Raw genomic sequence first — 102,677 nt, forward strand, 5'->3', positions numbered from 1 at the left:
TCAGAAGCTAATGACAAGCGATGAGATAGTGAATTTAATTGCTCAGCCCAGCCCCGTCCTGCTCTCCTGGCAATGCAATCAAAGCCTCAGTGAAATGTTTACACGAAGTTCAGCACAGGCCTGACCCAGAGCACAATGAACAAGGCAACTGAAAAACTAGCCTGATGGGAAGGAATCCGTGATCTACTGCAGACACACAGGGTCCTTGGGGTGCCTGTGTGAACAAAGTGCAAATGTTTGGGCTCAGCCCTGAAATGCTTTGATCTCTGATCCAGTCAAGATCAGTAACAGAACAGCCAGCAGCGTGGCTGGAAGTCCTGTGAAGTTCAGATTATGAAGCTATTTGTCTTGCCACACATCCCCTTCAGTGGGACCAAGCCTCCAACCAGCGGCTCCATCGCTGTGTCAAGTGTGGGAGCAAGCTCTGAGCCGAGCTGAATCACGGGGCAGGCTGAGCACTGGTGGAATTAATCAGACGCGTGTATGAAGTTCCTGATATGCAGGCCATATCTGTGCCAGGTCCACAGGCATCGGACTGCTGGGCTGCCTTTTTTTGTCAGATTGAACAAGTGAGACATGCTAATGCAATCACTGGGGATCAATCTTATGCAGAAAAGACACTATAAAACCATGCTGTTTTTCTTTTTGCCAAAACAGATGGTTTCTTTTGCCTTCGTTACCTTTCATCTGTCTTTTCAGATCTCATCATTTTCTCTTTTTCACCCTATTAACTCTCTTTATTAAATAACGTTTCACTCCTGGCAGGATGCAGAGCTGTTCTACTTGTAGAAAGTCATTCAATTTAATCTGACTTCACACCTTGATACCCCTGACTCCCTGTTCTCTGGAAAGACAGGCAGAGAACCTACTGTCCCCTTCAGTATTTAATAAGCACTAGGCGAGTGTTAGATTTCTTAAACACATCACGTTTAAAACATTTTAAATATATTAAAATGTAAATGGAGACTACGGAAAGCATGCATGAGGAGTATTTCTTATTCACGTACAATAAGCAGAGCAAAAGCTAGAGAGTACAGAGTCTCTCTTCCGTCAGCCCTTGCGTTCCCACAGTGAGTCCTTTGCAGATTTCTTATTCTCTTTATAGCAGCCAGTGGAGGTTTTCACGGAACAGATGCTGCATGCAAGATTACTCACAGTTAACTGGCTTTCCCATCATCCAGAGAGCAAGCTTTCGTCACTACCAATGTCCTTCTCTTTGGGACAGGGCAGCTGTCTCGTCACGACTCATGTAGGCGTGAGGTCAAGAGGTCAAGATGTCAAGAGACATGGCCATGCTGTTCGGAGTCGGACGTAGAAACACACGACTGGGGTCTGTAAACTGTGTGGGAAAATGTGCTTCCCTTGAATGTTCTGGCAATAGAAATCAAGTTTAAAATCCAGCTCTTTCCCCTCCCAGCGCCCAGCTCTTCTGACGTACCTGTCAGTGTGCCTGCTCGCACTGTGCCCAGAGCGCAGGAGGCAGGTGCTGTCAATGTGCCGGTCAACTGTGCTCAGCGGCTCTCTGCAGTGTCAGTGGAGAAGGCGGGGAGGTGGGTGAGGTGAGGAGGCCCCATCTCGCTCACAGCTCTCTCCCAGGCCCATTCCTCAGCACAGCCGTCCCTGGGAATACAGCTTGGGCATTCCACGCACAACCGGCAAGGAGGCTGAGGGGATGACGTTTTTCAGATGACAAGCCCCAAGTCGCAGTCTGGGATCATGTAGAGTCAGGAGAGGACCTTTTCTATTGCGAAGCTCAGACCTGCGTCTCCTGTTGCTGGAGGAAAGGAGAAGACATTTCGAGTGGTTGAGTTCTCTGCTGAGAGAGCAACCTGAGCCGAACTCCAGGTGAACAGAAGAACCCGCAAGAGGTATTTAATCCTGACACAGCTGAATAAGTCTTGATGCTGCATAATTTAGTTTTATAGCCAAATCAATGTGTGTTTTGTAGATGTTCTTGCTCTGTCTTTGGAAGGGAAGCAGTACTTGTTTTCTTAAGAATTCCTGTCACTACAGCAGCACCTTGTGAAGAGGAGAGAATCCGATCGCTGACAGTTAGTTTCTACATACAGTTCTTCCCACCAGCAGGGTGTGCCCTTCACAAGGTCTTTGGGTGTTTATTGAGGCTTGCTGTAGATTCATTAAGTGCAGTTTTTGTGGCTGCAGTTCTACTTCTTGTACTAAAACATTTTTGGCAACATTTGCAGCTGACAGCAGAGGAGCTGCTTTGCCGTCTCCTCTTTCCTCAGAACCTGGTGGCTGTGGAAGGAATTTGAGGAGGAGGACATCTTGTAAATTTAGAGAATATTTATTTCTCCGCATTAGGAGGTGCCGTCTGGAATCTCTCAGGGGGCCTGACAGCTCCACAGGGGCAGCCTGGGAATACCTTTAAGGCTGGAGCACTCGACGTATGGGAGTGGATGAATGTGGAGACACAGTGCTCGGTGGCACCCCCTCCAGGAGACAGGATGTGGGCAGCAGAGGTAACTTTACCACGGATCAGCTGGAATCAATCCTTCACTATCATTGTCAATCCAGATTAAACTCTGACACCAGCCAGTCCCTCCTCTCCACACACAGATACAGCAAAGAACTATTATTAGGATGAAGTGGGGTGTCTGCAACTAGGAAAAGCTACAAGTTGAAGGGCTAATAGACTCTACACACTGGTAAGACTTTGATTGATTAAAGTGAATGATCCTGAACTAGAGCCCAAATAAATCAATGGAAACTTCACTAAAGCAGCACAGCTCCAGCTTGACCCTTTGTAAACCTCTTCATCTGTTGATGTTTTAAAGAGGCTTATAAAGCTGAGAGTTTGTATTCCTCTAAGACCGACGCTGTGCGGGTTTGGGCTGATGTAAACAAGACGAAGAGCCCTGCTTGTGCAGAGAGTTGTCAGGTCCTGCCACCCCAGAGGCTTCCTCTCTCCAAAATGTTCGCCCATTATTTCCTTTCCTGTGTGAACGTCCGACCACAGCCAAGAATCTCAGGAACAGAACTTGTGATCGCGATGCACTTCAGGGCTTTGGAGGGGGCCGGAGAGAGAGACTGGTCAGCTCAGGCTGTGCAGGACGTGCTAGCAGGGAGAGGAGTGCGGCCCCTCTGCCAGTGAGACCACTCCAGCCAGAGGTTCTGGCTGCTTTGCTCGCCTCTTCCAAGGAAATCACTGCCACAGTGAAGAGGAGGCTGACCAGCACACGCTTTTCCTGCTCCCTTTGACCGTGTGAACCCTGTCAAGACTCTTCTCCAGCTCTGCAGAGCTTCACCAGCCCCTGACCGAGGCGCCGCTGACGTGTGAATTAAGGCATGAGAGGTGACGTTGGCACCAGGACTGTGTATAAATGCAGAATTTTTGGAGTAGTTCCTTTGTTCTCGCACGTAGCCCCTGGTAATTAGGGGGATAAAATTTCACAAGTCATTTCAAAATAAGGCTGGCTGGCAGGGGTCTGGGCTCTTGCTCTATGGCTGCAGTGTAGGGACAATTAGAAGACTTCAGACGCGCCAGTGTAGGAGATACAAATCTCTAGCAGAACTCTGCCAAATCAAGATGATCAAATAGCCCCTGAAAATGTTTAAATCAGCTAGCTTTCCCAGTGTGAGCTGTGTCATGCCCCTTGAGATACTCAAGGCCGAACTTGCAGATACTGACATGTTTGTGCCTGCTCTGTGATATGTTTGGGCTTGTGTGAAATTTCGGGGCTGTGCTGCAGAGACCTTTTTCTCCAGCCAAGCTGTACATATAGGTAGAGATGGGATGCCCCTGGCAGAGAGGTGACTGAAATATTAAAATAACTGCTTGGAAAGCAGGACTCTTTTGGATGAAAAGAAGTCAACGCTTTGACCTGGCCAGGGAGAGAGGAAAAGAATACATCACAAACTCCGGCACATTTAAAATCCATTTCTTTATCTCAATCCAATGTAAACCTGCATTTAATTAAAGCTGCAACACCTACGAGATGGCGTAAATGGAGCAGTAACTAAAATGCCAAAAAAGAAATTGAAACTGTTATTTTACTTGGGATTTATTTTAGGATTGCCTGGAAATCAATGCCAAATCTCCAAGGCAGTGGGAGCTCACTGTGCTGGAAGAGCAGAGGACCTTGGAGTCATGGAGAAAAGCTGGAATTCTGACTTGTCTGTGGAACTCACGGTTATTGCCAAATCAACACATGGATTTCTCTTTTTTGGGTTTAAAATAGCACATCCCTGATCCAGGAGGTTATTCCTGTGTTGGTCATAGCTGCCTGATCTTCTGAGCTTCTATAGCTCCTGTCTACAGGCCCTGACCTCCATGTGTGACAGTGATGCAACCCTGCACTGCAGTATTAACAGTGCAGGACAGCGGACTGCGCTGGAAGAACAGGAGAAGGAAGGGGGAGCTCCCAGCAGTGTCATGTCCGCGCTCTCCTCTTCCATCGGTGTCGCTGTTATCTTTGAAGTTAAAAGTTCATGAATGGCTGCTAAATGTGCAGAAGGGAGATTGTCTGTCGCCTGTGCTTTAAAGAGAAAAGGTCAGTCTGAACGGACTGAATGCTGCCCTGGAGGTCGGGAGAGAACGGCAGACGTGCACTCCGATGAACTCGGGGATAGCCGCCAGTGAGCTGCAGAGCGTACGTCTGAAGGAGAGCAGGGGCAGTTTGCTCTGGCTGTCATTCTAATAGCGCAGATCAGGTTATAACACAGAATTAGGGGAAGCTCTTATCCCAAAGAAAAGAAGAGTCCCCCCTGCAGACAGTGGGCTCTATGTCTCAGTGAGACCTTACCTTGATGAAGACTCGCACCTACTGCAACAGTCAGGCGGAGCTGCAGACTGGGCCTGGTGCTCTGGGGACGCTGGGCTTGGCGCGGGACTCCAACAGTAGCGGACAGAGGCGCAGGGATGACTCTCCCCAGGCTGGGCTGGACAGGGATCTGAGAGAAACCTGGAGCGTTGAGGGCAGCAGGCTGGGCTCCAGACCTCCTGGAGAACTGAAAGGGTCTCCTGTGTACGTGTGTATCACAGCGCGGACCTCGATCCCAGCAGTCCTGTCATCCTGCGTGATCAGCCGTGGAGCTGAAATGTGAAGCTCATCACCTGGTCCCTCGCTCAGCGCAGATCATTCTCTCCAAAGCGCTCTCGAAATTTTGTTCCATTGAAACTAATTAACCTAAAATTACTTAAAGGGGCTTTTCAACTGAATGGAACATTTCTAATGTCTGAGGAATTTCTAATGTCTGAGCAACTTTTATGATCTGAGTTTTTCTGTTTTTGTCTAGTATGATTGTTCCACCATCATTCACACAGACTTCTGAAAGTGCGCAGTCTCAGGGTGCCAGGACGAACAGCACTGAGAGAAAAGAAGTTACCATGACAGTCGTGCTTCATAATACCAGAGCACTGCCCATTGATCTGTTTAATCCAATCTGTTATACTGCACAGCTCATTAAAGGATAATTAAATCTCTTTCCTCTCTTGATTGTTTTTCAGTCCTGCTGGCCAATCTATGATATATATCTATTGCAAGAATTTGGAACTTCTATTTCTTATAGGCGCAATCAATTGAGTAATTAAGGGTCAATTATGTAATTAAAGATTCAATAATTGACTAATGGTCAATTTAATGCATGGAAACCCCGCAATCAAACAAAACTGAAATGTTCCAGAAGAACTGAGAACTGCACAAACCTGTACGCTAATCAGCTGAAAAGGTCTAAACATAAATGAAAGATTAAAGGTTTTTCATAATTTAGTCTAGAAGCCCTGTCTGTGGGAAGGACTCTGTTGAGAGACTCTGCAGCTTGCTATTAGGTCTGTATTATTTGCACAGGAGGAAAGATAGTTTCTCCAGTTCTTCAAACTGGAATGTTACTAAGAGTTAGAGTTTTCACAGGGGAATTGTAAGGTGCTGGCACCCCAGTAAGGGCATTTGAACCCCACAGATTCCCACGTGGTAAAAACCATCACACAAGATGTACATGAAAAAGCACAGCTCCAGTGCCAGTGTTTCTTAACAGACATCCAGCCAGCTTGATCCTCGCGGGGCTGGACTGATGTTCTTGGCCCAGATTTGTTCTGCTCTAAAATGCAGGTTTAGCTGATTGCTGAGCGTTCCTTCAGCTGGAGAGGCCAGCTGTGCTCATCTGACCCCAGGTTGTATGATTCAACAAGATGCACTTATTTACCCAAAGGGTGGTAGGAGTATGGAACAAACTGGACAGCCATGTTGTTAAGGTTGATGCCCTGGCTTCCTTCAAGACATGGCTGAATGAGATCCTTGGATAACTACCAAATAGATCACAATGAGCAGGGTGCACTAGTTCTTCTTGAACAGGACCCAGAACCCCCCCGATTCACAGCTCCCCAGCTGTGCACAGTCCTCCTGTCACTGTCAGCCAGCTCTGTCATGGAGTCACGGCCCTCAGAGGGCAAAGGTCAGCCCCAGGGACCAGGGAGGAGAGTCCTGCGGGGACGTCGCAGCTGGGACTCCTCTCTCAGGGCTGGACGTCCACCTCGCTCACCCTGCAGCGCCCCTGGGAGAGGCTGTGTGTCTGGCTCTGCTTAGCGCACAGTGAGGGTGCAGAGAGGAGAGGAAAAAGCACGAAAGCCTAAGCCCTGACCCCCTCCACCCACAAACTCCCCCGCCTCTGCCCACACCAGCCCCCCCTTGTAGCTACACAAGTCTTTCTGATTGCTAGTTAGCCTGCAGTTCATTAATAGCCAGTGCATTCCTTACTAATCTCAGGGAGGTGCTAGCAGCAGACAGCCCTCGCCCGAGACTGGTAGCTGAGGACGGCAACAGAGAGCCGGAGGGCGCCAATTGACGGGCAGCGCACGTTCTCTCCCCCCAGTTCGGCCGCGCAAGCCCCTTGCCAGGCGCGTGTTCTGCACGCTTCGTGCAGTATTTATGTCTCCGCGTTGCAGCCAGCTCCACAGCCACGGTCAGAGGCGTACCGCCATAAAGCATTTTCAAGCTCGTGCCAGATCGCTGAAGCATGATTACTGATAATCCAATATCTGCGCTACCTGGCAGAGCCTGCGACCTGCCACCGCGCAGCCTCTCTGCCACGGAGAAATGGCTCCAAACTCTCGCTGACAGTGATGGACGAGTCAGGAGAGTCACACCAACATGGCGCAGGACGCAAGGCAGAAAGAAGGAAAAGATCAGTGGACAGCAAGCAAACGGCTGGTGGAGCTTCTGAGCACAGGTATCGGGCAGGAAAGGTTTAGCTGCACAGCTGAAACAGCCCCCAGAACGAAAGGCAGGCGGGTCCAGCTCACTCTGCAGACTGTTCCCGTCGTTCACTGGAAGGGAGACCGAAATGAATGTGCCCAGAGTCTGTACTTGCTTTATGGAGGTTCAACTGCCGCCCCTGGGCGCCAGCCAGTTCATTTCCCCGCTGGCAGCGACAGCGCGCCGTGCAGAGCAAGCCAGAACTGTCCGTCTCATCCCTGAAGGCGCTCTCTCGGGCTACACCAGGGTCAATCCTCTCGGGAAGGGCCTCGGGGAACCAGGACTCTCAGAAAGTGTGGTCACTGAAGTGCACGAAGCAAGACTGAAATGCCTGAGGTGTCGTGGAACTGAGAACACAAGCAGCTCCATTAACTTTCAGACTGTCAGGGGGCAGGTAGGAGAGGAGCAGTCACTGGGGCTGAACTCTTAGCTCAAGCTGCAGGCAGGAGGGAGATCAAAGCCTTTTCTCTCCCACCTCAAACCAACCGAACAAGTAACCACAGCACAGCCAGCCCTGCCCGGAGCAGACACTCTGAACAGCACTGGCCACCGCAGAAAAGAGCAACATGGCTTCTGCAGGGATCCTGACTGGAACACTGACCCCGCGTGACTTTGAAGAACAATAAAAAGACATTAAAGAAACACTGAAAAAGACTCAAGAACATGTCCTGCTGCTGGCTAAGTGGATTTCACCTCTATCAGCCTTGCAGGGAAGATGGCTACAATTTTCAGTGCTAAGGGTCTGGGCTCACTTAGGCCCTGAGGCAGCAGAAAGAGACCAACTGTGCAGCAGTTTAAGCCATTTTAACACCTGGCACTGGATATTAAAAGACCACCTTATGTTCATCGCATCTGCGGGCAGACAAGCAAGCATTTATATTAGCAACACCGAATGAAGTACAACTCATGCACCAGCCTGAGTTCAGCTAATCCCTGAAATTAAAGAAAACTGCTATGAAACAGGAGTTCTAAATGAAATCCCACCCTCCCACTTTCCTTATACAACAGGATTCAGAGGCTGAATATTGTAGCTGAACCCCACACCTGGACCCTTCCCCTCCTTACATCGCTATGCAATGCACAGGGCAAGAGAGGTAGGAGAGATAAGAACAAGCAGATGCCAAGAGCTAATTAGGACTTTTCACTGGTCATGAACCCCCAACTCCTGATAGTTCACGTTCTAGTGTTCTTCTGGGAGTGGAAAGTCCTCCTAACACGACTTTCATGCACTTCCAGAGTAAAGCAGAACCCCTCTACTGTACTGTACATCTGGGAAACACATGGCCCTGGAGAGCTGCTATGTGAATTATAATTTCCTGCCAAGGGTGCAATCCTGGATGCTGAACTTTAGGATCATACATCAAGTCATGAAATAAAAGCTTTTAAAATATGCCGTCTTAACAAATGCATCCCTGGAATGTACACACTCTCCTCTAGCTCCTTCATCAGGAGCTTCCAATAACTCTAGAGCGATTCCTGTGCTGCGCTGGATCAGGAAGAGGTCTCAGCGTGGCCAAGCTGGGAAGGAGGTAACAGGTGATGGGTGGTGCAGAGCTGCTGCTGGAGTGATACCTCTGTGAGATGCAGGCTGGGACAGCTGATCATGAAAACAAGGTATCAAAAGCTCAGTCATGTTGGCCATGTGCTGGGGCTGGAACACTCCAGCCTTCCCCAGACCCCTGCTCTTAGATCAGGAATGGAAGAGGTCAACGTTTTTACTGCGAGAATTGTAGAGATATGAAACTGTCCATGTGCCACAAAGAAAGAAGAAAGGTGAGATAAATGTTATTATCAAGATCATGCAGGAGGCCAGATTAGGTATTGTCCTGCTAGCAGCAGTCTCCAGGCAGAGTGACAGATGCACACCCAAGTCAGAGGATCATCGCCAGTCGATGACAAGAACACTGAAGGGTCACAGAAGAGCTCCAGGGACTGAGGGATAATTAAGCTAATCGCAGTTCTTAACAAGCTTTAACAAACTGAAATGCGAAAGCTGCTGTATTCATCTCTTTAATTGCTCTGTTATTTCGGAGTAGTGGCTAGGGACGAGCTGGTGATGATACAGGGCTCTGGAAGAGAAGGCGATGCTGCAGACTGGAGAAATCTTCCAGGAATAGCTGGATCTCAGACAGAAGCAGCGACTGCTGGGGCTCTGTGGCGCCTGGGACAGGACCGCAGCTCAGAGCAACCAGCCAGGCCCTTCTGATTCGCTTGCTTATACTTTGTCAAAAAAAAAGTGTGGAGAAAAATGCCTTATAGATCTTGCCTTAAATCCTCACAAAAAATTCAAACCATATAAAGACACCTGGAAGCAATGCCTACAAGCCTTCTGGAAGCTGCAGATGAGAGGTGCTTACGTCATGAGAGACAGCCAACTGTAACTACTGTACCGATGTGTCTGCGCTGGGCAAAATTTGTTTTCCAAATAATTAGCTCACTGAATAAGATCAGAGGTGAGACAGAGTCAAAGGGTTATCACGAACAGTCAGTTCAGCACTAATTCAGCCACATCCGCCTGGTAACTGTTTGATCACTCTGAATTACACATCAGCAAGCCATTTGCTTCACAAAGAAGCTATTATGAATAAATACAATTAATTGTGAGCCGACATAAGCTCTTGCCAGTCTGTTCAGTCTCTATTGTTATATTCCAGCTTGTAAAGAGCAAATGACCTCGTTTCATGTCATGCGCTTATACAGTACTTTAGGCTGCAACTGATTCCTTCTCACTAGATCAAAAACTATACCAGGAGATTCACACAAATGCACAACATGAACAGGCATCTGATTTTTTTTCTTTGCTTTTAGCAGGAGCATTCATGTGCTCCTTCTTGAAAATGATCAAGAACAGTGTCAGCAATTGATGTGTCACGGGATTATTTCTTGCGGTTGAATTTCTTGTGGAAGCTGTGCCCTGGGATTCTGGGAGACGATGCCTCCCTCTGTCTGAGCACACACGGGAGCACCATACCCTCTTGTTGATCCAGATGTTCGCCTTTCCAAAGCCCTTAAGCTACTGTACGCAATCCGGTCTGTTTGTGGAACAGCGAGTTCTGCAGAACTACCTGCGAGAGGGGACTGCCTCACAGTGATACCATTACAGCGTCTAATGAAAAGAGATCACAGCGGCAAACACATGAACTTCTTCACAACAAATTGAGCAGGAAGCGCTAGCAGTCACCTCTCAGATTCAACTGCACTTCTAAGAATGTCCAAACTTCCTACTTTTTGATGCAAACAGAACAAAGCTTTTGCCTTCCATCTTGAATATTACCCAGCAGTTCTGTTGTTTTCATGAGTACCAATCATGTGAGCTCGGGTCCTGGTCTGTAAGATACCCCTCATTTCACTACTGCAGCCACAATTTTTTGGGAGCATCTGTAAGTTTCTGCTTCCTGAAAAAGTATTTTTTAATTTTTAATTTTCCGGAGAAATGAAGATGCATCAGTATAGTGCCTTGTCTGCTTTCAGTAAAGAATACAGCTTTAACGTGGAGGTCAGTGGCCGTGTTACCTGTTCTGTTTCCTGTTCCACGTCTCCCTCCAATCCAGAATGCTCAGTTGTTAAGTACCTCCACCCCTCAAGGCCCCACTGCTGCAGCTCCAGAAGAGCCCAGGCTCAGGCGCAGCCTCTGTCAGGGCCAGCTGCCAATCTCACACTGAGCCCCAGTGCCTGCAGGAGAGCTGATCCCAGCAGCACCCCACCACATTCATGGTCACCCAGTGTCGCCAGCCACACAGGAACTGGCAGGGTCTGGGCTGCAGGGCCCAGTCTCTAAGGGTCAGGTCAGTACAGATCCCCACTCTGCACAATTGAATGCAGGGGAAGTTCCTGCACTCCCCGAGTCCAGGTGGCTCGCTCACTTCAAGCTTTTTAAAAAACAAACCACGCGGTCTCAGCTCGGGATAATATCTCCAGCTCTCTGCCATGCAGGTCTCGGCTCTGCAATCTGTAACATTACTCTTGCATGACGACCCCTGGAACAGGAGAGTCTTATCAACATCAATCTAATTCCAAAACCCTTGGTCTGCTTCCTTCACCTTTATTTCTTCCTTTCAAGGAGAACGAACAGTTAAGATAAACGACAAGCCTGTGTGTGCAGTAACTACAGGGTGCTGTGATGCATGGATTGCAAACCTCTCAGCCTCCCACACCGACTTCATCTCTCTCCCCGTTTTCCCAATTTAGTACTGTGATTGGACACGCCTGCTCCCTCTGGCCGAACCACTCAGGCTCGGTTTCCACATGGCTCGGGGACCCACAGTGCCCCTCAGTATGTCTGGCTGCTTGCCGAACGGTGCCTCACGCAGGTGTGGTCGGGGAACCATGGCAAATTCCTGGATCTCCACAGGGAAAGAAGAACAAGGAGCTCCTGTATCTGCCGTGTGCTTCCGTCTGCCCATGGTTTTCCCACACCGACACCGCGCACGGACGGCGCCTTCTTGTGATTTACTCTCCCCTCAGCAGGACGGCAGAGGTTTACTGAGCAGAACTAACTCATGAAATCAGATACTATTACGTGTGAAAAACCACTAATTGAGTGGGAAGGGAGACCGATCTGGATTTTTAAAAGTCAGCAACAAAGACCTTTTAAACCTTCCGAAAATAAATTCTTCCGGCAATGAGAAGTGCTGCTTGTGATAATCTTAAAGCACCTTAACAACCATCCAGTCTTCACTGGGGGGAAACATGACGTCTGGCTGAGAAGATGGTCCTTCAGCAACAATAACAGAATGGACAGCACTCCGAGAACCAGTTCTGTTGGAGAGATTGTGTCTTGAATTCCTAGCGCCCCCTAGCACAATGAAGTTGACCTCACAGTGACTGGGTTTTTACTCTTCTCCAGACTCCTCCTTTCTGGTGAACCTGGAGCGCTCAGTGCAGAATCTCTGTGTCTGACAAGAGGCCAGAGAGGGATTCCATACAGGACGTGCAGAAACCGGACAAGAGGAGTCCACACTTGGTTCTGCTTCTCCAGAGTCTCAGAGCAGCTAATAGCTGCACTGAGAAACGTCCTAAGCATGAAAACCCCTTGATCACAAAGCAAGGGACAGGTTAGAGTAACCAACAAACCCCACCTGCATGTCTTTGGGAGGGGCAGCCACTGAAACATGGGAAAAACATGAAAACTCTAGAGTCGAACCCAGGACTGTGGAGGTATAAAGCAGAATTGCTGACCACAACAACATGCAACCTAAGTTAAAGTCTGTTTTTGTCAACAGAACAGAGTGAATGCTATCTACAGATCTGTGTGAATCCTCTTTTGGAGATAGAAATGCAGGAGGCATAGAAGCAGGAAAATATGGGATATTTCTCCAGGGACACTTTTACTTCTTCCTGGATTGGAAGCCTGTCAGTGCATGAAGAGGCCCGATTTGTGTGATATAAGGCAGACTGCAGTACTGCAGAGAGAGGGGGGGGACCAAGAGAAGGAGTGGGGAGCCGTACAGCTGCACTGTGCTCCGGGTTCGAGTAGCAGCAGGAGAAGCACTGACCCTGGCAGTGAAGCGCTGCCCCCAGCCAGGCCCTTTGACAGAGATCAACTGACCACTGGAAAAGTCCACTCTCTGGGCTTCTTAACTAGCCGTGCTTGCTTATCCTCCTGTGAAATATTACCACCGCCATTCGAAATGAAGATTTCTGAAGATTCCCTTGGCTGTTCTGTGTGTTTCACAGTGCTAATCTGTAGTGTTCTGCACTCACAGAGTTACCGTGCTGCGCTGTGTTTCTGTAGTAAACACGCACAGGGGCGTGCCTACCTCTACCTGGAATGAACGGATGCTGCTCAGAGGGGAGAAGACTATTTCCTCGGTTGCCTGTACAACAGCCTTACAAGTCAAGCAACTGGCAAACTCTCTGTCCTAATCCTCACAGCAGCCTCGCTGTTCTGCCCCCAGCAATTCAGCCAAGCATCAGGGTAGTGCTCTCCGAAATCCTGTCTGCTGGCTCGGGGGGAGTAGTGTCGTTAATGTCTTAAGTGTGATTAATGATCCTCATTAGAGTGGACATGAGAAGTGTGCAGGTTGTTATAGGGGCGGAGGTGACAACACAGAGCCCCGTCTCGCAATTAACAGCTTTTATCCACTGACCTTTCCTGCTTCTGCCTGTGGCTCTGCAGAGCCAGAGCTCTTGAGAACTGGGCATAATTTACCTCCGAGTTTCAGCATAATGGTGAATCACGACTGTCAAAATATTTGCCTTCACCTTGCACTTACGCACAGCTCTGTGCCAAGTGTAATGGAAAGCACTCATGTGAGGGGGGACAGACTAACCCCAGCAGTGCAGACCCTCTGGTGGCAGAGGGAGCAGTGTGGTGGAGTGTCTGCAGAATGAATAAAGCTGAGGAGGGAGGGCAAACAGTTGCATACTGGCAGATAGCTGCAGGTCTTGAAGAATACAGATAATGCCCTGTGTTTGCAGAGTCTGTTACAAAGTCTAATCTCTTTTCAAACAGTGGAAGCAGTTCATCTACAGGATGTGCTACCACTGCTCATGTGGGCTGTGAATTAAGATCATAGTCTTCACAGGAGATGATGTCGTAACCACACAGGTATGATCACCTGCAGCCCAGGACATCTGAAGTACAACGCAGAGAAGCACAAACTATTTGGCACTTTGAGCTTTGAGAGCACACAAAAAAGCACTTGAAACAAATATTTATAACAGGTTTTCTTCTACTGGCTGGAGAGTGGGGAAGAAACGAATGGCACATTTCCAGGGCCTCATTCAAACAATTTGTCATCATGCTGTGTCATTTATAAGAAAAATGTTGTAAGGGATTTGCAATTTCATGTTTAAAATAATGTCTTTTTTAAAATGTCTTGCCAGTAATGTGCTGACATTAACCACGTCCAGAACCAGACCACTCTGATGGTTCTGGCCTGGAAACCATAGAACCTCAGGGGAAGACTGCCTGTCATTTATTTGGATCTGTAAAAAGCTTCATAAATGGGGCACTAATTGTGCTTTGATTTACAGTACTGCAGAATAGCACAGACAATCTACAGTTCCCTTGAGTCTTGCAGATCCTGCCCTTGCATTCCTGTAGTGTGTGCTGCTGACAGTGTTGGAGCTCCCAATGTTGGAATGAAGGAATGGCACCTAATGGCAGTCTCTATGAGTCTTGAATAGAGAAGGTTATGAAGGTATCGATACAAGTATTAACAAAAACAAGATTTCTCCCGAATGAACAGTGAAATACGAACCAGAAGAAACTCTGGGGAAGTGTATTTGTAAGTGTAAACTGAGAACAGGAGCCACTTCTTTACCCAAAGGTCTGTGGGAGTCTGGAACAAGCTGCTCAGCCCTGCTTTTAAAACCAATATCCTCCCCACATCATCTTCCTGAGGCCACAGAGCAATCAGATCCCTCTCGTCTCGCCACGAGTCCCTGGGCTTCCAACAGCTCTGAGCTCCCAGCCTCTTCCTCACCAGCCCTGTGTCTGTCCGAGTATTTCTGCGACTCCCCTGCTGTGGGTTCAATTTGCCACTCCCCACAGTTTTTTTTTTTCAAATTTTATTTGCTAACAATCCCAGGATTTTTGTAATCCAGTGACCACATTTTCTACAAATATTTTAAATGAGGTTTTGCTACTTTATTGTAAAATTGTGACATACTGCAATAAGCCTGGATTTCAATTCTGCAATTTTAAATTCATACCCCAAAACTGTCTGCCTTTTTATCATCTCTCCAGAGAATTCAATTCCCTGTACCTGTTTTCTTGTTTTTTTTGCAGAGAATTCCATGTAGATGAAATCCTTCTTAATTAAGCCTGTGAACAGATGAGACACCTGTGGCGTCAGCCTGTTAGATAACACCGATGACACTATTAGCCATGTCAGAATCGGTGTGAGCAGGATTCCTCTGCTGGCTGCGGGATTTGAACCGGCAACCTTCCGGCCACAAGCACAGATCCTTAGCCACAGTGCCACCGCTACACGTGTGATGGAATGTGGACACCTGTGGGCTATGTGGGCACACCAGTGCGGAGCCACAGAGGAGTTTCAAATGAGATTTGTGTCTGGATTCTAAACATGAACATGAGTCGCTGTGGGAATCATAAAGTCAGCAGCGAGAAACGTTTAAAGTGGGACCTTAGCGAGAATCTGCAGGCCAGCTGGACGAGGAAATAACTACAGTACCTTGTTCTGTTCCCGTCACTCTGTTCTGTCGTCTGCTGTATTCCAGGCAAAGCCGAAGGCCATTTGTCCCAACGTTGCGCTCACTCTGAAGAGCAGACTGCACCCGAGGTAACAGGGCTGGCCTGCCTGACTGCAAAAACAACAGACAGAAACAATTAAAAACCCTGCCTGATTTCAGAAATAAATTAAACCTGGGATTTTTTCTCCTTTGGTTTAGGCTTGTACAATATTACCCATTAAACGGCATTCGTTTTTTTGAAAGTTGTGAATTTTCTTGGAAAATCAAGTTTAGGTTCATTTCCAGGGAGTCTTGACCTGACATGCTTGCTGGGATTATTTGTCATTATTGCATCAGGGGCAGGGGATCAGACCCGGGACAATCTCAGAGCACTAGCACTGCTGACTTGTTTCTGCGCTGGCCTGTCGCCCTGACCAGGGGAGGGCAGTAATAGGATGCTTCACACACCCGGGACAGACCAAAGACCGATGACGCCAGCGAGAGTGCAGGTGTCCATAGCAACCCTGCCTTCCCAGCATGCCTCCCTGCTACTACAAGCTCCGATATCCAATTTCAAGGGTAGAGCAATCGGTTAAGGGGTATTTGTAAATGTTTGCACTGCCTAAAAATCAAAAACTGTTAGAACTGTTGCCCAAGGTCAGTGGATCTCATCAGCACTATAACCTTTTCAAACCCAGAGAGTCTGCAGCCCAATATGTTGCAAACCGATCGTCTCCCTTGACAGCCCAGCCATGAAGACACAGGAGGCTGTGACTAGGGCCCTCACCCTGCCATCTTCTCAAGAAACCAGGGTTGCTTGGCCACAGCGTTCCAGCTCTTTAACACCACGAGAGCTGCAATTGCTAGTCATCTCTTCAACTGAGAATGATCACGACACTAATTATCCCATTCAACACGTTCGGCTGAGGACTGAGGGACTGCAGGTTGAGAGGAGCCCCTCTACATCATAAAGTAAGAGGAACAGAGGGTGGTGGTAGCAGTTGAAGGATTTATTCAGATGAGGCTTCAGGGGTCCGTACACATACAGTAACAGAGAGGGAAAGACCCCTGCAGTGTCCAGGAGCTGTGTCGTCACGCGCCTCCCAAGTTTACACTCCGGAAAAGTGCCTTCAAACCAGACCTGAAGTGTGAAACGCGGATCAGGGCGCGGACACTCTTGGGACTTCCTGCGCACGCTGCTAGGCGAGGGCCGGACTACAGTGGACATGAGAGGAGCGCTGGACAGACGTCAGGAGCTCAAGGGGAGCCCTGCTAGTGCAAGTCAGGATTATCTGTGACTCTGCTACCCCTTTCCTGTAAAAATATCCCGGTGAAGATCCTGCTTTTTTTCCAGCAAAACCACTAGAACATTTTCCAATGAAAAAAAAACAGAGAAGCAGAAAGCCAAGCACTCCTCAGCCCCCAGGGATGAGTCACTTCCAGTCCTGAAGGGACGCTGACCAGTTGTCTCCATCCCTGGCCTGTCCGCAGTGTGGAGTGATTAACGCTAACGGATGCGAGAATTCAATTATGCCCGCCCGCGCGAGGATGCGTTTAATTGTTTCTGCTGCAGAGCTAAGTCATGTCATCTGGGTTCCTGGTGGAAACCACTGAAGGCAATCGCTCCCGAGAGCCTGGTCTTGATTCTAAGCCTCTCGCCAGGAGATCAAGCTGTCCTGTCCTCCGGGCTCACTGCACAATAACTGGACTTGCTTCATTTCAGCGGACAGGTCCTCAATCTGCATAAAATATTGAAACCAAACACCAGCTTTTCTTAGATTTGTATATTTGTGGATTTTCTTTCTATTTTGTTCCAGGTCCGTGTACTGCAACAGAACAGAAGGCACATTTAAATATCACCCTACAGGAAAGAGATAAAGGACCAGGAAAATAATATAAACTGAAAAGAAAACACATTACAAACCTTTATGTGAAATAGCAGCATTGAATCTTAAGGGCTTGTGTCAACCTATTTATTCAAAACATGCGAGCGATTAGTAATTTCAAACACATCCTTCAACTTATAAAACTAACTAAGCGGTTATGAACTAAGTCTTGCATGTTAAAAGTTTCCAGAAGATGCCAGAGTCAGATTAACTGTCCCTCTCTGCTCCCTTCTTCGAAGAGTTGAAAAGGAGCCTGTCTAGCAGCTTCAGATTCAGGATTGATTCCGGTCAAACACCCAGCCTCTTCAGCGCCGGGAGTGCTTCAATCACAGAGGCCCCATGTCGGGTGAGAAGGCAGCACGCAGTGGCCGTCAAGGACAGCTCTGCGAGAAAGACCCAGTTCGAGACGGGTCGATGTGGAGCTGGGGAGATTTGGAGAGCGGGAACCGAGGACTGTGCTGCTACTCGGCAGCTCTCTTCCATCCCCACTCCGGACACCAGTGAGCGTCGGGGGAATTCAACCTCGCCGTGACAGCCAGGGCAGGAGCTATAGCCATACCGCTCCGCAAAACAATCCCACACTCACGTCCCATCTAGATCATGCTATTAACAGCAATTTTCACCTGCAGGGATGTAAATGGGTTTTTATATTAATATGCTGCATGTGCAGGAAAAGGAAACACAAAACCTAATTACACAGCCACCTGCACAGAGACAGGAAGCAGAAGCATGCAAGAGCTAAAGACAACGCAGCTCAGTAATGCCAAGAGCGGTGATGCTGAACATCTACAGTGCTGCTGTTCCTCCACATCTGGAATACTGCACAGCTCCGTGCCGCACGGCCTCCGAACTAGAGGAGTCAGAGCAGGTTCAGAGCCGTGCTGATCCCTGGGGTGAGTTATGAGTGCAGACTGGGAGAGAATAATCTGAGCTCTGAAGGGTACAATTCTGAAGGGAAAGTATAAAGCTGGCACTAGTTTTATGTGATGCTGTGGTCAAAGAGATCAAAGGGATGAATGTGAAAGCATTTCAAGAGCAGACTCTTCCAGGGCCTGCTTTTTTATTTTAGCAGGACTGGATTGTCAAGTCAGTGTGGTAGAGCTTCCTTTAAGATTCAGCTCGTTGCCATGATGGAGCCACTGAGTTTACACAGAAACGTCAAGCTCCAGTACGCTCAAGGGTCTGATCCCAAAACAAAATATTCCTCTTTAATAATTTATTCTAATTCCAGATGCCTGGAGGGAGTGACATGAGAAACTCAGAGGGAGCTTGTTTCATTGTGCCTGAGTGCTTCCTCATTCCTGTCTGCGTCTCAGTGGCGTCTGAGGTCCCTCACAGTGACAGTTCCCTCTCCCAGTGACTAAGCTGGAATCCGGCTGGAGATCAGCCTCTCTGCAGGCTGCGACAGTGGGGAAAAAGAAAGGTTTTGGGAAGATGCACAGAGACTTCCGATCGGATTCGTTTAGATTGACTGATGCAGCTCCAGGGCTGGCAGAGGAACACGGACCTGTGGGCAAACTCGAAATCAAGGGTGTGAAAAGTGCTGCCCACGGATGCGAGAGCTGAGCTTGTGAATGTGAAGTCCAGCCCAGACTGCTGGAAGCCACAGGGAGGCTCTGAGATCAGTCTCCAGAGCACAGCTCACCCTGGGCTCCTCACAGACATCTCTCCTTGCATCTGTGTCTTCTTCCTCCTTGACTTGTCTAGCTCCTGTAGCTGAAAACAGCTCAGCAGGGACTGAAAGTGTGGCAGCTAGTCACATTAAGGCAATGGTTGCATGAATGTATTATTATATATTGAAAGCAAAAGACATCTACATTAGAGAAGAATAAAGCTGAATATGTAACTGTCTGACTGAGTGAGCCTATCCATTAATTGGAAAAAGAAAAACAGGAATCAAGCGTTTCCACACGTGTCTGCGTCCAGGGTTTAAACACCAGCCTTCTGCCTGACAGTCTGCGTCAGGCCCTGCAGACTTCACATGCCTGAGCTTGCAGCTTTTTGATGTGATGTGGCCAAGCTGCCTGTTTTCCTGGCTGTTCCCTTCAGAATGCTGGGAGCTGCAGGAATTGGTGAGAAATTGAACCTGAGCAAAGTGCACCACATCAGTCACCCTGTAGCTCCTGGTAGAGTCGGGCCGGCAGTGTCCCAGTAGACCAAAGGAAGCAGTGTCTGAATGAAGAAGGGCCAGTCTGGGGCTGCTGGGATTTCATTCCTCAGCACATGCTCCTCCCTGCTCCGTGGGAAGAGTGCTCTTAAAGAGCTATAAATAAGAGCAGCAATCCCTCAGCAGGAACGTGCATGGTAAATCTATTAGTCTCGGCCTGTCTTAACTCTGGAGAGCACAGAGCCAGAGAGATGCTCTCAGTCCCTCCCTGGTATTTGAGAATCGATACAGAGATACAATACAGACAGCCCTTACACAAAGCACGACTCTGCTGAGTGAAGCTCGGGGTGAGCAGAGCGCCAGCTGGCTTCCATATCCTCTCACTTCAAACGAGGCAATTTTTTTACCTCCTCAATGATCTGTCAGAAGACACCAGAGCTGTGTGTTGTAGATCAATTGTAAAATCCAGTGTCGATGCACACATGTGCTCCAAGTCCCCACCCTGGACACTAATCTGTGAAAGCAAACGCAGAGACCAATTCAAACAGACTTTTAAAATATCTCCCACTATTGTCCTCCAATCAGCTGCAGCAAAACAAACCTCTAACAAGACTTAGCTTCAGCAGCTTCTGCGATGGGATGAGGAGATAAAAATACACAGGTGCAAGCAAGAGACTACTGTATGTCTGAGTCTGAGTCAGAGTATTGCACAACTGAAGAGGGAATAACAGATACCAGTCCATCCCACACAAACACTCAACAACCCATCCAACATGTTTAGAGCACCCAGGGGAAACCCACATGGACCATGCAGACTCCACACAAAAGCCCCAGCCCAGAATTGAACCCAGGACCCAACAGCTGCGAGATATAAGCACTGCCACACTGCTGTGCCTCCCACAGCTCTAATTAAGGCTGGGCTTTTGCTCTGAAAGAGGTGCAGCACAGTTACACTATTTGATGATTGAGAAATCATCTCATCTCATGTGGAGGCTGACATTTACAGACACTTCATTTTCTAAGAGGCCCTTGTGAGCTCATACTGCTGATCTGATGCTGAGCTCTCGGACTGGCTTCTCCCAGTGACTGAGAGAGACCCCTCTCCTGGCGAAGGGCAGGGTGTTAAGTGCCTTTGCTCCACAGGAGTCCCATTGACAGCAATTTGAATAAACTAACAACTGGAAGCTGTGCATCCAGGCAAAGGTGTTTAATAATTTCAGGTTTAACTACAATTCTGATTGCCCTGTTCTACAGTCTAGCTGGTATCTAAAATCTTTAAAAATTAATCAAAGCACAAATCATTCTAGGTATCCTCAGTTATTTTTTATTTATGCTTTGTGCATTAGCAACATTTTAACATTAATTAATCAATTAATTTTCCATTGATCCCTTGAGCTGGAACACTGAGTCTTCAGAGGTTATTTGCTTCTTTAATTATGCATGAATGAGCTTCTCCTGCAGGACCTCTGTAGGAGAATCAGCTCACAGGATCCACGAACCTCTGTGAAAAACCTTAGCATCTTCCTCTCTCTCATCCTGGCACAGGCAGTTGGTTTTCTCAATTAATTTGTAAAAACAAGCCGACAACAGCTGTCGAGGGGAGACATCTGTGCTTGATGGGGGGTCCCTGACGATGCACAAGATAATCTGATGCCAGCAGCCATGTCCCTGACTCCCACTGAAGCTGCCAGAAGAGTATAACCCAGCCAGCGTCACTGGGACAAGGGAGCTGCTCTCCCATTGGAGTTCCAGACCACCTCTCATGACTTAAAATACATTTCTTAATAGAAGAACTCATCCCAGAAATAAAATACTTAATGCATAAACTACTTCAGGGGCTTGTGATATTCAATTTAAAATAAAAGCAAGAGACAGCAGGAGGATGTGTTTATAAGTTTGTTTTCTATAAGGGATTATTTAAATTGCAGATTGCTACATTTAGTCTATTTGACATTTCGCTCACAAATCTTTCATTAAACAAATTGCTTTCAAGAGGTCTGCCAAAAAAACAACTTGTTGATAATTTAACATTTACATGTTGGTGAGTGAGTGATTACGCTCTCTCGGGCATGCTGATTATTACAACAGCTCATCTTTTGTGCGTTAGAAACACTACAGTACTTCTCCAGCAGCTGCACTAATCAAGAGCTTGGCAATCCGGCTTTCAGGCTGGTTCTCCGAGGGTCATCATGCAACATTTTCCCTTTAATAAAAGACATTGATTAATCTTTAATACACTTTCATCTGTTATACAAGTGTCACCTGACCCAACTCTATTGGGACAGCCCATGCACACAATTCCGACCCACAGACAGATGCAACAGATTGTGCTACTGCAATGGGGAGGCAGGGTGGGGCAGGATGGAGGAACTTGTCCTAACGACACACCCCAGATCACCCACCACCCCTGGTCACCTGATCAGTCCAGCAGAAGTGATTGGATTCAATTTGAAATGTCAGCTGCTAGAAAAACATTTAGTTTTTAATTTAATTTTAGAGGTGTGATGAAGTTTTAAGCAGCACAGTGACCCACTCTAAAAAAAGAAATTAGGTGCAAAATAATATTTTAGTGGTTTCATTTAATTGCTGTCTTACTGTCTGCAGGGGTTTTGTGCTGCTGGCTGACAGAGGAGAACTGCAGAGGTGACAGGAGACAGGGCCGTGCAGGAGCAGGGCTCGGTCTTGAAAAGTTCCTAATCAACTGAACTTTTACAAGGGAAACCTTTCCCCACTATATCTTTACACAGACATCGCTCAGGTGTCAGGGCTGGTCCTCGCAGGACCCACAGCTCTGAACACCAGCCGGGCAACCGGCAGCGCAGGCCTGGCCCTGGTCAGCCCAGGCCTGACCCTGGTCAGCCCTCTGCCACCAGCTGGGCAACCGGCAGCCCAGGCCTGGCCCTGGTCAGCCCTCTGCCACCAGCTGTATTAAAACCCTCGAAGGCAGAATGAGGGCAAGAGGATTTTCAGAAGGCAAGTTTTAAATGTACAAAATGCATAAGAAAGACAACGCATATCTTTGATCATTGCACGTGAAGTGGGGAGGAAGAGTGTTGTTAGTGTGTAATCCAGTGTTAGGGTATTAATTACACCAGTCTGCCCTGCTGCTCAGACATGCCTGGTTAGCAGCCCTTCCCTCGTCTCTTACTATCATTCTCCAGTTCTTCTTAAAAGCGCACTTGAGATAGTTTAGAACCTTCAATAACAGGCCCTTGGCAGGTACACGCTGAGCAGCTGACAGCGAGTCGGGGAGAGAGGGAGGGGCAGAGCGGGCTTTGCTTTTCACCGCTGCTGGCTGGGAGATGTTGTGTTTCCTACGAAATCCACACCGGAAGTCCATTTTCTTCCCAGTGTTTTAGTGAAACTGGTGTTTATCAGTTTCTAAAGGTGAACATTTTTTACAGGTCGGGATTTGGAATTGTTGTATTAAACTAAAGAAGTGTCCAGTACACTGCTGAACTGCAGTGCTCCGGGTGGTCCTGGTGCCTGACTGTGGCCCCAAGCTGTGTCACTGCAGCGCCAGCATCGCGAAGAGTGCTGAGTCATTTACACCGAGCTGCATCACTGCAGCGTCAACATCATGCAGAATGCCAAGTCATGGAACCTGAGCTGCGTCACTGCAGCGTCAACATCATGCAGAACGCCCAGTCATGGAACCTGAGCTGCGTCACTGCAGCGCCAACATCATGCAGAACGCCGAGTCATGGCTCCTCTGCAGTTGCCAGCTGCTCACAGGCGATGCCCATCTGGAAAGCCAGCAAGTCTTGCAGAACTGTCCGGGCAGAAGATTTAATCAGCAATTAAATATTGTTTTTTTAATAAAGCTATCCATTATATCAATAGGTGGTTTTGAGCTCCATAAATATTAGTTACTACTGCATTTGAGCAACCCAGGTATCCATGATTAAATCATTAAATATTGCCATTCAGTACATTCAGTTTTGAAAGAGAACAGCCAATACGTTGCTTCCCATTAGCAATCTCTGAAATACACTGTCATACAGTGTATACAGGGGTGAGATAAATGCTCTGCCTCCCAAGGATTATAGAACTGCTTTCACAAACCCAGTCCTATTACAGCACACCTGACACTGACCTTCACTTGCATTGTGAGGTTTTAGTTTCAATACTAGGACCTTGGAGAACTAAAAGTATTGTCATGCATAAGAATACAAGCACTTTCCCCGGTAGAAGAGTCATGTACTGGACACAGGGAGAGATGGTTCAGGCCCATTTCCAGGTCTGCACACTGCTAAAGAAGTCACAGTATGCAGATGCTTGAACCCATGCCTACACTTGGCACGGAGAAGGGTTTGTCACAAGCCAGGGTCTGAAACAATTGGCAAACAATTTCCACCTTCATGCGCCTGGCAATGAGAACGAGCCCCCTGTGCCCGGTGACCCATGGGCCTGATGCAAGGCGCTAATTCACAAACAAGGATACGTCTTCTTCCTAAAAACATAACTTCAGATGCCCGGCAACGCAGATGTCTCTGCTGTGCTCATTCTTGACATTACAGTTCTGAATGCAGTATCTGGATAAGAGAACAGAGCTGTAAGCTGTCAGACATCGCCACCGCACCAGAAGTGGCAATGATTTCTCCCACTAGTCAAGACCAGGGATGGCAAGACCAGTAGCAAGTGGGAGAAACTGCAGTGATTCAGCACGTCAGAGACAGGACCCTGGCAGGGATGACACTGCTGTCGAGGAGGAGGGAGAGGGGGCGAAGGGAGGGTGTGGGCCTCCAGCCTTGCCATCCTGGGTTGTAGGGCAACAATCTCTTAACTTGAGCTAAACAAAATGTTGCGTTTGATTGGCTATTTCTGTCCATCCCTAAACACAGAGCAGGCAGAGCGTGCCTCCGGGCACAGGAAATCTGCAGACTGCCGCGGGCTGACAGCTGTACAGCAGTCTGATAAGAGAGGATCAGAGGACTCCTCCACACCCCAGAGCCCTCTGTGAAACCCAGTTTACACAGCAGCTCTGCTTGAAAGCTTCCTCGTTCCTTCAGCTTCAGCTAGAATCAGGAGCCAGTCAGAATCTGCCAGGGAATAGTAGGCAGAATGGACAGAAACTGGTCTGATCAGACCTAAGCAAGTTGCACTACATAATGTACCTTGAAAAATGTCCTCAAAAACAGGAAAGGGGAATTCACATCACATAGCATTATAGAAGACCTTTCTGTATGACTGCATAAAGTGCTGCCTAATTTGAGGTTAATTATTAATTACATGTTAATTAAACAGCCAAATGTTAAAGTCTCCTTTGGGAGGGAAGTAGCTGTAAAACTGGTCTTTACAGTCTCCTGATCTTTGGCGGTCGAGCTGCTGGAGCTGTGAAAGCAGTGCAAGACAAGGCTGTCAAGAAAGTCAGGATTGTAATAACCATCTTACATTAGTCAAGTGGCAACTGCACAAACCTTTATTTTTAGACATATTTTGAGCCATGTATATTTCATAGAATTTCCTTTTAATTAAATCGGCATGCGGTTTATTAGCCAAGAACACTAGCTCGCACTTTATATCCAGAAAGTAACTATACATTTGGGAATCTTGCTCTGCAATCCTAACTTCCATTTCCTAAATATTACTTCATTGGGCACAAACTTAATTTACGTCACATTTTTTTCCAGCAATTAAGGCCCTGTTCTGAACTTGTCATGCCTGCATTAGTCACATACCGTAACCATGCTAGTGTTACAGGATGATTCCTCCACAAACACTGTGCTGGTAATAGTCCTGAATTTTTATAGCATTTGCCTACAGAAACCCAGAAGCCCATCATCACACTTCAGGAAAATCCCGTTATGTAACTGGATGGGTTTCCATTCTCTCTCAGCCATTCACACCAGCCGCCCTGGGTTCTGCCCCTGCCCCACCTCCAGTCTGATGATACAAAACCTTTTAACTGCGCTGTTCTGTGTATCTTTAGCACAACATGCAAACACACGCCTTTCACTTCCCCCTTCCTTCTGCCCTTAATGTAATTGTGTTGACAAGCACATCGATTTCAGCACCATTTAGCCCCAAGTGCACAATTGTTTTGGACACCCAGGCCTAGCGTGTCACTTTAATTAAGACTCATAGGCTACTGCAGCAATCAGTGGCCAAGCGTTGTGCTCCCCTGGGTCAGAGCCGGCCGGCGCGCACACAGGCCCTTCTTTCTAAGAAGTCGTGATGACAAACATTGAAGACTCAGAGCCATCGGTCGGTAAGGTGCCTGAAACCACACTCTCAACCGAGGACATCGCCTGAGATGGAGAAGCAGCTGAAGGCGATGAAGAGAGACAGGGAGCCGACTCGGTGTGAGTTCCCAGAAACAACGCATTAAAAAAAGCAGAAGCATTATAGCACGTCATGAAACCTTGCTCAAACACCAATAATATTCAGACATGAGATGTGGAATGGGATAGGGGGTCATAATGATATAAATAGGGAAATAAAGAGGAAATGCATCAAATTCCAAACATTTACAACAATTACACCTCCTACAGACAGGGAAAACTGAGCACCACAAAGGCAGTGAGTGCTCTTGACTTCTCCAGCACACCCAAGTAATGCAGTGATAATCCAGAGGCGAACCTAGGACAAACAAAGACTTAATTACAGCATGACACACATGATGTTTCCTGCTTATATGCAGATATTTTCAGTTCTGTGACTACTAGAGTCCAAGACAGAAAATTGAAATTTCTCTGAAATCGGGACATGAATTTTCGGAACTTTTCAAACAAATAGGGATCCTGCCCAGGGCTGATTTTCCCTCTATAAAACATTTATTCAGAGAAATCCCATTGGCTCATCTGTTTCTTGGGAACTGCAACAGTATTTTGTGTCATGTTGAAACTCTCGCACACTAAATCTCCAGAAATCACCTAACGCACATTCCCTGTCTACATTGAATTGCCCAGATGGCTAAGTTATGTGCATCATTAAATCAGTTTAGCATGTTGCCAGGAAAAGTTAATGAATTCAAACACTGTGTAACAGACCTTTCCCAAACTGGCACCAATTCCCCAAACACAATCGTGAGAAAACAGACAAAACAGATCACAGAAAAAATAATAAATATTAAATAAATCATGAGGGACAGGAGGGCTGCCCAGTAGCACATATTAAGAATTATGTCAAAACTATGAGGAATGAAAGAAAAAAATGAAAAAAATAATGGATACAGTAACAGCAGAGCAAGTATGCTGAAGTCAAGGTAGAAAATTTATTTCCCAAGGGCATTCTTTAATATTCACAGACTTGGAAATGCTTTTAGTAACATAAATCTGCTTCTAGCTATTCTTTCATAATGCATTACAATTAAGGCTGGAGGTTCATATAAAATAGGTAGATCTGCATTAGAAACACTCTAAAGTACGTTAACAGACTCCATGTCACTAGGAATGTCTGCAAATTATTAAATCATTCAGCCATATTTCCCCTGAAATTCATTTGGCCTTGAGTTTGCCTGCCGATCTCTCTCCTGAATCCTGGTTACAAACCGACAGTTCCCCGAGAATTTATCTGTGTTGATCTTCAGTTTCAAGTTCCTTCTCCTTCCAGGAGTTCTCATAACTCATAACTCAGGAGCTATGTTTACCTTGTGTCTGGTTGGGGAACTGGGACTCCTATTACACTTAGTCTGAGGAGGGAGACAGCCTGGACTCAGGATGGTTTCTTAAAATGTCTAATTTACACTCTTCTCTCTGTTTGCAGTAGGCTGCCCCTCCTAACCCGAAGAGCCTCTTTAAAACTACAACTGCTAGGACTACTAGCAAGAGCAATAATGATTCTGAATTGGAAGACAAAGATAGTATCCCTGAGCTTGGAATTTACGAGCTTAATGCATTCCTGAAAATCTCTTGTGTAAAGAAAAATAGTAAATTCAAGACTAATTTATAAGGGGAAAATTATAATGCTTTGCTGAGCCCAAAACTTCCACCCATTTTCATCCATAAATTCTCAAAATTCACCTAAAATCATTTACAAGCACAAATTCAACTCATTATTTAATGCTATTCATCAAAATAATAATATATAATAACCTTCTACTGCATTTGTATTGTAAGAGAGATATGACAAATTTCCCAAAACAATGGGTGATACTGTAATTATCATATTTTGCATTTTTTTATTTAACCAATAATAATTTAAGGAAAAAGTCTTCAAAATGAAGAAGAGTAGGTGCTGTAGACTATTATTTACACATGTAAATGAGGACAAACTTCTAATTATCATAAACAGTAGCTAATGTAAACAATAAGTCCTTCATCATTTCATCACCATCCTTGATGGCTTTGTTCTTCAAATCTGCAAACAACCTTCTGAGGTGGGTAACCTTCTGCTGAATGAGAAGAAAACTTAACACTTGGTCTGATTTTCTATCCATGGCAAGAACAATTTTTCCATTTTTCCCCAAAATTGGATGCCTGGCTTTGGAAACTGTTTTCAACTTTCAGCGCCGCCAATGGGGTGGAAGAGCCATCACTAGCTCAGGCTTGGGAAATCACCTCCTCATGCCTCAGAGACCCCACCTAGGTAAGCAACTGCTCTGTGAGATTAGAGGTCTTGAGCATCTCCAGACTGTGCAGCACCAAGTCAATTACTTGACAAGATCTAATTTGGCTGTGAATCCAGACCAATATCGCCAACTTATCCTCTTCATCTTAGTGGGCCACAGCGTTGTGATATAAAAGCAGAAGTGGGCACCGTGGATTGGGCAGGCGATAACAAGGTGCTGTAATTTTATTCCTCGCTGTAAGTGTGTGCTGCATCCTTTCCTCACAGCAGGAGCAGATGTTTCTATTTCTGAATGGTGTAAGACACCGTGTAAAGGCTTGTGACCACCAGCAGGATACATCACATAAAAGGTACACTGCAGAGAATAGAGCCTTGATGGGCCAGAATTGCTCATCATGTCTTATGCAACCAGAGACAAGGTTTAATAGCTAAATATCTTGCTTTCCACTTACAGCTGCTGCACAGTGACAGCTCCTTCCTTACACCTTGGAAACCCGCACAATGGCCTAAACCACACGTACTTCTGCCCCTGCAGAAAGACAGAGAGCAGAAGAGAGAGGGAGGGGGGGGGGGGGGCACAAGGTGTAGAAAGACAGGGAGATCGAGTGTGGGGGTGTCATCATGTTGATAAGCAGAAAGGTAAGAGGAGAGAAGCTGTAGGATGGATGACTTGATTTGAGGCATAATGGGACTGTGATTAGGTTCAGAAAAGTGTGCCCATTAGGGCTAAAAGCTCCCACTGTCTCTCGCCATCACACCTTCACACGAGGAGATGGACAGTGTTAAGTGTCTGTTAGACTTCAGATTCACATTCTTAGGAGTCATGATCAGGTCCTTTTCTGCAATCTTAAGTAAGATCCTTAAGGAGCTGAGCTCTTTAAATCGATAAGGAATAGGAACAGAAAGACAGCCTGAACTAGAGGTTAAGCAGCAATCATTACCTACTGCTTCTGCATAATGCATAGGAAAAATAAACTCAGACATTTTGGTTGGGGGCAACCTTACCGCATCAAACAGATATCTGCATCTGGTTAGCACAAACCCATCCTGTCAAGATCCTAAGATAGCGACGACGAATTATAGTTTGGCTATTATTAACCCCACATAGGAAGCCCAGTGTCTCGCAGGGTTACACTAAAGAGTCACGTCTGTTCTGCTTCTCCTCCACAGGCTGCTGAGTAGGAACTCTGCCAACATGTGGCTGGCAGGACTTGTCTCATTTGCCAGCTGACCATGCCCTCAGATCACCCTTCCCTCCCTCCCATCTCCCCCCACCTTCTCTCCCTGGTGAGACAAAGTGACATCTTGTCCAGAGAGCGGGAGGAGGTCAGCCACGCTTCTGCCTTGCGGGGCCACGAGCCGGATGGGGAGTCTGCTGCGGAGACAGCACCTTGCGCATGAATCGGGCCCCGCAGGCCACCGCCTGTCAGTGCTCCGCAAGGCATCCCCCTCCCCTCTCCCTCTCCCTCTCGCTCAGCCTTGCGATGCGAGATCCTGTCAGCCCCCATCAGCCTCAACCTTTAAGGCCTCACCCGGGTTTGCACGGCTGGACAGCTCAACCTCCGACACGCCTTCCTCTCGCTCGGACATTAACCTGCTGGCCTCCCTGTGCCCCAGAGACCAGCCTGTATCTGCTTTACCACAACAGACAGCCATTAAGATAAGATCACTTTATTGGCCACATACAATTTCTTGCATTAGGAATTTGTCTTTTTGCATACCCCAGCTTGCTCTCCATGAGACACACAGACAGGGAGAGAAGCTTAGGGTCAGAGAGCAGGGTCTGCCATTTATATGGCGCCCCTGGAGCAGCTTAAGGGCCTTGCTCAGGGGCCCATTGGAGTAGGATTCCTCTGCCGACCGTGGGATTTGAACCGGCAACCTTCCAGCCACAGGCACAGATCCTGAGCCACAGAACCACCGCACCACCCCCAGGAAGCAACACTTCAGATTAACAGGCTTTCTGCTACGACATAACATAACATCAAAATTTCTCCAGGGGCTGGACAAGAACCTCAACTCTAATGTTAATACCCACCCCACCAAACCTGCTGCAGGTATAATCAGTTGTACAAGTCAGAGGCTTGTTTTAAAGTCTAACATACAGGAGGCACTGAAGTGCTTATGTTTAAGTTAAACAGCTTTCGAAAAGATAAGTCCAAGGGGAAGAGGCATTTTATTTTTTAATTGGTATCACTGAAGATAATAATGCAAATAATTCTGCATGTTTTGTGAAGTAATCTCCTTAGAGAAATGCATAATGGAGAATAGAAGCTGATCGAACCTTTAGCCCTGCTGGCAGCGCAGGGAATGAGCCCTGTGCCCAAGGGGGCCCGATTGCTGGCCTGTGTCCAGGTAGCCCGACTGCGTTGACCGACAGTTCGCTGCTCCTGCCCTGAGCCACAGAATATACCCAACTCGTATGGAGACCAGGCCCTCGTCATCAAGAGGGTCCCTCACAGACCTCAGAAAAAAAAGTATGTTTCTTATAACATACTTTTATATGTATAACTAATGCAGAGGTGCTAATCTCAATCCGATGAAGAATTTAATCTGTTTATGTCTGATTAGATACAATAAATATGAACACAATGTCTTGGAGTTTGGGTACTAAAAGCTGCCTTTATTGCCACATCTGCTCAGCCCTGGTCTTTCTTACACTCTGGAATTTGGACTTCCAGGGCACAATGTTTTTTGTTTTCATGCTCCACTGTGTAGAACAGACTGAATGCTGAAACCATCCATTTATGGAAGTGTATTATACTCCACAGGTATGAAATTCATCTGCTACAACATTATACACAAAAAACACACAAGGAGGTGTTCCTGCGCAAGGCAGGAGCTTAACTGTGATTTTTAAAAATACAAATTTTAAAATAATTGCCAATTCGTTGCATAGCATCACAAAATCCAAAGAAATGAATGGTTATGCTATGGAATCAGCGATCAGACACATTCCTGGGCTCAAAGGAATGCCCTTCTCGGAGAGTCGTAAAACTGAATCTCTGCCATCTGGACCAAGGACATCTACAAGATGACCTGATTCAAGCAGAAGCTACTGTGCGGTGCATTTAAAGGTGAGAACAGAAGGCTCATTCACTCAAAGGGTGCTGGGAGTGTGAAACAAGCTATCCAGCCTGGTGTAGAAGCCAATGCTCTGGCTGATTTCAATAACGATCTGGGGGAGATCCTTGGATTGATAAGTTACTAACTACCAAAAAAGTTAATAGGTGGGCTGTCTGGCCTCCTCTTGTCTGTAAACTTGATGTTCATTCATGCTGCTGACTGTTGTCTCTTTGTGATGCAGATTGAAGCCAGCGAGCCCAGGGGGAAGCATGGTCCTAGTGGGAAGCCTGACTGAAGTGCTGAAGGAAACAGGCCGGACTGGAGTCAGCTCACAGAGCTCCCAGTACTAAAATATTAAACAGGAACAGATATGTTTCAGCTCTCCAGCGCAGCTGCAGTGATTTTCAGAAGCCTGACAAGGGTGTTTGGGGAAACAGTGCCCGGGGGAAGTTGCGGAGGTGAGACAAGGAGCAGCTTCTACTTCTCCATTTAAAAAAAACGAAGTGCTGTTGGAAGTGTTTGATTTAGTCCCGAACAGTTCCTCACTAAGAGCAGCCCTTGGAAAGCAAAGGTTAAATCCCAGAGGAGCAGCCTCCTGGGCTGTTTGCTCATTCTCAAGCAAACATTGTCTTCTCTTTTACAGACGAAGCTCCTTTTAACTGGACTTTTTTTTTCTTATTAATGCTTTTAGCTACATGATAGCACTTTCTGCCCACATCAGTTTTTCCATGCAATTTACATCTGTACTAATCATTGTCAAAATTACACGTTCAGGCGATCTATTTAAAGTTTAATACGAGCAGCCAATTTGCCGGCCCTTAAGGATGAAAGAACATCAGGACAATGGAAGGAGCTGTTGCTGCTAGGCAACCCTCCACTTGTGTCCTTACAGAGGAGGAAATGGCCTGGTTGCTGGACCACAGCCCAGGGCCAGGGGCTCTCCTGCTGATCGGCGCATTGACCGCGTTGCAGGAGGCAGCCCAGTCTAGTGAATACAGGGGCCGAGTGCCCTGAGGGCGGAGAGGCTGTGTCCCAGAGCTGAGGCTGTGGAGGACTTTGCAAACATCTACAACTGGCGCTGAGCTTCAGTCACATACAGCAGAGGGCAGCAGCCCAGGCAGGTTGGAGCTGTGACTGGGTTCATGTTATAGCAAGCACACAAGCTCTATATAATGGGCTCCCTGGGATACAATACACCCAAAGACACTACTCCGCTGGGGGTGACAGTCTTTTTAATACGCTACAGTACAGTGCTCAAGACACATGCCTGCAACAGCTGTTTAAACAGACAGGAAGTGCACACTGGTCAAAACACAGTTTCAGACTCGCCCACAAACTGCTCAGGTTTTGAAGTCTGAGAGATGACAAAGTTGCAAGACAGCCCAACAAATTCCTAACAACTAGAGATCATGGAGAAATGCATGAAAGGTCACAGCCTTAAGTCACAATATTTGTGCGGAAGAAGGATGCTCTCCAGGGGCTCCACAAAGACCAGGACAGTCGTTTTGACCTCCAGTGCTTGTGCCCACAGCCTCTGGGATGAGGGACACAGGAGAGCTGGATAAACCTTGCCCTGGCTGCAGCAGCTCATAGACCTTCATGGGTAAAAGCAGGCTTTTCTTTTTCCAGTGCAGTCTGTGGTGAAGTTAGATCACGACCAGCTGGCTACAACCATAAAGAAACTGCGGACGACTGTTTTCCACATCTCTGCAACGCGCCTGTCTGTAACATGTGTTTTTATTTTAAATGAACACAGAACGGCATTCTTCAGGGTCTGCATCTCTCTCCACCCTGAAGGATTTACACAGCCCTGTGCTCCATTGTGGCCAACAACAGGGCATAAATTCTTGCAAGTGTCGCCTCACCGGAAATCTCCAGATGTCCTTTGGAACGGGACGACACCAAAATCAAATATCTAAAAACATCCTTTCTGGAGCCTTGAGGCTCATTTTCACTTTGCAATGTATCTCAGATGACTACTGTGTGAGCGCGAGTGCTTTCCCCCTGGCCTCTCACAGCAGATCGATTCCAACCACAATAATCTGGAGACAACCTGAGCAACCTCACCCCTGTCAGTGCCTGTATTGTCTTTCTAAAAGAACGCACAGCTCACAGACCCAGGCTCCTGCCCTTTAGTTATACTGTACTCAACTAAGCCTTTAATTTAGCTTACACATTTTTGTTTAACATAACCTTTTGTTATTAATTGTATTGCAGCAACTAAAAGGGTATAATAAAACACACCACACAATTTGAAATCCCTTTCTGATGAAGGCTGGACAACAATCAAACCCACTGCGTCGCGTATTCCTGCTGTGGAGCTTCTAGGTCTGTGCTGCCGTATCCACAAGACTATCTGCAGGCGACAGGCCTGATGGCACAACTGCTGAAGGTGGAGTGTCCCAGCTGCAGCCACGCAGAGCGTTTCTGACGCCACATGGAAACCTCAGTGCCCCTTAATGGGACGTGATCGATGGACAAGTTGAACGTGTACAATTTCACCAGCAGCCTAGTGGCAGTTTTCAAAGACCTCACTATATAATATAGAATAAGCTATCCAATTAGCAATGAAAAAAATTGCGTGGGCACGGATCTCTACTCATCTGCGTTCTGTTCTTGTGAATTGTGCTTTTGCTTTCTAAAGACATACCTGTGCCACTTGAAAAAAAAATCAATCCCCGGCTTGCTCTGGTCCTTTGTGCACAAGTGGATGCTGGCTTGGAAAATGCAGCTGAAGGGCTCTCAAGCCCACGAGGGCGAGGGCTGCGCCACAGCTGCTGCAGATGTGCAGAGCAGCAGGGGCTGTACAGCCACTCAGGCTCTCCGCAAATGAAACACTTCCACTTTGAAATGGAAGCTATTTTCTGCACTTTGCTGGCAAGTTTCTCTCTTTTTCAATGTCCCATTAGTCTCCAAACAAAGCAAAAAGCAGAGGAGAGGGAGATGGACATTGAGAGAGAGGCACGTTGATGTACTTAAAAGTCTTGGCAGCAAACACTTACCTGCTGCACTTTCAAGAGCCTCTAATCTAAGCAAAGGCGCGAGACAGTGACTGAACACAGGACAGACCAGGAGAGTGTCAAACAGATAATGACACACCGATGGCCTGCATGTACCTGAGGCTCTCAGACTCGCTTGAGCTGCAGCCTCATGGTTTCAGCCTGAGACTCTCTGCCTCAGTCTAAAGGTCATGAATCAGAGCCATGCTCAAGTCTGAAGCTCAGGCATTCACAGTTCAGAAGCCTTTTTACATTGCAATGTGTCGAAAGCCAAAAGAAAGGGAAAACAAAGGACTTGTAGTTGACATCAGGCAAACTGACAGCTCATCGCTGCCTCCGGGCTCTGCCGCCTGCTCCGCTCGGAGACGAGAGGCGCCCCGGGCCACACAGCTGACCCCAGTCTCCCGGACACGCCCCCAGCTGGCTCACCTGCGAGGACCGAGCTCGTCCAGGTGTTGATCTCCAGGCGAGATCACATAGGATGTCCAAGTTCCCCCCCGTCCCAAAATCCCCAATCCCTTCAGGAGACCTTGGGCTTCACCCTTCAAAACTGATCTGCAGCTCCTCGTCAGGCTCATTAACCATGCTGGGTGCCCGTTGCTGTTTGGGAAAGTGACAGGTCTGGAGCACGCACACCCCTCAGCGACAGAGACGGTAGCCTTGTGAGACACGCCCACGTCTGCAGGAATGAGAAAGGCTGCCAGGACCATGTGAGCAGATAAACCAAACTTTGAGACGGTGAGGGGCAAAATGTCAGGAAGGAACACAAAAATATAAAAGCTTTTTCCTCTGCATAAACTGCTGGAAATCCTAGCAGTACAATCACGTAACCTGCATTCAAATCAGCACAGTGATTTCTGGAAAAACTGACATGCATTCCCCCCCCCCCCCCCAACAGAGTCACTGAACGACACGGATTTGGATGAGCCGGTAGAATTATTCTATCCTGGATGGAATTTGCCCTGTGTGACGTAGGCCTCCCTAACAGCACAGCCCCTGGGCTCCAACACGCCCCCTGCAGTCACATCGCAGTGCTTTCACACAGTGTAGCACAGCCCAGTGCCATCTACAGGGCACTGGGGGCAACGCCCTACAAGTCATGCGACAGTATAAATACAGAGGACAGCTTGTGCAATACCTACTGTCCCACTGCCAGCCGCAGTGCACACAGTGTAAAATGTCCTCAATGTCGTTTAGATTCACAGGTTTGAGAGAAATGCTGCATCATCCTATATGCAGACACTTGCCTTATATAATGGCTATTCACACCCAGACAAAAGGAAAATGGGAAACAGCCTGCTGGAGTGAACTCCATCGATTGCTGCCAGCCTTCGTGATATATCCCTCTGTTGACAACCAGCGCTGAATTTTGTGAGCTCTGCACCTCTCCGATTCTCTCTGCAACCCTCAAATAAAATGCTTGCTGTCTCCCTGGCCCCCTTTGCTGTCTTTGTTTGCACAAGGGGAGGTTGTGAGATGAAATGAGCCACTGCTGTGTGTCTCGTGGAGGTCCCTGGGCTAATTCACCAGCACTGATGTCTTTAAAGACATTGACCGCAGTTTAATGGATCGTACTGACCCCCAGGCTGCGCTCCCTTTCCGGGCGTGTGTCAGCTTGAAGATCAGGACAGAGTCAGGCACAGCATGGGCAGCTGTGGAGAGGGTAACCCAATAGGATCAGTTAGCTACCAGCATGACCACTCCAGGTGCCCTGGCACTGAGGCACAGGGCTGCCGCTGTGATGAGTCATCAGCTCTTCTTACAATCATTCCCTTGCCTGTCTTACAGCTCACACTCCAACCTGAAGCAAGACATGCTGTATCTATTGCTGTGTTATCCAGATCCTGTGCTATTCTAAAGGATTGCATGGACCCCTCATTGAGTGACATGTCAGCACTGCTGTGGTCGTGTGGGTTTTTGATTCGATTGAACGTCTTCAGAGTCGTTGAACAATAGAAATGTTCTGATCTGTGTGCTGAACCCGCCCGGTGTCCTGACTGAGTATCTCTTGCTCTCGGAGAGTACAGGGACAGAGACTGTACTGCTCTTCCTCTCTACTGGTGTCATAGCTGACCTGAGGAGACCAGCTGAGTGTACAAGGAGAAGTCTAACTGGTCACTGTGTACAGACAGGTGCCCTGCAGGCCCGGACTCATGTGTTGCCACTATAGGAAGCCTGATGTTATGTAGGTCATTAATACCACTGGAACTGCTGAGGTCACAAACGTCTCCTGCTCTGACCCAAACACAGTGGACTGCATGCGACATGCAGTGGGTCAAACTGAAGCCATACGCTCAGTGTGCAGTAATGACATGATCAAAGCAGTAACATTTGCATTCTCATGGCCATGTCTAGAAACCTTTAGGTTTATGAACAGCTCCTGGTCCCAGTTTGTAATTCATGTGCCTTGGTCCACATTTCAGGCTCCATCCCTGTCCAGACATCTCTCCACACTGTCACCCCACCCAGCTGTGCCAAAACTGGTACACCAGCCTGACAAAGGTTCCTCAGACAGGTACTATCCTTCCTCACCCTGTGTGCTCATGCAAATAGCTTGCAAATTTCATGGAACCCCATCCTGTATGAGACCTGCTGGGATTGAAGTGCCATTCTGGGCCATCAATCACACTGACGGAAGGGCACTAACAGTGCACAGAGAGGAGCAGTCACCACCAAGACGCCTGCAGGCACAGGACCAGAGGGAGTAAACATGCCTGACTGCAGAGTGTTTACTGTAGCATGTGCAGAGGAGATAACTCCAACGTGGAACAGCTCCACGGGACAAGATGAATTAAGCTCATAAAGGCAGCTTGTTAAATCACTACATTAGTGATGGAGATGGGGGAGGCAATTTCTTTATAAAGAATTAGTCACTGTGATTACATAAGGAAAAGGAAACTCATTTGGGACTGAAATAAGTTATCATCATTGACAATAAAGACAGGATTCATCAATAAAAACTTAAAACCATGCGGATGTTGGTGTGTTTAAATTGCCTTGAGTAGGGCTGCAGAGATAACAGCAGCCATATCACCCTGCAACTCACAACTGGCAACCCACTGAAGCTAAGCAGGTGTGAGCCTGGTCAGTACCTGGATGGGAGACCTCCTGGGAAAAACTAAGGTTGCTGCTGGAAGAGGTGTTAGTGGGGCCAGCAGGGGGCACTCACTGCGGTCCATGTGGGTCCTAATGCCCCAGTATAGTGACGGGGACACTATACTGTAAACAGGCGCCGTCCTTCGGATGAGACGTAAAACCGAGGTCCTGACTCTCTGTAGTCATTAAAAATCCCAGGGTGTTTCTCGAAAAGCGCTATATAAGTGTAAGCTATTATTATTATTATTATAACATCCTGCAATTAATGAAAAAAAAACAGCCTGTGTTGCTTTGGGCAGTCAGAGCTCTGTGAACTGGGCCTGCACACTAGCGTTGTGCTGTGCCACCTCAGATCAGTGACTGCAGAGTGCTGTGCAGTAGTTACAACAAAGCTAGAATGATCTCCCCCACACAGGTTTCATTTTTAAAACACATCTTCAGGGATCGATTTCAAGAACGCAGACTCCTGATGCCATCGGGATTGGATGAACCACAAGAGAGAGAAAATCTCATGATCCTACACAAGGATTATGGACCTCAGCCACAAGGAACCTCATGCTGCCTCCGAGTCCAGGATCCTGTAGTGCAGAGCATGACTCCGCCAGCAGTGGCCAACAGAGGAACCTTGCAGTTTGACATCAGGTCTGTCACCGCAGTGCAGTGTCATTCTCCATCTCAGGTCTCCATCTGGTTGCCCTCTGGCCCCCCAGCCCAACTCTCCTCCAATGTCTCTGTGACAGAGGCAGCCCTGAGCACAACCCATCCCCTGCCTGTGCCATCTTCCTGCCAGCCTGCCCACCATCGCCACCCTACTGCCCAGCTCCCCCAGGAAATGCCAACCTGACCCAGGAGCTGAGCGATCAAGAGCCTCAGGGACTGTGAGCACAGTACAGGCTGGCTTGACCAGGACACTCAGGCAGAAGTGACTGGTCATTTTGCAGGCATGTGGAGCTGCTGGGGTGGAGAGAGACCTGCTCTGGTCAAGGTGGAGGTGGGGGGGTGTATCGGCTAATTCTCTGTGAGAGTCAGCAAACAGAGAATAAGACACCAGCACAGCGATCACTGGGCTAGTGAAGAAACTGGCCTGGCAGGAATAATCACACAGAACTGCCAGACAAGTGATGAATAATTCTGTTCACGGCGTGCAAACAGGGTCCCCTGGGATTTGTTATGGGATCGATCGGCTGGGGCTGATTAGCTTGTGCAGAAGCTGAATGCGGGAGGAAGGGAGGCCCGGAGGCCCGGAAATTGAAATGCTGGAGTCCAGCAGGGTCAGTTCACACTCGTTGAGCAGCACGGGGAGGAAACACCCAGACCAGACACGTCAGGCAAGTCAGGTCCTCAGAATAACTTTCCCAATGTGTGTGCTGGAGCTGTAACATACCAACTATACCAAGAGCTGTTGGAGGGTAAACATCTTGTTTTCATCACGAACAGTCCCTGCCTCCACAATCTCTAGTGAACTTGAAAAAAATATATAAAAAAGATGCCTTTTATAAAATGTTATGCATGCAGCTGCTTGTTAGACTGCATGCAAGTCCTTAATAAGAAATTTAAGGCAGATTCTGCCTTTTTAAGATGTTAAAAGGACAGTTGAGCAGAATAGAAGCACAGCATTCACCTCAAAGCTTTTAGAACCCATAAAGAAGTCATTATTTATTTCAGATAATCATGCTGAAAACTTGCAAAATATTTACTTTTGGCTAAAAATACCCAAAGCCAATGAACTGTCCATAGATGTAAGAGGGATTTAAGTTCTGTTTACAAAACTCCATAAACAGCATCAGGACAGAGTATATTCCCAGCCTTTGCTTGAGAGATGGAGGCTTCTTTAAGAACATAACTTGGTTTCTATTCTTACGTGTGAATTAACAAGGAACTTGCTTAAAAACAAAGACAAGTTTTTTTTTGTTAAACTGTGCAGACTGGGAAGTAGAAGTCTGAAAAACGTAGAATCTAGATCTTGAAAAAAATCACTCAAACTGTTTAACACTGAGAGATTCCTGTTGTTGAAAGTAAGACAGAAGCCCAGACAAGCAGCCTTAAAAGGAAGCAAAGAGAACAGTTTGAAAATGTGCAGTTTTCAGTCCTGAAAATTGTCTTGCCATAGGCTTGCTGAGACACAGACTCTCAAGATTAACCCGAAATTCCAACAGTGTGAGCATTAAAACTAAAACTGCTTCCAAAGAGGCAGGAACAGAAGAAAGAAATGGGAACCAAAAAACGCACCCAAAACACAACACCAACGCTCGCTTGCTCAGGTGCAAAGTCATGGCCATTGGCCACTCACGAAGCCCAGGTGCCTGATGGGAAGGGTTCATGCTGTCCAGGACAGAGCTGTCTGGAACGGCTTCTCCAAACAATCAATGAAAATGTACAAAAGGTGATGTTGGTCATTCGTTAAGTGGATAACTTAAATGTTTGTCATTCACAACAAAAAAATAAAATGAGAAGGCACTTGCATTTCAAAAGAAAGCAGGTGTCTCATGAGCAGAGGAGGAATTTCAAACTTGACTCCATGTTCCTGCTGACACAGAGGGCTAATTAACTAAAAGGTCTATTGTAACACATTCCTCACAGGCTCCGAGATCACCTGTCACTAGAGGAGATGGGGAACGAGCTCCACAGCAACACCTGGCTTTAATTACAACACCATTCAGCACTGCCTCCCACAGAGTAAACATGAAGGCTAATTTGCTAATTGCCAGCCTTCAAGGGTAGCTGTAGGCTGTAATGAGCTTAATAAAAATATGAGTAGTGACTTCCCTTCATGGGTAATCAGCAGCACTGCATAATAAGCAACACTTAAGTGTTATTATAACTGGCTCACACTTTGATTTGAGAATAATTTTAGACTGTTAAAATAAATAAACACCCCAAAACAGAGATTCCATTAAAAACTAAAGGCAGTACTGCTCTGGGTTTTCAAAACACAAATCTCAAAGTTTGTCGTAATTAGCCAGCTCCTGGACTGCCCTTAAAACATGACAAATGCTGGTGGTACCGTCCACAGTGTTGGACAGACTGCCTTTCTGTGAGCAGGACTGCTTGAATGGTTTCCATGGTTTCCAGCTGGTATATCTAATGACTTCACTGGATATACCAGCTGTAATTACAAGACAGTCCACTGCTTGATGACCCTTCAAGGCTGCACGTACACCCTGCAGGACTGTGGCTCTCTGGGGCCTCTGACAGAGTCGATCCCTATCCCTGAAAGCTTCTGCCTTGGCAGAACCTGGAGTCACAGGGGCACCTGACAGCGATACTATGGGAACTGGTTTGCCTCCCAGCAGGGATGTCCTCTGGCTACAAGACTAGAACACTGGCAGGTTTCATCAGTCAAAATAAATCACTGCCATGAGAGCTGTCTCGTGTTTTCCCTGGTGTGAACTTAGACTCCTTTGGTATAGTAACTGTTTCTAAATACATTATCCTGACATAAAACTTCTTTTTGCACTGTCGTGTGATATTAGAGGGAATGCATGCATGTTATTTTGTAGAAATATTCACTTAAAAAAATTAAAGAACAGCTGTTTTTCTGCAGTTTACCTTGTGCTGTTGGGCTGTCATGGCCCCCCTCTGCCGAATCTCCTGGACTGTGTACCAGAGGGAAAACCACACCCTCACTTCCTGTGTAAAAGTAGTTCAGCACAGGAAGTTCAGGTCACATGAGCCCCCACGTCCACTCCTCCCCCTGCAGGTTGCAGTTGGAATGGCAGGTAGAAGAGGGCGGGGCATGGCTTCTCTTGTCTAGAGGCCATTATCACACACAGTCCAGCTTATACAGTCAAGATTATATTTGAACTGAGACATTCCTTTTTTTCCCAAAAGATCAGTGTGTGCCAATGGAACCTTAAAACATTAAGACAATACACTGGCATGGTTGTGTGGTGGTAAGTGCTAATATCACACAGCTCTTGGGTCCTTGGTTCAATTCCAGCTTGTGGTCCTTCTGTGTGGAGTTTGCCTGCTCCCCTTGTACCGATGTGTTTTTTTGTAGTTCTCCAGTTGTGTTGCTCACATTGTACCCTGTGCCTGCTGGGTAAAATTTTCGTTCACGGACACCCTTTCTCTTCTGTCAAGTGATTGGTGTGAAACAATGAAGCAGTTCAGCACCTGGGATGTGAAGAGCCTCTTCACCCTGATATGTGTCCCCAAATCACCTCTTACCCCTCCCTTCCTCCTCACCAGCAGCCGGCCAGCGAACCAGAGGACCCCTTTCCGACACCCCTCTGTTCCCCAGACAGACCCTCCACAGCACACTGAGGCCCTCTGCCCTGATCTGGTAGAGCTCGTTCCAGCAAAGGTTTCAGGCCATGTTGTATCAGTTCAGTAGACTGACTTTCTTTTCTAGGTTTCCATCATGAGAACTGCTAACTTTGCAGGCCGGGGAAATTGCACCTCTCATCTCCAGCATTCACGGCTCATTATACCTGGTGTGTAATGTGCTGTGCTGCAGCTGTGAGCGCTGGGAGAATACAGCTTGGTCTGCAGCCCTGTGGCTGCCGGACAGCCTCACAGCGGTTCATCCATCCACGTTTGGGTCCCAGAGGACAGCAGTGCCTCAGAGTATAGTAATGGGTCTGATTACTTTCCATTCATTGGAAAAAAGTTTAAAAGGACAGCATCCTTATTTTATCTTTTTATTGGAATTATTATTTTAAAATAACTTCAGTGGCAAACAGAATACAGACAACATGTTGTCACACATCTAGGGAGGTCCTGATGACAGAAAGTGGAGCTCAGGGTGTCTCAGACACCCACTGGGCACGTGCAGCACCATGGTGACAGTCGTCAGGGCAACGCACGCACACAGCTGTCCCTCTTCCTGTCCCCTCTCATTGCAGAACATGTCGTTTATTTATATCTCCTTGTTTGCTCACTTTCTTAAAAGTTACTTACAAAAGTAACTTTTGTGTGTGGTGATTTTGCACTTTTGACATTGTTTTCATTTGCAGAACACTAATTTCTCCAGCTCTGCTTGACAAGGAATTGTTTGTGCCAACAACCGCCTTGCAGCTGCAGGCCTGTTGCCCTCACTGGGAGGCCCCACTATGAGCAGGGCAGACAGGAGGGGAGCAGCCTGAGGGGCCCCTCCAGTGGGAGCAGCAGCCCCATCCTGCTGAACAAGCCAGACCCCAGCTCTGTGTGTCCTAAATCCAGAGAGCGGAGGAGTGCTGGAGGACAGGGGGAACGCTGAGCTCCGCTTTCACATGGCAAGTAATAATGATCACTAACAGTATCAGATAATCGGGAACAAATGGCACACATTAGAAAATTAACAGAGAACAGCTCCATCAGAGTTACACATTATACATTCAGACGCACCGCATCCAGTCCAGATGCTGGTTTCTGTGCCTCAAGTGGCTTCAGGAACTACGGGAATAAAACCGACCAGATAAAGCAGAGGAACATGAGTGAAGCTCCAGACAAGGAGAGGCCATCTGGCCCATGCTCTTCCTTTGTCTGCATACTAGCTAATGGAAACCGGAATTCCCCGAAAATGGGTATCCCTGGCCCAGGCTAATCTGGAGGGGTGGATTCCCCTGCTCCTGTCATGCTGGATGTGCAGGCCCGGTGCTGCCTCTTTCACACAGGGGGAGGAAGAGGGAAGAGGGAGCAGTCTCACTGTTCTTCTTCGGCTTTTCAGGTCAGCTACCAAACCAAGTCAACAGACCAAAACGCCTTTGAAATATAAGCTATTCAGCCGTACAAAGGCTCTCTGTTTTTCGGAGGCAGTAAGACGAATCAGCACTTGATGTTGGAGTGCTAGTGCACTAGCACTCAGGACCTCTGTGTGCCTCCCTGCAGTCAGGACAGAGCTTGCGATGGAGGCTGAGAGCCCCTTCCTCACCTCAGCCCATCTCCTGTGTCATGCTGTGAGCTTCTTACAGAGGAGCCTTACTCCACAGCAGGGTTGGAGCTGGTGAAAAGCAGCTCAGAGCCATTGCTCCCAGTCTCTCTCTCCCTCTTTCTCCAGCTGGTCTCCCCCCTACCCCCGCCCCGTCCTGCCTGGCTGTTACAGTCCAGATGTTAACGAGCTGTGCTCATCATCACTGCATTGTCTTTCGGGGGAGCAGAAAAGACAAAAAAATTGCCAGATCGAGACCCTGGCTGCCGTGGAAGAGTCTGTTCAATTTCTCCTTGATCCTGAGAGTTTGAGGGAAGGTTAAATTCTTTTAAAGGCATTTCACTCAAAGCCTTGGCCTTTAACAATCCACTAATCCCTAGGCAGGTGAAGTTCAGCATCTATTTTCCCTCACAAAAGAATTAAATTACTGGGAAGGCAGTACTGGACTGCGTTTGCATCTTTTCCTCTCAGTGCATGTGAGGAGAGGTTATAAATAAATATGCAGCGTTCTGTATGTTGTTCTTCAGGCCACAGATCGCTGCTCCTAATCTCTACAGAGAGACGCAATGAGCTGGACTGATCTCATCTCACCGGAATCCCTGAACATCAGTCTTTCCCCCAGCATGTCAGCAAACCCTTCAGTCCAGTTTGTGGCCCGTATGCTGAGGACCATGACTCCCTCCCCCGTGACTGTTCAATTAGCTGCTTTACTGCTCTCCAGCTGCCATAGTGATCGAGCTCATGAGCAGAGAAATAATTACAGAAAGGCCTATAGCCCAGTTCGTGAAGGAGTTGAACTGGAAGGTCCGCAGAGCACGTGGACCTTCTGCAGGGAGTCTTCTGTACCTACTGCTCCCACAGTCTTCTCCCGGTCTGCAGAGGCTGATGAGGAGACATCAGGCAGCTCAGTCTGAGGATGAACATGGACTCTCCGAGCTGCCAGTTGCTGCTGGAGGGGAGTCATTTTCTCGGATTTCCAACAGCCCCAGGGAGCTGTGGGTGACCTGGAGAAGGACTGCGCACTCATTGCTGCTCCGAGCGAGCGAGCAGTCTCGTCAGGCTCGCCGCTGTCAGACCCGGCAGCCTGCTGCGTGGGAGATCCTGCTTCCAGGATAAGATCTCCACTGGAGATTCATTCATGGTTGTTTCTGAAGCCACTTGATATTACAAAGAGCAACAAAAGCATGCCTGTGTAGCCCAGAACCTGACTCATGGCACAGGATACGGTTAATAAAATCACAAGGCAACACAACTGCGTGGACACATGCACCTGCCTGAGAGTCAGAACTGAAGAACTGAAGCAAGAGAACACTGTTTATGCTGGACTACGTATACACATATTTACATATTTATGGTGTATAAATTAACATTGTGCAAATAGGCTTACAAATTCATAGTCTTGTCTTTCTGTTTGTACATTTAAAATGAAAAAGACAAACCTCAGATTACATACTATTTTGCCTTCCACTCCAACGTCTTGACACAAAACTCTTCACAGCTCAGTCTTAACAAGAAGCGATGTTCAGTCCCACTCTGCAGACGCTGCACCCCAGTATCACTGCACAGACCACCCCACCCCAGTTCCACTGTGCAGAACTAACCCACCCCTCCACCCCACTGATACAGAGTTTTTCACCAGAAGGGCACCATGGGCTCCCCCTGCTGCGCTCTCTGGACTCTGGTCTGTTACCAGGGGCCTTAGGGCTCAGAACCCCAGCTCAGGCTCTGCTGTTGCATTTCTTACAAGGGTGCAGTGTTTCACCCTGGTCAATCCAGTGCAAATGGGGTTATCAGTTTTGGGGCTTATATACTAATGCCCCAGCGTGGGGGAGCCTAGACATGCGCTCAGGGGTTCAAGACCTCTCCTTTGCTCTCTCCTAGTCTGGGCACAGCTAGAATTGGCCAGTTTGGGGTCACATACTAATGCAAGACCCTACACCCTTGGTTCATTAATCACTGGAAACCTTTGAGCTGAGGAAGAAAAAATGGCACTTTAAATATTAGCTCAAATGCTGGTGGAGCTCAGTGAAGCACTTCCTTGGAAGTGGAAGTGAGTTTCAGCTGAAACTCTGTTGAGCTCCTTCCTGGGCAGTGCAGTAGTTTCATTTAGCTGCCAGGCTTACAGACGCACCTTCAGACACAAACGCAGCAGGACACTAACCTCCCTGGCCCTGGTATTGGACGTAAAAATCGAGGTCCTGACTCTCTGTGGTCATTAACAATCCCAGTAGGGGTGCAATTATTATTATTATTATTGTATTGCAGCTTGATGCGCTTCAGTCGGCTGCCATCATCCCGTACAGCTACATCTCTGAGCCTCCAAACCCCGCGGGAAACCTGATGGCCCAGTGTGAGTGCGAGTCTCGAGTGAGGCAGCAGGCACTGCTGCAGGGGCTCAGGGCTCCTACCAAGCCTGCTGGCTCAACACCTCCCCGCTAGACCTTTGTGTGATCCAGAAGAGCAGAGGGCAGGCATGCAAGCTACAGTTCGCATCAGGACAAGACAGTTACTTTTTCTTAAGAAAGTGTTTGCTTAGCTTGCTTAAATGACAGGATTTAAAGTCTGGTAAGTGAGGAGGAAACACAGCTGTGCAGGAGGTGACTCATGCCATACTGGACCACCATGACACATGTCAACAGTTAAACAAATTCTTGAAGAGCTTTGCTTATCCAGTCAACCGCTGTTGGAGAGCAGAACAGAGGGAGTGGTCTGGCAGCGATTGATGGAGCACAGAGTGTGTGCGTGTCTTTTGGACAGAAGGTTGCATCGCCGTCTTGAACAAACCTGCATCTCCTAATTCATCTTGTTAATCCCCAAGCACTGAGAGATGACCTCTAGTAACTTGTGCCCTGTAATTCTCTCCTATTCTTTTATTCTGCATTTCACTGTAAGTGTCTAGGTCATTAGCAAAGAAGCTAGATGGCTGAAAGCTATGCTTCAAGATCAAAGTGCTTGTTTTATATGTTTTATGGCCCAGATGTTACCTATTCAAACCTGTGTCATGTCAGTACCCCCCTGTGACTGGGATTCCCCAGAGCACAACTGGAAGAGTGCTGCAGGGGTAGAGCTGGAATGAGTGGGCCAGGGACCACTCAGGCTTGCTGTGATGTCAGGGAGAGATGCACCACTTCTCCAGTCAGCGTTCCCTCTCCTGCTGGGCACTGTGAAGCTCAGAGTGGCTGAAGAGTGTCTCTCTTGTGTGGGTACAGCCGCTGCTGAAAAGCCATGTCTTAAAACAGTTGGTGATTCCAAACTGGAAGGTAAGATTTTTAAATGTTAAGCGCACACTGTCTTTCTCTATATTGGAATTCAGATGGATCGGAGGTATGCTATACCACCCTCCTTAACATTTGATCACGCTTTGAAAGAAGCTGTTCCCCCATTAAAACCACAATCATCATCCTTTAAAAAAGCAAAACAATAAAAATTCACCAACATTCACCAACTTTCTTTGTAACAATAAGAATATTTTAAAAATATATATTTGACAACATTTGACGGTTCGTAAAGACCTACCTGTCCCTGAATGGAGCTCTCAGGCTGCTGTGAGAGCACCGCCCCCCCACCCCCCCCTCCCCCTCCACAGGCTGCTGTGGGGGGCTCCAGTGTGAGATCATAGGCACCCAGCAGTCTCTGTCTTCCCCTGCCCCTGCCCCTGCCCCCTCTCCCAGGCCTCCAGGACCAGGTGAGCCTCCGGAATGCTGCAGAACCGTGTTCAGAGCTGCTGGCTGGTACCATCCGGCAGCAGCATGAGCCCCCCTGCCATCGCCGCGAGACAGTGGACAGCTCGAAGAGGAGCCGAATGGTGGCGCCACACCCTCGCCGAGGCCAGGGGCTGGGAAGCAGTTTGTTCGGCTTTATTGTACAGGCTGTCAATGGTTGCGATTTCTGTTCGTCCATCCCTTACACTGCTTTCATGAGTCAGTCCAAATCGATTACAGACGTCTCCTTGAGTAACAGACAGCACACACGGGACCGGCTGGGATCTCCTCCTCACACGCCAGGCTGCAGCAGAACCAGTTTGTGAGTCTGCAGGAAGCCCCCGGAGAGAGAGAGAAGCCTGCCGTCTGTTCGCGGCTCTGCTGCTCAGAGAAAAGGCCATCGCACTGCGACACATAGACGTGCCCGGGGGCCGCCAGCAAAAACCCATTACTTTGCTGTCGCTGTTTTTATTTTCTTGTCTTTATGATTGTTTGAAATAGGCATTGGCCTTTACAAAAAAAAACAACAAAAATATAGAAGTAATAATCGTAAAAACCATAACAAGAATACTGCCTCGTCCTGGAGCTCCGGGGATCTGTGTGGAGAAACAGTCACAGACGAAGGAGTAAGTGTCTTTTACCTGTGGATCTCAGAGGCACCAAGACCAGCGCAACCCCTCATGCTCCCTGCCCCCAGACCGGGCTTCCTGTACGGGTCTCTAAGGCTGGGCAGCTGCACTCAGGTCGTATCAACTCTGCACATAGGGCTCCTAACCGCAGGCAGGCCCAGCATGCTCTGCTGCGGCCAAGGCTAGCGGGCCGCTGCTGCTCCAGCAGGGATCCCTGACACAGGGCTGCTCAGGGTCAGAAGTTGCTCTCGGCGCTCTCTAGTGGGAACTCGTAGCAGTGCGCCTTGTCTCCCAGGCTGCCACTCTCCTTGAGGGTGCTGGTGCAGGCAGCCCCCTCCAGTGGCGCCGGGGGCTGCAGGCTGTGCTTGCTCTGGCCGGTGCCGTTCTGGTAGCTTCCCACCAGCTTGTGCTCCTCCCCCGGGGCGGGCGCGGCCCCAGCAGCCGTGCTGCCGTTCCTGACGTGGGGCGTCTGGCTGTAGGTGTGCCTGTACTCCTCCTCTATGTCCCTGCCCAGCTTCCACCTCTTCCACCTCTTCAGCAGCTCCGACTGCACCTGCACCGGGAGGGAGAACCGCTTCAGTCAGTCAGCAGCACGCAGGTCGGACACAGAAACACAGAACAGGCTGTGCTGTCTCAGCCGGGAGGGGCGATGAAGAAAGCTCACCTCCTTGTTGACGAAGCAGTACAGGATGGCCACCAGCAGACCCTGCAAGAGCCACACAGCAGTCAGGACAGCTGGACTCACTCTCACTTCCAGCCTTTGCACAGTGGTTTATACAAGTTCTGTTTCGTGGTCTCTACACATAGAGATTGCATTCAGAGCTACAGATACTGTGTATGAAGCTACCGTGTTGATTATACTGTATGTGGTACTTAAAGCAGTGAAAGTGTGGAATGAGGAGACGGACAACAGCAGTTTCCTTTGCAGGCTGGTCTCCATGAGGATGCTGGCAGCTGTCTGAGCTGGGAGGTGAGAGGATTAACAGCTGCACTCTACACTGTCTGTTTGGTGAAGAGCCCCAGCTGTGGAATCTTACAGGGCTCTGACTGTGCTGCTCACGAGCCTGTGGCACTTTTATACAAAGGTGCCGTGCAGCTGTGGAATCAGATCATCGACCTGGAGAGTGTGTGTGCAGTGTGCGGTGTCCTCTGTGCTGGGGGCTGGGTGCCCTGGGCTCTGTGCGTGGAATGCTGGCTGACCTGGAAGGAGGAGGAGAAGAGCTCGAAGAAGAGCTTGACCAGGCGCAGGGAGCCCTGGGCATGCTCGTCCGTCACGAAGGCGAACACCACCTCGTGGATGCCCAGGAGGGGGATGAGAGTCAGAGTGGACTTGGCCAGCCTGTTGGCAGAGCGGAGAGAGCAGGTCACAGAGCTGACTAAGAACTCCTAAAACTGCAAGGCAGTGTGGGCCTGCAAGGGGCACTCACCGGACCTTGTAGTCCGTGTATCTCATCTGATGGGCCCTCAGCTTGGACACCAGGATCTTTATGATTCGGATGAAGATGAAGAAATTGATCTGCAAGGAAAAGGGAGGCACGGAGGATCAATAGTGAGTAGATGGCCCAGGATGCAGCTCTAGACAGCAGCCCTGAAGAGCAGCAGTTTGGAAGGCTTGGTTATGGTGGTTGCTATGTTCACCTCTGCCAAGGTAAACTGAGCTGCAAGAACAAAGTAATAGAAACCCACCCTCCCCCAGGACAATCCCTGCGGGCTGTATGTGGAAGCAGAGTGACATAAGTGTGTGGGCAGAGGTGAGTCCTGGCTGGAGCTGTGCTACTCCTGTGACACTGGTCAGAAAACCCCATCCCACACTGTGGTGTGCCGTCTGCTCACGGGGCACTGACTCCAAATCACTCTCTTCCCACATGTGTCAGCAGATTGGTTCCCTGGGGTTTTTAACAGCTCACAGCTGTCACTGAGGGAGCTCCACCAGCTGACAGGCTTTGTTACCAGGAGGTTCCCAGTTCAAGCTCCAGCTGTGCCTTTGCCCCGAGTCCCTGAGTGGGTTGTTGAACCTCCTAGGTCCTGTGCTGCAGCAGCGGCTGGTTGTATCCCAGTTCCCCAGACCCTCTGCTAGCTATTCTGGAGAAAAGTGTCTGCTATCCTTCTGATAAGAATTCCTCCCCATTTTTGTGCGGCAGTGTTTGGAGCCGAGCGGACATCAGCACAGAGGAATGTCCCGGGCCGGACAGCAGCGACAGAGGAAGAAAGCCCTTGTGCCGAACCCTCCAGAGGCTGAACACACGGCAGGCAGGAAGCTTGCTCTGCACACCCATCCACTGAAACCCAGCGCAGGACTTCCTGCGGGAAATCTGTGCCGGAGCCGTCACGGACGAGTCAGGCCCTGCTCCAGACGGCTCACTCGCAGCCACTGCGTGCTGGCCTGGGTGTGATGTTCAGACAGCTGTCTGTCCATATGCGGCTGGCTGAAATGCTCGTCTTCCATCAACGTATTTGATACACTGCATACACCCCCCACAAGTCAGCATCCAGCCCCGGAAAAGCCGAGAGGAGAGAGGGAGCCCGCGGAGGCTCGGACACTCACCAGGATCGCCAGCAGTATTGGGGAGCGGATGACCCACCAGACGGCCATGTTCAAGTTTCTCTCCCAGCACCTGCGTGAGCAGAGAGGCTGGCATCATTCACACTGCGGCTGCTCATTTCCTACAGCACCCAAACACAAGCTTCCTGCCTTCTCTCGGCAGCTCCAAACCTCTCCATGTTTCCAGCAGAGCCAGGCAGACCAAGACACAGGTACAAGCTCCGCCGAGAGAAGAGGCGAGTTGAGTTTGTAAATGGGGGTGCCCACATTGCTCCGTTGACTTTTACTCTTATATGTGCTGTTCAGAAGGCTGTAAATGACCTTTATTTATTTGTGAGTTTGTTCCTAGTGTCAGCAATACTGGAGCACTGCTGTCATGCCAATAAGACCCGTTTGAATTGGATAAACATCGGCATAGTCACATAGAAAAATGTGTTTCTCTGGATCATGGAATTAGATAAAAGACAAATATAAAGTTTAAAAGTTAACTTTCACTGTGGTAAAAAAAGGATTTGGGTGTTTTTTTTAAATACACTTCACCTCACTTGGCCGGTTCAGCACTGCTGCGCACATCTCTGCTGACCTTTCAGAAACCCAATATGAACAGATAACTGCAGAAGACACCAGAGCTTCTCTGTGGTCCTGCAGCTCTGCTATCATGCTCTGCAGTGAAGGCCGCTGCCTTTCATTTGACAGGTTGGGGTGTAAGTCCATTATTTACCCTCATGTTCCTCAGAAAACGCCTTCTTAGCCACTTAGTAATGCTTAGTAACTTAGCAACCATCTTGGCAGAAGGCAACCCAAAGTCCATTGTAGGAAACACAGAGCAAAAGAAAACCGTATAAACTGAGTTATTAATCTGTAAAGGGAACCAGGGAGGTGTGACAGGAGTTTGCTCTGCACTCGTGCGGCTTCCAGAGCCGTGGGACTGTGCAGAAACAGCAAGTGGACGGAGACCAGCCAGCGCACGAGCTGAGATTTCTGCACAGTGCGAACGCTGCAGTCGTGCGCAGGACACTGGTGCTCCAGTTCTTGAAGCCTCAGCTTGTTCTGCGGGGTGTGCGCAGTCCACGACTGGGGCTGTTGGCTTGCCTGCTCATTCTTCATGGCTGCTAATGGCTCACATATGAGACGAACAGGACCTTCCAGGTGAACTACTCATTCCAGTGTCTTTGACAGCACTGTTGCCAAGCAAGAGCAGAGCCTTTTACATAAGGAAGGATCCTTCCCCGAATCAGACATTTTCGGTGGTTCTCATGCTGCTCATGCTTAGAGGGCCCTCAGCACAGGCTGCAGACACAGCTGGAGCCAACAGACTGAGGCAGCACTCAGATGGACAGCAGCCCCTTGTCTTGGGGAATGTGTGGGCAGAGAGGCACCACTACTCCCAATACACTGTGCTACAGAATCCTGCACTGCTGTCAAACCATGTTCTTGGCATTTGAAACCTAAGAAGCAGATCTTTCTGATGTTCTGGGTTAATCCTGGAAAATCACAAACTCTTTAGAACCATTTCATTTGTATTCACTGCCTTGTAGTGAGATTTTGCATGGTCTGATACCAGGATGTGTTAATCCTATTTTGCTCAGCCCACATTTTCTAGTTCTCCGTATTGCGCTGCTTGTGGTTTTTATCACTGTAGTCTAAACCAGGAACTTTGTCCAGGGTGTCTTGCAGTCAGACTGTTTTCCCCACAAATATCTGCAGTGTTTTCTCTTAACTGCTGGAGTTACATATTTCTCTGTGTATATTCATCACTCTCCTCTGCTTTTATGGAAGGCATGTGCAGTTCCTGTTTTCAATTCTCTTCTACGGAAAACACGAAGGACACACGGAGTCTGTCAGACAGACAGGGAGCGCAGACTGGGAGTGGGGTCAACCTCAGAGTACAGGATAAACGTACGAGAGTATTCCTGTGGTATTCAATGGGGATTTGGGCCATTAGTTTAAGTGCTAAAATACCTCATGTAGTGTATTTGTGTTTATACGCTATTAGATTGAAGAAACACAGACAAGGCAGGATTTTAAACAGCTTGAGTCTGTGCTCTCTGCGTCTTTGTTTTTTTTTTAGCCCAGGTGGGTGGGGCCGTACTGCTGTTAACATCCGTTAATACAAAAAAAACAGATCCATCACACCTGACAACTTGACATCTTGGGCCTCTGTAGTTTTTATTTTTTCACCACCCTCTCGATGTTAAATGCTGTCTGCTCTCCCTGTGGCTCAGCAGTTCAGCGCTGCAGTTATAGCCTCCCGATTCCAGCCTCAGTTCAGATACTCGATAGCTCTGTGCTTCCCTGCCTGAGTTACTGACGAGGTCCCTGTCCCAGTTTCTGTGGACAAGTTGCTGTCTATGTGTTCCTAGTTTAACTGGCAAACAGGATCTCCTTCTCATAGGACAAAGGTGCCCAGTTTGTTTGAGAGAAAGGCAGAGAATATTGCTGAGCTTTACCATTCAGGATTACTTTCAAGTCCAAAGCACACTGATGGAGAAAAAGGAGGCAGTAAGATGGGAAAGAAGGGAGAAGGAAAGCAGAGGTACTTACTGGCTGTTCTCGTACAGGTACTTCAGCATCACCCAAGGCAACACGAACAGCAGCGGGGCACCTGGGGGGCACAGAGGGCACGTTACCACCACACACACACCCTGCTGGGCGCCTGGCCTGGCACTGCACACGAGCTAATCTGGCACTGTGAACTGCTCTGGGCCGAGGCGAGACAGACGGCAGGCGTTCATGGTTGTCACATAGAGCCAGGATACAGAAAGCGAGGCTCTGTCCGACAGCAGGGAGGCCTGACATTGCAAATCTTGACATGTGCTTACAGGACTGACCCAGTCTAATACAGGCAAGATGGGCCCAGCAACCCCCAGTTGTGTGCAACCAGGCTTGTTTTCTTCTGGTGGTGCTAAGAGGACGCAGGGGCTCAGGGGGACTCGGGGGGACTCACCCCATGCAATACACAGGTAGATTTTGAAGTAGTTCCTCTCAGTGAAGACTGTGATCACCAGCAGGTTGTGCAGGTAGATGCCCTCCACCAGCAGCCAATTGTAATTGGCCATGATGCTGTACTGCATCATGACCAGGGCAGCACGACAGCCCACGGGTGTCTGAAAGCAAACAGGTGTTTGTTACCGATTTGACGTCTAGACCACCTACGGTACAGAACAGAGAGAAGATAGGCAATGGAAAGACACTCTCTAGAGATGAGGAAAACGAGTGCTCAGAGGAATCCATCACAGTGAAAGTGATGAATTCGTAACTGCTCTACAGTGCCACCTGCTTCCCCACGCAGGAGAATGTGCTGTGTGTGCTGCCCCCTGGTGGCAGGTGAGGGAAGACGCACCTCGTCTGTGCTATTCAGCCACTTCTCAACCTCGTTGTCTTTAGGCAGGGTGAAGTTGGAGCTGGGGAGCAGCGCGTCCTTGACCAGGATGGACACGGCACGCAGGATGAAGGAGGCGAACAGGTTCATGTGGATGTAGTTCCTCATGCAGTGCAGCTTTCTGCCCCAGGGAAACAGAACAGGTCGGAGCAGCTTTCAAACAGCCGCCTACTGGTTCCAGCTCAATTCAAAAGCATGAGTTCAAAACAGCGAGGACGGGTCTGAGCAGCGGCTTTCCTCTGCATCAGCCATCAGGTGCTTCTCATTCTGCAAACACTGCCTAAATGATCTTTCCACAGTCCTAGTGGGTGAGAACAGTTATAACCCACCAGTGACTGCCTGCATTAATACTTCAATACAACTTCGCTGAAACAGTCCTGTTTTCCTATTGTCCTGTTGAAACAGTCATTAGGAAAGAGTTAATTGTTTGTCACCACACTGTAATAACTGCTGCCCCATCTCTCTGCTTCATGCTGTCTGAGGAAGGGGTGCTCTCTGAGGAGGGGGCGCTGTGTGAGGAGGGGGTGCTGTGTGAGGAGGGGTACTGTCTGAGGAGGGGGTACTGTGTGAGGAGGGGGTGCTGTCTAAAGGAGGGGGTGCTGTACAGCCAGCAGTGGGGACCCTGTGCTGTCTCAGGAAAGAGGGCATAGCAAGGTGAGAGACGTCCAGAACAGACACTCTGAAAGACTTTTTTAAGGCATCAGCTGGGCCTGGTCCTACACTCCTACAAGTTCTCACTGCAGGCACTGCTTGTTTACTGCTTGTCTGGCAGACTCAGACCCGCCTGTTTGACGCTTGTGCAAGGAGAGCCGTGACAGCTCTCTCTCCCTCCCACTCTCCGCGAGGCTGTTACTCACCTAAAAGCCACCAGGATACCCAGCGCCAGCACCAGGGCCCCCAGGGACAGTGAGTGCCCCACCGTGTACATCACCCAGAACATGCTCAGGGTCTTCCAGTAATCCCGCTGCACACAAACAGAAAAAAGAATCCCGGCCAGTCAGTCTCTCCCAGAGCCCTGGCAGGCCCCGGAGATACCAAAGCAGAGCATGGTGAACTCATGTCGAGCGCAGGGAGGATGGAAAACTGATTCTTGCCATGCCAATTGTGAAGTAATGTGAGCAAGACTCAAGCAGGAGCTGGACTCCCATCTCAGGAGGGAGCGAGAGTCTGATCTCAAGCAGGAGCTACAGCAGACCTCCGACTCCACCCTCACCTTATCCGTGTCGTCCACCTCACACTCCGTCGTGTTCTTCCAGGGATGCTTGTCAGGGCCAAGAACCCACTGGCCGTCCAGCCCGCACACCCGGTACACCACACCATGCCGGACTGCAACACACACAGACAACGTGCAGCTCAGCAGGACGGACAGATTGCACACCTGTGAGCCCTGGGGCCTCCTGCCTCACTGCACCGGGACAGAGGGAGCACAGATTGCAGTTTACTGTCTGTCTGTACCACAAGACAGGGAAAAACAACACACAGAACAACAGCCTCAGCTGCCACCTCCAGAACCCTCAGGAGCTGGAGCTCTGTGCATCACTGTGCGATTTACTGCAGTTTTAAACACACTTCCAGAACCCTGTCAGACATTCTTTGTGTTTTTTTACGATTCAGCTCTGCGCTGCACTGTGGCGAGATGTCAGAAGCCTTCAGCAGCTGAGCTTCATGACTGACGTCCGCTGTAAAGCCATCTGAGACTAGATCAAGTCGTCCCAGAGGATGCAGCCCTTGCCAGCTCTACCTCTGTCGTGCCAGGGCAGGTACCAGGGGCAGGACACGTTGACCACAGTATTGGGCAGCCCATCTGGCCAGCAGGCGTATCTATCAAAGGTGCGGTTGCACACTAGACCTGAAAGAAGCAAAAAGAAAAAATTGAATCTGGTGAGAAAGTGACACAACTACTCGCACATCATCTGCGGAGCACAGGCACAAAGTCGTCTTTGTTTCAGTTTATTTCTACATTTTCAGAAGGAAGAAAAAGGACACAGAAGTTTGAACAAAAAATGGAGTGGGGTCAGCTGAGCAGCCTGGGTCAACAGAACGTAAGGGGCAGCAGAAAATTAGCTCTGCGCCTGATTCCCAAACCGCACACGCGGAGTATTCGGAACATGAGCGAAACAAGGTCACCGAGCGGAGTGAAACTCGTCCCATCTGAGTCCCCTGCCAGCCCTGGGGCCGCAGGTTCAAACTCACTAACATCCAGACAGGGACTGGAGCCCTCGTGTTCAACTCCAGAAGGATCAGGGACAATCAGGACTGCACTGGGCGCAATCAGGACACTGTGGTGATGAGACTGGACACTGTGGTGGCGAGACTGGACACTGCACTGGGCGCAATCAGGACACTGTAGTAATGAGACTGGACACTGTGGTGGCGAGGCTGGACACTGCACTGGGCGCAATCAGGACATTGTGGTGACAAGACTGGACACTGCACAGGGGACAATCAGGACACTGGGGTGACGAGACTGGACACTGTGGTGACGAGACTGGACACTGCGTTGGGTGCAATCAGGACACTGGGACTCCCAGAGCTGAGGCTTCATGACTCCCCACAGGAAGAGCACTGTAATGCCATGTGATGGTTGACTTACCAGTAGCAGGAGGCTCACTGCTGATGTTGTGGTTGCACTCATCCTTGTAGCTCACCCAGTTTTTCACTATGTTCGTCAGGGTTAACTCGGACCGGACCTGCCAACAAGCACTTGTGTTAGACAAGACCGGGCTAACAGGGCCGCTGGCCTGGGCCTGACCTGCCAGATTGAGTCTGGCATACTGAAGTGAGCCAGTCTCTGGGCCTCACTGTGCTGTCAGTGACCTGCAAGCCTCTCAGGAGGAGCTTCATTGTGCTGGTCAGGGCTACTGCCAGAGGGGCCTGTGAGGAGACTGTATAGCCCTGACTCCTGCCTCTAGTCCCAACAGATGGCTAATAACAGCACTAACATCATTCCCACCAGACCTGCATATATTCATTAAGAAAACTCAGTGCTTCAACTATGTTAGACATCCACTGCACTGCTGTCTGCTCACCTGAATGCTGGTGGAGAAAATGAGCAGAGTTAGGAGGAGGAAGGCCTGTGACATCCCTTAGTCCTGCTTCTGAAGCTGGGAGCGAGGGGTAGCACTGTCGAGGCAGTCAGCTCATAGGGGGGCTTCACTGGGGCTCACTGCTTGCCCTGCACACAACAAGGCACAACACGCAACAGCGTCACCATCAGCTCAGGCAGACAGAAGCGCTGATGCAAAGAGCAGCTCCATCACAGTGCAGGCGTTCACTTCTCCTTAGGGAATGAGCTGAGTCCTGCTGACATGGGAGAGGAGAGGAGGAGCAGGGCTCAGACTAAGGTGAGATGTGTCTGGTCCAGGCCCTGGGGTCAACACTCATGGATCATGTGGGAAGTTTTAAAGTCCCTTGCAAAACAAGAGTCACCTTCTAAAGCATATTGTACCATGACACCATGCCTGGTCTGTACTTCAGAGTGAGTGATCTGGAGAAAAGAGCACCTCCTACTGGTCCACTAATGCCTTACATCCTAGTACCACCAACAATTAACCTCCATTAGTAGCCTCCATTAGTACTAGCCCTTTCATTATTGCTAACATGGCTCAGCTTGAATGAGAGGAAACCAAGTTTATCTTTAGTTCATATTGATCACAATCTTAAAAAAGACAGAGCACAGCAATCCAGTCACTAGTCCAGCACATTTATCAGTTACGTCTAACTGACTCATTGCCAGGTGTTCATTATCATTAACATCACTGCTTCTCAATATAAACCCATAAAGTTGAAAGGCTGCATTTTGTACAACAAAACAGAGATGTGTCAAGATTAACATCTTAAAACGAATTGTCTATAATTTCAAGAGAAGATTAATGCTAAATTGTGTTTCTGCATAAGAAGGAAAAACTGAGTGAAAAGAGGAGATAGATGCGGAATATCTAAGCCTTTTGTACAGATCCATACTGCTCTGTCCCACATAGCCTAATCTCCCACCAGAGCACAAACATCACAAACACAGAGCATCAACGCCTTGATTTAACTTGACCGGTTTCCAAGTAAAACATTCTCACTGCATTTTAATGGTTGTCACTTTCTTCTTAAGAATAACATATTGTAAAATTGGACATTTGGAACTTTCTTAAAGATGGAGAACTGTTCTCTCAATAGACCAAAACCTAGAGGCTTTGAGACTCCTCTGGGCCTGTCTGTGGACAGACTCTGTTTGGCTCAAAACATTCTGAAGTAGTAAACATGTTTCTCAAGGAAGCGAGTGTGTGAGAGCGAAGGGCAGGAATATTAATAGATATCGGGAGCAGATATCTAGAGACATGCTTGTTTGTTTAAAACCCCCTCAAGCATGCAAACACCACAGCCACTTCAAATTCTCCAGTCATCCAATCAAGGCAAAGAACTGCCCCCACAGTAGCTAAGCACACGCGAGCAAGCTGTGAGATAAGAAAGTCATCATTATTATTGATTATCCATATATGGTATCAATATATGATAATGCTAAGGGATCAGGCCATGACATACAGTGTATTCTAGTTCTTTGTTACTGGATTCAAAATGTTTACAAGTACAAACCACAGCATGCTTCCTTCTCACAGAAAGTGATCTATAAGCTAAACGATTTGTTCACATCAATGAATTATTGTAGATGTCTTAATCCATTATTTTAATTAAATCTTGGTCCTTGCTAATTGACTATGGTTTCTCAGCAGATGAGAGCAGAGGGGTGGCTCAGAGTCTCCCAGTGTCCCGGTGTAGCTGCCGAAGTCAAGGCAGTGCCCAGCAGCCGCAGTCTGGACTCTCTGCAGCAACGTGCACAGCATGACAAGAGAAACCCCCTGGAAACCCTATGGGAGAAGAGGGAGCGACTTCTCTGAATTTCAGAGGTTTCCCACACTGAAGACGCTGTTAAAGGCATTCCAGTACTTTCATGATTTGTAGCCTGAGAGCTTCAGAGTCTCATTCCCAAGCTGCCTCAATGGGAGATGCCCAGTGTGTGGCCAGCACCCCTCCAGCTATGTGCCTGAGCCCCACAGGTCCTTCTCCCCCTGTGATCCCCTCTTACCTGGGAGTCAAGTCCACATCGCCGGAGTCCCAGTCCTGTTCCCGGCCGAAGTCGGAGAACGGAACGAAATCTGAAACGTTTCTGCAAAAAACACCTTTACCATGGAAACATTTTTGGCTAAAACGTTTCAAATTCCATTCTGTTCCAGTCTCTTGGCAAAGATTTTTTATATAAAAAAAGGTAGAGTTGAAAACAGCTGTAGACCCTCATATCTGGAGCTAAGCTTAAGCTGGGAAAGTCTAAAACACAGAATACTAGAGAAATCCACAGCATGTTTCACTTTTCAGGTTTTTGGGACTCCAAGCACCAGTTCAGTACATCAGCTTTGAGAACAGCAGAGGGATATGAAAATACCTCTTTAACTGTTATTAATGGTGCATAACGCACTGTGAAACAAACTGCATTGTGTTACAAGCCTGAAATTTCAAGGCATATGAAATCCATTTATAAACCATGCTAATATGCCAGCCAGTTAATCCATTTGCTCAAGGGACTTGCACAGTGTCACAGTACTGGTAATGTAGACTAATGCAAACTGCAGGACAGAGGCTCCAGGCGCGGACTGGCCAGCAGAGGTGCTGCTTTAGCCCCTGCCTGCTGGTCACAGGTCCAAGCTCTGCTCCTGCAGAGGCTGTCAAGTCAACATTCCTGTATTTTAGTAGTCAAGTTCTTCTAATAAAGTAAACAAGACGAAACTCACCATTAGAATTAGACATGACTGTAGGCTGATTTTCACCAATAAATAAAAGCCGAAAGCAGGAGTGCATGTAAAGTACCTTTAACCCCTTTTCACACAGAGAGAAACCCATGCAGCTGTGACTCAGTTTAACTGTTTACCACCTCACTCAGGGTCATTCCTACCCTCTCATGAGTGAACGGCTATCTAGTACAGCTGCAGCTCTGCACCACAGGGCCCATGACACACACAGAGCCGGCCACAGGGACTGGCCAGTGGAGTGTCCCGCTGGCGTGGTGGGCAGGTGCAGGCTCTGGCCAGAGTGCAATCACTAACCAGACCCCTCCACACTCTCCGCACTGGGGAAGGAGAGATAAAGGTTTAACCCTTCCTGCCAGCTGAGAATGCTGGGAAAGAGGCTGGCATGCCGTCTTGTTAAGTGGGGCCTGGGGCGCAAGGTGGAGGACTGGAGGCACGAGCTGGGTGGGAGAGGCTCTGCTACTGTATACCCAAACCCATACGCCTGTCTCAGTGCGGCTGCCCTCTTGAGGGGTGGTCTTCTCCATGCTACTGATTTGCACAATTAACCTACTAAACTAACTGAATACTCATCTGTAGTACCTGCGATGCTAAGGTTATACATGCTTAACCTTAAACCTAATTTGAACTTATCTGAGTTTGAACTCCAAATTGTAACTTCTTATCCTAACTGGAATTCTAAACACCCCTAAATCTAAGTCTCACCATTGTCCTGAACCCTAAAACCACAACCTGAACCCACAGACCTCACCTTGCACTTCCTCTAGGCCTAAATGAAATCCCTAACCCACAACTCAACCATCAAGTGCTCTCCTTACTGCTGCCCTAGCCCTGATGGGCTGACCTGCAGCAGGACTGTGGAGCAGTAAGAGATCGATCTGCTCGTCTCCACATTGGGGCTGCTGGTCCAGGAACAGGAGGCGGCTGGGTGACTGTGCTCATGCAGCCTGGAAAGGGGACAGGAGTTTGGGCTAAAAAGATGCTTACCTCCAGACTTTCTTTAATTAAAGTTCTAATTATTGTAATTGTTATCCACAAGATGCTCATTGTACATAATATATCTATATGAAAGCAGAGTCTGATTCCCAGTTTATGTTCTGTGAGGTACTAGCAGCACTTCCAAACTGCAAAGCGTCTCCATGAGAGACAAGTGCAGAACTGTCCCCTGCTGTCCGTGACAGCCAGGCCATCTCCCCCCTGTGCTGTGCTCAGTGTGGTCCAGCTTGGCACAGCTACAGCGTCTGAGCTTGTTAGTGACACCTGTTACGCTACTTTAAGCAAGATCAGGAGGAGCTGAACTGTACAAAAACAATGCAGCAGAGGGCTGTCCCGAGCAGATCTGCCCTGCTTTATTATATCAGCTTTCACGAAACAGCCAGGGCTTGCAGGCACCCCACTGGGAGACCAATGGGACACTGACTGCCCCACTAATTACCAATGCAGCTGAGCCTGTTTCCCTGTTGTCTGCCTTGTGTTCCTGCCATGTCTCACCGGAATGCAGGGCAGATCCACCGATGGCAAAAACTGACAGAAGGGCCTTCTGGAAAAGCAGGCAATCCTGAGTCCCTCTTGGTCCTTCCTATGCATGCCCTTGTAGAACAGGCTGCACACAGCTGACTAACGGGGCCTGCTGAACGGGAACAAGATGTATATCTGTTTGAATAATGATGACGATACAGAGCACTGTTTACCTAATATCTCACATCTGGAGGCCACAGAGGGTCACTGCTGAGATAGACTTGGCTGTGTTAACTCAGTCCAAACACAACAGCTGTTGCTCTTGCTTAGGTGTCAGTGCAGCAGTTCGGAAGCCCTGGCAATCCTCAGCAGTTTATATTAGTGCTGCTGTGCTCCCAGGCCCAGGATGGTTTCCTCCTGTGCAGTGTCTGGAGGGCCAAGAGATTCTGGGAACTGTCCCTCACTCCCCACCTCTGCGCACTGCGATGTGCATGTGGAATCCAGAGGCAACAACCTGTGTTGTTGTGGAATTGGGAAGAAATAGCAGGTGATCATGATGTAACTGGAACCACTGTTGTGGCAGTGAGTTACCTGCTGCTCAGTGTTCCGAAGAGGTTTAAAGACCATCCAGGCACAGGAACTTGATCTCATTTAGAATACCGTGTACAATATGAGGTGTTGCATGTAAAATAAACAAGATACTGCTGCTCTGGAATCAGTCCAGTGAACATCAACTAGATATGGTGCGGTGGCTCTGTGGCTGGAAGGTTGCCGGTTCTTGTCCCACAGCCGGCTGAGGAATCCTACTCTGTTGGGCCCCTAAGCAAGGCCCTTAACCTCAACTGCTCCAGGGGCACTGTATAAATGGCTGACCCTCAGCTTCTCTCCCTGTCTGTGTGTCTCATGGAGAGCAAGCTGGGGTCTGCGAAAAGACAAATTCCTAATTCAAGAAATTTTACATGGCCAATAAAGTGATCTTATCTTATCTCTTACATTCCTGGGCTACTGAAAATGCCCTACACCACAAGGACCAAATCTCTTTAGTCTTGAACAGAGAAAACTGATTTAAGTATTCAAACCCCTTTATTAATGTTAGAAAATAAGACAAATTGCACAGAAGAGGGATCATCTTAACCACAGTTTTTCTTAGTCATTAATCAGTGGAAGAACTTCAACAGGCTGTTTCCTGACATTTCTCAGTCAGCTTCAGCTACGCCATTGGCTGGCATGCCCCAGGCACCTGCTGCTAAGCACTGAGCTTAGATGGGAGTTTAATGCACCTTCAGGCATTTCCTCTCTCCTCGCAGCCTGACAGCAGAGGTACAGATACTACAGTATGACAGTCCTGGCACTGAGAGCTTTGAAATGGCAGAGGATTTCCCTGTGGTTTGTCTGAGCTCATGCCACACATTTGTCATACTTGTCCCACGTTGCTTCCAAGGGTTAGTGCCGCCCCTGTGCTCTTACCATAGTTTCATGAGGCTTTATTGCACTTTGCTTAGCACAGGGCCTTAGAGGTCCATCTGAAGTCTGCAAGCTGAGCTCATTATTAGATGCATGTGAGTGTTTCACGGTCATTTTCCTGTGATTAATTTCCCCATTGGATGACCTCTGACAGCTTGTGTTCCCAAGAGAAGTAGTTTTATGCCTTGTTAGTAACAGACGCAGAAGTCAAGGGGATCATCCTGTGATCTGGGGTCAGAGTCATGGAGTTTGGACCGATGGGCGCAGGATCCTGACACAGCAGATGAACCAGGAGGGACCAGTGTCCCTGCAGGATCCTGATGGAGAGAAACATACCAGGGCCTGAAACTCTCCCGCCTTTCCAGTGCCATAGGCACTCAGGTCCTCTTCTGTCCCAGGATATTTTTAATGACTTAGTTTATGGGTTAAAAAAAACACCGTGTTCATCTTGTTTACTTTGTTTAAACACTCAGTGAGACCTGGTCTCCAGAAAAGCTGGACAGCGGTGTATAGGTTCACTGCAGTCTGGGGCTGTAGAGTAGACTGTCTCAGTAATGAGTGCTGGAGCGCTTGACTACGGCTGTCAAGGATGTCAAGAGAAGCACCTCAGCGGAGCTGAGGGTGTGTGGGGGGCGATAGCTACACCTCTGACCCCCCAGGCCCACAGTGCAGCTGTTACAGGGCTGCTCTTGGGAATGACCAGGACTGTGCTGGAGAGGGCAGGTGATGGGACCTGGGTTGAAACTGAACTGGAGCCCCTGGATCACTGCAGCTTTTGGGTTTGCCACTGATAAACCACTGCTTTCCCCTTCTTTGCTTGTCTATGGGCCTAGAAAATTCCAAAAAACAACAGCAGTCCTAAAAAGAAACTGGTCAACTAGTTTCTAGGAACTCTAAAATTAGCTACCTTTACAGCGTCACTGATTTCTTATGAGGGCTGAGGCCAGAGAGGCTGTCACTGATTTGCTGCTGTGCTCATGGACCAGTGAAAAGGACACAATGCACTGTCAGGTGACAGCAGACAGCAGCACTCCACAGAGGCTTGGCTCCAAGCGGGAGGTGAAACAGAGTTCAGGTTTTGCCATCTCTTGTACAAACAGGCCTGACATCCACAGACGCTGAGCTGGGATGTGAGAGACTGTGCAGTGTCTCAAACCAGGCTCCTTTCTGCACCTTGTCTTGCAAACACAGCAACAGCAACACAGCAAACCACTGGCTCAGCCCCTGCCCCCTGAGAGAAGGACTGCAACAAGTCCCTCTGCAAGGGCTGGACAAGCTGGCTTGCAGCACATAGTGTCATGAAAGCACAGACACTCTTCAGCTTTGACTAAACAAACCACGCTACAAGCTCGCTGATGCTGATAAGATCGTGGTCATATTCAGGAATGTTTTTTGTTTGTTTGCAAACAGCGATAAAAAGCACATCGTGTGTCACGGCATACTGACATGAGGCATTCTGCAAGACTCTACAAGAAGAAGCAGTGTTGCACAACTCAAATCAGTCTTCATAGGGCTCATTTAACTCTCTCACACAAGATCTGCTGGTTGAGCTGCAGGTTAGCAGTCATTGAAGTGTAAAATTTGTAACCATGTGAAGCAGAGATCAGTGTCACAACCAGCTCCACCTGAGGGCTGGACTGACGGACTGGACTGTGCTGGCCCTCAGCAGGGAGACTCGCAGCTGTACCACGGTCTGGAGCAGATCACCGCCCATGCAGTCTGAAGGACGCTTGCAGAGCTGAACCAAATTCACACAGTTTTCCTTTTTGCTGTTGTATGATTCTGTTTTCAAACAGCAACACTATTCTGAGACATTAATAAACTTTGCTGCCTTTTGCAACTGAATGACTGGAGATGGAGGCTGGGGTGCAGTTTGATAAGACAGACACACACACCATTACCTAGACTCTGTACTGAGAGAACACAGCCTCCTACAAATTATTTAAAACACCAGCAGCACCAAGGATTCTGATAAAATTTTTTTTGACAAATCTGGTCTCTTCTGATAGCTATTCAGAAATGTCATGTATTCCTCTACACTAGGGTGTTTTAACACATCTCCCTGCACAATACTGGTCCAGACTCAGACTTGGCTACACCGTCTCTAAGGTCTTACTCTAGATTAAGCCCCACACAGAAGCCTCCTCTCTCTCCCTTGAGTGATTAAGCCACATTAGCGTTAGTCAGTAATTCTGCATTTCAAACAAGACCCCTTTATAGTTCTGCCTTCATAAGACCTTCTTAACCACTCGCTCACAGGCTCTTGCATTCCAGAAAAGGGTTTTATGAAAATAAGAGAACTGAGCATTAGGAGCTTGCATCAAATCTTGAGGCTTCTGTCAGGTCCACACAAAGCACCTGTCTAGTACTAGTCATCTAAAGCTGGGAGTCAACCATTAGAGCAGAGTCACTGCGAGACACCAGACAATATAACTCAATAAGAGGAAATGAGAACTGAATTATTGTCAGTCGTTCTGACCTGGAATGGTGAATAGAGGACAGGGCCACAAATTCAAAAGGAAGAGAAAAGGAAAGAGACGTTTAGGTTTACTCTCTCCAAAACCTAGCTTTACCAGGAAGAAACATCCCCCAAACACACTGAACTGCCCTCTTCCACAGACCCCTTGAGGCTCTGACTCATTTTCCAGTTTTGGGAATCTCCTTGATTTTCTCTATTTCCGTCAGGGACATACCGGCAGTACTGAGCGCACAGAGGAGTTCAATCTGACAAACACAGTTCAGAAAAAATGTATTTGCACTATTATTTGGCTTGTCCATTTATTTTGTAGTACATTTTAATTTTAAGAAGATCTTGGAGGGCTTGAAATTTCCCCACTTCCCCTATGACCAGATAATCAGCATCTACAGTTTCCCAATTAACCATTTATCTTAAAACTAATTCAGTTGTTTAGCTAAATAGCTGACATCTGGGCTGTAAAGCTGTGTCCCTCCTGGTGGAGCTATCTCCCAAACTCAGTGTTAAAAGGTGTAATTACTGTTTTCGAAAGGCCTTTCACAAATTACCAGCAGAGAGAGACAGACCCAGGGTGAAGGTCAGCCCACCATCAAGGCCTCTTTTTGGCTGCAATTACATTAGGGGAGCTATTCTAGGGCTCACGCCTGCAGGTAAGCTAATTAAATAATGGATCTGTTGATGATCTCCCCAATTAGCCAAGGCTGTCATTAGCAACAGAAAACACACACCTCTGTGGCCCTGAGATGTCACAGAGGTCGTCACCATTCAGTCATTGAGAGGTCGACAGCGCTGATGAGGACAGAGATAATGAATTTAGATTCTGAATCTCCGAGTTAATTGCAAAATATCGGAACTCAGCTCAAATTTTCTAATGGGTAATTTTCACTCAACAGATCAGGTAATTTGCCATGTTGGTGCTAAAGAAGGAGAAAGGGAAAAAAAACATTTTAAAAACAGCAGTCAATTGTGAAAGGTCTACCCATTACAACTTCTAGTACTCAAGGACAGACGGGGTGTGAATGACTCTTCAATCGAAGAGTAATGTGTTGAGAAATTAAGCTCAGGCAGTCAGAGAGTGTGGTCAGTGTTGTGACAGCAGTGAGTGACAGTGTTTTCATGGAGTGCTGATGAAGCAGGTGAAGGACTTGCTAATTAAGGCAGATCTTATTGTCAAGTAGTTAATTCTTTCTCTGGCTGAGAGTCAATGTCTTGAATGAAAAACTCGGACATTATACCAGAAGTGGCACTATAGATGCCTGACTGCATACAGAAGAGATGCGGACCAGATCACCAATGGAGGGAGAATGTTAGTTAATGAAAAGAGCAGGAATAGAAATCAGACTTTCCCCACACAGCAGTTTGAGCCATTTCAGGTTTAACCAAGCGAATGACATGAAAGACAACACCAGGCACTGGGGGTTTTCCGATCTTCAGTGGGGTAAATCTGCATGGACAGGAGAGGAGTTAGCATGAGGTTTGTATTGTAAACATTTCTTCTCTTTCAGCAGTAAAGTTTGCATAGTGGGCTTCTGAGCGTAAAGCCCAACCTGGACCACACTACTGCACTGCAGGGAGTCTCTTCTCTTTCTGCTGCTCCTGTATCAGCTGCAGCCAGTCCCACCAACTCCCACATGGGGGAGCTCAGTTGAGACTCCGGGAGGCGATAAGACAGGGCACTCTGACCCCAGGCACTGGGACAGTCCTTACACGGGGCAGATTCTGGCTTTTAGTGACTGCTGTCTGTGTTAAAATCCCACACCAGGGGCGAGCCAGGAGGCTCAGGACAGAGCACAGAGCTCCATACCTCCCTGTCTGGAACAACCGAGTCTCTCCTAGAAGCTGCTGGACATGAACTGGAGATCAATTAGGAGCAACAGGATGTGCAAGATGAACTGTTCCCTGCACCTGTGTAACACAGAAGTAGCGTTGCCAGCTTGCAGAATGTCTCCTCAGCAGGGCTGGGCCTGGTCAGGGAAACTGGGTGGCTGCTGTGAGTGGTGTCGGTGGACCAGTACGTGATGACCATCCCTCTGGACAAGAGTTTCCAATCCAATGCACCAGTATGATGACCAAGAACACTGTGCTGTTAGAGGTGCCGTCTTAAAGCAACCTGACATTACACCAATGTCCCAACTTCTTGATCATTAAAAATCCCTGAGCACTGTTTGTAAGAGTAAGGGTGTTAGCCTGGTGTCCTGGCTAAATACCACGCCAGCTCTGCACAATCTGGCCTCTCTAAACGTCCCCCCTAATTCAGCTTCTCTCTCCCCCCCTGCTCTGCTGTGCAGTGGGGCTGCTGTATGCCCGGGCGGGGCTGCACTTCAGGGTGGGTGAGGTCCACCTGGAGATCCTTTGGGATTAAGAGTGCTATACAAAGGCAATTTAATATTTTTTTCATTTATAATGACAATAGAGCTTTTTCCTTATGTTCCGGGTATTAGGTGAAAAGTTCCTGTCAAGCAATGATGAACTGTTGCTCTCCGCAGCAAACGGCGCAGAGAAAATAGCAGGTGAAATGAAATTACAATGGAACCTGCCAACTCAACTCAGCTCCGATGCGGTTTTTACAGTCGCCCCCCATGTACTGTGTGACAGCAGGTGCTGCTTCCAGAATTCTGCAGAACCACCGCAGGAGGGACAGAAACAACAGGCTCAGCATTCCCTCAGAGCTCCTGAGGACTGAGGACTATTCTCTCACTGCAACTCGACAGAGAGTAGGGCTGAACAACACACAGGGCAGTGAACGTGCAATGTGCAGGAAGGCACACTGGAGGTGTGACAGCAGCCCGAAGACGAAAACAAGTACTGGATGATCTTGGAGAACCGTGACAAAGCGAAGTAAATTTGTGGTGCAAGCACAGTAAAACTACAGGACAGAACAGCAAACGTTCCCTCCGGCTCGTATTCTGTATCTCTGCACAGAGGAGTCTGCCCACACCAGGAGCGCTTCTCCCTGCTGAGCCTCAGCTGCTTGTCTCCCTGTTCAGACTTTTTTGATTGCAGCCACCTGACTACACGACTGTCTCTGTGAATTAATAGAATCCCTGAAGTTGAAAACCAAACCGATATGAGAACATAAAAAACTTAACGGTCTCACGCTGCTCTCAATTGCCAGCCCACCCACTCAGTCCGCTCAGCTATCAGCTCCCTACAGAAGACCCAGCAGGTGAGCGACTCATTACTCTGCACTGCGTCTATGCTGAGTGAGTCCTGGGCTGTGTGTGTGTGGGGTGTGCGTGTGGGGAAGTGGTGGATGCTAGGTGTTAAAACACAGAGATACAGGAAGCCATGACACACACTGTTGAAATAAAGTGCAGTTCAAGAGCATTTACTGTAGGTCTGAAAATAAGAGGCACTTTTATAAACCAAGGGGGTTTATAAACGAGGGGTGTCTGGAACAAGCGCTGTTTTCCTGTATCTCTGGAGGAGATCCTCAGTTTAACAGCTCAACAGAGCAGCTGAGCCAGGTGGGCTCCTGGTACATACAAAATAATGCCACATGGCGAAGAGCTCACTCTCTGTAGAGCACTTTAATAGGGCGTGTTAGTCATTTGTTTTTTGAGAAAATGATCAGTGTGCCCTCATCGCACTTGTGCTCCGGTCCGGAGAGGAGGAAGCTGGGCCTGCGTGCTGGGAGTCCTGGCCGTGAAGACGCCGTGTTACTGCTGCGTACCCCTCTTCACAGACCACTTTGCTTCCATGATTTTCAGCATCTGTCAGCTTGAATGGATGTTTTTCTGCAGGAGAGAATCCTCCTGGACCGGCTCAAATGTTGGGAAGAGTGCTTTGCCACCACTTGGGGCAATCAGAGCCATTGTAAAGTAAGTCAATGTTTAAGTCACAACTTTGCCCGTCTTCAGAAGTGAAAGACCCTCTCGCGTCTCCTGAGGTGATCTTGGTGTGAGGCGAGACGACTGGAGCTGTCAGACCCAGGGACGCTCCTTGTCAATGGCAGCTGTGCTTTGAGGAGCTCTGGACTCCAGTGGCCGCAAGGCAGATCTTATTTTAGTTTATTTCTGCAGTGACGCTTCCGCCCAATTTTAATGTCTGATCTAAATCTCTTTGTATTCCTTGAATTTGTTTTTTTTAAACTGTGCACTTGTCAGCCGCGTCCCCCTTGGCTTTGTAGACTGTGTGTACTTAACAAGTCTGCCAGTGGACCCAGCAGCCCGGCCTGTTCAGCAGGAGACAGGAGGACCATGCCCACGTGCCCCTGGCGCAGACGCCCACAGTCTCTGCTCCACCAGGAGCCCTGCAGGGCTGCAGCAGAACGTTCACTGCAGGAGCAGTTGGGCTCTTGCTCACACTGTGGCACTGAAGACCCCTCCAGTGCCAGTGGATCTCGGACAGCTGTGTCGCTGTGTGGGAGAATCCCAGTCCGGACATTGCAAGGTCTGCTGGGGCTGATTTCAGTGCAGGAGCAGGAAATACATCTTGCTCTTAACCAGACAGATGTCCCTGTGAAACAAGTCAACTCTTCTTCCACATCACCAGTCTACTGCTGGGCCTTGTCTTCCATTTCTGACCAAAGCAGGATGCAAAGTCTCTCCCATTCATTTACCTAATGCTGATAAGAGCACACCTCAACACTAATCCTCAAGGTGTAGCTGCCTGCCTCTGTAATGCAGATCTGCAGGTATTTCCAGAGCAGAGAGACGGCATGCAAAGCAGGATCAGATAAAGGGCAGCACCCCGATGACAGGTTAATGCTGGGCTGTTAATCAAAAGGGTAGATAAGTGTAACACGTACTGTTTGTTCATCAAGTCTTCATTTTAATGCAGTGAAGAGGACTAGTTAATATTCAACTGTGTCTGTGGATAGCTTTGTTTACGTTCTTCTGCATTGAGATGCTGTTGAGATGCTGGCGTGCCCAGTAAGGTCCATTAATGGACTGATAATGGAAACAAAGGTTTTCCACCTCTGTGGCTTTTCCATTTGGAAAGGAGAAGGATATCTGCTGCCCTGGCCTTTGTGAGCTCTTAGGTGTTCAGATACAGGCATGATTGTTATATTCAAATGCTCCATGGTTCGATATCTAATCTTCCTTACTGAGTAGGGAAACAGTCATGGCAAAACAACTGGAATTTGCAAGACACCACCCTTTTGACTTTTTGGCAAGTTCCCATTATTTATTTGCTGTATTAGGAAAACAAACAAAGCAAATGTTTGAAATCATTTGCATGATGTTAGTGATCACACAGCCTTTTCAACAGCTTCATTAATCGCCAGAGGAGCTCAGCATGTAGAGGCTCAGTCAGCTGCTAAACACTTCTTTACTGCGCTCATTAATAATAAAGACATCCAAACGAGGTCCTCGTTAGTCAGAGTCAATATCTTTGTGATTTTAATCACCGTTATTAAAAAGAGCTATTAGCGGAGGAAAAGCAGATAACTGAAGAGTCAGCCTCAGGCATCAAGCTGTGTGTCTCTGAATGGGATCTCTATATTTATGCACGTTCCTCTTTGTTTTTTTTAAGTGTGTGCGCTTTCATCTGTGTCGATATCGGATTCCTCCCTCTGCAGACTCTACAAGGGTGGCCCAACATCTCCACAGTCTGCACACACCAGGCTTGACTCAAGGCTGGAGCCAGGATTGGGGTGAGGCTGATGAATAGGTGTGTGACACCCCCACTGTATATCAAGTGTGACAGCGTGGGCATCTGGCAACAGAGCACAAACACATAGCGAGAGAGAGAATACCCACCAAGGTCAGGCTTCATGCCTAACTTCACATACCAGGGATCTACTGCTGCAGGGCAGCAGCATGGGATCAAAACACCATATTTATTTTAAATCAATATAAACTCAGATCTATCATGAATGGATGAGTGATGGCAGTAAGTAGCTCTTTATTATCAGCAAGTGCCAAGAGGCCAATACCAAAGTCTTCATCAGTCATTTATTAATTTACCTGCCTCTTAATAGACTCAGAGCCTGATAAGAGGATAGAGGAGGCAACTTTCAATGTCTATAATTCAGGAAACAGGAGGGAGAATGGAGAATTAATGGATTTACGGTGATAAAACAATAAATCAAACCAAGTCAAAGCCTAAGAAGTGCTGGGTTAGCCTTTGCCATGGTGTTAAAGGATATACAGGGTACAATGTACACTGTACAATGGTACAGGACCTCTGGCTGGGACACACACACTATGCTACCATTGCAACACCTGTTGTGTTGTTTTATACCATGCGCTTATTGTAGAGCAGTGCAAGTCAGGTCTGACCTGGCAGACTGAGGAACACACACCAGCTGCACAATATTTCAGCCCTGGCATTTTATTTTGAGTAGATCGGTGTAAACACACGTGTGCATTTCTTAAGGATCACTTACACTCATGGCCATAAAGTAGAATCACTAGTAAACTCCTGTGAACACCCTTTCACTGTGGTTGTAATGTGCCACTAAACCGAGATCTGACTGAAATTGTGCTTTAACTCTCTTTTAACAGGGACCATGTTTGTTCATGTGGGGCATGTACCTGTATATTACATGGCATGCAAGGCTGTTTCAGATACAGTATGTTGCCTCCAAATTCTTTTTTTGCATGTATGAACACATTGTGATCTTGATTATATTTTAGAGAAAGGTAAATCAATAAAATTAATTGAAATACATACATTTTAAATAGTGAAAATTTCTCTGCACAATCAAATCTTACACTCCAAATGTGCATCTCTCTCATGTACATCTGGTACTGTGTATGATAGCATCGATTCACCTAGTGGGATCAGAACATGAACCTGACTGACACACAGCCTGGCTCCCTCCTCACTGGAGTAGGCTCAGCAACGAGATCTAAATGAGACAGACTGCCATTCCTCAATCCAACTGTGGCACTGCCAGCTGTGAGCTTGGCAGATACCAGGGCAAAGTAGTAAATCTCAGAGCAAATACTGCATCCACACACCCTAGCGAAGTGTCTGTGCCCCTGGGTTACTGAAACGAAGCCTGTCATTTTCCCCTTTGTGACTGTCTCGCAAGTTAAAAAAAAGAGCTGAAACCGTCATGAAGAATGACACAGCTCTGTGGCCATATTAACGGCGGTAAGTTATTCAGTGAAATGTCAGCTGAGTGAGCCTGGTGAGGGCCGAGGAGAGAGAGGGAGCCCGAGCGCAGACAGTGCCAGGAATAGCAGCTCCCTCTCTCCTTGCTGATTAATACTCTACATGGTTTAGGAAACTCATTTGGTCAAGTTCTGTGCTTTTCCAGAATCACCGCCGTTCCCGCCCCTCACCCTCATGGTTACTGCCCTGTCTCCACTGCACCCTCAACCCTACAGCAGAACTGCAACACCCCCGGTCTGCTCATCCTGCTGCAAGACAGTCCACTCCGCTCTGGCGAGGGGTGTGAAGGCATTAAGAGTACGTCAAACACTGGAAACACAAATCTTCAGAGTCGTGTAAATACTGCGCTGCAGGGCCTTACACAGACTGCGTGATCCACAGGGGTCTAGTTTTTAAATTTCTTCACCCTACTCACTCCGACACCCCTGCTCCCAGCTCCTCCAGGAAGGGACAGTGGGATACAGTCACGAGACTTATATTACTGTCAGGCTAAACCTGATGCGTAGCAGACTGGCACAGATAACACCTGTCCATCTTCTGCAGGAACACATTGTAATGAAATTCCGAATTCTGATTTAAGCTGTTGCACTTCTGCTCACAGAAACCCACACAACTGCAGGAGATGTGGTCTTGAAATCGACAGCTGCATCCCGCGACCACACTAGACAATTTTGATGCCGTATTAATTCAGAGCAGTGCCAGTTTCCGGGAAGCAACTGAAGACCCCAGCTCTCTGCGTTCTAGAACAGAAGCTGGCCTCGGATCAGGGATGGAAAGATGGAATTGTTCTGTGGAAGATCCACAGGGATGCGCTGCCACTGTGCTGCAGGGCTCATGATGGCTAGCTGTTCTTGCATCGTTAATGGAGTCAACAGCCGAAACCACAAACAAAGGACTAGGAGAAAAACAGACGTGACATGGGAGCCACTGAACCGCACAAACATTTATGCAGAGAAGTACACAAGTGTCCTCGCTGAGCCCAGAGGTGGGCTGTCTGCATCAATCACTGAGGCAGCCCCTCTGTTCTCTGGACCGGAGACACGGGTGGAGACCCGTTTCCTTCTGCTGCAGAGGGGCTGTGAATGGAGGCCAGGGCAAAGGCTGAGGAAGACGGTCTTTCCACATACTCTCGCAGAGGAAGCCTGTTTTTAGACATTTGCTAAAATGAGCCTAAGTGGTGTACCGGTCAAGGTGTGGGGCTGGTTACTGGAGCTTCCTGTTCCAGGCTCAGCCTCTGCCTGTCTGTGTGTTGCTGTGAGTTAATGACCCTCCTTGAGCCCTATCCTCCCTGTGAGATGTCAGCACCTCCCCAGCAACATCCGCTGCATCACAGGGTCGTGACCCCAGAGCTGCAGGATCCCCAACAGCTGAAGACTTGCATGAAGTGTTAAACTGTCCAGTTAGGATAATGATCAGCTCAATTAAGTCACTAAGCAGAGGTGGCTCCCAGGGGACATAGTCCTCCAAGCAGAGCTGTGCAGCTCTGTGACTACAGGCAGGTTCACCTTGTCCAATATTCACCTGAGAGCAGCCAGAGGAGAAACCGTTTGTTTCATCTCTACATGCAAACATCTGATTAGCTGAATCACACGTTTTTTCCACCACAATGTCACCGTCTACATTAAATAATACTTTTTATGGTCAGTGCTCTCGACCAGCTGGGTTGCACTTGAGTCAAGGACCTGAAATTCTGAACCTTACACACTTGCTAATACAATACTAAACCACCTGCAAACAAGACTCAAGCCTCAGCAGAGATTGCGCTGTGCAGTCACTATGTCACTATGCTTTTGGACCGCTAGAAGCTGTGCTGATGCCAATGAACAATGACTGGGTCTGCATAAAATAAAACACAACGCAGAAAGGAGAATGCAGAATGCTCTCTGTGGTGTTATTCTATCTGCACAGCTGAGTCAGTGGAAGGTTAGTGAAAGAAACAAGCCTGAATCCCTCAGCTCCTGGTATTGGCTTTTCTTCAAGAGCCTGTGGCTGGTAAGATTTGAAAAATATCCCCAATTTATATCCCCACACTTTCTCTTAGCCACATCAGACCATGACACGCCAGTCCTGTCCATGAGGAAGAGTAAGAAAAACCTGCCTGATTTCACCCTGCTGGTGTATCAGTGCCCATTCTAATCCTCGAGTACTGCCATATGTCCAGTCTGCTTGGCACCTCCCACCCGCCCTCTGGGCGTCTCTGATAAACCCCTGACCCCGCATCACTTCCTGCCCTGCACTCGGCCGTCCTCCTGTCTCCCTCAGGACGGGCTGTCTGTCCTCGCCGCGGGGGAGAGTGAGGGAAAAGACGCTCATCACCAGAACAACAGCAGGACAACTGTCAACACTCTGGAGAAGCGGAAAACCGCCTCACTTTTCAGATCCCAGAACAAAAATTCCAGGAAATTTTTAAGCATATTTCGCACCTACGCCGTGTTCTACAACAGCCAAGTTCTGATGCAAAAAACACAGTTGGAAATCTCCCTACTATTCTCTCATGCTGAACTTTAGACACTCACAGAAGCCACATTTGCAGTTTTGACTCCAAAACAGTAACAGGAACAGCATCCAAAAAGCAATCGAGGCAAAGCAGAAGTTCTTTCTGAGTTCTCTTTTCATAACAACTCCCTTTCCAAGTTTTTGATATCTGACAGCTGGGTCTACGCTGACATCCACACGGTCTTGATCCACAGGAAATATTGTGATGTAAACAAAGCAGTGGAACCGTCCCTCTGCGGCGGGGATGACCTCTAACACACGTGGAGGAGGGGCACAGTGCCATCTACCATCCTCTGGGATTCGGGCCTGGGAGGACAGCAGCTGAAAGCTCTGTTGCCTGCAGTGCTTGTCTTCTTCCTGGTGGAACAGACAGTGCAGCAGCTCCGGGGGTCCACTGTGTGTTTCCCAAGGGGGGGGGGGGGGGGGAGAGCGATGTCACCTTTGTCAGCTGGGCCCCCAGGCTGACATCACAGGGGCGCCCTCTCAGACAGAAGAGGAGGATTTCTGAGAAGATGCACCAACACAGCCGCCACCCTGGTCATGCAATGAGCTTGAGGTTTCTGCAGATGTTTCTCCCCCATTTGACCCAGAGAGCATCTTTCACCTCACAATTTTGCGAGAGATTTGCAGTTGCAGTTTACTATTACGTGCTGACAAGCAGAAGCCCCATGTGATATGTTAGGAAACTGGTGACAAGGAGATATTTTCCTTCTCTTCACTTATTCCTATTCTGTAGTAATTTATGTGGATGACCCAGTTATACAGCTGGGTATTTAGCTGGAACAGTTTGGGTGAAGCACCTAAACAGCAGTGTCTCACCTGGGATTCGAAGCCACAGTCTTCCAGTTACAGGTCCAGAGCCCTCACTTCTCCTCTACATCATTCACTCATTCAGCTTCATTAAAAGTCAATTCAAAAACACTTAAAAGTTGAAAACCCCTCATCATACCTCTTGCTGAAACTCAGCTACATTCATTTCCAGAAATTGTCCTTGTAGATGTTACAGTGGAGGCCAGCTGTGCTGTGGTGCTCACAGAAGCTGCCTATTCAACATCTCTCCCGTTTCCTCTCTCATTGTTCTTGTTTAGTGTCCCGTCACCAGTGCAGCTCCAGCTGCAGCAGTCAGCAGCGCCCAGATCCCAGCCGAGCCCCTTAGCAAGCCCTGGGTCTGGGAGCCTCTCCTGGCCAGGCCAGCTGGGCAGCTGCACCAGTAGGTGAGCTTGTACATACTGGCACTGGGCCTCTTCAGAATGATGAGCCTGTGCTTTGCCCAGCTGTCACAGGAGGCTGAGGAGGTTATGAGCAAGACCCTCAGGCCAAAGAACAAGACAGCTGCCAGCACTGGTCAACAGGTCGTCTTCATCCTTTTCTATTCATCACCAGCCTTGCTGCTCTTCTCAGATAAAGGTGACCGCAAGTGGCAGACTTGTCCACCGTACGTGGAAAAGAAGAGACGGAGTCCTTTCCTTGAAACAAGATGGAGTATGGATGCAGTTCAGGACCAGGGAAATTAAAAAACATTTTTTATCTTGCAAAGCCATTCCTTTGTTTCCTGAATCATCCTATTTTTTTAAATCACTTTATTATTACAGGACTATGTTAGTTTAGGAAGATACTGTATTTTTAGAGTGGAGGGCTTTCTATTTCAGTTTGAGGGTTTCGACATCCGGCAGCATTATAAGTGATGACGGTCATGAGCAATCGCTCCTTCAGTTTGTTATGGTGTGCAAGTTGGAGATTTTTAAGCATTAACTGTTCTGGGAGTCAGTGGTGTGCTGGGAAACCTCAGGAACTGAATTTTTAGAGATAGTCAGATCTCTAGCCATTCGACAAGAATGCCTTCTCCCTTCCTGAAAGGATTTCTTAGAAAACGGACCGTGCAGACCGGCTGGAGTAGTTAAGATATCTGCCCCCCACTTGCGTCACCAGACAGGCCACAACCTGGCTGCTACTGAGCAGTGAAGCAGTTTTATCTACAACAAAAGGAAAAGATCTAAAAATAATCAGAGATGCAATGCAGGGCTCAGGCCACTCCTTCACACAGAGAGCTCCTGGTAGGGGCCTCCACTCCTCACCCAGCAGCACGGCCTCCCAGTGCAGAGCAGTTAAAGAGCCAAACGCCCCTCACTACACTGGTTACTTTGCTTTCTGGGACAGAGGAGATAAAAGGAGGTTAAGAAGCACTCCTCTCAGTGGCCGTTCTCTCTCAGTTCCCTCTCCGGGGCGGAGAGACTGAGGAGCCGCAGGGTGCGTGCTTGTTCGTCCTGGACTGTGGTTTTCCACTTGTGTAGCCGATTAGGAACAGCAGCCCAGCCGAGTGTTAATGTCAGCTTCGGTGCCCCAGCAATCCTTTCAAAGGCAATGATCAAGGCCTACTCCTGCAGACACATTTTATTGATCCCCAATGTCTTTCTGCAAATGGTCTGTCTGTTCTCACTGCAGCTGTATCTGTACAGTTCTAACCATTTACCACACAGAAATTCACATCAACTTTTTGCCATAGTTTCTACAAAAATGTCTTATCACACTCCCCTCTGCACTCTTACCTAGTTCCCTCCTCTATTGCAGCAAACTGAATTGTATCATAGTACATTAGTCACCCTTTTCACATAAGCCTTAGACACTGGTTTCAAATAGGAAAACAAAAGGCTGCTTCTGCTCGGATCACTAATTCTGTTTTGTTTTCCCGTTTTCTTAGCAGGTTTTTTAAATCCACACGCTGGCCGAGAGCAGGAACGCTCCTGCTGATCCGAGCCCTGTGATGCGGGATTACTGGCAGATTTGTGGAGTGGTCAAGAAGCCTGCGGGGCTCAAACAGCCCTGTCCCACCTGGGAACTGGGATTAGCGCAGAGCTGGGAGGGTGGATCCGCACCCGGGCGATGGGGGGCAGACACACGCGCTCTGGCCCATGTGAAAGGGCCCCTTGTTTGCTCTAATCACTTAAACCGATTTCTCGGGCCCTGAGGCTCGGACAGAGGGCCTGAGTGGCCTTCACACGGCTCAGCGGACTGGACCCCGCATTGCATGTTTTACTGTTAACTGCTGAAAAACTGTCAATCAAAAGGATGATTAATAAGCAAAACGTCCAACTCCCACTGCACCGTGTGCAAGCGGCAGGTTTGTTCAGTCAATCATTTCTTTAACTTACAATGTGAGAGCTGCAGGAATTCCCTCAAGGTTAATGATCTCCTGTCCACGTGAGCTTCCTCTCAGGACCCGTCTGGCTCACGGAGAGTCTCAGGCCCTGGGTCAGGATTCAAAACACGGACAAACTCTTCTGGTTCTACCTTTTCTGTGTGCAACATTATATCCAGTACAGTTGATAGGAATATAATGAATTTCGCAAGCCTGTGGTGTTTTCAGAACACGGAAATGTGTCAGAACTAAGAGATTTAAACTCCTTCTTCACATGACTGTCAAAGACCCATTCGTTTTCCATCGGAGGACAATCCTCAATTTTCTCCTCTTACGGAGTTACTGGAAAACTGAGCTGAAAGAGATCAATCCCTTCAAACTTCCAAAGATCTTGGCAGAAATCCCAGACATGGGGCCTCTGTGCCGAACAGACCTTGACAATAAGCTGCAGCAGCTCATCTGATAGTTTTACAGCTCCTTGTTCAGCATGATTACAGTCAATGACATGTAAGAGCTTGTCAGTAGAGGCTACTGCTGGAACCGTGTGAGAAGAGCTGTGAGTGGATAAGAGCATGCTGAGGGCAGACAGGCTGGGGGCAGGCTCTGACCAGCTCCTGACGTTCCTGGGCCTGTCTGGACACTCCTCTCACACCCCACAGCCCTGCTTGAGGGTGGCAGGTCCTGCAGCTGTCTCAGTGACGAGAACATGCAGACAGAGAGGGCTGTTTAGGAGAAAGAGCTCATAAGCCCTCATGTCTATTTTACACAGGGGGTGTAGGTTTTAAAAGTTCAGTGCTTATTTTGAAGCTTGTCGAGGGGTTTTGCAGTAACCTTAAAATCAGGTATGTTGGTGCTTTTCTGCTAAATGAGTGATGATGCTTGTTCAAAAGAGGCAATTTGTTAAAGCTTGTTTTTTTAATTTAAAATTTGCTGGTATATCTCCATCTGACACTGAAACACCATGTCTGAAGAGGTAACACTAACAGGCAGTATTACTACTGCTTTGCTAAATCACAGCTTTCCCAGTGGTCCAGTCTGTATTATCACACCTTTCACGTGCACATTGGTCAGTACTGACGTAAGGTAAGTGTCAAGTGTCATACGTGACTCATGATGTTGCTTAGAATAAAGTAGTTCTGACACATGTACAACATTATTCCTCTATATTTGCCATAAGAAAGAAGATTATAGGTATTAATATAATAATTAGAATGTGAGTACCAGACTGCAGCCAATTGCTAAGTTTAGAAGCAGATGCTTCCGGCACAATGTCTATGGTAACACTTGCTCCTTTTCTAATTTTATTTACTCCCTTTGATCACGGACACGCAGCTCTGGGGTGTTTTTCTGTGCCTTTCTGCGTCAGGGAGGGCAGGACCTATAGGTAGTGTTTCAGAACAGGCGAGTCGGCCGTGTCAATGAGGGCAGTGATTCATTTATTCACAAGAGCAGCGAACAATTACCTCTGGAAATAATGCGCTAGGAAAGGGATGAAATTGGCTTGAACAAAACAACCCTTTCCGGTGTTGTTCTGGCTTCCATTAAAGAAACCCCAGTCCTATACTGCTTGCATGAGGGTCAGTTTCTCGCTGTTTAACATTAAAACTAGAAACCAGCAGCTTATTTTCAAGTTCTGCTCCATTGTAAAGTCAAAGTGTTGTACAATAAAACAGTCAGACAGGAGTGGCAGGCACACACAGATAAGTACAGTAACTTAAGCAAAAGCTTAAAAATGAGTTTTAAGACCGGATTTTAAAAGTGGTGACTGACTTGTAGGAGATGACATGGGCTGGGAGATCATTGCTCGGGTCAAAAGAACAGACAACAGACAATTCACGTTGTAGGGGTACAGGGGGTTGACAGTTCTCTGGTGCAGTTAGGAGCTAAACCACCAACTCCCTTGAAGTTAATCAGCACAGTTGTGACTTTTATTCTGTTTTTATCATGGCTCTCATGGCTCCTCAGTCACCCACCTGGGAACAGGGTTCAGTTTTGGCTTATGTGGCTCTGCTGTTTCAGGCCACCAGCTGAACACACTCTTCAGAACTCTGCGAGCAAGACCTGCAGGATTTGGCCTCTGTCCAATCAGTGCCTGGCACAGCGCTGAAAACACAGATTGAATTTGGAGAAGCACTTGGAATTCACATCGGCAGCACGTTTAGCCATTAGGATTTATATCAGTCAGAGGCATATGGATGAACGCACACACACTGTGTGGATTCTGTATGAATGCCTGTATACAAACAGTGTATTTTCTGTAGTTAACGGCTTGAAGTTCACACTCAGCCATGCCTGGTGATGCAACATAATTAAAACAAGGGGTGCACTGAGGTCATGGCTGGAAGCCACACGGTCGCTGGGAGGAATGCGGGGACTGTCCCACCTGCCCACCCTCTCCCTGGCCCTCGGCTTCGCACCGCTCACAAGTGTTAGAAACAATTTCATGCTTGGACTGAGAGGCAATCCGGACAGACAGCAGGCAAAGAGGGAGCTGCCTGCTCCCGGCGAGTGAGTTTGCGAGAATTCCCCATCACAGACAGAGGACCAGGGACAGAGAAATGGACACTTCTGACCATACCTGCTGAGTAAGTCTTCACAATCTGGAATATGGGAACACTATCAATGGTGCATTATTTACCTACTAGTAACTGAGCTCCACTAATGAGGAGCACGTTTGTATTCTTATCTGTAGCAGTATATTATGTAATGTATATTTTGCCTAAAAGAAGTTTACAATACGCGCTTCTGAAGGCCTGTTCATGACTAACAGAAGGGCGGCCCCCAGACACCAGAGCAGTGAACCGCAGGCAGGCTGTCTGCGATCAGCGCCGCACAGCTCTGCCACGGCTCCCCTGGCACCTGTCCCGGGGACATGAACGGTTAATGATGTGCCAGTGAATCTGCATGAGAAAAATGCTGCCCAACTGCCCCGGCGCTGAACCCTGCCCCGATCACGTGCTCGGCGATGCAGTGGGACAAAAGCTTGCTCCCCTCTTCCATCATGACAAGGACACTTCAGATTAATTACAGAGAAAATGGGCCATTCAGATTTTCAAATGATATATATTGTTTGGTTTTGTTTTTAAGACTGCACTGCTGACGATGACAAACAGCATAGGATCCCAGATTTCAAACAGAGATAACCTCTAGGGTCAACAGAAATACTGTCAGTCAGCAGGGCCAAGGTTGAGACTGTGGAGGAAAATAACAGGCTTTATCTCACTGCATGTTTGTCAGGGTGAGAGGGGAGCAAGCACTCTTGCAATCTGAATTATGGGAAGAGCTCTTCTGTATGCGGAAATAATTGCTTGTTAAATTGCAGTTTCACTATCCTCCATATAAAATATTTTGATTGTACAGATAAAATGTTTCAGCAGCTAGTTTTACTTTTGGTTGCTTTGAGACCATAAATTAAAACCCAAAAGCATTTTACACAAGATAAATAATTGCATATTGTACTCAACACATATTTAAAGACACTAAGGAAGAGTGTAAATAAAGTATGCCACAATATGAAATTTATCAAGGCTCAATGCATGCATTCAACATGACTGCATCCCAACTGCAGCTGGAGGATCAATCTCTTAATGGGAACAGAGCCTCTAGTCCCTGAGCTTCTCTAACACAATAACTGCCTCTTATCTTTAATCCACTTAATCTCCCTGTAATTCTTTTAAGAAAATAAATTCCACTGTCTTTATTAAACCCTTCTATGAATAATACCTCAAGACAGTGTCATTCCTTAAATGGCATCATCCCTGCCTCCCCCCAGCTGTAATTCTGAGCCCTGCCCCAGTTCTGTTGAAAACCCTGAATTTGGTTCACAACTGAGTATTTTACATGGCGCCTTGACGTAATATCTTCCAACGAGGGCCTGCAGCTGGTGCACTGGAGCAGTAAGAAGCCATACGACTGCAGGGGCTTCTCGGGATTCTGCAGAGAGCTCCCCAAATCCAGCACAAACCCTTTCACCCCCTTTCTCCTGCCGCCAGCTGCGTGCTCGGGAACTGTCCGGCTGACTGCGATCTCCCCCAGGAGCTCCTGACGGTGCAGTGGGGTTTCCCTTTGCCTGGAGACCCTGAGAGATGGGCGTAAGCCAGTGCGCATCAGTGCGGAGCCAGTGAAACAGCCTGCAGGAGCCTGACAGCCCGTCGCGGCTCCACAGAGGAGCTCCAAGACACTAGACCAGCGGTGATGGGATTTATTCCTGAAAGCTCATTTAGCATGCTTGATTAAACCATTACAGACTGGGGAAGACCTGAGACCTGGGCCTGACTTCAGCTACAGAAATATGGCTACAAGTTACTGCTCTGTAGATGTTTATTTCACCTTTTTGAAAAAAGTGTTGTAGAAATGAGGACTTTTTGTTCTGCACAGCTGTTTGTCCCTGGGCCGATGTCGTGGGTCTTCACCCATGTGCGCTGGCAGCAGCCAGGCTGTTTTTGTGCTCCGCTATGGTCCTGACCTTGTGTCTTCAGAGCCGGCCGACTGACGCACAGCCCGGGACAGCCTCACTGACCTCTCTGTGCTCTGTGGCAACGCTACCTGCAAACACACTCGTGTAAACATGCCATCTGACCAGCATGCATCCGCACAGCCCCAGAGAGAGCCCTGCTTCATGCAGCGTCACGCAAGAGCTTCCCTGACAGTACTAACAGTACAACAGTGTAATATTCATATTCACCCATCGTTTGCTTGGGCAGGTAAAGGGAGGTTTCATATTGTTAATGCATTTTTCAGCTGGGTTTGAAGCTTTATTTCCAGGGAGAAACAGGCACGTCAAACTTAATTTGCTGCCAAAAACATTTCTATAAAAGTAAAACGGTCAGCACGGAAATAGTTTCCGACACATTTGCGCGACTTGTGAGCTTCCCCAGCCTTGCCCTGTGAGTGGAAGAGTGCCCTCCATGACAAATATCAGGAGCGAGAGAGGGGGAGCAGCAGGTTCTGGTGTCCTCTGATGTCCTGGTGCCTTCAGCACTATCAGCTTGATAACTTCAGGACATCAGAAATGCCTAATAACGTTCTACTTTCACAGAGATATTTTTAGATCTTCTGTTGAACGGAAGAATGAAAAGAAGAAAGAATAGCTTGACAGCTATGAACATAGCCAGGAACCCAAAATAACCCTGTGATGGTGTGACCAGGCCTCTGGCACAGTGGTTGATATCCCAACATCACGTCCTGGTCAACTGCCTTCTTCAATTGACACCTGACAACAGCACTAACCAGGAACAATGCAGCCTGGCCCAGCACAGATTAAAGACCGGGTTCTGCTCCTGCGCACTCTCAAATCCCTTAATCAAACATCCTGTCTCTGCAGGTCACCTTCACACGCAGCTTTTCCAAGCCAGCTGTCCTCAGCTCAGGCAATCAGCTGAACACTCAGTCTTAATGAGGTTTTATCCTGGCGAGCTGAATGGGACAGCCATAGGACAGGCGATACTGCCTCTGGGAGACTCCTGGTGGGATTACAGGGTGGAGAGCCTTGCCGAGCGATCGCTGTCTGAGCAGAGCAGGCAGGAACTGCACGTGTCATTAAAGGGACAAATAGGAGAGCTTCAATCTAGCCAGAAACACTTATGGATTGTTCCTTTATCTTTTTAATTTATTTTATACTGTTGGTAGGGTAGACACCCAACAGGCTGGAAGAAGGACCTGATAATTATCCATCATGCTGTGTTCTATATTCAGTGTGGGTGGGCCTGAGGTCCAGCATGTGTGTTCTGATCCCACAGCTCTGGCAACAACCAATTTTCCACTGCGCCCCTCCCCCATTAGGGAACTCTGAATGGGAGCCTGAGGGTTAAATGGACCTCTCAGGTCTGCTACAGCCCATAATTATATTTATCTCTCTGCAGGTTTGTCCTGTTTAAATATTTCATATAAACCAATATAAAAAATGCCAGATGGCCCACAGTGTAAATTTCTAGTGACAAACTACTAAAACAAAACCACACTCCAGCACAGCCTGCCACACCCTGGTCCTGCTTCCAGCCATGCCCACTCTACTTAAAGCTCAACCCCTTAACCACCTTGACACCATCTTCCAAACTGCAAACCCTTCTGTAAAATAATAAAAAGATTTAATGGGGCAAAATCACTCGTGCAGTTAAGGAGTCAGCAGTCACTCCCAATCACTCAGATGACAGTGAGGCACAGGCAGACGGCTGGACTCAGCTCTCGGACCTCAGTCACTCAGATGACAGTGAGGCACAGGCAGCAGGCTGGGCTCAGCTCTCGGGCCTCAGTCACTCAGATGACAGTGAGGCACAGGCAGCAGGCTGGTCTCAGCTCTCGGGCCTCAGTCACTCAGATGACAGTGAGGCACAGGCAGCAGGCTGGGCTCAGCTCTCGGACCTCAGTCACTCAGATGACAGTGAGGCACAGGCAGCAGGCTGGGCTCAGCTCTCGGGCCTCAGTCACTCAGATGACAGTGAGGCACAGGCAGCAGGCTGGTCTCAGCTCTCGGGCCTCAGTCACTCAGATGACAGTGAGGCACAGGCAGCAGGCTGGGCTCAGCTCTTGGACCTCAGTCACTCAGATGACAGTGAGGCACAGGCAGCAGGCTGGGCTCAGCTCTCGGGCCTCAGTCACTCAGATGACAGTGAGGCACAGGCAGCAGGCTGGGCTCAGCTCTCGGGCCTCAGTCACTCAGATGACAGTGAGGCACAGGCAGCAGGCTGGGCTCAGCTCTTGGGCTGTATCACACACAGCTCTACTGGAGCTGGAGAGCCTGGCCAGCTGGAGCCAGGCCATGTGAAATACCAAGCATGCCCTTTTAGAAGAGCAGTGCTGCCTCTACAAGCTACAGCTAATAATGCAAATTAAGAAAAAAAATAATGCCACTTCAGAAAGAGCCAATATATTGATTAATGTTTTACTTGGAAAAAATAATTCCACTCTGACAGAGTATGAATCAAGTGGGAGTTAATTAAGTGCCAGAGCCTACAGGGGTAATTCACACAACAGTTAATCCAAGGACTGTTGTTATCAGAGAGGGAGGGTGGAAACAATTTGAGCAACAGAATTGAGAGTTCTGCTCAATTCACCATCCTGCAGTTCAGAGTTTGTAGTAATTACTACAGTTTCCCAGAGCTGCTTTTAAAATTCCCTAAACTAATCTACCGGCAACTTGCAGTCACAGTATCCAAGATGCAAAACCAGGCTGGCTAGGGTTCTGCATTAACAAAGCCAAGACCTTTCAAACAGGAAGGAAGACAAATATTAACATTTTGCTGATGAAAACTATGAAGAATTCAGATTTCCAGCCTGCCAGTTGTATTAAACAGCAGTTTTCTGATAACATCAACCTCCCACTGCTCTCTGCTCTCGTGCTGCTATGAGTGAGCGAGATGGAGACGGAACCGCACATATCCTGATCTGTTCCCAAGCAGGCTCAAGACGTGGGGGACTTTTTAAAATGATGGGAAAGAAGAGCTAGTTGGGAAACAGGTGATTTTTTTCAGGGAAACATCGCCGTGTCTTTCAGTGACGTAAGGAATAGCTTTTCAGTGCTTTAGATACAGACGGCCGAAGCAGGTTGCATCTCTGTTAAAGCCACACCATGGGCAGGGTGATTTCTCAAGCCCACCCCAGTCACTCTGCCCTCCCAGACCTGTCACGCTTTATTGCAGAACTCAACCTTGAAGACTAACTGGAAAACAAATAGCAGAGATCTGTACGATCTGCTCTTACAGCTGAGCTATGCCAAGATATTTGTGTACCAACTGAGAGGTCTAATATTAATACAGGAAACAAATCTCACCCAGGACTGTATCGACTGAATCAGATTAACACATGCGTGACTGTTTGTACTTCTCTTCTATGGTCAAGGTGGACTCATTTTTGCACAGGATATGGACATTTTGGCCCCACATCGCAGTGCCGGTGCCCAGCATCACAAGGATTTCTCAGGCCTGTCTTACAGAAAGATGCACATTATGCCCACAATCTGCCATTCTGTAAGATACTACAGCATTTAGCCTTTTGACTGCTAGGCTTGATCATTTTCAAACTGCTTTGACCGCTGCCAAAAGATGTACAACATTGAAATGGAATCAGGAAGATCCACTTGCTGATCTCAGAGAGCACCTTTACTGAGAAGACAGCTGAGGGGCAGTTCACATCCCTTTTACTGAAGTGCCTTCTGGTTACCAACTGCATTTCCCACATTCTTGACGTTAGTTTAGTACCTTGAACAGGGACCTGAATTTGTCATTGTTTCATAATATTTTGTCTCTTTGCCCTATTTTATATCATTGATAGGAGTACAGACAATGTCACTACATGTGTGCTCCGTTATATTGTGTCTAGAAAGCCTAATTAAAAAAAGCACTTTCCAAAAAAGAAGAGGCTTCCAGTCATGAACTCTGCGTCTCCTGTCTGCTCGTCCATCATGCGACAGAAATGCGTGGAATCTCAGACTCTCGAAGATAAAAGGGCCGATTCACTGCATAGCAGCCTGACGGTTTTAATCCAGAGGCGCAGACAAACCTGCCCAGAGAAACGACACTGTTTATCACTGCTTCGCTGCAGTGATTATTTATTCCCGAATGTGGAGGGTGTCTGCTTAGTCTCAGCTTGGCTCAGACAGTCTCCTCTTAAAGAGACATGGCAGGGAGGCACACTGCTGGTCTCCCTCCTCCCACAGGCTGCTCAGCCCCTCGGCCTTCCACTGCCAGAGCCTCCCGTCTGCCTCCAAGAGCCCCGAGCGGCAGCTATCGGCTCAGAGCCCTTCCTACAAAACTGCACATTTCCCCATTTTCACACAGCCAACATACAGCTCGTTGACTGGTATTGAGTAATTTATCACCAGCCGTCAACCTCACCATGCATGGAGGGCTAACAGGATGATGAAGCGTATGATGAAGAGACTGGCTTACAAGGAATTCTGAGGCTCCAGGTCTGTCGGAAAGAGGAAATACCTTCACCGCAGCAACGTTCGCAGCCTGAAGACAAGGAGTTTCTGAGCATTAGGTCTACATTTGTTGTGCTGTAAATCATCCTAGTTGTTTCAAAACCAAAATGTGCCGACACTGCTGGTAACCTGTGTGAGCACATATTGCTTTGGGAAGTAATCAAACCGCTTTCTCTCATGGTAATCACGTAGTCCCTCTGTCCCTGTTTCTCTCCCCAAATTGTATATCTGAACTGGCTCCATCGCTCTGCTCTCCTCCCCACTGAGAGCTGGTGTGTGGGGAGCAGACTGGCGCATCATCCAGGTGGGGCGGCACACTGGTGCTGGTGGAGGGGATTCCCATTACCTGTGAAGCGCTGTGAGTGGAGGGTCCAGAAAAGTGCTAAAGAAGTGTAAAGTTTGTTTATTATAACTACACCCCCTCCTTCACAGACAGGGGTTCCTGCCTTCTCTCCTTCTCCCTCTGGAGTCACATTCACACCGAGCCCCAAGGAGGACAGCTGGCCAGCAGAGAAACCTGCAGCTCCGGGCCGAGAGAGCAGCAGGAGGAAAGCTCAAGTGCTGTTCCACTGTACAGATATCAGTACAGGCTTGTGGTGCAATGACCTGCAGCAAATTGTTTTACTGCTGTGCCACTAAAGGTCCAAAGTCTAATATATCAAATAGACTGCAGAGCAAACTGCAAACACTACTACCAAATTAGACAGGTGACAATTTTTGGCTGTGAACACCCACCGATCAGCCTCCAGACAGATGTCTGTCCCTGCTGAGGGTCTGAACACTGACCCATCCTGGCAGCAGAAGGAACAAGGTGGGAGCACGCCCTGAAGGGCCCCGGTCCAGCTCCTGGAACATGCTGGAACACGCAGCGCACAGGCATAAGCCAGTAAGCTCCACACTGGAACAGCCCGACCCGGAAACGAACCCAGAACCCAGGGGCTGTGAGGCAGCACCACTGTGCTGTCCCAGTATGAACAGTAGAAAGTTGGAGACGCCCTCCATAACGAGAACACTGGCTACACTCAGCACGGTCTTCTGATGAGGCAGAGATCCTCACCCCCGGAACAGGGAAACTACAACCCTGCAGATTACAGAGGAAACTCGAACCATTGAATTGAATTAAATTAACCTTTACTGCCCCTAAGGGGAATTTGTCTGGCACATAAAGAGCTCATAATCCTATAACAAACATATAACATATACAATGGTACAACACCATAATAAAAAACACTCAATCAGAACTCTTCTAGTACCATATGATTAAAAAAAAGAATTAGCTTATAAAGAGTCTAAAAACCATAAGATCCTAAGATCCCTACCTGCAAATATTTTTTCCCCATTGTTCAACAATTGAATGCTTTTAGGTATAAAGGAAGTAAATGCTGTGTTTGTCTTTATACAGGGGATCTGGTACCTCCTCCCAGAGTGGATGAGAGGGGGTAAGATGTGCATTAATGTACATTAATATGTTGCTCTATTATTGGTCATTGAAGACCAATTACGCCAATGATTCTTGAAGGAATGCCTTAGAGAGCTCAGGAAGATTGAGACCTCTAAGGGACTGAGCTCTGCAGGCCCAAGAATGAGGATCACGATCATAGACACGCTCTCACACTCCTCACTCTCCTTGTTCAGAGGAGGCGCGCAATGCGAATGAAACAACCGGAATGAACGAGCACTCTCACGGTCTGAGAGCATGGGAACGTTGTGTTTGAGGAGCAATCCCAGAATCCCCGGGGAGACCGAGGTGTCCGAAAGACAGCGGGTGTCATTCATCAGAGATCTCTGCTGAATATCTCCCTCCCTGATTGTGTCTCATTAGACCAATTTCAGTTTACGAAGCTATAATTTAAACTGAATTACGGTATGACGTAGTTCAGGTGGGTAGCTGCGTCAGCATGCGTAGGCTGCAAAGGAACAAGAAAAAGGTTTATTCCATGCTGAAAAGAGAAAAAGAAAACAACGTTTTGTCCTTGGAGCCTTTTTCAGGTGTGAAGGCTTCACAGCCGAAACGTTGCGTTTTCTTTCTTTTCAGCATGGAATAAACCCATTACTTGTTCCTTTGAATTATGGTATGACTCAGATGGTTTCCTTGCATTTCTGCAGTTAAGGAAGCATTTCAAGTAACAGACTGTCCTGATTCAGCAGGACACAGTGAGCTGAAACGCAACTCATGAAATTTAGGACAGCTGTTCTATCAGATGGCTTTGTTATAAGGAATATCTGGGGTGCTCAATCAGAAAATTAAAGAAACTGTTTCCGTAATTCAGGCTTTGAAAACGGAAAACAGGGAGCGACATAAACGCAGGGAAACAGATAAACGGAGTCCACCGTTGGCAGCAGACGTCCATCATGATTTTCTATTGCTTTCGTGCCGCGTTGACAGGTGAGCTCGGAATAGTGCTGTGCGCGTCAAGTACCGCGGCTTCCGCAGGCCAGATTTTGACTTCTGAAATGAAGTAAAGCAAAGACAGTGAAATACGAGGTGCTGTGCGTGGAGTCCTGCGCCTCTGCCATCGTGCGCTGTTGGATCTTGGCGATGACCGAGACGAGCGCAGAGCCGGCGACTCCCCCGCCACCGCGGTGTTCGAGAGACGCGCTCCGGCCGGGTTCTGGGAAGACAGGTCTAGAGTGTGCTCATATGTGTGGGTGTCAGCTGCTGTCATTTCACAGTGAGGTTTACGGTTAACGCATTCAACTGCAAACTCGCGTGGTAATGAAGACAAACGCTTCGTAGTCATGGCTGGTGTCCGTACAGCCTCCCTTGGTTTGAAGTGAGACGGAATACAGTATATTTTAAAAAAAGGACAAGTCTCGAAACGATTGTCTGTCCTGTCTCAATATTAGAACGAGGCACTTAAAGGGTTTCGTACAAAATGCGACGTCTGTCTTTTTAGCAAAAATTTCCAGATCCCTTCCCTGGCGTCTTTTAGGCTACGACTGAAGGTGGTCAAACAGCGGTTAACAAGTCAGAGTCAGATCACGATGCACTAATCATCCTGCGGTCCAAGAGCTCAGGCACAGTCACAAGTCTGAGCTGCTCCTCTCGGAGGGAGGACGTTTCTTGTTTCGTCTCTTGCGCCGAGTGCGAGGAGTGAAACTGCCCTGTGAAGGGATCCTGCACTTAATCAAGAAAGTCCTTTGCTTTGAGCCCATCGCGTGGGTGGGCTCCTTTCTTTTGTGTGTTGCAGCTCAGCCCCTCAGAAACCCGGTTTGTTGAAGTTTAAACATATTGGATTATTTCTTACAAAATAAATTACAGCAATCTGTTACACTGCCCAAGTCTGGGGAGATGACAGCACGCTGGTGAAATCTCAGCTACAAACCCAAGTAGAAGGCGGTAAATGTTTAATCCACACCGCCCTCAATCCAGTTAAACCCTCGCTAAAGCACCTTTGTTCAACTATAGCCAGTGGGTTAAAGCGCTGTTGTTGCAGCATCTATGGAATTCCAATCAATGACTGATTTACCGACTGTTTTGGTAGCTTTAAAAAAAAATCTCAGAGACTTGTAAATCCTTCAGGAGTACATGTGAGCAGGGGATGTGGCGCTCTGTGGTCTCAGAATGCCTCATCCCATCGACCACAGAGCATTACTATTGAATAACTGGAATATACAGTATAAACACCCACAGGGGTTACCCACAATCCATACACAAGATTAAGTAAACAAATGAAAAAATAATAATTGTCGAAGTGAATATTCTGCGTCTTGTGGTCGCTATTTAACAGTACAAATTGCTTTTAGGAAATATAAAAGCAGAAAGACAAAATGTAGCTCTATTGCTTTATTAAAACCGTCCTAACCCGCGTCTGTCGCTGTGCACTCGCCCACCTCAGCGGTCTGACCTCTCCAGCGGCTTCAAGCTGCCTCCCTCACCTGCTGTTACTGTGATCAGGCCGTGTGTCGGAGGGTTCTGCTTTCGGTGGTTAGTCAATCGGTTTCCTTTATTAGGGCGTGCAGCCTGACATTCTGAGCAATCTGCACGATCATCGCAAATGCGTAAATAAAAACACGAAGCAGAAAGCACAGGAAGTGGAAGCCTACTGTAGGTGAAGCGATGAGGTCGTGAGCGCTGGAAATCGGCGAGAGGACTGATAAAAAGTGCTCATGATAAACGGCATTCGTAAAACCGCTTGCTTAGGAAATGTGCGTCTTCTGCAGGATAAAACAGCGCGAGGCATATATTAATCGGATGCTGACTAATTGCAATCTCTTAATGATGATTAAAAGTGCAGAATCGGTTGATGTGTTTGTATACTGTGGTGAAAGGAGCGGCCAGTGGCCGTCGATGTGCTCCCTTTGCTTACACAGCACTCGCGCACTGGGGAATGTATCGCTTTATCCACAAAATGGTCAAATTCGCACACCTCCATTTTTTATTTTAACAGACATCCATAAAGGCTTTATCTAATGACACCTCGCTGGTTTTATCCTCGCTCAGTCGGAGCTGAAAGCGCCGAGGTATCGAGGACAGACGCGTAGCTGTACTGTGCACACGACCCTGCTGACGTGTAGCCGGATATACATTACTGTATACTGTACAGTATACCTGACATCTGAAGAAGACTCCACTGTCGAAACTCTGTGTTTTCTCTCTTCTTTTTTTCAGCATGGAATAAACCTATTACTTGTTCCATATACAGTACTGTAGACTACAGGAGCGGTATCGGGCGTCTCAGCAGCGTCTTGTTGGATCTTCAATGTTTGTCGGGCATCAGCGCTGCTGTGTGCTCTGGTTCTGAAAGATTTAGACACTAAAACTCACTTCGCTCTGCAGGAGATCCTTCTCGTCCCCAGCATTTTATGAAACTTTCTCATGCTGCCGGGGCGCAAATACACAATTTAGAAGTTTTAAAATGTACTCCCTTAGCAGGTAATAATCCAGAGGCCTTGTCACCCGCAGTGAAGGGAATACAGTTTCCTTACTGCATGGCTACCTACCTAATGCTTGAAAAGCCTAGGTCTTTACAGAGATACCGGGATGATTAATATATATTGTTTTATTAACAAATTCTTAAGATAGCATTCAAAATTAGTGAATACCTGCAAATGTATTCATTTCAAACATTTCTTTAAGTCATACGCACTAAATGAGTTAATTGATTCGTGAAACTGAGACCTGAGCCCAACAACGCGCGCCGGCTCGCCGTGTCCATCAGACCCCGGAATTCTCCTAAAGGAAACCTTCGGCTCCGAGCGCTCATCAAAGCCTCTCAGTCCTGGGAGCACCATCGCTGCCTCGGGAACGTGTCTATACTAGACCAACACGCGCCAACTTTGTCACATTCCTGCACGGTCCTGTCCCAGTCTGCGCGTCTGGAGAGGACTGCAGGCTGGGCGACTCGCTGGAAAAACCCATCGCCAGTCAATTATCAGATCATCTTAACTCCGCTTTAGAAATTATTAGCTAAAATACATGGGACACCAGTAGGCGAAACAACCACTTCAGAAGCTTTAGCGAGGACTACTGGCAAAATGAGCCGGGTGGATCATTTTAAGATACCCTGATCTGTGTAGGTATCGATTTGTCCTGTATTCAACTTGTCCGCACGCTTGGCACTCATGCATCAGGACGCGCACAGAAAACAATATATTTATCAGTTCTCAGAATCCAAAAGTACACCTAATGCTACTCACTCGGAACAGAAGCGCCCCGGTCTCCGGGGTTGTGAAAGAGCGAATTTTAGACCTTTGACTCCAGCCGGGCGGGTGTTTCACGCGAGGAGAGACCAGAGGGCGAGTTCGCCCTCATCCAGCCCCCAGAAAGACATACCTTTTCTAAATTAGCCACATTGTTCTCGCTCTTGTGGAGGAGTTAGAAATGTATTACAAACGGAAGATGTAGGATTTCGAGTTGTGTCGGACGCGTGAGCGCACGGAAACGACCGCTGGGAGCGAGGTCACCCGGCGGACGGAGAAACAAAACGAATTGAGAAGCGTCCAGTTTAAAATGGGGCGATGGTCATTTTTAAAACAGGACGTCACAGCTCCTGTAGCTTCGTCTTTTCCTAGTGTGCTGAGCCTGGCCAAGCCCACGGAACACCCTGTCACTTGAGGCCGTGCGCGGGGCAGCGCAGCCCCGGTCTCCCGGCTCTCCACCCGCGGCAGCGATTAGCTCATTAACACCGACTAGCTCCACAGCAGGTCGAGCGAGAGCTCCTGAAAGACACTGACACGCACGCCGTCAAGCCCGCCAGCGGTTCTCCACTCGGTGTTTCCTTTCTAATTTTACTCCCCACTCCGCTGCCGTGCAGTAGCCCTTTTCTGTTTATCTTCACATTGTTAAAAACAATGGCTCGCGTCCCTCCTCGCCAAGTCCGAATGATCTCATTTGTACAGTATTTAACGCGGGGTTCAAGGGTGTTACAATAATTGCAAGAGCAATAATGAGGTTATTTCGAACATTTACGGACAGCCTGTTAAAAGAAACAAACCACTTAAGTTCACTAGATGGCCGTAAAGCGACGGTTTGTGTTGAGGATATTAGAAGATAAACATACAATTGATTCTACCGAAGAGAGGGATTATAGAAAAACGTGTGTAAAGTGCCAAGTCCCGTTAAACTTCAACTTGCAAGTTTAGCAATTGCACTTGAGATCGAGATTAACATACGAAAAAAACACATTTAGCACTTTTATATTTTCACAATCGCTTGAATTCAACATACAGTAGAAACGTATTTTGTTTTATAAAAAAGCGGTACCTTGAAGACGTCGAGGTCCGGTAGCATCTCCAGTCCCCAGAGCACAGCGGCACATCTTCCAGCGCGCGGAATGGAAGCAGGTAGAATCCGAGTTTGATCAGGCAGGACACATAATCCAGCAGAGCGGAGGGGACAGACAGCGCGACGAGGCTTTCCGTTTGCGATGTCGTGCTCTCTCAGAGAGGACAGCGCCGGTTAGGGTCGGCTGGCTGTCAGGCGGGGAGCGGTACACTTACAGGATCCAAGAACCCAGAAACAGCCACTCCAGCTCCTTGCTCCGACGGTCCCCGTGACGTCACTCCTACGCCCCGGTCAGCGGCCGCAGAAGCAGCAGGGTCCTCGAGGCTGGGGGCAGGGTCGCGCTCCGCTCTGCTGGTCCGACCTGCACAGGTGGGAGCAGGTGACACCTCGCGCAGGGTGCCCGAGCGCCTCAGCTCACACCTTGCTTGTCAGGGACCCTCAGCGCACAGCACACCTGTGAAAACAGCACGCCGCGACTTTCAGGAGCTAAACACAGCGGAACATACCACTTAGAGTGGACTATTTAGTCTATATTCACGGGCTTGTGTGGGGATTTCGCCTGTGGATAAGACTGGGCTCCTGTCTGCTGGTGAAACAGTGTGGAACGCTTTAGTGATGAGTCAGTGAAGAAGGCACCGGACGCGGACACGTGTTCCTCGTTGTGTGTATTTACAACAAAGGCAGGGACAGTGACATAAACACGAGTGTGTATTTGTTTAGCACTCGGGCGGTTAGACTGCGGGGCAAAAGTGGTGCCATCACTGAAATCATTACCTTGGTGGTCTTTCTCATGAAACTGCTGGGGTTAAGACGGCTGTGTACAGCAGCTCCCCGGGGGCGGTCTTCCCGGACTGTGCGCTAGCCTAACGCCGAGCGTCTGCGACATTGACCGCGGTGACTAGCGCTAGACCGTGGGTGGCTATAATTAAGGGTGAAAAGACATCCAAACCCCATTTAATGACAGAACTGTGCCAAAAAGTTACAGGAAGAGGCGACATTATGGAGGAACATTAATACCCCCCTTATCTCTATTTTTCTGTACCCATTCCAACTTCTCTGCGTAGTAACTACGCGAGGACTAGAGTCATCCATCAGCAACGAGAGCTATTAAATCCTGTCACATATCTGACTCAAATCGCCCCTTCAGCTCCTCTCAGCGGACCACGGCGTCAACTGCTTCTCCGCCCTGGGCAGCTTCTCTCCGGGGGTACCGCTGCACAGAGCCCCGGACCCCCGGCCTCACGAACACGGCGTGGACAGAATCAATAAACCTGTACATCGCACTCGTGTCTCGTGTTAATCACAAAGTCAATTGATGCGAATACCCTAATCAATAATCCCTGCAGGACACCGGGGCCAGACGATCACTATCACGAGTCTGAGGCACGACCTCTCTTCCGCCGTTTAAATGGATTTTATAACAAAGGTTCGGGAGGGATGACAACAACCAAGCTCAATCAGACTCAGCTGTCAGTAATTAGCAATCGCTCCTGACAATCCAGTCCTCTCCCAAACGCTATAAATACCTACGAGATCCCTATCTCTCTCTCTCTATTGCATCCCACCTCCATCTCTGTAGCCACCCCGCAGGGTCACCCCGCAGGGGGTCCTGGTCTCCTTGTCCTCTGGCCGGGAGGTCAGAGTTAAGCCACAATTTCACTCCATGTCGCTTTCATCTTGGGTGTTTGTCATTCCTCGTGAATCTGAACAGATTTGTGGTTCTGCTGAATAAACCGTTATATGAAACAAAATTACCGTTCGTGTTTAAGACTCTCAATCTAATCCTGCCTATTGATATTAGATAATCGCTGTATTTGGACAGCTGGGGGTTGTCGAGCGCAAGAGGTCTGGGTTAAATTTTTCTCGACTCACTGCGGCAGCACAACCCGCGCCCCGTGTGTTTCAGGGAGACCTCGCAAGGCTGGGTCAAGACTGAGTCCCCCTCTGGACGGACCGGACGGCCGGGGCTGTGGCTCAGAGCGGGCGCGACAGATCGCGCCGTGATGACCGTGTAACGACTGGAACTGTGCAGCAGGCTGTACTGTACACCACTGGGCTCACAGCGCCGGTATCCTGCGGGGAACAGTTACGCACGATGGCCTCTGTGTTCGGACCCATTTCCACAAATTCATCATTAGCGGTGTTTCTTCTTTGAACAGCTATAAATGTCTACACAATCTAGCAAAATCAACGAACGATGATTTCATCATACACAGTCTGTAAAATACACAGATGTATTGGTTTCTCCCTTCCCTTTGTAATGTATTTCTTTTCGGAAAAGTGTCGGTAAAGTGGAATTAGTGTTAACCGCCTCCCCTGCTGCTCCCGGTTAGATCTGGCCAGCGCGTTCCGGGCACAGAGACTTACTGTAACCGTACGCGTGTGATAGTAGCCTACATACAGTATATTGGATATTTAACATGTACATTTTAATTATTTGCTGTAATTATAGGGTTTATTTCAAAAGGTATGCAGGGCCAAAATGCTATCAGCTTTAGGGCTGGATCGCACATTCAGCGCAACGCAGTTTTGAAATATCATCTTGAATCGCTCACTCCCCTGATAATCCCAACGCGCCGAGTTTAACGATAAAAACAGCCTGCGTCTGCTGCCCTGTAAAGCACACCGAGTTTGTACAAATCACTGCCGGAGAAACCCTCTCTGTGCAAACTGACCTGTGGACTGATGGCATTTCACTGTTGTTGTGTTTCTGCACATGATTTTGAAACACAGAACACGAGGGATATGTGCAACAGCCCAGCGCGACCGCATTGCGCCAAGCGTTCTCCACCCCAATCCTGGAGATGCGTGAATCACAGAGGGGCCTGCAAGCTAGTGAAATATTCTCTTCATTTTCGTGCTCAATAAGGCAGAGGGTACTTATGAAGTATACAATACCTTAGCTGTCCAGAAGAATGTTCTTGAAAAGAGGATTCACACTGACTTCATGCAGCTGGACTAATAAATTTCTTCTAAATCGGAGTTCAGAAGCTGGCCAGCTGTTTTGTGTTTCATGAGGTTTTAGTTCAGCTCAACCACATAATCAGGAAATCTGATTCAGGAACCCAGATACCGCTTACAGTGCCCCTGAGAGGCCTGATCCTACAAACCCAGCTCTGCAGACTCTTCTAATCCCTGTGCAGACACTCTCCTGCCCGCTGCAACAGTGCTGCTCTCCCATCTCTGGAGCTCAGGAAACCCTGGTCACCACATCGAGAGCAGGGCTGCAAAGGAAAGAGAAATCTGGAAAGTCTGCCGAGTCTGAAGGCGCAGTAGTCTGCTGTTGGAACATGTTCATTTCACTCTTCATGGTTCATGGACAAATCTGTTTTTGTACTGCCAGGAGGCTGAAACATTCAAAGCTGCACTACAAATATTAATTTCATTTAACATTTTTTTTCATAATCACAGCAAAGAGCGGCAGATCTGTTTTAATTGTGGACTGGAGCATCCAAAACACTTAATGAATTTTGCTATTTTGTCCTGTGGTTTTGGGCATCCTGGCGGGTGATTCAAGAGCAGCAGAGTGTTGTGGGCTGTGCACACTGGCGCTGAGCTGAGCAGTGCTGCGGGCCGGAGAGCGAACACGAACATCGTCCCCTGAGGGGCTGCACTGATGCTCTCGGCCGGCTATCGTCTGTCTGTCAGCGCCGACACCGCCAGCGGCCTGGAGCTCGTCCTCTGCTGGCGTGGAGTGTCAGCGGAGGAGGGCAGAGGGCCGTCTTCCTGTTCTTGGTTTGTTCCGGTTTGAGTTTCAGGTTGCAGAGCTGCTATGGCTGAGGGTTCAAGGGACCTGGAGGGGTGCAGTCCGCCAGCTGGACCCTGGACCAGCGAGCGCTCCAGGAACCTTCAACCTTAAACCTCAGGTCACGGGGACTCACTGTAGCCCTGCTCAGTCCCAAACCTTCGCTCTACTCCCACAGGCGCTCTGGGTCTCTGTACACCTCTCAGGAGCTGCCCCGTTCTCCATGCTCCCGCAAAGACAATGACCGTCTGCTGTGGTGCAGATACGACCAGCCCAACGCGCACTCAGAGGCCGGCCATCATGACCGCATGCTGTACAGAGAGAGCTCCCAGGACACTCACAGTCTTATTAACCACTAGAACTACAGTCCCAATAATAACCTTCACACCCAAAATGGATGGTTTATAGCAAGAAGACTCTTCTGACAACTGCTGTGCTGTTTTTATTTGTTCTACAGACAGGAGTTCACTGCAATCACGAATCATGATTCCATCTGTTATGATGCCCCGTAGAGTCAGGGGATTTTATAACAGCTTGGGCTATGGCCACCTTCCCTCTGCTATCACCTGCATCAACAGCCCCATGCAGGGGAAGGTCAAAGAGTTGTAATACTTGAGTAAATCTAGTTTTGAGTTACTCAGTGGTTTACTTCTGAAGCCCTGAACTCATGCAGTTCACAGTTCTGTTAAATGGCCCACAAATGCTGTAGTGCACGGAGTTGATGTCACCTTGAGCTCAATTTCCCAGAAAGAACTGACACCGCAGAACCAAGGATGACAAAAAATATTATTTTTGTCATCACCACCATTGTTATGATTACAAACTCAGTTCAGCCACTCAGTAGTAACCTTGACCTCTAGGCACGTCTGTCAACCACTCTGCAACAACAAAACACAAAGAAGGGAATTGGAGGGAATGCTGGAAAAGCTCCAGTAGGTGGCAAAGCCGGGTTAGAGAGGTGCCCTGTCCATGAACATCAGCAAGGGCGGGAGGGTCCTGCAGGACTCTGGGATAGCGAGGCCAGAATGACAGGTGACTCTGCACTTGAGCAACCCTCCTGCTATCCACTGCAGCTGGAGCCTGGGGTCCAGGAGTTCTCGAACAGCCTGGGTCCTGCAGAGCCTTGGAAAACCTTCAACATCTGTGTCTGGCATCTGGTCTAGAATAAAGCTCATTGATACCCATTGCCCTCTGGAGCAATATTATTGCAATATTATAATATTAACATCATACAGAGGCATGTTCATATACAGAATGTCGTTCTAGCCCTTACCAGTTCAATCAGCACAGTTTTTACTTCCCAGCACCTGAACTGAACATGGCGAGCAGTTAAGTTCTCTCAGCCTTCTGCAGAAAGGAAGGTCTTGGAGACCATTAACAAGCCTACACCTACAGCATGGCTGCAGTCACAGCATGTCAAAATGAGCACTTCTATTGTCACCCACAAAATATAACTTTTTGCTGATTTTTGTGCCAGAAAAAAAAAATCACTCCCATGCATAAGGCTCTGAAGCTCGAAGAACAGGATTGCCAGATACAGAGGTGTTTGTGCATGCTCCTTTCTGCATCAGGTGTTGTGTCCCACTTGTGTAAAGGGATCAGAAATGGTGAAGTGTGGGTGCTTTAAGATGTGTGAAGACGTCGGCAGGTGTCAAGAGTTCGATGGCTGGAAGAAGGAGCACACAAAGGCACAGGAACTGCTGCCAAGAGAGCAATGTGTGAGGTGCCAATCAGCTGTGAGGGTCCATTCATTTCTCCAGTCTCTCATTAGAGTCACTGACCAAGTATATGGATTTTCACTTTAAAGAATGTAAACACATGCTCCGCTCAGCTATAGATAAGCCTGGCTGACTCAGACCACACTGTGCTGCAGGCATTTCTGTCCTCCGTACATAATTATCTAAAGCCATCAGTGCAAAAAAAAATGCGCTCAGCCTCTTTATCGTTAAGCTTCAGGGAAAAACAGTGAAAAACAAAGCAGAGCAAAAAAAAAGAGTGTGCTGTTGAACCTGCATGCAGTGAGGCTGTGATGCATCTGGGCTGCAGAGAGGTCAGCTGTCTGAGTGCGTGTGAGGCTGTCCTGCGCTCAGGGGAGGAAGGGCTGCTACAGGAATGACAGATGCCCAGATCAGGTTCTCCACACGAGGGCTCCTGCAATTCAATCACATCACGTCCACGGACCCACGCAGCAGTCCTGGCCCTGCAGCTCCAGGTATCCACACACTCCCCGGAGACATGTGTGTGAGGACTCCCAGGCCCACAGCAGTGCCAGTCCGCGGAGAGATGCTCCGACCTGTGTGGTGCTTCTGCTTTTCCAGATCGAGTGGAGAAGTGATCCCAGGGCCAGCACTGCAAATGGGGTTCAGTAACAGCCGGAATTCAGAAAGCAAAGGAGCACTCACACACACAGAGCCAGCAGGGGACAGAAGCCTTCACAAGCAAGAAACAGAACCTAAGCACAAGGTTCTTGTCATTTGCCTGGCTAAACCTCCGTGCAGCTAATTTGTGTGTAAACTCACACAATTGCCTTAACCCATACATGCCTCTGGAGAGACTGAATATCCACAGGCTCCCACATCAACCCAAATGTTCCGCAAGAACATTATGGTGGTCTGTGGCCACACTGTCTCCACCACAAAGCAGTTAAAGACTTAAACTTGCTTTTTCAAGGTTTTTGCAAATATTCTCAATGATCTTAAATTTTCAACGTCTGGTCTTCCTTGACACATTCTTCCTGATCTCTGGTCTTCCACTGCGACAGCTCCTAGAGCCCGGCCGAGGAGCAGAGCCCAGCGCCAGCTCCCCTGAGGCCCAGTGTTGCTGGGCTCCACTCATAGCCTGGGCTTGCATGTCCTGGGTGGGCTCAGTGAGTGATTCTAAACCCAATGCGTGATTCCAGAATCCAGGCAGCTTTTGAATTGCTGAAGATGGGGAAAAAAATCAATGAGGGTTCGAGATCTTGGATCAGGAATCGGGATTGTTCATTAATCCGCAGGCCAGGAAGTGAGAAATACTGTCCTGCAGCAGTAATGTCAGAGAACTTCCCAGCACACATGTTCTTTCGCATGTATATACTGTACATGTCAGATCACTGCAGTCTCCTTCCATCACTACACAGCAACGTCTGTCCTTATATTCCACAACTTCTAACTTAACATTTCAGATAAAGCTGGACATTTGCTAATACATGCAGCCCGCTCTTCAAACTTTTGTAATTAGCAAGCGTGTTTGTACGAACAGCACCCATTATCGAGTAGGAGCGGGCGATACGGTCATTGCCATCGCTCAGGAGGGAAACACACGATCTCATCTCCCGTTTCTGACAGAGGTGCTCCTGTGTGAAAGATAATAACAGCAGCACACATCCTGAAAGGCAGCAGCGAGAAATAAAGAGAAATAAAATCAATGGCCTTCTGTCAGTCATTATTTATAAATTCTCTCAACTACCCACTGAGCGGCAATTTCTTTCATCATTAATATCCCTCTTAGGATTTATAGTCAGAAGTCCCTCTGAATTCCTTCCTTTATCATTCTAAACCCATGACTTTCTCAAATTTACATCAGACTGTTCAAAACAACAATGAAAAGTGTTTCAAAATGCTGTGGAATGAAGAACGGCTTCACAACCAACAGCACAGAAAGCAAAGAACGCAGCCCTGCAGTGGGTGAATTAGTATGAGCCGCCAGCCTCCGAGCACACGTTGCTGTGTGTACCAACGCAGAGTTCAATCCTAAAGCATTCATTCCTTTGAGATGCTTCTATTGTGCATTATTAGTGTGCACAAAATAAATACACTGCCCCATACTAATGTTAGAAGGCAGTCTTGATAATGGACAGGCTATCTTTACTTATGCTTGCAGCTGCAGCACATTACAGAATTGATCCCACTAGATGTTCACAGATGCCTGTTGAGATTTCAGCAAACAGCAGTTCATTCATTTCTGCATTAAATGTGCAGAGCACTACAGCAGCTTCTTGTGGCCTGAAAAGCATTTCCTGCTGGTGTTTTTGGTTAACAATTTTCAGTAAACTCTTGAGAATATCTGAATTGTTACACTAGCCATGTCTGCTGTTGCCTCCAGAGGCATGCACGGCAACAGACTTAACCATTGTGAAGTCTCTCATCTCCTTCTTTTTAATGGTACAGTACACTAAGTAAAATGCCTGGGCTGTTGCTAGTGTACAGGCCTGAGGAATAGTGGGACTTGCCTCATACCATTGACCCAATGCAAACAAGAGCCTGCAGTTGGAACACAGATCGTCTGGTGCCTGTGTGTTTCATCATTTCCCTGCCTCTCCTCTCTATCCCGGACTGCTGGCAAAAGGATGCAGTACCAAAATGTGCAACAGGGGGAGACACGGTCTCCACCACAAAAACTTTTTTTGCAGTGTGCAGTATTTAATTAATCTTTACTGGATTCACAAAAAAAGAAAGAAGGAATACATATTTATTGTCTCCCCTTGAGCAAAGCAATCCTAAGAAAATGTCAGGGTAAATTTAATACAGATACTGTAGAACATCCAAAAAGAACATTGGCACTGTCAGGGACCCAAAAAGCAATTTATACACTGACATTGCTGTATGGCTGTTGGAGTCAGCTGGGTGTCTTCGCTTGCGCAGAAACATCACTGTTTATCTGTGCTACACTGCGATGTGCGTGATGAGTTTTGGTGGTTTACTGTGGTTTGTGCGAACATTCACATACAGTGTTTTGAACGAAAGGTATTGTAACGCATACGGCCTCCATTGCTTGTGAGAGCTGGCTTACCAGAGCGGTGACATCACCGCCCTTCCCTGTGGATAGCAGGGACCACAGCCGCCGGGCTGATGGGAGATTTCCCTTTGGCTCAAGAGGCTAGGTCCCTGTTGAGTAACGCCGAAGGCCCGGGTTCGAGTCCCCGACGGTGGGGGGCTGGCCTGAGGCAGCAGCGGCGAGGGTGCCCATGTGAACCCCGGAGCGTAACAGTATTAAGGAAGCTGACACACACAATGCAGTGCCGACCAGACATCTGCAATATACGACGCCAAGACCCTGAGAATGATATTGCAGCGAATGTCCGCCCAGGTGAAACGCTGCATCCCTGCAGGACATGGTGCAGATGAGCACACAGCAGTCAAAGCTGCCAGGGAGCCCTGAGTGTGCAGCAGGTGTCCTCCAGCTGTAAGAGCAGACTCAGCCACACCGTGATAAAGCACAGCGGCTCCACCCTAACAGTGCACCAAGCATGGTAAAGAGCAGAGGACCTTGCACAGCCTGCAGAAAAGCAATGGCGAAAAAGCAAATGCAGGGTGCCAGTGTTACTATGGACTAATTTACAATGAGCTGTCAAAATGATTCAGCAGCTCTATCACCCTGAGACTCACTGCTGGCAGCCCAATGAAGCTCCGCAGTGTGAGCCTGGTCAGTACCTGGATGGGAGACGCCTGGGAAAAACTAAGGTTGCTGCTGAAAGAGGTGTTAGTGGGGCCAGTAGGGGGCGCTCACCCTGTGGTCTGTGTGGGTCCTAATACCCCAGTGTAGTGATGGGAACACTATACTGTAAAAAAAAGTGCAGTCCTTCAGATGAGACATGGCCTCCTAATAATCCCCATCTCTGAACTGGCTTCATCACTCTGCTCTCCTCCCCACTGAGAGCTGGTGTGTGGGGAGCGGACTGGCGCACAATGGCTGCCGTCGCATCATCCAGGTGGGGCTACACAGTGATGGTGGAGGGGATCCTCATTACCTGTAGAGCTCTTAAATGTAGAAGAGTGTTATATAGTGTGAGGATTATCATTATTATTAATGTCCAGCTGCCCCCCCACCTCCCCGGGGCTCTGGAGAGGACACACCTGCTGGGAGAACCACTCTGCTGGTGGCCCTTCACCTGCACTGTCATTACCTCCACATGAGAATCTTCTCAACCACAAACAGCTCCTGCCCTGTCGTTCATCTGCCAGACACTTCCGAATTTCCACAGGCGCGACCACATTCACACCAGGGGTTTGCAGTGCTGTCCAGGTTCATGGTTTGTGCTTTTACTGCAACCGGTTCTGATTCTACTTTAGTGTTAAAGTAAGTTGTTATATGGAGGACCAGGACCGAGATCAGGGGAAAACCACATGCTGATCTGCTCCCCTCCACCCCGTCAGTGTTCAGTTCTGTGTCTGAGCCTTCAGGATACATATAATCCCCACCTGTCAAACCCTTAAATCTCAGGAATTCCCTGGCAGCCTACGGCAGTCGCAGGGTACAGACTGAGTGGAAGCACACCGCCGGGAACAGCATTATTATTC

General features: G+C 48.1%; 1 protein-coding gene across 4 annotated transcripts; it reads right to left on the minus strand.

Annotated features, from left to right (window-relative positions):
• Positions 1–41,644: 41,644 nt before the first annotated feature.
• On the minus strand, positions 41,645–93,187 carry gcgra (glucagon receptor a). 4 transcript variants are annotated; one of them, XM_088927473.1, is made up of 14 exons: positions 92,870–93,187; positions 56,150–56,295; positions 55,714–55,810; positions 54,862–54,969; positions 54,334–54,446; positions 53,978–54,084; positions 53,082–53,241; positions 52,686–52,845; positions 52,283–52,343; positions 49,742–49,811; positions 48,624–48,712; positions 48,397–48,535; positions 47,861–47,902; positions 41,645–47,749 (listed from the first exon to the last, which is right to left on the minus strand). In XM_088927473.1, the coding sequence occupies exons 2-14, from the start codon at positions 56,201–56,203 to the stop codon at positions 47,432–47,434; spliced, it is 1,518 nt and encodes a 505-aa protein (XP_088783599.1). In that variant the 5' UTR covers positions 56,204–56,295; positions 92,870–93,187; the 3' UTR covers positions 41,645–47,431. The 4 variants fall into 4 exon arrangements, with proteins under 4 accessions (XP_088783599.1, XP_088783597.1, XP_088783600.1 ...); XM_088927471.1 differs by having other exon boundaries at positions 92,634–93,187; XM_088927474.1 differs by lacking the exon at positions 56,150–56,295 and having other exon boundaries at positions 92,634–93,187.
• Between the last annotated feature and the right edge of the window lie 9,490 nt (positions 93,188–102,677).

This window comes from Atractosteus spatula, chromosome 11 (genome assembly GCF_055471065.1).
Source record: "Atractosteus spatula isolate fAtrSpa1 chromosome 11, fAtrSpa1.hap1, whole genome shotgun sequence".
Taxonomy (NCBI): Eukaryota; Metazoa; Chordata; class Actinopteri; order Semionotiformes; family Lepisosteidae; genus Atractosteus; species Atractosteus spatula.

Bases quoted from the DNA above. Each gene is read 5' to 3' on its own strand.
- gcgra (XM_088927473.1), bottom strand. From the start codon at position 56,203: ATGTCACAGGCCTTCCTCCTCCTAACTCTGCTCATTTTCTCCACCAGC. The intron at 55,811-56,149 runs GTGAGCAGACAG...GCTTGTTGGCAG, and splicing joins TTTTCTCCACCAGCATTCAG to GTCCGGTCCGAGTTAACCCT. The intron at 54,970-55,713 runs GTAAGTCAACCA...TGCTTCTTTCAG, and splicing joins CAGTGAGCCTCCTGCTACTG to GTCTAGTGTGCAACCGCACC.